General features: G+C 43.6%; 2 protein-coding genes across 2 annotated transcripts; one reads left to right on the top strand and one right to left on the bottom strand.

Moving 5' to 3' along the window:
* Positions 1-503: 503 nt before the first annotated feature.
* On the bottom strand, positions 504-3,905 carry LOC308307974 (DNA-directed RNA polymerase III subunit RPC2-like; the record flags this gene model as incomplete). The annotated part of the gene is made up of 1 exon (XM_080753318.1): positions 504-3,905. The coding sequence occupies one exon, from the start codon at positions 3,903-3,905 to the stop codon at positions 504-506; it is 3,402 nt and encodes a 1,133-aa protein (XP_080609444.1).
* Positions 3,906-13,674: 9,769 nt separating this feature from the next.
* Positions 13,675-83,635, top strand: enox1 (ecto-NOX disulfide-thiol exchanger 1; the record flags this gene model as incomplete). Its single annotated transcript, XM_080752846.1, has 15 exons — positions 13,675-13,687; positions 14,441-14,539; positions 15,757-15,894; positions 41,606-41,773; positions 44,697-44,903; positions 45,458-45,700; positions 51,537-51,749; positions 58,242-58,348; positions 65,632-65,749; positions 68,687-68,871; positions 70,286-70,393; positions 75,275-75,331; positions 76,504-76,606; positions 82,941-83,026; positions 83,504-83,635. 15 exons carry the CDS (start codon positions 13,675-13,677, stop codon positions 83,633-83,635), a joined length of 1,977 nt encoding a protein of 658 aa, XP_080608972.1.
* Between the last annotated feature and the right edge of the window lie 18,865 nt (positions 83,636-102,500).

The following is a 102,500-nucleotide window of genomic DNA, read 5'->3' as shown; positions in this document are numbered from 1 at the left end:
ATGGGCATAAAAGGGATTAGTGATGCCAGATACTCAGAGCAGGGATCTCCATATATGGGCATAAAAGGGATTCTGTTAGGGATCTCCATATATGGGCATAAAAGGGATTGTATCCCAGATGATGCCCTGTTAGGAGACACAAGACAGATGGCCATGACAGATGGAGCGACCTCGCTTTTCGCTCTTAGGCGTCTTACTGGTATTCTCCACAACACTTGTATCCCCCCTATCTTGACGAATGGTTCATTCCCCAGTTCAGAAGGTCAGCACAGGTGCAATTAATTATTGTTAATTAGCAGCAACAACGGCACGTTTTTTTTTCAAGTGTGGCAGTCTTGTTGACTTGTTGTAAAATAATATACTATATCCACTGATAGTAATCATCATCATCATGCCTGTTGCTAAGGTATGGCAACATGACCTGCGCGCACGACGCACGTGCAAGACACCAGTCATGTTGCCATAGCTTAGCTTTTGCTCAACTAACGCCACTGATCTCCATGTCACTCGTTGTTTGGTGCCAGTTTGAGGCGAGGCACGATGTTCATGGACTGCAGCTCCTGGAGGAGCAGCTTGCAGGCGTAGGGCATGCGCACCGAGGACACCTGGCGAGATGATTGACAGTAGTGACACCACCCTGAGTATCCCAGCAGGCCACATTGCCCACACACATCCACCTTAAAAGCATCACTGGCGAGCATCATGCGTTCCACCAGCAGCATGCTAGCTCCGTAGCTTATCAGACAATCTCGCTCCATCTCTCCCAGGCGCAGGCCTCCGTCCTTGGCACGTCCCTCCCTGGGCTGCCGAGTGAGAACAGATCTGGTGCCGGTTGCCCTGGCGTGCATTTTGTCCACAACCATGTGCTTCAGCTTCTGGTAATACACAGGTCCAAAGTAGATGTAGGCCTCCATCGGTTCCCCGGTGATTCCTGAGGTGACGTAGTCCTTGCCCTGGTAGTTGTAGCCGTGGCGGGCCAGATCCTCGCAGACATCGTTCACTTTGCTGCCGCCGAAGGCCGTGCCGTAGTGAAAGCGTCCGTCCAAGACTCCGGCCTTGCCGGCCAGCAGCTCAATCAGCTGACCGACTGTCATTCTGGAGGGGAACCCGTGAGGGTTCATGATGATGTCTGGACAGATGCCTGAGTCACAGAAGGGCATGTCCTCCTGCGGGACAATGAGGCCACACACTCCTTTCTGTCCGTGTCGACTGCTGAACTTGTCTCCCACCTCGGGCCTCCTGGTCTCCCTGAGCAGGATCTTAAAGAGTCTATCGTCTTCCGCGTTGGATGAGATCATCACCTTTTCCACGTAAGGCTCCGTCGACCCTTTGTGACTGACGGGCACTTCTCTGTACTGGGGCTTGCCTGGCTGGGCGCCGCCCTCCGGGGGCATCTGGGTGACCGTTGGCATGAACTTGTTCACCAACACCTGCATGTTTTTCACCCTCTCGCCAGGGGAGCATATCCCCTCTGCATCCAGGATGCTGTGCTTCCAGATGGGCTTGCGTGTGTCAGCGTGCAGCATGGGTCCCCTGACGATGTCAAAGCTCTGGTTGGTGTGGCGCTTCAGGGTGCACTTGGCATTTTTGTACACGTGGCATCGGCCAAATCCCCTGTCCAGAGAGGCCTTGTTGAGGATCAGAGCATCCTCCATGTCGTAGCCACTGTAGCTCATCACCGCCACGGTGGCGTTCTGGCCGGCAGGCAGCTTCTCAAAGTCAATCAGCTCCATGGTCTTAGTCTTCACCAGGGGTTTTTCTGGGTAAGCCAACAGGTACATAAGAGTGTCTATTCGGTTCCGCTGGTTGAAGCCAATAGTACCCATGGCCTGCTTGCCCATGGCACACTGGTATGTGTTCCTAGGGGACTGGTTATGATGGGGGTAGGGAATGAGCCCAGCACAAACTCCCAGGATCGTGAAGGGTTCGATCTCCAAGTGTGTGGTGTTTTTGCAAATCGCGTGTTCATAAAGGGCGATCTGACAGTCATTCTCCTCGTTCACGTCCAGGTATTCCACCAGGCCCTCACGGAGGAAATCTTCAAACGTTCTGCAGCCCTGGGACAGTTCTTCCATGTGTTTGTTTTTCACCATTGGCTGTCCCTTTGTCACGATGATGTATGGCCTGCAGAGGCGTCCCCCGTCAGAGGAGATGTAGATGCAGCGATCCCTCAGGTTGGTGGAGATGGAAACAAACTCATCGATGAAGCCGGCCCGTCGCATCAGCCTGAAGGTGTTGACCAGCTTGGGGTGGTCTCTGATCACTCCTAGGATGTTACCGTTGAGAAAGACAAGGAAGACACTGGGGTAGGCCAGCTCCTCTCCACACAGCAGGTTTACGTCCTCCACCCCCACATTGAAGGCCAGTCTGATGATGGGCCTGTCATCCTCCATGTCTGTGGTGATATGGGTCATCAGAGCCAGGTGCTTATCCAGACCGCAGCCCTGTCCTTCGGGGGTGTCCGAAGGACACAGCATTCCCCACTGGGAGGGCTGTAGAGAACGCGGTCCACTGATGTTTGTGGACTTCTCAAACTGGGAGGAGATCCTGGTCATCATGCCCAAGGCTGAGATGAAGGACAAACGGGAGAGGATCTGGGTCATGCCCTTTCGGTCCATCTTGAATCTCTGCAGCGACCAGTTCCCGGTGGCGATGGCCATGACCATGCCGTTGGTGATCTGATCCTGCCGCATGTGCTTGAACACATCGAACGGAGCATCTCTAGTCTGCTTGGGTATCCTCTGGTCGGCGATCCTCTTCAACTCCCCATTGAACTTCTTAAAGAGATCGTCAAACAGCAACGACAGGAGCTGTCCAGCCAGCTCTAGACGTTTATTTCCGTAGTAGTCCCTGTCGTCCACCTTGTTGTCTCCTTGAGCGAGGATGACCCTTCGCACCATCACAGCCAGGTAGATGCACTTGGCTCGGAAGTTAAACTCTTTAACAGGTACGTGTGTGAGGAGTAAGGCTAAAAACTCCCTGGCCTCTTCCATCTTGGTCTTCTTGGGCCCTCTCCACCTGTGTTGTGTCCGCACTTTGTTCCCAAGGTACTTCAGGGCCTGAGTCTGGGTGAAGATTTGTGCCTTCTGGCATTCTTCCAGGCTAGGGGTGAAGTTGGCCATGATGTCTTCCTCTGTGCCGATCATCTGCACTATCTCTTGGTCACTCTCCACGCCCATGCACTTGAATATAACAGCAATGGGAGCGTCCTCTGCCAGGGTGTTGTGTCTCAGGTAGAAGCGACCCTTCTTCACAACAACATTAGTCCTGCTCTTCCTCTCATGGGTGGAGCTGGTGACGGAGGCTCCCACTGCACCATTCCTGTCCCGCTGCAGGATGATGCGGTTGTTGGACAGCTGTTCCTGGATCAGAATAACCTTCTCCTGTCCCTTGACGACGAAATAGCCCCCCGGATCGAGAGGACATTCGTTGAGTTTAGCGAACTCCATGGGAGTCTTCCCCGTCAGGACACAGTTGGAGCTGCGCAGCATGATCGGAATCCTTCCGATGGGCACAGCTTTGTGGATGATTCTCTGACTGCCTCGAGTGTACTCTATGTCCACTGTGATAGGTGCAGAGTACGTCATATCTCTAAGACGGCACTCGTGAGGCGAGACAGGCCTGGTCACATTGAAGCTGTCTACGGCGTCAGGCGTGCCAACGTAGATGTTAAGGTATTTGAGGTACCACGTTGGATCCGCAAAACATGTGATCTTTTCATTTGCTTTAATGATCTTCTTTATATCCACATTGATGAGATAGTTGAAGGAGTCAATGTGCTGCTTCACCAATCCTTTCACCTTCAGGAAGGCGGGCAACAGTTTCCATTTGTCCGCAACTGTGTTGACCGGAGCTGCCAGTTGCTGGGTGCTCATGTCCCCAAACTCATCACCAAGTACTTCCATGGCTTGCTCTATTGTTCAAGTAAAACACTATATTAAAACTGGCGAATGGGTGGTCTGGTCTGCCAACTAGGGGACCACCACCACATCACTGTGACTCTGACATAACCATATATAGACTTCCCACTGCAGCTCCACCCAAATATGGCATGTGTCATGCTGCCTGTAACAGGATGACATCAGACTCAAACAAACCCTGTCGCCATGACATCAATTAACCCCAAAGAAACCAGAGTGGTTGTCGCGATGTGAGTCACACCTGCAAATGAATTCCGTCCTTGTCCCTTTTATGCCCATATATGGAGATCCCTGATGTCATCAACATTAAGCCCATATCTGGGAATGCCCATATATGGACATATTGTGTCAGTCCCTGTTGTTTCAGCGTTTGTTTCTCACCCTTAGGGCATCGGGCGTCTTACTGGTATTATTTTATCGTTAAAATCATAATGTTTTACCAATTTTTGGGGGGCCACTGATTGAATATATCCTCATGGCCCACCAGTGGGCCCCAGGTTGAGAATCAATGGTCTAGTAGTCCCTCTCGTGCCCAACATCAGTTTAGGCGGGCCTTAAAATATTTAAATACATAATCTTAACATATTAACACTAATATTAACAATCTACAAGCTTGCTCGTGGTGCGAGGCGTTGTGTGCTTGATCGGCTGTTTTCACTAGTTTAAATCATTTTAAAAATGATAAATACAAAACAAACGGTTTTGGACCTACTAGGTTTCCACCCGACAACGATGATATGCATGTTTTATGAACAACCCTGGGTTTTTCAGGACACTCGATGTGAAAAGCCAATCCAACATCATTCTAATCTATTCTCAAAGTCGAGCACATATCCTTCTTTGACACGGACAGCGCCTCGCGAGAATAGTGTGCTATACATATTTATAATGCATTATCCAACGTGTTAGCTACACTGCACAACGTGGCATGCACACAGCACTCATGCAATATTCATACGTTGAAATCGATGGGGGACACGGCATGCATGCGAGCGCAATCAGGCGATCATTTCAGTGTGTGTGTGTGTGTGTGTGTGTGTGTGTGTGCGCGCGTGCGTGTGTGTGTGTATGTTTGTGTTTGTGTTTGCTTTTGCGTGGCTCTGCGTGTCTACTTCATTAGCCTGCTGGCTACATGTTGTGGAAGCGCATGAGCTGAGTGTATATACCAAAACCGCACATGTCCAAAATTCAAAAGCATTAAAAGTAGTAGATATACAAGCTGAAAACGTGGCAAGAAGCATCGTGTTTTGTGCTTATAGATCTGCCACTTTTGATGCTTTTGTGTGACACATGTAGTAAGATCGAGCAGGGTTTTAATTTACAAAAATAATCTAAAAGTAAAAATATGGAAATAAGAGGTTTCTGCCTGTTCTATCTATCTATCTATCTATCTATCTATCTATCTATCTCTCTATATATATATATATCTTGGTCTACCTACGTTATTTTTTTCTAGATTGATATTTCTATGCATTTGATGTATTGATGTTGATGTATTACCTTGCTTATTGTATATCGATGTATTACCTGTGTAACATTTTAATGGCTACAGTACTGCATTGATAAAATCAAATATTCCAGTACTTTTAACTGCAGTACAACTTTGACAGAGCAGCTTTCACTTGTAGTTTAGTCATATTTGACCAGGAGTAGCCTATCTATTCTTTGACTCAAGTCTGGGGTTGAGAACTTTGTCCACCACTGCCAGCCTCTCTCATCAGTTCATCGTCCTCATCACGTTACTATTAGAGTGACTCCACTGTGACGCTATTTTCATACCGTATTTGCTTCCCTGTTGTATCGTTTTTTTGTCCATCCACCATGTAGAGGTCATACGTAACACAACAGTGCTCCTCTAAGCTCGTTTAGCATTCAGTGTCTTGCTCAAAGGCACTTCAACAGAACAGTTAACGTAACAAGTACCGACAAGTATCCTTAACCTTGGTCTGCTGCTTGGACAAGAGTTTTTCTCTCTACTCTCTGCACTACACTGCCAAGAATACAGCTCCTCTAGTAGTGTGTGGTTGGACGTGAACACAGTTCCCCTGTATGTGGTGGTATCCGCTTAAACCCTTAACCCTTGGTGAAATCTCTTCACCAACACAAAATCACTCCCAGTGTGAAGAAATCTATGCTTTTGATGAGTTTATTTCATTGAGCTATCCCTGCAAGCCAAATGACGTCATGATGACGTCTTCCGGTGACACCGGTGACATTCAGAACTAGGCCAGATCATGGACGGATTAACCCCCGCGAGGGCCCCTGGCCAATATTTTTTTAGTATATTTGGTTGAAATCAAGTGATATTCTTGGCCAGATCTGACTAGTCATGGTTTGATCGAGACGTCACTGATTGGTCCAGGTCCTGACCGTGCTTGCTGGGATATGAAGTAGATGAACAATATTGTTCAATCCCTGCTTATTATATGACATTCCCTGAATAGCAATAGCGCAGCAGCCATTTTGGAAAGAAATTGGTCCTATGCCTACTTCCTTCACAGGTCTTACTAATTACACTATTATACTATACTGTAAATCTGAGAGTGTACAAATACACATATTCACACTCTCAGAGTTACACACCCATAAGGAGCCATTTGGAACATCCCTCAAGGAAATCATGAGGGTCCCTGGACCACACTTTGAGACCCACTGGTGTTTCTAGTGAGCCAACAAGCACAATAGAGCATCGCAGTAGGCGTGGTTTACTGGTGCCACTAAAAAATCGCCCGTTAATTTCCTCATTGACTTTCACGAAAATATTCATAACAATTATGTTAAGCATAGAACCAAGCCATCCCGGATGTCACCATGAAATCATTTGTTTCTTTAAAAGAACATTTTGAAAATCACTAAACAAAGGGTATTTAGCCTACTAAATGTAGTATATCAAATAATCAAATATTAAAATATGTTTTTATATAGGATCAAAGGTTGTATGGTCATGATTCACTGAGACCCTGGATGGCTTGGTTCTAGGCTTAACATAATTGTTATAAATATTTTTGTAAAAGTCTATGGGGAAAATGAAAGGGAGATTTTTAGTGGCACCAGTAAACCACTTCCACTGCAATGCTCTATATCAGCACAGCACACTGACTCTGTATGAGCAGAATGGAACAGGGCCTTCATTAGTATCATTGGTAGCACTGACTCTGTTTGAGCAGAATGGAACCGGGCCTTCATTAGTATCATTGGTAACACTGACTCTGTTTGAGCAGAATGGAACAGAGCATTCATTAGTATCATTGGTAAGACCTGCGAGGGAAGTAAGGAAAATGCCCAATTTCCTTCCAATGTGTGCATAGAGCCTATTGGGTTCATGTGTGGTTAAAATAAGTTATGGAGGGAAGTTAAAGACGAGCATTGAGAGTTCCATCTGGTGAGAGCAGCTAGGGGTCGTTCTGAGGGGTTTCCGAGGCTGTGCACATTTAATGGCTGCTGGCCGATTGCCGTGGTCCATCAAACATATTCCCAGAAGATCGTCTTCTTTGATGGCAGGTGGAATCTCTGGAATGCTCCATGACAGCGACAACTTCTCCAAAGTGATTTATAGATCTTTGTTTAAGCGGACATCCTGAGAAGCATGTGGGATTGATGGGGTCAGAACATGTGCAGAGCACATTGACAGACTATAATAGGATCTCCAGCTGATGATATTATTGACCTTGGCCCCTACTGGGCCCAAAACCATAAGTAGCAGAGTTTGCCTTTGGCCCGTATCTATATAAAAGGCATTATGCATAAACTTACATTTTGTACTGTCAATAGGATAAAACAGCTCAAGAGCTTATTTCCATTGTGGGTCCAGTAAATAACTCTTACAGTACTTCCTTGTCAATGATACTAATGAAGGCTCTGTTCCATTCTGCTCAAACAGAGTCAGTGTTAGCAATGATACTAATGAACAGGGACGTGCAGAGAATGTTAGAGAGGCAGGGCCCTTTGGTGAAAATATCGAAAATAGCAGACCTCTGAGCTCACAACGTGTCGTGCTATGACGCGTTGTGAGCTAAGTTGGAGGTCGGCTATTTTCGGTGCTTGATGCCACACTGAACTAAGCATAATACGTCAAAGTCATTACGTATAACGGCATGGATTTCTACACAGAGAGGGCAATTCTTTCAACACGAGATGCTGTATTTAAGTACAGGAGAGCTTGGACAAAGCAATTCTCTTGAATGCTGCCTTCAGGTATGGCATGGAAAGAGGGGGCATTTGCATTTCTTTCACCATAGCACTTTTTACAGGCAGATTAACGGGCAGGGGCTCAAGCCCCATTTGATGTCTATGCGTACACGTGCCTGCTAATGAAGGCTCTGTTCCATTCTGCTCAAACAGAGTCAGCGTTACCAATGATAGTAATGAAGGCTCTGTTCCATTCTGCTCAAACAGAGTCAGGGAGCTGATATTGTTCATGTTGTCTCACTGGAAACTCTCTGCTACACCAGTGGCCCGGCCTTTATGAGTGTGTAACACTGAAAATGTACAAATGGAACTCTGTTTGGGGGTCCCATGAGAGCAGAGTTTCCGTTAGCCGGTATTTGCTCGGCCATTGACCAGTAAAATGTTTAATTGGCCGGTAATTCTAAAGATCACCGGCCAACGTGGCAGGTTGGGAAAATTCTGTTATTAGGCTATTTCATAATTTAATCAGTATCATTAGTAAGAAGTAAGGAAGCTGCTCAATTTCTTCCCATTATGGCTGCTAATAGAGGCTATTGGATAAACTCTTGTGAACGTCCGTTTACTGGTGCTACTTTACTGGTGTTCACTGGTGCTAGACCCTGTGTTGTACAGAGAAAGGTTGATAATAAAGCAGATTTTATCCTGATTTGCCTCTGTGAAAAAAAAGCCATTTTAGTATGACAATCTTGGGAAGATTGTGTTGCTGGTGACGACCGGGTTCAATGTTTAGTTCAGTGACCGCGGGGCTAAAGAATGGTTCAGAAGCTGTGTTCACGTTCACTCTTCCAACCTTCTTACTAGAAATGCGGCCACATACTTCATGCAGATACCAGAAGTAAACAGAGATGGCATGTCTTTCTTTTTGTCTTTTGTCGGGTACAGACAGCTACTGGTTGCTGGTTTTCTGTGTTGGGAGGTCACGTGCCAATGGTCGCCCCCCTGCTGCCATGTATTGTATGCCAAGGGTCTTCAACGGGAGGTCCGGGACCCCTAGGGGGTCCTCAGAGTTACTACAGGGGGGCCACCAAATCCTTGTGTGATAGGATAATTCTTTTACATTTTTAAATTCAATTAAAAACTTGAACCCTCGCATCTCTAATCTGATAACTTTAGCCATGAATAGCTGATCTACAAGAGCTTGTAGATCGGCTATTTTCAGCAGACCAAGTACAGAGTGAAAGGTCAAGTCTACTACTATCGACGATTCAAGTGTCTAAATGTCTGAAACACGAACCCAACATCACGCTGCAAATCTGCATCACCCTGCTTCATCTCTCTCTCAGTTAAGGGGTCCTTGGCCTGAAAACGTTGCATGCCGTATGACGAGTGAGGATTTAAATGCTTTAAGTGCTTTAAATGCATCATGGATACAGTTGAGTTACACTGCCATGGAACCCTTCCAGCGAGTGCATTTGCATATTCGCTCCTCAGACTGTGATTATGGGCGTGTGTGTGTGTGTGTGTGTGTGTGTGTGTGTGTGTGTGTGTGTGTGTGTGTGTGTGTGTGTGTGTGTCTGTGTGTGTGTGTGTGTGTGTGTGTGTGTGTGTGTGTGTGTGTGTGTGTGTGTGTGTGTGTGTGTGTGTGTGTGTGTGAATGATTCAGAGATGTCAAGTGAGCTCATGAATAATCCACATGACACACGTTGTGTGGTGAATATTTCATGACGTGTGAAAGTGAGCAGAACCACAACCCTCTGGTTGGATGGTTGGGTGGATGGATGGGTGGGTGGGTGTTGGATGAGGTGAAAAAGTAAAGAGAGAGAGAGAGAGAGAGAGAGAGAGAGAGAGAGAGAGAGAGAGAGAGAGAACTGATTGACAGAACAAGCTGCACACGTACGCACGCATGCACACAGACAGACAGACAGACAGACAGACCCTGCAGAGAGAAAAAGACAGACAGAAAGAGACGGAGTGATAAAGAGGATGGAGGTAGGTAGAGAGAGGTAGAGAAAGGTAGAGAGATACAGATTGATAGAGAGAGAGAGAGAGAGAGGTATGGAGAGGAGCAGAGCAATACAGAGTGAGCTACAAGCAGACAGAGCTGTTTGATGGGGAGATATAGACACACACACACACACACACACACACACACACACACACACACACACACACACACACACACACACACACACACACAGCTTGGGGTTGTTTGTGTGTCTTGTGTGTATTCCAGGTGTAACTGCCAGGCTCTGGCCCATTAAATGTATGATCATACCCAGATAAGGGATGTCAACAGCAGCCGCTCAAGCTGCGCTCGGCACTGCCGGAGCCGTAATGGCCTCCTCTCGTCCTCGCCGAGAAGAACAGGGACAAGCAGACGACAGAGATACGACTATAGAGCCTAATTTATGCCCTGTCGCGCACCACAACAACGGCCGAGAATAGCGGACGTACAAGCGGACACGACGCACAGTGAGCTTGTAGGTCCACTATTTTCACACACCGAAGTACAACTCAGGCTTATTAGCGGGTACCCGGTCGTTGCATCGCGTCTGCGCGGAATCGATGGCATCTCCAGGCTCTTTGTGCGAGCGAGGAAAGCCTTTTTGGAATGTGCGCCGCAGATGCAATCAACTGAACAAGAGGCTTCTGGTGTAATTTGAAGAGTGACAATTGAATATTGGTTGCGGTGCAGCTAAAAGGCCACGGTTGGAGTCTCTCTCTCTCTCTCTCTAAGGAGTAAAGTTATTTTATGGAACTGGCGGTGGCCATCTTGAACATTTGACATTTTTAGAGGTCAGACTTTGGTAGACCTTTGACATATCATTAAGTACACCTGATGCTACAAGAAACAACTGAGAAACCTTTTGTTGCAATTTGTTTGCGGAAAAAAACATATCTGCAGCCTCCTTCTCTCTCTCTCTCTCTCTCTCTCTCTCTCTCTCTCTCTCTCTCTTTCACTCACTCACTCACCTTTGTCATAAGCCTTTGTTGCAACTATTCTCTAATTGGAAATTAATGGAGTTTACAGTGTGCGTGCAGAGGATGAGGATGACACCCACTCTTCTATACTGTATTTAGTTTCTATGTGTGTTTTTGTACCTTTTTGCAACACTAAAATAACTGTAAATGTAGTCTATAGACGGGTTTCTGGTCCACGTTACACTGATAAGAAGTAGATGCGTGTGCAGGTTCGGTACCAAAATTAGCCAATGAAACCAGCGCTCCCCAAAACAACAGGTTTGGGGATTGGACGGAATTCACCCTTTGTTAGCCTTCTGGTTGGTCCCTGACTGACCAACCAGCAGGCTATATCGGCCTTGTCCCTCCCTGGTTCCGCCTTTTTTATGATGAATTTGCTAAAACATAATTTGTGGAGAAATAAAAACATTTAAAAACATGCTGAGTCACTATACTGCCAATGAGCAGCTCCATTTTACTGAAACCAAGTTTGAAATTAGAATTGAACACTCAGAATAACAATATGAAGCAACTGAATTAAAATGGTAGTGGATGGAGTGTCCCACCGAATGTCCCACCAAGACACATCAACCAATAGGTGTGAAGGGGGGCCGGACAATGGGTGGGACTTGACAAAGGGTGAATTGATTACATGATACAGTCACCTGTGCAATTAGTCTCAATGTTTGTAAACAAGAAACCTGTCTATAACTATAACTATACTAGCCTACTATAATATTGATTTTGGGGGGATTTTAAATTGTGATTAGAATTTTGTTCTTCTTCTTTTGTGTATCATCGTCCTTGATGATTGGTTGGCGACATTTTATTTCACAAGATTACTTGTTACTTAGGGGAGGCCATGAAACTATTGGCAGTCGTCTTCTTCACCTTGCTGACGTTGTTGTTTAACTACAGGTTCTCGCCACCAATCTGACTGATATGACCATATATGGAGATCTCTGTATCTGTCAGTCCTTGTCCCTTTTGTGCCCATAAATGGAGGTCCCTGATGTCATCAGTATATGCCCATATATGGGCATGTTCCCTTTTGTGACCATGTAAGGACGACACATTGAGTAATTTTGGGGGTTGTTGACATGAAAAAGTTTGAGAACCACTGATTTAGAAGAAGGATTTAGAAGACATTTATAGAATCGGGTACAAATATTCAAAGACTTGCACAAATTGTCACACATAAAAAAAAAATATATATAGCCCCCATATATGGAGATATATATTGATTAGCTAGATTTGTCATTAACACATGCCATGATGTTCTCGTCTGAGAATGTCTAAAATTAAATACATTATTTACGCAAGAACAAGCATTTCTCTGAGAAACTTCTGCAATGGCTTGCCATGGTGAAAGCAGATGTAAAACAATATTTACAATAGAAGGGTCAGGGGGAGGGTAAGGCTAGGCTAGGTTTATTTTTACCAGTTACGATTAAAAAAGATATATCCTCAGGACCCACCAGCGGGCCTTGGACCACGTGTTGAGAACCTCTGCTCTGAAGCCAATCCGCTACAAGCTCTATAGGCTTTGATAAATATGTTAATTAATGCCTGCTAGTTGTGTCCACATCGCCCTTCCCCCAGAGAATATCCAGGCAGAAATTATAAATACATTTAAATCAGACCACTTTCTGAAAAATATTGTTTTTGGCACTTGTTTTTGTGTTTTTAAAAAGCTTGATGAAGTGCTTGGGAAGGGCCTTAATGAAAATGTATTGATATCATTGTGTCTCAATTAAGCAGGGACTGGTGTCGCGCGGCTAAGTTGATTTCCTAATGTCACATTTGAATTAATGTTGATTACTGCAGAGCAAAATGGGCTGACGGACAGAGAGAGAGAGGGGGGGGGGAGAGATGGAGAGACAGATGGAGAGAGAAAGAGACAGAGAGAGAGACGTGCATAGCCTGCTTATCACTGACCACTAAGTGATCTCAATGTGCTTTGAAGCCAGGCAAGCTGTTCTGTGCGGTTATGGTAAGCTGAGATTCGTCACGTTCAAACAACACACTGTATGGGCCAATGTTTCTAAAGACCGCCAAACTGTATTTGTATGTATGTATGTACGTACGGTATGTACAGTATGTACGGTATGTATGTATGTATGTATGTATGTATGTATGTATGTATGTATGTACGTACGTACATATCAGGTATTATGATTATACTAGAAGGAAGATTTCTTTTCCAAGCAAGTGTACAGAAAGAGTTAAAATTATGTTTTATGTGGCCACACCCACCAGTTCATTAAGTATGCCAGGTTGTCATGGTGGGTGGGTTGAAGTTAACCACACCCATGTGTGTTGGGTGAATGGTAAAAGGGGAGGGGATGATTATATGATGGCATTTTATCTGTGTTTTTGGATTGGCACATTTGACCCACAAGGTGTCAGCCTCCAGGAAGAAACCCCAAATTCAAAGGGAATACATAATTGCTCATAACAACAACACCAGGGGGTCTAATGAAATACTGTCAACCTCCTAGACACCTGAAAAAGTACAAAACTATGGCACCGCCTCTTTAAGGACTTGAGACACAGCTCTGGAAAGGGCCAGGAATAAGGTGAATAAGATTAATGGAGGAGTTGTCCCCAGCCCTCACGTAGTGTGATTAGAGCGGTTGCATGTGGGAGCGTTTGGAGGCTGGTAATGAGGGTGAGAGGTGAGACTCTGACAATACCCACAAGATGTTTATGGACATGAGTGGCAGGCAGAGTAGCAGCTTCAGCTGGCACCCATCAGGACGATGACGTGTGTGTGTGTGTGTGTGTGTGTGTGTGTGTGTGTGTGTGTTTGTGTGTGTGTGTGTGTGTGTGTGTGTGTGTGTGTGTGTGTGTGTGTGTGTGTGTGTGTGTGTGTGTGTGTGTGTGTGTGTGTGTGCGTGCGTGCGTGCGTGCGTGCGTGCGTGCGTGCGTGCGTGCGTGCGTGCGCGCGTGCGTGTTTTAGGAGTTTGCTTGTAGAGTACTAGCTTGTGTGTGTTTTTTAAGATCAGAGCCTCAGGCTGAGAGCTGAGTGTCAGTTTAGATGAGTCAGACTGTGCGTGCGTGCGTGCGTGCGTGCGTGCGTGCGTGCGTGCGTGCGTGCGTGCGTGCGTGCGTGCGTGCGTGTGTGCGTGCGTGCGTGTGTGCATGCGTGCGTGCGTGTACTGTAATACTGTGTGAACCACTCACACAAAGATTTGGAGGACCCCCTGTAGTAACTCTGAGGACCCCCTAGGGTTAGGGTTAGGGTTAGGGTCCCCAGTTGAAGACCCATGGCCTAAAACTGTGAACTGTAAACTGTATTGTAACATAAGCTGTCCTGTCTCTCTCTCCTCCAGGTGGAGTGGCCAGCTTGCTGTCCTTTACTGGATGACTCCATCCCTCTGTCTGCTCATCCCTCCATCCTTCTGTCTCCTCTTCCCTCCATCCCTTAGCCTCCTCATCCCTACATCCTTCTGTCGTCCAGGAGAAGCAAGGCTCTGATGAGAGGAGAGGAGAGGAGAGGAGAACGCCAGGACCTGTGATGGCCAGCAGTGCGTACAGCACAGTTCATTTAGACCAGTGGTCCTCAACCTTTTCAGGCCGCGACCCCCAAAATAATCACATTTTAACTGGGGACCCCCCACCCTGACGAGCACTAAGAGTTGAGGCATAACATTTTGTATAACACGGTTCTATTGTGAAAATAGCCGATCTACATGCTCACAATGCCCCGCAGCGCGAGCCGTTGAGCTATTTTCACAATTTCAGCCTCTAATATTTGACAATTTGGCCAATGTTTAATTTGTCAGCTTAGAGGTATTAAAACGTCCTTAAATTGTCACTTTAGAAATGTGCAGATACCCTCTTTACACTTATGTTGGTTTGTTTACTGTTGCACATTAAGTTAATCATCTGGGGACCCCCCAAAATAATTTGGGGGTCCCGACCCACAGGTGAACCATTTAGAAGACCTGTGGTGGCCGGCAGTACAGGCCAGGTTGAGGAGGTTCCAAGGGGTGCCCTGCTAAGTTAGTCAATATAGCATCGAAATCTGTTACTATACTTGGCTATTTGAAAATAGACGATGTACAAGCTCACATGTGTTGCGATGCGACGCATTGTGAGCTTGTATAGCTGCTATTTTAAGGAAAATATGCCATAGATTGCTTTTTGTTCATTGAGGATTTGAAGTGAAACCAACATTGAACCCATGTCAAAAACAATTCATGTTAAATGCTTTCTAAAACTCAAACACATTGCATCTTTCTATAAAAAGTATGTAATGAAACTCGTGATATTCAACATAATCTCCATGACTCCACTCTTTTCTCTAAAATTGTTATACAATCCACCAGCATACAGATGTGACATTGGAAAACTTCACACATCCTGTCATTGGCAAGACAGTAGATTTTCAGGGGATTGTCAGAACATTGAGCTCGTAGATCAGCTATTTTTGCTATTTTTATGACCTTCTTTGACTTCAAAGTTTAAATCGGAATGAAGGAGGATTCTTCTTTTCAATAGATATGGAGTGGTTTCTTGCCATTTGCGAGTTTCTGCAAAGATACGCCCCATTCTCAATACAAATTTGAAAGACAAAACAGGGAAAGAAACCTGTGGGGGAAAAAAAAGAATTTCCAGGAAATGTTCAGTAAAAGAGCAGTAAATACCAAAGAGTTGAAATGGCACACCCGTACATGCCTCCAACATAGCTGATTGCTACAGTGTGTGAGTATGTCTTTGCTCTCTGTCCTGTGCTGTGCAGCAGCGGATGGTGTTGGTAGCCTGGGCGCGGAGCAGAGGCACCTCAGTGTTCCCGTCACAGAGCATGGGGCCTGGGCTACTGCCATGAACAACCTGGGCATCCTACCCATGGGCATGAACGGGCAGCCCATGGTCTCAGGTAAGCCTCCGTCGCTCCGTGCTCCTTCTGTCTTTCACAGCTCATTGAAAGCAGTGGTTCTCAAACCTCTACGCGCCAAGGATCCCCCATAAATTGAAAAAGAAACACACAGAAACCCTAAAAAATAAACACACAAATAAAAGAAAGAAGGGAGTCAGTAGCATGGATTGTCTGTATAAACTTCAGAAAGGAGTCAGTATATTCAGAAAGAAACAACAGAAAGAAGGAGGCGGTATAGTGTGTTTACACTGCAGAAAGATATGTTCAGCATAAGATATGTTACAGTATAAGATATATTCAGTATATGTTCAAATATGTTCAGTATAAGATATGTTACAATATAATATATGTTCAGTGTAAGATATGTTACAGTATAAGATATGTTACAGTATAAGATATGTTACAGTATAAGATATGTTCAGTATAATATATGTTACAATATAAGATATGTTCAGTATAAGATATGTTCAGTATAAGATATGTTCAGTATAAGATATGTTCAGTATAGTGTGTTGTATAAAGACATGTTCAGAACAAGAGAGGGAAGAGGCTTGATGTTTTCATGCTGCAGGATGTCCTTACAGGATCTGGGAGTGTGTCGATATTTCGACATAACTTTTGTTTTGACGTTCCATTTGTTCAGCGCGGGTGAATGTTAACCTGGTGACCTGCCGACGCTGGTGAATGAAATACAGAATACATAAAACGCAACATACCTGACAACAACATGAAAACACACATCTCTAAGTTTATGGCTTTAGTGCATCATGGACTCCTTTCTAAACAAAGTTAAACAAGCACTAAGTAATATGCAACTCCAATATTATAACAAAGGCCACCCACCTCGTTCAATACGGAAGTACACAATGAAGAGGTGGAGGTGTGGCAGGGCATTTATACAGGGGCAGTAGGAGGGCACTTAAAGGATCGAGCTGTGGCCACAAATGCACTATAAACTGGACTAGTTCTTCATTATCACTCATAACTGGACTAGTTCCTCGCAGGCAAAGTGATGTCCGTGGCGTATCCATGGATACTGCTGTTTTCCTTCCTGTGATTGGCTGTTATTTGTGGAGTGTGACACCCCTACAGTACGTCCAGTAGAACTATGAACAAAGGACACATTTTTGGAGCACAGGACACGCATGCAGCCATTAGACTACATCTCACTATGTCTGCCATCGTTGTCTCACCCTGCCATTAGACTACATCTCACTATATCTGCCATTGTTGTCTCAGCCTGTCAGATTATATTCAGTTTATATGCTCCCAATGAAACCATCTGAGACACTGTAGCACTGCTGTTCTAGACACTGAGAAATGGGAGGGAGAGAGAAAGAGAGAAACAGAGCGACAGACAGAGCAACTGAGATAGAGTGGGATTCAGACAGAGAGACTGACAGAGCGAGAGAGAGAGAGAGGGAGAGAGAGAGGGGGAGAGAGAGAGAGAGAGAGAGGAGAGAGAGAGAGAGAGAGAGAGAGAGAGAGAGAAAGAGGGGTTGAATGAGGATAAGGACAATACGAGAGGAAGCTTTGGTCTTCTTTTTAATGGCCTGATTTCATATCTGTCCCACTGCTGACGCTAATGGGGTTGTTAACTCTCTGTGTGTGTGTGTGTGTGTGTGTGTGTGTGTGTGTGTGTGTGTGTGTGTGTGTGTGTGTGTGTGTGTTCTGTGCTGTGCTGTGCTGTGCTGTGCTCTGTGTGTGTGCCGTGCATGTGCGCGCGCATGCATGTGTGTGCATGTGATAGAGACTAAAATACAAGGACACAAATGCGTTTCTCTGCATGACTTTTGTGTGGGCACGTGCGCGCCGTGCACATGCCCACGCTATTGAGCTGCAATTACCATTATGACAGCTCAGCCACCGAGGATAGAGAGAAATTAGGGGCATATTAAAATTCATGAGAATATTTTATATCATACATATTTATGGAATTATAACGGATATGGAAAAACCTCCGCCATTTAAATTTTATATGTCAGACTCCTGCCGTTTGGTGTAGCCACTGAAACCACTGAGTTCTGGAAGGCTGGCCACAGAGTCATACACACGCGTACGCATACACAGACACATTGTGAGCTTGTAGATCTGTTATTTTTGGTGCAAAAATAAAATGCCTTTGCAGACAGTCCATTAAAAAAAAGGACCAGAATGTTTAAAGGGACTACACCATGAATTTTCATTTTTCCAATTTGTATGTATTTTTTTTTTGGGTGTCCCACCAGCACGTTCTATCCTCACAAAGTCTTATTTCTGACCATTGTGTCTTTCTCAGTTTATGGGCAGATCTATGTAAGCAGGTCTCAGATTGTTTAGGTCAGATTGTGATATCACAATCGGGACCTACTGCTACTGCTGTGCTGAGTGGGGGTTGGCGAGAGGTGGGCAGGCCTGAGAAGGAGGCAGGAGGAGCTGGGAGAGGGTTGGGGAGGGGTGGGCACACAGATATAAAAAGCTAGATACCTCCTCCGCCGCTGCAGTTCATTGGCGCGACTGGTCAAACACCGCTGGCGGAAGTGCGTAACTGTGGAACTGCGGAAGGCACTCTGCCCCCTCCAATGGGAAAGAGGGAGTCCTGCCAGTCCTGCATCTGATTGGCCTACCGAGCTTCCCATTCTGTGACGCACAAGGAAGCGTCCTTCAGAATTCCCAAGAGCCCCACCTCAGAATTCTGGAGGCTTGCATAGAGTTATTGGGAGGCTTGCCAGCTCTCTTTGACCAACCCCCCCCCCCCCCCCCCCCCCCCCCCCCCACCGGAGGGAGGTATCTAGCTTTTTACATCTGTGGGTGGGCAGGCCTGCTGAGCAGGAGGTGGGGAGGAGTGTGGGGCCAAAATTGTCTCAATAGCGCATTCCTCCCACTCAGGACAAGGCGGTACTGCAGCTGAAAATGCTCTGAAAGCCAGGCAGAAATGACAGGGGCTCTGAGTGGTAATTTAGCCTCAAACCTTTTGAAAAACGTTTTTGGGACACAAACAATGTTATATAAATTATTTTTAAATGCATGGTGTAGAACCTTTAAAAATCACTCCATAAATGTTTCTGATTCCAGCCATATGCACAAGCACAACTCCTTCATTTGGCCAAAGTATGACCCAAATAGCGCGTGTCTCCATGCTGGAGCATGCACTGAAGGGATGGAGTATCTAATTTACTCAGACAGTGATGCGTTAATGCATATTCAAAAACCATTCATCCAATCACCAACATGCGCATGATGGCTGAAATCGTGATGTATTGTTCGCTGTCTGGATTGGTAAAATAGTTTTTTTCATGTAGTATTTCATTCTATCCTGTTTTTCCGAGGCGTCTTGAAAGCACCATCACTATTTCGCGTTTTGTATTGAACGTGGACGGAAGCCCTTATAAAATTGCATCTTCTTATTTTTTTATTTTTTTTAATAGAATCGCATTGGGTAAAACTAAATCATTCGTATCGGGATCAGACGTGAATCGTAATGCATCGTATCGGCAAGATTTCAATGTATCGCAAATATATCGTATCGCTGGCAGTGTATCGAGATGCGTATCGAATTGCCTCAGTGATGGAAGACTGTACTGTACAAGCCGAGCCAGGGAAACCTTGACATTCTGACAAGGTTTTTTTTTTTTTCGGAATACGCACAAATTGCACACCAAATCCCATGCGTTTTAGTCATGCATCAGACGAAGAAACACCGTCTCTATAAAAGGCCTTTAGTGTAAATCAGGCATAACTCTTATCATATCCCTTAAAGCTAACCTCTAAATGTCTCTCCATGTCTACTTCTAAAATTCTACTATATTCACGCACGCACACACACACACACACACACACACACACACACACACACACACACACACACACACACACACACACACACCCACACACACCACGCGCATACACTCGTGCACAAATGTGCGCACACGTGGGCCCAGCAAATACAAAAACTGTTCCATTGATTGCTCTCATCATTCATTGCACAGCCAACCCCGCATAAAATACATAACATAAGATGAATGTAAACTTAAAGGGATATTCCACTTTCAAAAAAAACTTTGGGTCATTTTATCGTCAAATCAGTTTTTTATGAACACCCTGGACAGTTTTCAATTTGCTTCATTCAAAATTTTGATATTTGAGGTAAATGTTATCAGGCCCTCCAGGCCCAGGGCCTCTCCCCATGCACACCAATTGTAACTTCAAACTCCATTTTAATCATGATAGATTCATTAAAAACACCCATTACTTTTTCTGGTGACTCATACTACCCTCCTAATATGTGAGCCGGCCGTGTTTTTTCAATAACTCTTTTAATTATTTGTAATAATTCTTTGGGAAAATGGAAAAATTAAATAGAATAAGGAATTATTAAAAATAATAATCCCCCCTCTCCCAGCAGAAGGAAAAGTCTACATTAGGGGTCTTCAAAGGTTTTCAGGTCAAGGACCCCTTAGTTGAGAAAGAGATGAAGCAGGGACCCCCACAACCTTTTCATAGATTCCATATGCATATAGTTTTCATCGTTTAACAGCACAATCACCAGTGTATTTTGGATTCATGTCAATTTGTGTTTTCAGATATTTAACCACTTGAACCGTCAATACTTCATAAACTTGACCTTTCACTCTGTACTTAGTCTGCTCTTTTTCCCCTCTACAAAAAAACTCTTTACCAAAAATAGACGATCCACAAGCTCACAACGCCTCACGCAAGGCGTTGTGGATCTGCTAGATTTGGCTAAAGTTCTCAGAATATGGACGCTAGGGTTCTAGTGGTTAATATAAAAAACGTTTCTATCACTCAAAGATTTGGAAGACTCTCTGTAGTAACTCTGAGGACCCCCTAGGGGTCCCGGACCCCCTGTTAAAGACCCATGGTCTACATAATGATACATACCATGCACTCACGCACACACACACAGGTGTAGGGTGCCTCAAAGCAGTGTTTTGGTCCGAGACCCGCTTGGAGAGTCACCAAAGATCACAGAGGGCTGTTTGGAACTAGTCCCCAATTTTAACAAAATCTTAACTTTCATTCACATTTTTGTCTGCCTGTACGTTTTAAAAGTGATATCGGTCCTACAAAAGTTTGCAACATTTTAAAGTTTCACCAAGAAAAAAAATTAAAATGGCCAATCTACAAGCTCTCAACGCTTAGCTATGTGATGCGTCATGAGCTTGTAGATCATCTATTATTATCTATTTGTCGTACAAGAAATAGCAGTAAGACTGGGGAGATAAGCGACCGTCAGGTCACATGTACTGCTTTGCGTGATTTTGGGGCAAAACCTGTAGGAGCAGTGTCCAAAAATGTGTTTTGCAAGAATCGGCCTCATGGTGGTGCTAGAAGAGGGCCATGTGAGAAATGAGGGGTGGAGGTTGTGGTTTGGCAGCCAAGGAGTGTGTGTGTGCAAAGTTTGGCATGGATAGGGGCAACGGTGGCGGAGATATGAGTATAGGGGAAAAGTGTGACGTGTAGTGATGTGACGTGACTGACAGGCAGACAGCCGGTGGAGGTTTTGATAGTAACTACGACCTGGCGGTCGCAACTAGGGCTTAAATGGTTAACATGACTCAAAAACATGCACGCATGCACGGGGGTTCTCAGCTTTGGTCACATGTAAAAAGGGGTGGCGGGGTTCCAAAGGGGGGGGGGGGGGGCAGTTTGGGAAGCACCATCTCAAAGTAACGTGGCGGCAGCAGTAAAGTTGACAATGTGTGTGACTGAGAACAGACAGACACACACAGGGGCGTCACACCAAATGCTGGGCCCCGGGTACAAGGATTCACTGCGGGCCCCCCATGAATGTTAACTATTGAAAAATAGCAGATATACAAGCTCACAGCGCGGCACCGAGTGCCGCACTGCGAGCTTGTAGATCTGCTATTTTTGAAAAATCAGGAAAATGTGTGCAAGAAACCTATGTCAAGGACCCCCAAGATCAGGGGTGGGCAATTATATTTTCCATGGGGCCACATGAACAACAGAAAATATTGTGGAGGGCCGGGCCAAAAGGCAGTGCTCCCCGCAAGATGTGCTCCCTGCAAACTAAACACACGTCAGCTTTACCTCCGACTTCAGTAAATAAATACTTTTTGTTGAAAACCCGGCATTCAGCATCGACTTTTCTTTTTTTAGCCATTATTGATGGCTATGGTAAGGCAGGTCGTCTTGACGTGTGACCAGTCTGACCACCTGCTTGTTATTGAGACAACATCCAATGATTAGGCACACGTGCTGATGTACGCATTGCGTCCATATACGTGAATAAAAAACTTCAAAATAAAAGAAATGCAGCTTTAGTGTTTATTTTGTAATTTGCCATTATACCCTACAAGGGCCGTCAGAGTGAACCAAAGGGCCGCATACGGCCCCCGGGCCGCACAATGCCCAGGTCTGCCCAAGATGATATGTATTTGGCCACGGACCCCGATCTCAAAATATTTAGTTCCAGGGACCCCCCCCAGAAGCAAAATTTGAGTTAGAAATGTTCGCTTAAAAAAATACATATATATTCAAAGATTTTCACACATTTTCACAACTTTTCAAAAATAGCAGATCTACAAGCTCGCAGCGCGGCACTCGGTGCCGCGCTGTGAGTTTGTATATCTGCTATTTTTCAATAGATAAAGTTATTAGGGCCCCTCCACCTTGGGCCCCAGTAACTCAGTCCCACTTTCCTATCCCTTGTGACGCCCCTGGACACACATTCTCCCACAACCATGAAAGTGTTTTGTGGAGCTGAAGGAAAAGCACTCATACTCCCAACATTGGCTACACATGCGCATCTGGATGTAATCAATAGCTATAGGCTGGCTTCCCTCTGCTCAAGTATATTTTACTCAAGCACTGTGTCTCGATGTCGAGGTACTTTTATTAGTGGCCAAGGCCACGAAGTGGCAAAAGGCCACTCATTGTTATTGGACTTCATCATTACTATTATTATTATTATTCTTCCGCCACTTTTTCTCTAGCGGCTAGACCGTGCAGTCGCTTTTTACGAAACTCGGCAGTATGGCAGAGGACTATGCCAAACGGCTAAAACGCGAAGCTCACAACAATCGGCCAAAGGGTGGCGCTGTAGGAAGCCTTTGAAAAATGCCAACTTTGAAGAGGTGTAGCTCATGCCCTGTTTCAGGTACAGCAATGAAACCTGTATACACTTATGCGTCTCCTCATGCCGAACAACTTTTACGCTCTGACTTTTGACCTCTGACCTTTACTTCTCCCACAATTTTGAATTATATGAAAAACAGTCAAAATCTATCTCCTCCTGGGATTTTCGCGTAACGTGCGCGAAACTTTTTTTACATGAACTTTGGACCAACGCGGTCATCGCACAGCGGCCGGATTTCTTTTAAAGCGAAACATTATTTTTTAATAATTCACTGTATAATGCAGTTTCAGGCAAATTATTCTTCTGCCTCTAAATCATACATGCAAAGTGACACGTTCATGGCATTTGGCAAATATGTAGAGGGTTAGTCCAAATATCACTGAAAGCAATCTTACTCCAATTGGCCAAAGGGGGGCGCTATACGAAGCGTTTGAAAACTCAAACTTTAAAGGGGCATAAGTCATGCCTCGTTTCGTTTGAAGACATGCAACTTGCTTACACGCGTGCCTTGACTCAAGCGGAAGACATCTGTGTCTTTGTTAAGTAAGCTCCGCCCTTAGATTTTCCGCCATTTTGAGCAGTTTGTAAAACACTTAAACCCGCTTTTATTCCAGAACTTTCGCGTCACGTGCACAGAACTTTTTTTACATGAACTTTGGACCAATATCTAAAGATCTGTCAGATCGGATTTTTTAAAAATTGAAACATGCTTTTTTAATAATTCAATCAACATTGCAAGTTTTATGCAAATTATTCTTCTGCCTCTAAAACATACATGCAAAGTAAAATTTTCATGATGAACTACTGTAGAGGGTAAGTCCAAATATCACTGAAACCAAAAAGAATCATATTTGAACTGGGGACCCCCCACCCTGACGTGAGTAGGGTTTTCCCATGATCTGGGCCTTAGGCTAGAAGCAGAATAGAGCTGGGACGTTCGCGAACGAATCAAATCTTTTGAACGGCTCTTTGAAGTGAACGTTGGGATCCGGTTCGCGCAGTAGAGAGCCGTTCATTTGGGGGGGAGACCCCCTCCCCCCAATTCAACATCTCCTTGCTACTCCACTGAGTACTGACTGAGTACAGTGAGTGAGTGAGAGAGAGAGAACAAGTGGAGGAGCGAGTTCATTGTTGCCTGCTTGTTTTTTTTGGTGTTTTATGAATAACAAAAGTCAAGGTAGCTTAATTTACACACACATTTTATGAAAGGGTAAATACTAAATTGTGATCCCAACTGTCAGCAGAGGAATGTGGTGCCACCTTGTGGATTCATGTTTAAACAAATTCTTCTTAAAAATATATGAATATACAAGGAGCCAAATGAGCCAGTCTTTTGAACGGCTCTTTTTAGTGAGCCAGATCGATGGTACTGTCTCACTTCAAAGAGCCATAAATCCCACCTCTAATGCAGAATGGTTAGGCACAAGCAGGTGTGTGTGTGTGTGTGTGTGTGTGTGTGTGTGTGTGTGTGTGTGTGTGTGTGTGTGTGTGTGTGTGTGTGTGTGTGTGTGTGCGTGCGTGCGTGCGTGCGTGCGTGCGTGCGTGCGTGCGTGCGTGCTCAGTGTGTTTGGAAGCATGGTTGATGCTGCTGGCAAATTATTCTTCTGCCTCTAAAACATACATTCAAAGTCACATTTTAATCACACTTTGCAATAATGTAGGTTAGTACACTGTGCACTTGTAACCCACGGTTCAGCGGGAATTACAGTCATTTTATTTTATTTTTCAAATGGAATATATTCTTATTTTTCACATGCAATGTTTTGACCACGGTCCCTGAGTCACAGCTGCCGAGCATTCGTAATCACCATACCCTGTATAAAGCCAGTCTTTCCTTCAGTTTGTTCAGTAACCTCATTGGAGCTGCTGCAGGTTTGTACACATTTCATTTCAAGACTATTCCAATTTCTAACAGCATTACTCCATTTATATTTAACCCACACTATATTGCTTTTAGATCCACCTGACCAACTCTGATATTGACACTGAGGCTGCGTGACTAAGATAATTGGTAAGTGAACATGTGGCTCGGAAATGTTTTTTTCTTGTTTTGGGATTGGAATGTAAAAAGATTAATTTCGGGAATGTAATTATTGCTTGTAGATAAGCAGATTTGTCGACTTTATTTTGTTTTAAGCTTGTAGATCGGCTGATTAGTTGATTTTTTTTGTTTTAGTTTTTTTGCCTGTGAACTGAATCTAATTGTTTGGTTTTCAGAAAAAACTACATTTCCTAGAATGCAGCAGCTAAGATGGTTGCTTGTTGGGCGTCGGCCGATTGAATCCATCTGAACAGTTTGAGCAAAACACTGCTGAGTTGAGGAGGCTGTGTGTGCTGCTCTGTTAACCGGTAAGACTGTTTGCTTGTATTTTGTATGGTCTCTTTTACCGTTTTACTGTGTTATTTTGGTTCTATGGTTTACAGTGAGAATGTGTTTTATATTGTCAGGAGTGTTTAGTTGTGGATGATTGCCTGTGTCCACTATTGTTTGGGGTGTGGCCTCATCTCTTTCTTTAATGTAAGCATTTAACTAATGAGATGTGAGTATTATTGCGACTGTTAGGTCGCAGTTACTATCGAAACCTCCACCGGCTGTCACTCTGTCCGTGTGACATCATACTTTTGCCCTATTCATATCTCCGCTACCATTGCCACTATCCATGCCAAACTTTGCACACACTCCTTGGCTGCCTGATTTCTCATATGGCCCTCCAGCGCCACCATGAGGCCGATTCTTGCAAAACATTTTTCAACACTGCTCCTACAGATTTTGGCCTAAAATCACGCAAATTGGATGGCAAATCACAACCTCCAAATCAGCAGATCTGTTGACTTTATTTTGTTTTAACCTTGTAGATCGGCTGATTAGTTGATTTTTCTTTTTTTTTATATCCAGGCCCTGTTTTTTGCATGTGAACTGAATCTAACTGATGGCTTTGTTTGTTTTTCAGAAAAACTACATTTCCCAGAATGCAGCAGCTAAGATGGCTGCTTGTTGCAATCAGTTTGATTTGTCAGCACCTGGCCGCAACACAGCTTCTCCGAGTCAGGCAATCCAAATGTTTTTGCTCTTAACCACCGAGCTCTGCTTCACTGTGTAGCTGGCTCTCGAAGGGACTCTTCCATCGAGCAGTAAGCAAAACTCCACTATGTTCTCCTGTCGCACATTTGCTCTGTATTTTGCCACATTGCTAATGGTGGTTCTATCTGTTCCCATTGTAGGCAAATTAGGAGCTGCATCTGAATCTTGGAAGAGAAATGGCATGTGTTAATGGAAGCAACGGCATACTGTGAAACATGTGTTTCGAATGTAACCCCTGTTTGTTAAGTTCTGGAAAGAAGCATATTTTGAGTTAAAAGCCCCGGTTTTGGGAAGAACTTTATTTCATGTTTTAGGGGAACGCCCCATTGAATAAAACAACGCTTATTGCGTTTTCACCTTGAGAACTGTTTCCGTGTGCTGGTTTGGGTTCAGACTTCACAATACTTTATGTTTAAAAACTTTATTTGAAGACATTTACTACTTGAATTATTTGAAAACATTGTGATTTAAAAGACATGCCTGAAAATGGCTAGGTTGTTAACCCTCTGTTTTGAAGGTTTACAACCTGATGACCAACTCTTCAACAAAGACAACTAATGAAAAAGTTGGAAAATAAAGATATTGAGTTAAAACCTTGAGGAGTTCTTTGGAACTATTTTATGTCTGTTGCATATAGTCTTTTGCATACATGTTGTGTAGAGGTCAATTTGTGCTTTTACCAATAACTATGCCGATTAGTGTAAAATCGGCAGAATCTCTGTCATTTTTAGCGCCACCAGAAGGCCGAAAACACATTCTTTGATATTACTCCTTAGATTTTATCCGATAATCACACAAATGTGTACACAGTATCTCTACAGTGATGTAATCATGACGGATTTGTCCGATATCATATTCTATCTAATTGGCTAACATTGAATTCCAAGGTTTGCAGGATTGCTCCTTTTTGAACAAAATGTCAATATATCATTGCCCCCCATCACAAGTGACTCATTGATATAATATATATTTATAGAAAAAGTGATTTTGTGTTTCATGGACCTTTAAGCAGAGTGCATATGTCTATGGGGCACAGGCGGCTAGACCGAGCCTCCAATATGGGGTCACGTGCACAAGAAAATATGATCACTCGAAAATTTCAGAAATACTCAGATTACATTTACTCAGATCGATTTCACCCCAAGCCTCCAAAGTATGAAAAAAAAAATCAATAAAATCAAGGCACTCAGCCTACACAGAACTTTTTTTTTCTTTTTTTTTAACAAACATGGTCAACAGATCCTGTGGCTGTCTAGTGTAGTGGTCAGGGCATGTACCTTTCATGCAGAAGGACGTTGGATCGAATCCCGCTTGGGGTTGATATAAGCCTAAAATCATGACATTTGGTAGACTTTACAGTTTGGATCCTTGAACAATGTCTGATATGGAGCCTTCCCAAAAAATGTCCCCCCTTGATGTGTATTTTAATATCCGCCATTACTAAATAATGTAGTTTGCATCATAACTCCTGAACCAAGCATTATAATACAAACTGTGATGTTTACACCTATGTTGTGATGTCCAAGGATTGCAATGATATCATGTAACAGCTCAGTGGCCTAGTGGTTTGAGTGTCTGCCCTGAGACTGGGAGATCCGGGTTCAAACCCGGGTCTCGTCATACCAAAGACTCTAAAAAATGGGACCCAGTGCCTCCTGCTTGGCACTCAGCACCAAGGGTTGGTTTGGGGGTAAGTCCCTGTGAGATACTAGTGTCATGTCCAGGGGGTGTACTTGTACATCAAGCTGCCTCACGCTACATAAACAGGAGATAGGCTCCTGCCCTATGAGACTCATGGCTCGGCCGAGTCATATGGTCTTCATGGCTCGGCAAGGCTTACTATGTACAGTATCAAACTGTCTGGGTGAATAGTATGACAGTGTTTTATGTCTGTTGCATATAGTATTTTGCATACATGTTGTGTAAAGGTCAATTTGTGCTTTTACCTATAACTCCCCCGATTAGTGTAAAACTTTGTATGCACACTTCCCAGAGGCCAAGGAAAAACCTGTGCCCTGCATTTTTCACATCTGCCATTTATAGCGCCACCAGAAGGCCGAAAACACATTCTTCCATATTACTCCTTCAGATTTTATCAGAGAATCACACAAATCAGTACACAGTATCTCTACAGTGATGTAATCATGACGGATTTGTCCGATATCATATTCTATCTAATTGGCTAACATTGAATTCCAAGGTTTGCAGGATTGCTCCTTTTTGAACAAAATGTCTCAAATCATGAACGTAGCCTGCTATGCGTGTGAGATTTTGCACACACATTCCCACTAGGCCAAGGAACAGATGCCACCCTTCTCACATTGGCCTGTTATAGCGCCACCAGCGGGTCAACTTTAGCAAAACACATTTTTGGAACAAAATGCCTCAAATCCCGCATGCAGTGTACGATTGCCGTGAAAGGCCCAAGAACGCGTGGCACCCTTTTCACTTTGGCCTATTATAGAGTCACCACTAGGCCAAAGAAAAACCTACCTGACCTGCCAGAGTCCTGTTCGGAAGAACACTGCTTCTAGTTTTTCTTTGATGTCTTCTTTGCTTTCCCTTGATGCCTTTTTGCTTTCCTGCTTTTTATGCCTTGGCCACTTTATCGCTGCTTGCAGCTATATTTTTACTTTAACATTCTACTTCACTATTTCACTTCTCAGAAGCAACATTTTCTTTTACTCCACTACAGTTACATTATTTGACAGCTTTAGTTACTACGTTAGATTATTATTACACAAAATACATGCAATTTTATGTTCATAATTACACGGTATACAAGCTCTCGATGCAGCATTGTGATCGGCCATTTAGAAGTTTTACTTTTTTGTTTTGTTTTTGAGATTATTTTTTGGGGCTTTTATGCCTTTATTGATATGATAGGACAGTAGACTGTCAGGAAATGGTGAGAGAGATGGGAGAGCGACACCCAGCAAAGGTCGTCGGGATCGGGACTCGAACCTGCGACACGGTGTCAGGCAACAGAGCCTGTGTGGTATGCACCTAGACCGGTAGGCCAGCAGGAGCCCAAGTTTGACAATATTTTAAATATCTTTGTACTTTTACTTTGGTTCTTAAAGGTGATACACCATGCATTTAAAAAGTATTTATGTCATATTGTTTATGTCCCAAAAACGTTTTTCAAAAGGTTTGAGGCTAAATTACCACTCCTGAATAGAGAGCCTCTCTCATTTTGAATGGCTCTCAGAGCATTTTCAGCTGCAGTACCACCTTTGGCCTGAACTGCGCCACCCCCCCCCCAAAAATCTTTTTGAAAAAAAATAAAAAAAAATAAAAAAAATAAATAATAATTTTTCTTCAAAAACGGCCGTCGATGACGTCAGCGACAGCAGCACATCTAGACAGCCTGTTTTGAGAACCCGTGGGATGCTTTTAACCTCCGCCTTCCCAAAACCAGAGAAAGACACAACGGTCAGAAATGGGACTTTGTGAGGATGGAAGGTGCTAGTGGGACCCCAAAAAAAGGTTTTAAAATAGGAAAAGTGAAATTTCATGGTGTATCACCTTTAAAGTATATTTTGATGCCAATACTTTTGCGCTTTGACTCAAGTAAATGTTTTGAATACAGCCCTAAACAATGGAGTACTTCTTCCGTCCCTGCTCCTCTCCTCCTCCCATCTAATGCTTTTTCAAGCCTGTACTACGTAGTGAAAAGTTCTCCCATGGGCTTGAATGGAGAGAGCTATCAATCCAGTAGTCTCTGTCGGGTGAAAACCTCATGTCCAAAACCTGTTACTTTTCCAGATTCAAGTTCCAAAGTAGCAAAAATAGACTATGTACAGCAGGGGTCTTCAACCTTTTCAGGCCAAGGACCCCTTATCTGAGAGAGAGATGAAGCAGGGACCCCCTCTACATATTGTATAAATGTGTGACTGGAGATTCTCATCGATTTTATAGATAGATTCATAGACTTGTTTGACACTTAACCACTTAAAATCTTAAATCGTCGATACTTAGCAAACTTGACCTTTCACTCTGTACTTGGTCTGCTCTTTTTTACCTATACACCAAACCTACAGTATTTTCTCTCAACGCCTCGCGCTGCGAGGCGTTGAGAGCCTGTAGATCAGCAATTTTTGGCTAAAGTTCTCCTCAGAGTATAGGGATGCGAGGGTTCAAGTTGTTTAAAATAATGATCCTATCACACAAGGATTTGGCGGCCCCCCCTGTAGTAACTCTGAGGATCCCCTATAGGGGTCCCGGAACCCCTGTTGAAGACCCCTGATCTACAGTATAAGCTTGCAGATTGGAGATAAGAGGTTTCTGCCTGACAGCAACGCAATGAAAGTTGAAGAGTGGATAAAAGCCAAGAGGCTCGGCTGGTGCTGCGCCATTCATCTGCAGGCCTGTGTTCCGAGCAAATTGCTCTCACTTGTAATCTTCACTTTTTTTTTTTTACGATGTCAAAAACACCCAAAGCTCCACTTGTAAGGAATGCAATTTCATTTTTTCCTGGCTGTCTTTGTGGGCTTAATTTCAACTTTGGTATTTTTGTGAAATAGTTTTTCCCCAAGAGTTTGAGCAGGGTCATGTCTACCGTGGCCGGGCGCTTGGGGAACACCCTTTCACTGTATACAGTAAGATATTTAAAGGACAACTTTGTTTTTTTACAACAATGGTTCATATTTTAGATAGTCATTAGAGAAAAGAAAAGATGAGTGTTAAAATGTTTTCATTTACTGCTTTCTATCATTTTAGTGAATTTAACCATTTAGATTTGCATGCATTCCCCCATGCAGGGTCTTTTTAGACACAATTAGCTCATTCCCAAGATGCACCACAATCTTTCATGGGCAAATGTGACTTAAGGGGGCTGGTGTAAATAGTAGCAAAGAAATTGACGGCTTGTGTCTAAAAAGGCATATTTAGTCAATTGTACGCATGCCCCCACCCACTGAAATCAAAATACTAAAATCGCTAAAACAATAGAAAGAAGTAATTGAAAACATTTTGACACACATTTTCTTTTCTCTAATTACAAACTAAAATATGAACCCTTGTTGTAAAAAAACAAAGTTGTCCTTTAAAAGTGTTTATATGTCATGCTGAATCTATACAGACGGGGCTATTAACTCTTTCAAAGCCACAGAGGTAGATTGACGAGAATTATTAATTAGGCAACCAACCCACAGACGAAGGTTGACGAGAATAGGCTATTTTTGTTATAAAACAACTCATACGAAACATTGATTGATTGCCTCCAGTGGCAGATCATGTGACTGAACGAAAACGCGGAAGTGCACGGTCCATTCTGTGTTGTGTTGTTGTGATTCTGGTTAGAATGCATTATACATAAAACACACTTTCCTCCTCACCCGTAAGTCGGATTTTCATTCCGATAAAAAAGATCTGAGCAGCTGGTGGCAACCCGGTACCCAGCACATGCACGGAGCGCGTGCGTGGAGCGCCCGACGCAAAAGTAGCTATTTGCTCAATTTGTTAGCATGGTTGTATGAGTGTAACTATGGTGGAATTTAGCGTCACCCAGGGTACTGAAAAGAATGGACAGAACGGATAGATGTGTAAACAGCGTTTTCTTGTGGTCGTAAAAAAACACTGAAATGGGCTGGCAGTAAAACTGTTAATGTTCTATTTCAACATGGACAGCATGAAAAGGCCCTCCAAGCCAGGGTGTTCTTTCTCTAAGCTCTTGAGTTCCTGCATACTGCTCATGGAACATATTGTAGACTTCAGGGATTTGTCTGAGCGCTGCAATTCTCCCCCCTCTCCCCCCCACTCCTCTCTCTCTATAATAGGCCAATGTATAAGTCTTGCAGGTTTCAAGCAGTGTATTAGATTAGCTGTGTGGACTATATATATATCGTTGTTGTCGTGTGAAAACCTAGCTTGTATGTCCAAAACCGTTCGTTTAGCATTTTTCATTTTAAAAATGATTTAAACTAGTGAAAACAGCAGATCTACAAAAGATCTGCTGTTTTCACTACTTTTGTGCGTGCTTGTAGATCTGCTGTTTTCACTACTTTTGTGCGACGGCCTTGTACGATGAAGCAGGGCTTTACTTGTGAAAGAACGTACACATTTGAAACTTGGAGATACAAGGTTTCTGCCCGACAGTGACGATATGTATACAGTACGGTATATACAGTATTGGCCCGTGTACAGTACTCATGGAGTGAGAGCATTGTGGAGTTTATTAAATGAGCGCGCTGGGAGATATTCGCTGAGGATGTGTTTCGCTTTAAAGCTCAGAATAGCTGAATGCGTTGGATTCAGGTCCAGGCCAGGCCCACATGAATAGATATACACCAGCTATTGTGAGCAGGGAACAGTGCGCTGTAGCAGCACCATTACCCAGGGATACAGATAACGCAATACTTGCACATAAGCATAGAGACTTTTTTTTTAAATGATTAATGGAACCTTTTATTTCACAATCAAGATAATCACAATGCATTTATTAACAATGTAGGCTCACACATGCAAGCACTTTTCCTACATTGTCAAATCTTGAGTGTTTGAATTTAACACAGAGAAAGAACAAAATGTTCATTAAGGGTCCACTTGGTTACATTTGTGTGGGACCAGCCAGGGGTCTTTGAGGTGGGTTCCAGGGGGTCCCCTGCAGAGAGGTACCCAACAAAGTTAGTTAAGCATGGAAATCACTTTCCCCACTTTCACCAAATTCAAAAAGAGCAAAAACTGCAGATCTACAAGCTTGTTGATCTGCGGTGTTCAGGGGCGCTGGAAGTGGGGTGCTGAGGGAGCTGCAGCTCCCCTGGTGGTGGGGAGAAAAAAACAAAAAAAAAAAAAACGTTTTTTTTTTTTTTTTTTTTCTTCTTTTTTTTCTTTTTCTTTTTTTTTTTTTAAATAAGCCTATATATACACACACACACAGAGCTATATTAAAACAATAATGTATTTGACTTTGGGGAATAAAATATGTTTAAAAAAGGTATTTGATTATCACATGGTGACCTAATCACATGGTCACCTTGCCACTTCCGGTCAGAAGGGAAGTCAAATTTAAATCCCGCTTTGATGGCACACCAAAGTCTATTTATTTGAGAACTAGAAACTTTCTATAGGCTCATTGTTGCAAACTAACACCGTTGTATATGGGGAATAAAAAACAGTAGAAAACTGTTACAAAAATAATACCCGATTTTGTAGTGTGTGCGTGAGTGACTGTGTGTGTGCATGCGTGCTGTGTGTTGCACTGTGTGCTAAAATAACTAGTAACTATATAGCTCCTTGTTACACCGTTGTGCGGGGAATAAGCACCCGAAACCGTAATAAAAATAACCCAAAACCGGATAAAAAAACGTGAATTTTTCGGCGTGCGGCCTTTGGCCGCACGCATGAACTCCTCCAGGCTCAGCTCCCCTTGGGATTTGGGAGTTCCAGCGCCCCTGGCGGTGTTTGATCATGTACAGCATTAAAACACAAAAAGTCAAACTATGGAGATGACAGGTTTCTGCCCGACAGCAAGGATATATAAGTATATATTATATATATATATATATATATATATATATATATATATATAATATCTAAGGTCGGAGAGGCATATTTTTTACTTCCTCTTGCCTTGACAATCACCTCACCAGAGCTCTCCCATTGAATGCATGTTAGCTCCCCCCACTGAGAGTTCTGTTGTTGACTGATATATAGCATGGTGGTGATATATCCACAACTTTCCAACGTCCCATCGTGTGCGGCAGTTCCGGCACGGCACCACAGCCAAGAGTGATCTACAAGCTCACAACGGTTGCATCTGCGACGCAACGTGAGCTTGTATGTCTGCTGTTCTCCGGAAGTGTCCCACAAATAACGCTAAAGTAAATTCTCACGGAAACAGGTGGATAGAGTTATGTTGTTGACTGATATATAGTATGGTGATATATAGAGTCCCGTTGCGAAGCAGGCCTCTCTGCATGCTGTGTGGTGAGCATGTGTAGCACACGCACACACACGCACACACACACACACACACACACACACACACACACACACACACACACACACACACACACACACACACACACAGATCCTGTCCTTCTCCATCTCCAACAATAGACTGCAGCTCGCCACTCCCTGTGCTGATGCACCACATGTGGTAACGCTTAGGTAATGAGATAATGTGCGTGCGTGCGTGTGTGCTTGTATTACTATGCATACTTGTGAGGGCTACAGTAAATGTCCCCACATGTAGGCCTATAGTAGAATAGTAGAATGTGAAAATGGACAGTGTGAGGACAACTGTATTGGTCCTCACATTCAGAGTAATTACAGACGGTCGTGAGACTGTAACCATCACCTCCTCACAAAAACATCCATACAATGACAAATGAAATTGTAAAACCTATATAAATCAGTGGTTCTCAACCTGTGGGTCGGGTCCCCCAGGGGGGGTCCCCAAATTATTTTGGGCGGTCCCCAGATGATTAACTTGTTTTCTCACTCAACAGTAAACAAAGTTCCAAGCGTATAGAGGGTATCTGCACATTTCTAAAGTGACAATTTAGGGCCTTTTAATACCTCTAAAATTACAACTTAAACATTGGCCAAATGGTTAAATATTAGGGACAGAAATTTTGAAAATAGCCTCGGCTATTTTCACATGACTCAACTCTTAGTGCTTGTCAGGGTGTGTGTGTGTGTGTGTGTGTGTGTGTGTGTGTGTGTGTGTGTTGTGTGTGTGGTGTGTGTGTGTGTGTGTGTGTGTGTGTGTTGTGTGTGTTTGTGTGTGTGTGTGGGGGGGGGGTTAAAATCCCCGATTAAAATGTGATTATTTGGGGGGGTCGCAGCCAGAAAAGGTTCAGACCACTGATATAAATTATATATTTTTTTCTCTTCGTTTTTTTCCTTCTGTCAAGCTCTCTTGGTCTCTCTCTCTCCCTCGCTTTCCTGGCCTCAATTTGTACTCTCCTCTGTCTATTTGTTCCCTGTCTCCCTTTCTATCACTAGATCTTTCTTTCTGCCCCCCCCCCTCCTCTCTCTCTGTCTCTCTCCCCCCCCCCCCCCATCTCTTCACCCCTCCCTCTCTCTCTCCTTCCCACTTGGCAGACTCAGTCTTGCTCCGTGCCAAGGAAGCAAGCATGTCTTGAATCACTCTAGCGTTGTGTGGGGTGGGGTTTGGGGGGCAGAGGGGGTCAGTCAGGACGGGGTGGGTGCCACTGTGATGAATCCGCTTGCAGGCGGGCCGTGTAATTCACCTGTCATAGATATCCCCGACAGCACTTTAATGAGATTCTCCGATTGTGTCCAAACTGCTCAGATTTATGGATCCATGCTTCCCCCCCATTCCCCTGTGCACGCAAGCATGTGCGCGCACTCGCACGCAACGCATGCACGCACACACACACACACCACACACACACACACACACACCACACACACACACACACACACACACACAAACACACACACACACACACACACACACACACACAAAAAGGAGTATGGAGGTTTCTCTTGTTTAGTTTTTTGGTCAGACAAACCCATGTGCAGGAAGTATTTTTAAGGAGCAGGTCACCTCCAAAATGACGTTTTTCCTATTGATTACTCACCCCATGGAGACGTTATGTCTTAGGAATGCAACAAATACAAGAAAATATTATTAAACTCAAGTTTTACTATACCAGTAAGACTCCCTAAATCGGGAGATAAGCGACCGTCAGGTCGCATACACAAACTTTGGAAGGTAGCCAATCAGGAGGGAATATGGGAAATGGGACAGATCCATGTTTATGACATGACTTTAGAGATACTGTGTACCGCTTTGCGTGATTTTAGGGCAAAATCTGTGGGAGCAGTGTCCAAAAATGTGTTTTTAAAACATCGGCCAGATGGTGGCACTAGATGGGACAGATGCATTTTGATGACATGACTGTAGAGATACTGTGTACCTACCGCTTTGCGTGATTTTAGGCCCAAATCTGTAGGAGCAGTGTCCAAAAATGTGTTTTGCGAGAATCGGCCTCATGGTGGCGCTAGAAGAGGGGCATAAGAGAATTGAGGGGTGGAGGTAGTAGTTTGGCAGGCAAGGAGTGTGTGTGCAAAGTTTGGCATGGATCGGGGCAATGGTGGCGGAGATATGAGTAGGGCAAAAGTGTGACGTGTGACAGACAGACAGACTGACAGACAGCCGGTGGAGGTTTTGATAGTAACTGCGACCTGACGGACGCAATAATATATATTGTCGGAGGAATCTATCAAATACAAAAAACTATTATTGAACTCAAGTATCCTTGTGGTTAGTCATCTGTAGGGGAAAAAAAGTAATTTAGGGGGTGAACTACTCCTTTAAGCCCTGTATACTTCATGGTGGGAGGATGGAGTTTAGTTTTTATGACTCCCGAATGATATTAAACTCTTTGGATGATTTTTAAAAGTTGACTTCAGACACTAAAAACAAAGGCCTGCAGCTGTTTTACTTGAGTGTGTTCCAAAGTATTTAATGCATTTTGTGATTTGCTTTGTGTTTTCATTGTCGTGAACTCTGCTTGATTGCTTTCTTGGCGAGGGCTCCCTTGTAAAGGAGATTTCAATTTCAAAAGGACTTCACAGTGTTGAATAGAAACAGCACAATGCGGAACAATAGCAAAATCTAGCTGAAAATGTTTACGTTTGAAATTGTTGAGGTGAAATTCATATCTTCTCATTTTAAATATGGGCAGTGTGGGATGTGGTTGTTGGTCTCCTCCATCTTGGCTAACTATACGAATAGAGGGTATGCGCAATTTGCGCATGACATCATCATCATACTCGGGAACTTATGCGGGAACGCCTACTGAGTGGCAAAAAATGACTTTCTGGCCTTGACAGCCCATACCGGTACAGGAAAGTCCTATCTGATTGCATTAAACAACGTTAAACGACCTTAAAATCACTTTGCCACTCGATTTGCCACTCGATTTGCCATTCACTTCATGTAGGCTCCGGGGTTCTATGTTGGTCACTCGCCAACAAGCTCAGCTCTTTGGCTGACTGGTTAACGTACGCGCACTGTTATGTAGCAGCCCTGGTTCGCCTCCAGGTTGTTGTCACGCTACATTGGTGGCAGTGGTCCCTACGGTCGCCGTGCAGTGTCGTGAAAAGAGTGGTAGGAGGAGGTGTCGAACCTCTATCCCTGGTTGCATTTGAACCCCCCGATTTCAAAGTCGAGCTTAGCTTAACAGATTTATTGATTACCCGTTATCAATAAGCTTTGGGCTTATCAAGCTTGTTATCGAGCATAGCGGCCCATGATGTCATGTTTAAACAATCAAGACAAGAGGCTATCAAGACATTATTACAGTGCTATCCATAATATAAAGCCATTTAACATGTATATTTGCTCACTAATGAATGACTGTTTTAATGAGATTTGTTACTTTTGTCAATTGTCATCTTCATAGATGGTGGTCAGCAATAAACTCACAGTCACAACAACTGGCCAATAAAAAAAGATACCAGTTCTGTTCAGAATTTGTCGTCTCATATATCTTTCCACAAAATATTAGAAAACACTCAATAGTGGGCTCGATAAAAGCCCGGCTCAATAAGCAGGATCGATAAGGTGCTCTTTATCAATACAAATTTACGAGCTCCATCCCCAGTTGAGGCCCAGTCAAAGTTCACCAAAAGTTGAATTCCATGCGAAACAGAAGATGCAAATGTGCCACGGAATGTGAATGTTTTATTTTATTTATACTACTATTTATTCAGTTTGCGTTACAGAATATTGTGCCAACCCAGAACCTTGCTCTAAACATAAAGGACGTTGTGTACAATGGAAGCATGGCTTCTGGGAAAGCACATAAATCACTGTGCGCTGAAGAGTTATGTAAACTTTCTATTCAAAGAAATACAATACAAGAAAGAATATCTCTCTCTAACGCACGCACGCGAACACACACATGCACGCGCATGTGTGTAGGACAAACATATCGCCGGTGTCGGGCAGAAACCTTGTATCTCCAAGTTTCAAATGTTTACGTTTTTTCGCAAAGTAAAGCCCTGCTTCATCATACAAGGCCGTCGCACAAAAGTAGTGAAAACAGCAGATCTACAAGCACACAACGCCTCGCGGTGCGAGGCGTTGTGTGCTTGTAGATCGGCTGTTTTCACTAGTTTGAATCGTTTTTAAAATGATAAATGCAAAACAAACACTTTTGGACATACAAGGTTTTCACCCGACAACGACGATATTTTAGGATAAAAAAAAAATGCTGAAAAATTGCAGATCTACAAACTCACAAGTAATCACACATAACACTAACCTCCAAATACTTACTCCTAACCCTATCCGGGATCGTTTCCTAATTCTAAGCCACTCACAATTTATTTTTATTTTTTTTTTACCATAAAAACAACAATTTCTGTTTATAACAATTTGCTATATTGGGACCTCACAGGTATAATAACCAAACACACACACACGCACACGCACACACAAAACAAACACACCCACACACACACGCACACACACGCGCACACACACACACACACGCACACGCACACGCACACACAAAACACACACACAAAACACACACACACACACACACACACACACACATACACACACACACCCACCCACACACACACACACACACACACACACACACACACACACACACACACACACACACACACACACACATATGCACGCTTCACAAATACACGGAGCACCTCTGAGTCATCTGGACTGAGTGTCTCCATACGTGCAGTGCAGGAAGATTAACGACGTGCGTCTTCCTCCATGTCACAGCGAGGAGCGCCTTTGTCTTTTCGCTGTGTGACGCATCGTCTGTGTCGGGCCCAGCGCTAATGTGAACCTTTTGTCTTATATGTGTGACACATTGTCTGTGTAGGGCAGGGTCCGGGACCCCTAGGGGGTCCTCAGAGTTACTAAAGGGGGTCCTCCAGATTTTTGTTGTGATAGAACCTTTTCTTCTCCTTTTTTATATTAACCACTTGAACCCTACCATCCATATTCGGAGAACTTTGGCCAAATAGGGGCTTTTAAGCCGTGACATCATTTTGTAGTCAGACCTCCAAACAGATTTATTATCAATATCTGTCCCTCGCTATTTCAACAGATCCGAGACAAAAATAATGACTAAAGTATAATTCTACCACTTTCCTTTCAACAACAAAGAGAAGAAAAATTAGTAAATAGTAAAAATAGTATAAAGATTCCCGGAAACTGGGGGCAAAAGTTCTCCTCTGCCTACAAAATGATGTCAGACTTAACAGCCCCTCGCCTCGCAGTGCGAGGCGTTGTGAGCTTGTAGATCGGCTAGTTTCGGCAAAGAGGTTTGGTGTAGAGGGGAGAAAGAGCAGACTAAGTACACAGTATCGACGGTTCAAGCGGTTAAATATCTGAAAACACAAATTGACATGAATCCAAAATACACTGATGGTGCTGTCAAACGATGAAACTACATGGAATCTATTAACAGGTTGTGGGGGTCCCTGCTTCATCTCTCTCTAAACTAAGGGGTCCTTGGCCTGAAAATGTTGAAGACCCATGGTGTAGGGCCCAGCGCTGATATGAACCTTTGGTCTTATATGTGTGAATCCTCGTCTGTGTAGGTCTCTAATATGAACCTTTTGTCTTATATGTGTGACACATCATGTGTGGAGGTCTCAGCTCTAGGCTAGCACAAGTAGCACTCCCTCAGGTCGAGTAGCGACCAGGCCTAGAATTATTTAATGCTTTAACTATTGAAAAGTAGCAGACCTACAAGCTCACAACGCGGCACCGAATGTCACGCTGCGAGCTTGTAGATCTGCAAAATTTTGAAAGATCTTTTTTTTTAATATCTCTTTTTAAAAGTGAACATTTGTAACTCAAATGTTTGCTTCTGGGGGGGTCCCTGGAACAACATATTTTGAGATGGGGGTCTGCGGCCAAATACATGTACTTTTGGGGGTCCTTGACATGAAAAGGTTTGAGAATCACTGATTTTAGAAGAAGGATTTAGAAGACATTCATAGAATCGGGTGAAAACTATTCAAAGACTTGCACAATTGTTCTGCTGTTTTTTAATAGTTAAAGCATAATAATGGTTAAAGTGGTTCACATCTAAGTGACACAGATTTGCGTTCAGGTTCAGGTCTAAATGGGTTAATATGAATTCCCGCTCACGTTGTTGTTGTTGTTGTTGTTGTTGTTGTTGTTGTTGTTGTTGTGAGTGAAATAGCTCCTTTCAGAACCTCTCACTCTGCTATGCAGCTCCGAGATGAGGTTCCTCACTCTCGTCAACCACAATCAGTCCATTGGGTCGAAGCTCCGCCGTTCGCGAACACTTCTTACCTTTTGTGAACATTCTATCCAAAAAGTAAAGGTCCTAATGCCGGTCTCTCAGGTGTTTGCTTCTCAAGCGTGGAAGAAAATTGAAGCAGCGTGTTGAAATAAAGCGTTTATATCGCTTATTTTGTAAGCCGATTCTGTGTTTTCCCCACTTTTATTCGTCGTGTCTATACCACGTGACCAGGGGAGCTAGTAACATTTTCTGTGAGGCCGCAACTTCCAGAATGTCTAAAAAAACGGCTGACAAAACCGGCTGACAAAATGAGCGATATAAACTCTTTATTTCAACACGCTGCTTAGATTTTCTTCCACACTTGAGAGGTAAACAGATGAGAGACCAGCATAGGACCTTTACTTTTTGGATAGAATGTTCACAAAAAGGTAAGAAGTGTTCGCGAACGGCGGAGCTTCCCCGCAACGGACCGATTCTGATTGACACGAGTGAGGAGCCTCATCTCGGAGCTGCATGTGGAGTGAGAGGTCCCTGGCACTATTTTCAGGTGGTTGTTCTCGGGTGAATTCATATTAATTTTGGGGGCCCTGATTATTGTTTAAACAATATATATTTCTTTAAAGGACAACTTTAGTTTTTTACAACAAGGTTTCATATTTTAGATTGTAATTAAAGAATATAAAAGATGAGTGTTAAATTGATTTCATTTACTTCTTTCTATTGTTTTAGAGATTCTTATTTCAGTGGTTGGGGGCATGCGTACAAGTGGCTAAATATGTCATTTTACACAGAATAAGCCCATTCCCAAGATACAACGTAACCTTTTATGGTTGGATGTGACTTATGGGGGCTAGAAGTGTTACACTAAATAGCAATAAAGAAACTGCTGGCTTATTGTGTCTAAAAATACATATTTAGCCACTTGTACGCATGCCCCCATGTGTACGCATGCCCCACATTTTAGCACGGTAAACGTGATAAAACAATAGAACGAAGTAAATTAAAACATTTTAACACTGACTTTTTCTTTTCTCTAATTACAATCTAAAATATGAACCCTTGTAAAAAAACAAAGTTGTCCTTTAAGCAAGCCCATATAAGCAACAAACACACTAAACAAGGCCAGAAAAAAATGCAACCAGCTTATAATAAGCAGACATGGCAACAATCTGTGAGACTGAGCCAACAGCTCCAAATTCCCATTCAGTGCGTTGATATCATTGGAAAGGGTTTCTCCAGGATTTCTCCTTGGTTTGACCTCTCACCTCTCACCTCTCTCTCTCCCTGCAGACGCTCTGTGCCTCCAGGGGTTCGACCCCAACCTGGGCCTGCTGGGGCCCATCAACCCCATGATGGCGGGCATCAGCCTGGTGCCGCCCCCGCCCGTTCCCCCCAGCATGCCCGTGGTCAAGGAGATCATCCACTGCAAGAGCTGCACCCTGTTCCCCCAGAACCCCAGTAAGGCTCTCTGTCCAGCTGTCCTAGAAAACACTGGTTCTCAACCTGTAGGTCGGGACCCTACATGATTTTGCGGGGTCCCCAGATAATTAGCTTAATGTGCAACATTGTTTCCTCACTCGATAGTAAACAAACCTACAGCATGTTTAAGTGTCTAAAGGGTATCTGCACATTTCTAAAGTGACAATTTAAGGACTTTCTAAAAACGACAAATTAAACATTGGTCAAATTGTCAAATATTAGAGGCAGAAATTGTGAAAATAGACGATCTACATGCTTGTGTTGTGAGCATGTAGATCTGCTATTTTCTCAATAGAACCTTGTTATACAAAATGTATTGCCTCAACTCTTAGTGCTCGTCAGGGTGGAGGGGTCCCCAGTTAAAGATGCAGTACCATGATTTTTTCCTCTTCTAAAACATGATTATCAAGTATAATGATTATACTAGAAGATTCTTTTTCCAAAAAAGTGTACAGAAAGAGTTAAAATTAGGTTTTTATGTGGCCACACCCACCAGTTCATTAAGTATGCCTGGTTGTCCTGGTGGGTGGTGACCCAGCTGAAGTTAGCCACACCCACAGTGTTGGGTGAATGGTAAAAGGGGAGGGGATGATTATATGATGTCATTAAATCAGTGTTTTTGGATCGGCACTTTTGACCCACAGGGTGTCAACCTCCAGGAAGAAACCCCAAATACAAAGGGAATACATAATTGCTCATAACAACCACACCAGGGGGTCTAATGAAGTACTGTCAACCTCCTAGACCTAGACACATGAAAAACAGAAAAAGTACAAAACTATGGCACCACCTCTTTAAAATATGATTATTTTGGGGGTCGTGGCCTGAAAAGGTTGAGAACCACTGCTATAAAAGATCAGTCTTGGGCAGCGCTTTACTTTATCTGTCAAGAGTGTAGAGAGAGACATGAGGAAAACCCCAGGACTCTGTGCTTCCGTCCAAGAATACTGAAGTGGATTAACATCTGTCGCTGAATGAAAATGCATCAAATCTCCGCAATATTGCAAAAAACTTTAACGATAAGATTCTTTCGGACGTAGCCATGCCAGAAATCAATATCCATGACCGGAACTGGCAGGAATCGGAAGGCTGAATTATAAGATAGCAGAGACATTTTGCTGCGGTACATCATTGCTTGTTAGCAGTGGCGTCAGTTCAGAAAAAGCTAAGGTATGGCAACATGACTGGTGTCTTGCACACGCGCCTTCGCACGCATGCAAGACACCAGTCATGTTGCCATACCTTAGCAACAAGCATGATACATTTATTTTAAGAAGTACATTCTATGTTTTCCCCCGTTTCTACGGTGTCTTGGGCTGGATATGGCAGCCTGGAACGGTTGTTCAAGTGCAGCTAAACTTGGCATGTTAGTAAACCTGCCACAATTAACAATAATGAATTGCACCTGTGCAGCTGACCTGCGGAACCTGGGAATATACCATTTTGTCAAGAATACAAGTGTGGAGAATATAATTATAATACCTTGTTAAATATAATAACCAGAACAGATAGACAGAAGAGACATTCATGGATTTATATTTAAAAGTAACTTTTATTTCCCCCCCCCTGGAACCAGGGTATGGCAGCTGCATACCCCTGCCATACCCAATTGACGCCCCTGCTTGTTAGACAAAAATGTCCTTGCACTGCTCTTACATCAGCCTTCAGATCAACTTTATTATCCCACACGGGGTCATAGGGAGAGAGAGACACAGTGAGACTACTGTGTATTCTATTGTTTTATGCTGGGTTTATTTATTTTTTATCCGTGGAGCGCTGGACCAAACAAATTTCCCCGTGTGGGATGATAAAGTTGATGTGAGGTAACAGCGATGCAAGGCCATCTGTCTTAGCAAACAATGACGTATACCGTACAAATATTATATTATATTATTATTATTATATTATTGTATTGTCACTGTCGGGCAGAAACCTTGTATCTCCAAGTTTCAAGTTTGTACGTTTTTTCACCAAGTAAAGCCCTGCTTCATCATACAAGGCCGTCGCACAAAGGTAGTGAAAACAGCCAATCTGCAAGCACACGTGCGAGGCGTTGTGTGCTTGTAGATCTGCTATTTATCGTTTTCAAAATGAACTAAACTAGTGAAAATAGCAGACCTACAAGCACACAACGCCTCGCGATAAATATAAAGCGAAAGGTCTTGGACATACAAGGTTTCCACCTGACAAAGACGATATATTATATATATTATACCATTCAAATATTGTCTACGACTCTTTCCAGTTTTTGTCATGGGTGTACATGTGCTTCCTGAGCAGTGGTGTAAAGTAACTAAGTACATTTTTTGAGGTATTTGTAAGCATGGTCAGGACCTGGACCAATCAGTGACGTCTCGATTGGGGCCAGATCAAACCAGTCAAACCCTGACTAGTCAGATCTGGCCTAGAATATCACCTGATTTCAACCAACATAAATCCTGCCCATGAAAACGGACGTCCTGGATTAATCAGAGAGGGTCCGATCGAGGCCAGATAAATATCATAACTAGTCAGATATGTCTCAGAATATAACCTTAAATGCTCATATTTCAACTAACATTACAAACAATAACAATAATCCATATGTCCTTATGACGTCCTGGTAATCAAGATCATCCCCATATGGGCTGTGATCTGGCCTAGTTCTGAACATCACCGGAGTCACCGGAGGACGTTATCATAACGTCATTTGGCTTGCAGCGTTTACTTGAGTGTTTCCTATTTCCAATATTTTTACTTCTACTCCACTACATCTGGGATCCAAATATTGTGCTTTTACTCCACTACAATTATTTGAAAACTTTAGTTACTAGTTACAAGTTCACAACGCGTCAGCGGCGTCACGTTGTGAACTTTGGTACTGACAAAGTAGGAGTACTGACCAAAACGCACCCCTCCCCAGACCTGCCCCCTCCGTCGACGCGGGAGCGGCCGCCGGGCTGCAAGACGGTGTTTGTGGGCGGCCTGCCGGAGAACGCCAGCGAGGAGATCATCAGGGAGGTGTTCGACCAGTGTGGCGAGATCATCGCCATCCGCAAGAGCAAGAAGAACTTCTGTCACATCCGCTACAGCGAGGAGTACATGATCGACAAGGCCCTCTACTTATCAGGTAGACACTCACACACACGTGTCCAGAGATGAATATTTTAAGTGTTAATGGTATGGGGCGGCATTGGCTCAGGGGTAGAAAAGCTGAAATTAGAACACGGTTCCCGAAGGGTTCCCAGTTTTCTTTTCCTGAAAATGTCCTGCAAATGCATTTTTTGCAGCGTATTTTTGCAGAAACCCGCAAATAGCAAAAATAGCTGATCTACAAGCTCCATGTTCTGCAAATCCCCTGAAAATCTACTGTCTTGCCAACATGTGTGAGGTTTTGAAATGTCACATCTATATCGTCGATGTCGGGTGGAAACCTCGTATCTCCAAGTTTCAAATGTGTATGTTCTTTCGCAAAGTAAAGCCCTGCTTCATCATACAAGGCTGTCGCACAAAAGTAGTGAAAACAGCAGATCTACAAGCATACAACACCTCGCACCGTGTGCTTGTAGATCTGCTGTTTTCACTAGTTTGAATCATTTTTAAAATGATAAATGCAAAACGAACGGTTTTGGACATACCGGTACAAGGTTTTCACCCGACAACGACGATATGCTCATACCACAGGCTACCGCATGCGCATCGGCTCCAGCACAGACAAGAAGGACTCGGGGAGGATCCACGTGGACTTCGCCCAGGCCCGGGACGACCTGTACGAGTGGGAGTGTAAGCAGCGGCATTTCGCCCGCGAGGAGAGGCACCGCCGCCAGGTCCACCAGGACTACCAGGACTTCCTCCGACCGCCCTCGCCGGCGCCCATCACGCACTACTCCGAGCACGAGGCCGGGCTGCTGGCCGATAGGCTCAAAGGTCAGGCGGACACTGCATCCGCAGACCGTACAGTCACATGTAATGACATACAGTCACATGTCATAACAAAACATACAGTCGTGTTCCCCCTTCCTCGTCATCAGGTGGGGTTGGCGAAAGGGCCTTTCTGTGTGGAGTTTGCATGTTCTCCCCGTGTCTCCTAGGGTAGGTATACCCTCATAAAAACATGGAGTAATCCTGGTCTCTATAATGCCTCCCCCTGGCCAGCCGGGGCGCCTGATGGAGGGGAAAGGAACCGGTTGGAATAACGTGTTCATTCCACGCGCTACGTCCAAACCGGGGAAATCCCCCCTGTCAGGTGAAAAGAAGCAACTTGGACTCCTCATGCACTGAAGGAATTATGAGGTCAGTCTGTTGCCTTCCCAGGCACGGCAGAGGGAGAGCAGAGACGAGGATTACATAGACAATTGGCACTGGGTGAAAAAATGGGTTACAAAATCGTGGGATAAAGAATAATAATAATAATTTAAAAAAAAAACATACAGTCACATGTCATAACATACAGTCACATGTCATAAACCAGTGTTTCTCAACCTGTGGGTCGGGGGGGTCCCCAGATGATTAACCTAAAGTGAAACATTGTTTTCTCACTCAACAGTAAACAAACCAACATAACGTTTAATTGTATAGAGGGTACTACCTGCACATTTCTAAAGTGACGATTTAAGGACTTTTAAAATGGAAAATATTGGTCAAATTGTCAAATATTAGAGGCAGAAATTGTGAAAATAGCAGATCTACATGCTCACAACGCCTCGCAACCGCGTGTGAGCATGTAGATCTGCTATTTTCACAACAGAACCGTGTTTTACAAAATGTAATGCCTCAACTCTTAGTGCTCGTCAGTGTGGGGGGTCCCCAGTTGAAATATGATTATTTTGGGGGTGGCAGCCTGAAAAGGTTGAGAACCACTGTCATAAACCACTGTCCACATACAGTATACAGTCAGCTGTTATGGAATCCATAGGAGATGCAAGGGGAAGGCGCGCTTGTTTTCGGTGATGACCACGGAGGGTCACCAGCGTCGTCAGGTTAGCTACTCACCAGCGTCAGGGTTACTGAGGTTAGTGTTAGGGTTTGGGTTAGGTTTAGGCATAGAGGTTAACATTCACCAGTGTCGGCAGGTTAGCATTTCACCAGGTTAACATTCACCCGCGTCTCGGCGTGGTCCAAGTGAACACAGCAGAGCTCTCCCGACTTCCCCGGTTCAGCCAATCACAAGCCGCGCCTTCTAATTTATTCACCCCCGTCTCCTACGGATTCCATAATCGCATACGGTCACATGTCATAAACCATGGTTTCCCAAACAATGGGTCGGGAGTCTGGACCCATTTTCAGGGGCAGACCCTGTTTTAAAGATGGGGTGCCATGATTTCCCCTCCCCTAAAACATGATTATCAGGTATTAGAGGAAGATTTTTTTCCAAAAAAAGTGTACAGAAAGAGTTAAAATTAGGTTTGTATGTGGCCACACCCACCAGTTCATTAAGTATGCCTGGTTGTCATGGTGGGTGGTGACCCAGCTGAAGTTAGCCACACCCACAGTGTTGGGTGAATGGTAAAAGGGGAGGGGATGATTATATGATGTCACTCTATCTGTGTTTTTGGATTGGCACTTTTGACCCACGCGGTGTCAGCCTCCAGGAAGAAACCCCAAATACAAAGGGAATACATAATTGCTCATAACAACCACACCAGGGTGTCTAATGAAAGACTGTCAACCTCCTAGGGACACATGAAAACAAGAAAAAGTACAAACCTATGGCACCGCCTCTTTAAGGGTTTCAGAAAGAAAATTGTAGCATCTATTTTCAAACAAAGAGATTTGCTAGAGGGAACAACGGAAGGGAGGGGGGGACGACTCGGGTCAATACGTGGTTAACACAGTGTTTATACAGACTCTGATTGAATAAAGGGAGACATATTTACCTCAGTTGTTGATTGGGATAATAACAGGGCAGACTGTACACAAAGGCACTGCAGTAAATATGGTTTGCGTGTGTGTGTGTGTGTGTGTGTGTGTGTGTGTGTGTGTGTGTGTGTGTGTGTGTGTGTGTGTGTGTGTGTGTGTGTGTGCGTGCGTGCGTGCGTGCGTGCGTGCGTGCGTGCGTGCGTGCGTGCGTGCGTGCGTGCGTACGTACGTACGTGCGCTTGGTACGTGCGCTTGATGTGCACCCTAGCGCGCGACGCCTCCGAGATCCCATGCTGAGAGAACTAATGATATCCATAAAGCGCTCGCGGTCTCAGCAGCAATTATTGATTTCATCTCGTTGCCATTTAAGAAGGACTTGCGTTGGACTAATACGCAATCTCATGTCTGTTATTGTACGGCTGCATGAAGCGATAAAACAAAGCGCAGGCGTGTTCCGTCTGGAATGGATGCTGTACCCTGTCAGACAAGCTTAGTCAGACGTGAGCGGCCCGAACAGGAATGTGATTGGGTTATATACACGTATCTTTGATCATCCCCCGTTAATTGGGTATTGATTCCAGTTGGCTTGGATTAGCGTACACATCAAACAGATGTGTTCGCACGGGCACGCGCACGCACGCACACACGCACACACGCACGCACGCACGCACGCACGCACGCACGCACGCACGCACGCACGCACGCACGCACGCACGCACGCACGCACGCACGCACGATCTGAGATTCTTCTGTCATCAGTTTTAATACTTTACTTCCCTCTCAAAGGAGTGAGAAGTTTTTTTTGCTCACCAGCCGCTGTCGCAGCACCTGTTTACCTGGTAACCATGGTAAACAGGTGCGGTGATATTGTGGTTGTCTGCTGCAAAAATCTCCGCCGTTTTGTCTGTCTCATACATAGAGTTACGGGGTCTCATACTATGACTAGCCCTGCTGCTAGCCGCATCACACACTGACTGACTGTTGTCAGCGCATTCGCTTCCTCACTCTCTATACTACGGAGCGCACCGAGGCTCAAACATCAGCTGCGTTAATCGCACGTTAAAAAAATTATCGGCATTAAAAGGATTGTTTTTTAACTAGTTAATAGCGCGCTAAATTCGACAGGTATAATATATATATATAATAAAACTATGGGGTTTCTTACTAAACCATTTACACACATCATCAAGAAAAGCAGAAAAAAATTCCGGCTTTTCTTCGCCTATCGTTCGCCTGTTTTCAACGCTGTCTTAAAAGATTTGATGTCCTCAAAAGAATAGTGATACAAACGTGTGCGTGCATGTACATTGGTGTGTGCATACATGATGGGACATACAGTACAGCAGAGTGTCTGCAGAATGAGTTGCTAGCTCCCAGGCTGATGGATCAGACAGCTGTGGTCCCAGTCCAGCTGTCTTACATGAAGGCTATGATAATAGGATGTGTCACTTCAGTGTGACAGCCGTACTGGGAGCTCACCAGTTAACAGCCCACTGGTCTCCTTCATCCCAGCAAGAGCGAGCCCCGATTTACGAGCCAAGGTCGCAAATAGTAGCTTGTAGATGGGTTATTTTGGAATGTCTCATGGTAGATATTGTTCAAAGAGGATCAAAATAAATTCATCTTATTGAAGTGATACCGTTATGTCCCATTTCAACATTTTGTTAAAAACAGCCCCTACAAGCTTGTATCACATCACGTTGTGAGCTTGTAGATTAGCTGTTTTTGATGACTAGATGAAGCGGCCCTTAAACCTACGTCGCGCTGCCGATCCGCCACTATATGTGAGTCATAGGGTCAGAGTAGCTGTTGTACCCGTCTGCAGTGGTGTAAAGTAACTAAATACATTTGCTTAAGTACTGTACTTGAGTACAATTTTGAGGTATTTGTACTTTACTTCAATATTTCCAATTTTTCAATACTTTAGCTTTTACTCCACTACATCTTGGATCCAAATATTGTACTTTTACTACACTACAATTATTTGAAAACTTTAGTTATAGTTACTTTGTATGATGATTATTATTACAAAAAATACATTAACCACTTAGCCCTATAATACCTTTCGGCCTTTTGAAAATAGCCGATCTACAAGCTCACAATGTGTCACAATGCGACGCATAGTGAGATTGTAGATCTGCTATATGTGTAACGATATAGTAACTGCGATTTTAATTTGCAATGATCTACTATATCGTTTGCAAAAGCAAAATATTGTACCATTTTGGCTTTTTATCGAATCGTTTTGCAATGCAAATAATCATTTGTATGGAAACTAATTTTAAAAGAGGGGTCTAATTACCTTTCTTCCATATAGCTACTCTGGGTCTATCGATAAATGTGTTCATGTCAAGGTTTGTCCATATGTGTTGAAATATAATGTCCATGTATTTGCTAGAGAATCACAGCGTTTACTTATTTATATCCATAATAATAGATTTTTGACACGTTTCACACATATTTAATTTCCTTGCTAAATAGTTACTATGTCGATTTTAAATCATTGAATCGAATCGTATTGTATCGCCATGAATGAACCAATATCGTCCATCGTATCGTATCGTTAACCATGTATCGTGATGCGTATTGTATCGCTGTTAAAATGTACCGTTACACCCCTAGTACCTACCATACCTCTACTCTCCTCCCCAGTTAATGACACAAACCCTGTTTTGTGAATGTAGTTTGCATAACAAACACACCTCCTGTACCAATTAAATGCAACACTCTGCACCACCGAGAACCATTCAACACGGCCCTATCCATCTTTAATATCTGCCATAAATAAGCAACATTTTTATGAATAGCTTTTTTCTCTTTTGAATCTATTCTGGGCCCTCGAGGCCGGGGGCAGGAGGGAAATAACTTTCCATTATTCCTGGAGTCGTTCCCCGTTCTGTTGTGTGCTCATTGTGGCGTGCCGTAATGTAACGCTAATCTGCTGCCGGCGTCTGAATAGGCCCGGTGTCTGCCGCGGAGAGGCACAGAGTCTTCTAGCGGGTCGCGTTGTGCCTGGGTATTGAGCTCATTAAATGCTTTCTAATTCACTCTGTTACTGCAATAGTGTGCTGCTCTGTGGTGGCAGCGCTCAATTATTATTCAAACGTTAGAGAATACACTTGACACTGGCCTGCTTTTCCTCTTTCTTTATATGAGCGTGTAGAAAGCTGTTCCGTCGCTGTCTGATAGAAACCTTGTATGTCCAAGAGTGCAAAACCTTTCAGGACATTGAAAAGAAGAACCTGTGGGGGGCACGGTGGTGTTGCAGTCGGTATAGCGCTGTCGCCTCACAGTCTCTCTAGCGCCCACAGCGTCCCCCCACAGCGTCCCCCCACAGCGTCCCCCCACAGCGTCCCCCCACAGCGTCCCCCGGCGGAACCACTGTTCTAACATTATATCAAACCCATTCAGGCCTAGAATTATTTAATGCTATTGAAAAATAGCAGATATACAAGCTCACAGCTTGTATATCTGAGCTCGCAACTCAAATATTTGCTTCTGGGGGTGTCCCTGGAACAACATATTTTGATATGGGGATCCGCGGCCAAATTACATGTAATTTTGGAGGTCCTTGACATGAAAAAGTTTGAGAACCACTGTATTTAGAGGAAGGATTTAGAAGACATTTATCGAATGGGTTCGAAAATATTCAAAGACTCGCACAAAATGTTCACGATTTTCCAAAAATAGCAGATCTACAAGCTCGAGGCGCGGCACTCGGTGCCGCGCTGTGAGCTTGTAGATCTGCTATTTTTTTTAGTTAAAGCATAGCATAATGGTTAAAGTGGTTCAAAATCCAAAGTGACAAAGAATTCCGTTCAGGTCTAAAATTACTTAAAATGTGTCCTGACCAACAGATGACCACCAGTTCTTTATGTTAAAATGTCTCCTCCTGACCACACAGATGACCACCAGTTCAGCGAGGCCATTGCCGTCCTCTTCACCTGGGTGGACCGAGGCGAGGTCAACCGCCGCACGGCCAACCACTTCTACTCCATGATCCAGTCGGCCAACAGCCACGTGCGGCGGCTGATGGGCGAGAAGGCCCAGCACGAGGAAGAGATGGAGCTGGCCAAGGAGACGTTTAAGAACGCCCTGATGGCCATCCTGAACCAGTGTAAGAACAACACCAGCAGCACATTGTTACGTTGTTATTTCTTTTTTTATTTAACCTTACAATTTACAATTCAGGCATTTAGCAGACACTCTTGATCCAGAGTGACTTACAATAAGCAAGATAATACATCAATACAATAAGCAAGGTAATACATTGATACATCAACATCAGTACATCAAATGCATAGAACTATCAATCTAGACAAAAATAACGAAGGTAGACCAAGCACCTAGTCAGTAAAAAGTGTTATATAAAAACCTAGGGAAAAGAAATGCTATCTAGCTTTCATGTATGGTCATTGAGGGTAGGCGAGTGCTACGGTAAGTGCTATGGGCCTAGTTGGAGTCTGAAGAGGTGAGTCTTAAGGCCACGGCGGAAGCTAGGGAGTGAGTCTGTTGTTCTATGTGCGACAGGGAGTTTATTCCACAGTTTGGGGGGCCAGGAGGGTGAATTTTCTAGGACGAGTGGATTTTTGTCCTGGGGTTTTTAGCGACGGTTCTGTCAGCATCCCTGTGGTGGCTGATCTGAACCTTTATTGATGCAGGAGAAATAGAACATGTATTATTTTTTTATGAGGGAGGAGAGCCCTGTCCAGGGAAGAAGCATGTACACATCAATTAGATATAAACAATCAATTGCATGAAAACAGAAGAACCAAGAAGTGCAAACAGAGTCATAAAGCGAGTTATGAATTCAGCCTGGTTTGCCAGAGAAAACACTGCCACTGTAATGTTACTGTAAACATAAGGTTTTAATGTTGACGTTTTTCAAACCTTCAAAATGTTGCTTTAAAAGTAGAAGTTCTTTTTACTGTTGAGCACACACCTTGTACAGGGTTCCCACACATTTTTACCAATTAATTTCCAAAACCTTTCCAAAACTTTTCCAGAATATTTAACCCAATTTCCAGGACTATATAACAATAATTCAGCTCAATAACAGGTCGCTTACTCCTATGTGCAATGCCCAAAGACAGGTAGTGTATGCCAGTGGTTCTCAACCTTTTCAGGCTGTGACCCCCAAAATAATCATGTTTTAACTGGGGACTCAACGCGAGGCGTTGTGAGCATGTAGATCGGCTATTTTCACAATTTCTGCCTCTAATATTTGACAATTTGGCCAATGTTGAATTTGTCATTTCAGAGGTATTAACAAAATCAATAACCTAAAACAATGCATAGCTATCTTTTCCAGGACCTTCCAGGACCCTTAATAAATTCCCAAACTTTTCCAGTACTGGAAAAATATTTTTCTAATTTCAAAATATTTCCAGGAATTTCATGACCGTGGGAACCCTGCCTTGTATGTTCAAAGGCGTTACTTTCCAGGAGGTTGATGTTCAAGTCGGAGACAGTCAATGGATCCAATAGTTATTATTTAGTCACAAGTTCTTCGAGTTCCACAGCCAGATTTAAAGTTGTACCATGTAACTTTTTTTATAAAACAAATCTTAAAATTGTCCTAACTGTTAAATCGCTAAAGTTTTAGAACACCCACTCCGTGAATTTCAGCCTGTAAAGCCTTCTCTATATATGTAAACTGCGATCCTTGCCGTGGACCGGATCTCGCGCCAAAATTGCGTCATCACACTACCGGCCAATCACAGCGAGGGTTATACAACTGCCGGCCAATCACAGCGCATCTTGAAGTGGGGTCGCTATGGCAGCCATATTTGTTGTCGCCCGTTTGTACCATCCCTTCTCTAGGTAATTTCGCCTACCAGGCAGGGTGAAGGAGTCCGTATCTCTGGAATTACTGAACGCACAGGAACAAGGGACCCCTCAAAAGATAGATCTCAGCGAGGTGGAGGCAGACGCGGGGGTCTGAAGGTACGAAAAACGGCCGAAAGACGCGGACGCGACCGCGGTTTGCTATAGGGCTAATGACCACTAGTTGGGCATCTTACACAGTATAGCTTTAACCACTTTCATTAAAAAAAAGGTATTCTTCAAAAATAGCTGATGTACAATCTCACAGTGCGATACGATGCATTGTGAGCTCATTTATTGGCTATTTTTGCGAACGAATTTATGAAAATAGAAAACACGCAGACACAAGGTTTCTGCCTGACAGTGACAAGGAGTTAAAGATGTGACGACATTAACATTATGCTACAGTAGGTCACATGGCAGCACGATGCATCACATGATGCAAAATGCATCACTAGTCATGCTGAAATACAAAAATATCTCAAAACAAAGATTGAACACAAAACATAACTCAGGATTGTGTTGATTGTGTCCCAAACAACAATAAAATAAGATGTGGTTGTCCCAGAGGTGAAGTGGTCCTTTAAGTCATTTGACGTTTCTTCCTTCACCATTTTAATGCCCCGGCTCCTTGGAAGTCATTTTCTCTTGCCGGGGTCTTAGCCCAGTCTCCATGACAACCCTGCCTCCATCCATCCGTCCCGCCATCAGCTCCATTATGATTGGGTGATTAGGTCAGCGGTACAGAGGGCTGCGCCATAACCTTCTCACTCACATGTCTGGGAGGACATTAACGCCGGAGGACAGGACAGACGGCAAAATGGGAACAGCAGTTTAATATTTCGTCACTGTCGGGCAGAAACCTTGTATCTCCAAGTTTCAAATTTGTACGATTTTTCGCAAAGTAAAGCCCTGCTTCACCATAAGGCTGTTGCACAAAAGTCGTGAAAACAGCTCTACAAGATCTGCTTATAGATCGGCTGTTTTCACTAGTTTAAATCATTTTTAAAATGATAAACACAAAACAAACGGTTTTGGACATACAAGGTTTCCACCCGACAACGACGATTTGCAGAATGTTGGCACGAGGCGAGGCGAGGCAAGTTTATTTGTAAAGCGTGTTTCATCTGACCACAGGAGTACTCGGGCCTTGTCTTTGTCCATGTGATCAGCCGTTAACTTCTAGTCGAGCCTGAAGGTGCCGCTTCTGGAACAAGGGCTTCCATCTTGCATGGCAGGCAGGGGTGTCGCAACAAATTCGGGGCCCTGGGTACAAGGATTCACTGCATGAATATGACTGGGAACGCATTATTACGCATTATTTTGTGCTTTAACTATTGAAAAAATAGATCTACAAGCTCAAAAGAGCTTGTAGTTCTGTTATTTTTCAATAGCTTAATAATTAAGGCCCTCCACCCTGGGTAACTCAGTCCCACTCCCCCCCCCCCCCCCCCTGTGACACCCCTGATGGCAGGATCTTAGTCCATGTTGATGTAAAACACGTTTGACTGTGGAGTGTGGACACTGTCCAGCAGCTTCTAATTCATTGCAGACCTGCTTTTTGGTGGTTCTAGGTTTACTCTTGATCATCCTGACCAATCTTCTCTCAGCAGTAGGTGATAGCTTCACTTTCTTCCTGATCGTGGCAATGACACCACTGTGCCTTGCATCCATCTTCAACCGCTTATCTGGAGTCGGGTTGCAGGGGCAGCAGCTCCAGCAAAGAGCTCCAAACTTCCCTTTTCTGAGCAACATTAACAACTTGTGAGCTTAGTGAGCTCGTAGATTGGCTATTTCTATTGTTGCCTAAAGTATAATGACATGCCCAGAATAGGGGTGCAAGGTTGAAAGTGGTTAAGTGTGTCTGTGCCTCTGTGGGTTTTCTTTTTTCTTTTATTTATGATTTATCATTTTTCTTTTCTTTTTTTTCTTTTTACAACATAGACAGAACACAGTGGTAGCCAGATCATCATTATGGATCATGTCCCCATTAAAAAAAGACAAAAGACTCAACAAGAACAGGACAAACAACGCGCATACTAACAATTGGACAAGACCAAACCTAAACCTACCAACAAAACAAGAACAAACATAAACAAAACATAACACATACCTTAAACAGTCTGTGGGTTTTATACATATTTAACTCATGAAAAGTGCTGTATTAACTTGTGACTAAATAATAACTAACACGTATCTTTCCCTTTCATGACATACCGGTACAAGGTTTCTGCCGACAGGACAAAAGTGACAATGACGTGTCAACACTTGATGACAGCGGAACATTTGCGGTGCATTAGGACACGCTGCTTCAGTGCGCTCCGCTCCACATTATAACAAAGTTGAGCTGTTTTCCACATATAATGTAAGACGAGATGGGCTCTTTTACCGCAGAGCCCTCATAGTCATAACACATAGTGAACAGTAGTGGAGAGACTGAGAGAGTCTCCTGGTAGTCATATGTGCAAGGGTGCCTGACAGAGTCTTGGAGTCCAGGGACGGAAGGCTCTAGCAGGGGTAAGTACTGAGCACTGGTCCCTTCTAGAGGTACAGTATATCAGAAAGGAACAGGAGGCATTTTAGCTCAGTCGCAGGTAGGCCACACCACATCTCTCTTTTCCTCTCTCCTCCTCTCTATTGAAAAAGTATGCGATAACGTCTCGCTGCGCGGTGATTATGGGTTCATATGGACACGACGTGAAGTGTCCATACTTATTACCCGGCTAATAAATACAATTAATAATTTGACTCAAAACTAAATACAAAACAAAGTGATTAGGCAGCGGTCCACTATAGTGCGGAGCGGTCATTATTCTGCTATAATTCACCGCTGATTTCAGCGCTTGACCAATCAGAATCAAGCATTCAACCGAGCCGGGTAATAAATGTAATGAATTGATATATATTTTAACCACTTGAACCCTAGCATCCCTATTCTGGGGGGGCGAGCATTCGCTGAAAATCGCCGAGTTACTATACAAGGAGAATAGATTTGGTGTAGAACTCCAGTCAATAAAGTATATAGGTTTTAAGTGGTTAAACGTTCACTGAAAGTGCAATTTTGTTTTTCTAAAATGTAATTATAGATCTTCTGGCTTCATTGGGCACCAATCCTGAGTATTCTGTTTAAATATGTGGATTTTGTGTCCCTGTTTATCCAGGCATGGTCAGTAAAAAGAGATCGTTGAACACTTTCAGTTTTATCCACAGTAAAAGCAATGTCTGTATGAAACAGAGAACAGAAATACTATTAAAGGCAACATTTAGGCTACAGAATTCATGGCTAGTAACGACTGAAGTGCTTCTGTTTGTTGTTGTTTTTTGGAGGATATATACAACCATGTCCCTACATTTTGATAATTGGGAAAAGAACAAAATCAACCCAAACAGTTTGTTTGTCTCCAAAACTCTCAGCTCAAGAGCAAAAAGATCAATTTGGTGTCTCCCCGGGAATCAAATATTGGATTATTATACTTTTTTTAAATGTATAAATAAAATAAATACATGTGGGAAAACGTTAATAAAACAGGATATTTAATCCCCTCTCGCCCCCTTTAAAGAGAAAGCGAGGCCAGAGTGCTTCCATCCATACAGGAGATGTACTGTAAATGTAAGCGCCACTCACTGTGGATGAATGTTGCCTTTGTCAGCCCTGAAGGAAGTGAATCTGCAGGTGATGAATGTACAGTAAGTACAGTAGACCACAAGACGGGAGAGAGACTAGCGCACGACCCATCATCCTCTGTCAATCCTTATGAAACATATTTCATGGAAAACGTTTAGCTTTCCCCCCTCGAATTGAAGCTCATTGCATGTATGAGAACAGGCATGTGCACACATAGACATCAAAGGGGGCTCGAGCCCCTGCGTTTTTATCCATCTGTAAAACGTGCTCTCTCCAGACCATGAGTTCAGTTTTTACTATAGTAATAAATGCAAATGCCCTCTTTCCATGCCATATCTGTAGGCAGCATAAAAGAGAATTGCCTTGTCCAAACTCTAATGTTGAAAGAATTGCCCTCTATGTGTAGAAATCCATGCCGTTACGCCACATCTCCAAGTATTGACTTGGTTATGCTTAGTTCAGTGTGATATCACATACCGAAAATAGCCGACCTCCAAGCTCAGAACACGCCGCACTGCGACATGTTGTGAGCTTGGAGGTCACGGTGGCGCAGTCGGGGGCACAGTGGCGTAGTCGGTAGCGATGCCGCCTCACAGCTAGAAGGTCCTGGGTTCGATTCCCGCCGGGGGACAGTGTGGACGCTGGGGCTGTGTTCTCTCCTCCGCATCATCAGTGCCCGCACCCTAGGTGGGGTTGGCGAAAGGGCCTTTCCGTGTGGAGTTTGCATGTTCTCCCCATGTCTCCTAGGGTAGATACCTTCACAAAAACATGCAGTAATCCTGGTCTCTATACTGCCTCTCCCTGGCCAGTAAGGCCAGCCTGATGGAGGGGAAAGGAACTGGTTGGAATAACGTGTTCCTTCCAACCGGGGAAACTCCCCCCTGTCAGGTGAAAAGAAGCAACTTGGACTCCTCATGCATGGAAGGAAGCATGAGGTCAGTCTGTTGCTCTCCCCAGCAGAGGGAGTGTAGCGCCCAGTATTACATTAGATAATTGACACTGTGGGAAAAATTAAAAAGAGTAAAAGGTGTGTCTGGTCTCTCTCCCCCGTCTGGTGAGTGAAAGCTCAGTCGCTGATGGTTCCAAACGCTGCATAAAAGGCTTGTCTTGTCTTGACCCCCACCCTCCTCTTCCTCCTCTTCCTCATTCCCCCCAAAGTCGAGCAGATCACGACCGTTTTCACCGCCGCCACGAGACAAAAGGCCTGGGACCATTTCTCAAAAGCGCAGCGCAAGAACATAGACATTTGGCGCAAGCAGTGCGAGGTTGGTATACCTTTTGTTTGTTTTCCCTCTCCCTCTCCCTCTCCCTCTCCTTAAACCAGTGGTTCTCAACCTGTGGGTCAAATTATTTGGGGGGGTCCCCAGATGATTGGCTCAATGTGCAACTTTGTTTTCTCTCAACAGTAAACAAACTAACATAAAGTTTAAGCGTATAGAGGGTATCTGCACATTTCTAAAGTGACAATTTAAGGACTTTTTAATACCTCTAAGATGACAAATTAAACATTGGCCAAATTGTCAAATATTAGAGGCAGAATTTGGGAAAATATTTTCACAATAGAACCGTGTTATATAAAATGCAATGCCTCAACTCTCAGTGTTCATCAGGGTGGGGGGGGGGGTCCCCCCAGTTAAAATATGATTATTTTGGGGGTCGCAGCCTGAAAAGGTTGAGAAACACTGCCTTAAACCACTTAAAATTGTTGTTTGCTGTAATTTATTTTATTACATTTTTTTATGTGTTTTCCTTTCCCTGCGAGGGGTTGGCCGACACCAGAGCTGTTCTGAGTGCTGTGCCCTCACAGACAGACCCAAGGACAGGAGAGACAAACAGACGTTAAGCTTTGATGTTTTGAGTCATTTGCACTTTCCTCTCTCTCTCGCTCTCTCTCTCTCTCTCTCTCTCTCTCTCTCTCTCTCTCTCTCTCTCTCTCTCTTCTCTCTTTCTCTCTCTCTCTCTCTCCAGTGGCGTCAGTTCAGAAAAAGCTAAGGTATGGCAACATGACTTAGCGTGCGTGCAAGACACCAGTCATGTTGCCATACCTTAGCAACAGGCATGATACATTTATTTTAAGTAAGTACATTTTATTTTTCCCCGTTTCTACGGTTTCTTGGGCTGGATATGGCAGCCTGGAACAGTTGTTCAAGTGCAGCTAAACCTGGCATGTTAGTAAACGTGCCACAATTAACAATAATGCATTGCACCTGTGCAGCTGACCTGTGGAACCTGGGAATATACCATCTTGTCAAGATGGGGAGAATACAAGTGTGGAGAATATAATTGTATAATACCTTGTTAAAGGGACCATTTTGTTAAATTGTGCATTTGTAGTTGTTTTACTGTAATTTAACAACATAATAACCAGCACAGATAGACAAAGAGACATTCATGGATTTATATTTAAAAGTAAATTGTATTTCCCCCACTGGGTATGGGCAGCTGCATACCCCTGCCATACCTAATTGACGCCCCTGCCTCCTTCTCCCTCTCTCCCTCTCTCTCTCTCTCTCTCTCTCTCTCTCTCTCTCTCTCTCTCTCTCTCTCTCTCTCTCTCTCTCTCTCTCTCTCACCCGCCAGCAGAGCGTAGGTTCTAAACACCTCCTGGAAAGCATGGAAGGCGCTACCATGGCAACTGCGGTTTCCAAGGTTAAGGCTCTGATCAATTATTTATCCGGAGTCAAATCTATAAGGAGTCAGAACATCACAACGCTCAGGGAAGAAAATAAACATAAAAGAAGGGAAACATTAGTCTGAGACACTGGGTTCAAACAGTGCTTGGGGGAGAATAATGTGGAGACATAAAAGTGACAGACTTAAAGTCAGACTGTCTGTTTTATTTATTCTTACAGCATTTGTCTGTACGGAGTGAACGCTGAAAAAGCAACAACGCGACGTCAGAAACGTATTTTTTTAAATTGTAAAGTACATAAATAAATACATTTCCGGTCATTAGTATTTTTACAACAAGGGTTCATATTTTAGATTTTAATTAGAGAAAAGAAAAAGTGAGTGTTAAAATGTTTTCCTTTGCTTCGTTCTATTGTTTTATCGCGTTTACCATGCTAGAATGTGGGGCATGCGTATGCATGGGGGCATGCGTACAAAATATGTCTTTTTAGACACAATAAGCCAGCAGTTTCTTTATTGCTATTTACAGTAACACTTCTAGCCCCCATAAGTCACTTCCAACCACGAAAGGTTGCGTTGTATCTTGGGAATGGGCTTATTCTGTGTAAAATTACATATTTAGCCACTTGTACGCATGCCCCCAACCACTGAAATAAGAATCTCTAAAACAATAGAAAGAAGTAAATGAAATCAATTTAACACTCATCTTTTATATTCTTTAATTACAATCTAAAATATGAACCTTTGTTGTAAAAAACTAAAGTTGTCCTTTGAATTATGTTTAACTCTTTTACTGCCATGTATATGATTGTATAAGGATCTAAGGATGTCTTTTAATGCCATAAAAGTAGCTTACCTTTGCGATTTTATAAAAAAAACACCCATCCGTTATTTCCAACCGCATTCTTTTGTAAAAGACCAGCGTATTCCTCACCATGTTGTAAAAAAAAAAAAAAAAAAAGTCGAACGGTGAGCCGTTCCAATGAACAAGGCTTAAGTTTGTCCCTCGGTTGCACCAGTTGAAGACATAGAAATACAGAAACTAGATCCTGCCGCCATTGTTGTTTATGTGCGCTCCAGATTTGAGACTAGCGTTACGGGAGCTGCTACTACTCTACACACCCGCGCCACGCCTCATCTGCTTACAGTGCTCAGACAGGGAAAAGAACGAACGCTCGTCATGGTGCGGAGGATAAAAGAACGAGCGTTCGTTCGGCGGCAAGAGAGTTAATCGTGTGACGAGAAGTTGTCAAAAATAAGTGTACGTGAATATGGAATGGTTATTGTGAAGAAAAAACAAAAACACGTAAAAAAGAAAGAAAGAAAGAAACTAGGCAAAAAAATAGTCCTGTTGCTGTCTGTGGGGGCAAAAATAATGTAAAACATTCATCCTTGCTATTGCCACACCCTCATCCAAATCAGTCAGTACCATCACATTTTAACATTTCCGTACAAACAAAGAGGTAAGAGAGATTAGTAGATTAGTGCTTCTCAAACAGTTTCATGTCAAAGACCCCTAAATTGTATTTGGCCCTGGACCTCCATTTGGAAATATTTTATGCCAGGGGGGGGACCCCCATAAGAAGAATTATGTTTTTATTTTAATAATATTCTATTTAAGAAAAATCAAGATTCACTTTTTCTATTGCTGCTTTATAAGCATTTTTTTCATCTCTAAATTAGACCGTTGGAGCCTTACAGGCCTGTAACTCTGAGACTCCTCTGAGACTACTCTGAGAGAATGGTGGATCCACCATTCGTCCACCCATAATGAACACTGAGGTGTTTTGTGTAGATTTAGATACAAACTTCTATCAATTGGGGGTCCGTGGCCTGATGATTTTTTTTGGGGGGGGGCCCAAATGATTAACTTAATGTCCAACACAGTTTTCTCACTAAACAGTAAACAAACCAACATAAAGTGTAAGTGCATAGCACATTTCTAAAGTGACAATTTAAGGACCTTTTAATACTTATGAAATGACAAAACATTGGCCAAATTGTCAAATATTAGAGCAGAACTTGTGAAAATAGACAAACTACATGCTCGCGAGGCGTTGTGAGCATGTAGATCTGCTATTTTCACCATAGAACCGTGTCATACAAAATGTAATGCCTCAACTCTTAGTGCTCGTCAGGGTGGGGGGTCCCCAGTTAAAATATGATTATTTTGGGGGTCGCGGCCTGAAAAGGTTGAGAACCACTGCACTAAGTAATGCCACGACTTCACAAGTATTATAAATGTGCTTTTTTTTAAAAGCACAGCTGGTAAGTCCAAGTACCAACCATAGCTCACAGAGCTGGGAAACAGTCGTCACGGGTCGACTGTACACGACATCATGCAGAATCTATTCCCCCGCGTCAAAACCATCATTATTCTCTCTGAAATGTGCTGTGAAATCAGAGATGGGGAAATGGAGACGTAATGAGTGCAGCAGCCATACAGTCGGCCGATGGACGTGATTCTCTGGGCTTGTGAGGAATAGATGGGAGATAACGCAGGCAGCCTGTTCCGTTCCGCAGCCGAACAGTGCTGCCTGCCTCGCTGATAACAAACAAAGCTTCCCCTGGCTTATATTCTCCCACAACTGGAGCTTCTCTCTAAGTATTATAACTTTATCTGAGGAGCGCAGGAGATGCTGGAACGAGGGAGATTAAAGTGGATGACGTGTCCTACTTTACTGCATGTCGGTGCCATGGAAACCAGGATGGGATTGACGTCTTCTTGACAAGTCAATGTCGTACAGTTTCTGGGAAAATGACTGTTAAAAAAAAGGAATTGGATTTGTTATGATCAGCGATAGATAAAAAGGAGGGGGGTTGGGGATAGCCATTTAAGCCCTATAGCCTTAAAATATAAGGCTATATAATAATAAGGCAAATAAAAAAGGGCCAAATAGGGACACCTGGGTTAACGTATATGGAGTAAATTGTTGACTTTTGATTATCAAACTTATGAGAGTAAAGTACATTTCTCATAAGGAAATTAATGTTTTATATAATTCAGTCTGACCAGAAGCAGACTGCCCCCCTCCCCCTCCCTGCTGGTGATGACACTTCGCTGGCACTTTGGCTAAGAGTGCAATAGGCAGACGCAGACCCTTTGAAGTGTCACAGAAAAGCCTGCTTGCTTTAAATCGGGTTTAGCAGCTCAGACTCATCAGGCGTATTGATCAGTGGATGCACTGCAGTAGAATCACTCCTACAGCATGATGCAAGGGATGGAAACCAGACACCAGGCACACAGCAATATTATGTTTTAAAGGAGTAGTTCATACAAAGAATTACTTGTTTTTCTATCAACTAGGCTGGATTTAGATTTAAAAGATCTGCAAATCCTAGCCTAAATCTGATTTATTTCTCAAATCCGATCTTTTGGCCAGACTGTTCACACTGCATTTGCCAGTGACCAGATCTGATCTGTGTGTTCAGAGTGATTTGAACAACATCAATATTTGCATATAAATAGCCCCCACAGAGGCTGACATTCTTCAACTTCAAGATCATATACATGTTATGATAGCACATCAGCTCCAGTATGGTGAACACATCCTCCATGATTCCCAGCTGAAAGGAGTCCAAGCTGTCAGTCATGTGACTACTGGCCAATCACAGCGCGTCTTTTCTGGGACTTCATCTTGTAATGTTTCCATCCTGTTCCGATGTTGCGCGGCTCAGCTGTTCTTAGAGGCTGCGTATGAAAAGACCCGCCCCCTCCTGCCTCTGATTGGCCAAGCAAACTTCCGTGGTCGCCGAGTCCGCGAGGCATGCGCCCCAGAGCCGAAGGAGGCGTCTACCTTTCTATGTCTATGGCTGAAAGGTTTATGTATTGTAGCGCCCCTAGTGGCAGAGTGGTGAGTGAATGAAAAGTGTATCAGTAGTTCCTGGAGGGTGGATTGAACTACACAATACTAAAATGATCCATATACTGTATACATGTATACCTGTAGTTTGAACACTACCTGTCCACTAAATTGAATGGTATTGTGTCTGAAGGTAGCAGTTTACCATGAGAAATGTCACAGCTTGTCTGCGTCCGTGTAGACGAGTACACATTTTTACAGTCTATGGGCAAACCCCCCAAAAAAATTTCAGGGGAACCACTCTACCAGAATGGGTTTGCCACTCTGACATCACGCTCTGGCTTCACTGTGATGCCACACTAACAGAATCCCTTTTATGCCCATATATGGAGTTCCCTGATGTCATCAATATTAATGATGACCTTTTAGAGAGATCCCTGTGAGGGGGAACAAATCCCTGTTATGCCCATATATGGAGATATGGCGATCCCTGTGATACCAGGGGAACAAATCCCTTTTATGCCCATATATGGAGATCCCTGATGTCCACATCCCTGATGTCCACATCACTGTGGCGCGACCTCGCCCTATTGTCACCCTGAGGCGTCTTACTAGTAGAGATGTTACCGATCAATCGGCAATGGATCGGATCGGGCCGATCAAAGCGTGATCGGCGATAATCGGTGGTTTAGATCAAAAGGTAAATTCACCGATCCGATCCGATCGGTGCATCCGATCAACCAGCCGTTCAGTATGCCCACTTGAGGCCATTTTGGGGTATTGATTTCCACAGTGCTGAAGGAATAATTAGTTACTGCTATGATAATAAATACATAGTAATGCTGGTAAATAACTATAAGGCAAATATATAAATGAATTCATGAGTGAATGAATGAATTAAAGTTAAAACATTAACATTTAGAAAATATAAATAATAACTTGATCGGATCTGTGATTGATCGGGATCGGGTGATCAAACTTTTGTGATCGGTGCTCGATGATCGGTTCCAAAATACCTGATCGGACCATCCCTACTTACTAGTTGTATTTCATACTATACAATATTTTGAACTTGTGACTTGTCTCCTATTTCTGAAACTGTTCTACACGTTGGCATAACGGCTGACCAACGCTAGCCAGATACGATTGACCCACTAGGGAGAATGTATCCGACTATCCCTGTCTTAAAAAAATATCTTCAATAATAAGCATTCAGTATTCTACACCTCAATAAAATGTGTTTTAGATTAGTTCAGGTTTTGAGGATGTTATCTATGCTTTATGCTTACTGCATGGTGATACATCTAGAAGGGCAAAGGAAAGGTTTTGTATAAAGAAACCTTAAAACCGCTCTCAACCTGGACCCCCTATATTTTGGCCAAGTCGTTGTTGTCAATATTGTCAAAATTTTTCAAAATCAGCTAAAAAGCTTAAGTGGTTCAAATAATATACTTTGTCGTGTCGAAAAGGAGACTTTTTTTAATCCCCCAGAGGGAATTCAGATCAGATGGCCCCAATTCGACATACAACAAATAGCAAAAATAGCTTATCTATAATATCTACATATGAGCTTGTACGTAGATGCTAAAAAGAAGAAAGAAAAACACGTTTGGAATGTATTACAATTCCTGTCAATCTGTGTGCCGTTTCAACTATTTTCCTGAAAATGTCCTGCAAATGCATTTTTTCCACAGGTTTAGTTTTGCTTTTTAATTATTATGGGGAATGGAACGTATGTTTGCAGAAACTTGCAAATGGCAAGAAACCACTCCATTCCCATTGAAAAGCAGAATCCAACTTCGAAGTCAGAGAAAAATTGCAAAAATAGCTGATCTACAAGCTCAGTGTTCTGCAAATCCCCTGAAAATCTACTGTCTTGCCAATAGCAGGACGTGTGAAGTTTTGAAATGATATTGTACATCTGTAAAGCAGCATATGGTGCTGAGGGGCCCGTCCACTCTGTGTGTGTGTGTGTGTGTGTGTGTGTGTGTGTGTGTGTGTGTGTGTGTGTGTGTGTGTGTGTGTGTGTGTGTGTGTGTGTGTGTGTGTGCGTGCGTGCGTGCGTGCGTGCGTGCGTGCGTGCGTGCGTGCGTGCTGTGGTTGTGGTGTCACAGGAGCTGAGGAACGCGCACAGCGAGGACATCATGGGGATCCGTCGCGAGGAAGAGATGGAGATGTCAGACGACGATTATGATGAAAGTCCCTGCAAGAAGATTCGCATGGAGGAGAATGGTACGTTAGAGCAGGGGTTCTTAACCTTTTCAGGCTGCGACCCCCCAAAATAATCGTATTTTAACTGGGGACCCTCCAAAATAATTATATTTTAACTGGGGACCCCCAAAATAATCATATTTTAACTGGGGACCCTCCAAAAGAATCATATTTTAACTGGGGACCCAGGACCCTCCAAAATAATCATTTTAACTGGGGACCCCCAAAATAATCATATTTTAACTGGGGACCCTCCAAAATAATCATATTTTAACTGGGGACCCTCCAAAATAATCATATTTTAACTAAGTGCCCTCAGACCTATACCTGGAGTGGTACCAAAATTGGCACCCTTTTTGGACCCACTGAGCCCACTTTGGCCCTGGTCCTTGTACCGGTATATGGAGACGCCGGCGCTAAGATGTGTTGTGGGGACTTGCCAGCTAGCCAGTGGAAATCCAGATATGCCATAGAGGACTGAAGTCCCAGTCTGACCACATCCCAGCCACGTTACTTCTCATGTGGATCATCAGATCCACATCCTGTCCTAGTTATGCTCATTTTCATTAAAAGCCTTCGGTGAGTCTAGACTAGAGCTTATTTTCGTGATACTGAAGCAATGCAAAGATTCCATTACAAATCTGCGGTGAGAGGAAACCATAACTTCCGAATGGAATGCCATCTCCTGCTGTCTTAACCAAATGTGGTTAACTTTCCTCCAGTACTTTATCCTTTAATATGCATAGTTCCTTCTGACAGTGAAACCAACGATGGAACCTTCTTTTCCAGTGTGGTGGTAGCTGCCCACTAGAAGCACCATGAAACTCAGAATGAAAACAAACATTCGGATCATTCCATAAGACTCACTTGATGATAGCATACAGCAGCCATTCCCAAGCTGTGGGCTGGAGGATATTGCAAGCAAGTGGGGTGGGCCCCCAAATATTTGGCCGAATCAGCTAAGATTGTATTGATAATATAACATTAGTATAAAACCATTATACATGTATGTGTATTTGTTCTTTAAAACCTTGAAAAATTAGTTTTCAATACTGATAAACAGAACTTAAAGTATGCAAGGTTAGTTCTATTGACCCGGCCGGGAACACAATCCGTTGATTGACCATTAAATAATTCTAGGCCTAAATGGAAATGCACACGGCTGACCGTGGCTGCCGTGTTAAGCGGCCAGATGGGCGGTCCAAGTGGGCGCTAAGCCAGAAAAGGTTTGGGGAACCAAAACGCTTTGTTCTTTTACGACTCATCTAATTGGTTCTTCTGACAGTAAAACACAAACAATAGACCCGATCTTTTTTCCAGTGTGGCGGCAGCAGCAGCAGCCCACTTGCCGAGCACACAATTCAAAAGCCCTGAATGAAAACACACATTCAGAGCCATTCAGGAGTGTCTGCCTGGTGAATGACTTGCCATTGCGAGCATAAGGGCTGTTGTTGTGACAGTGTGTTCACTGGCTGCCTTGCAGCCATGCGCCTCTCTCTCTCTCTCTCTCTCTCTCTCTCTCTCTCTCTCTCTCTCTCTCTCGGTCAGGGATGTCGCACCAAATTCTGGGCCCTGGGTACAAGGATTCACTCAAATTTTGTGTTTCAACTATTGAAAAATAGCAGATATACAAGCTCACAGGCACCGAGTGCCGCGCGGCAAGCTTGTAGATCTGCTATTTTTGAAACATCGTGAAAGTCTTTGAATATTTCAATTTTTTTGAAAAAACGATGTTTTTATGTCAGTGGTGCTCAAACCTTTTCATGTGAAGGAGCCCCGAAATGATATGCATTTCGCCACGGACCCCCATCTCAAAACATTTAGTTCCAGGGACCCCCCCAGAAGCAAGATTTGAGTTACAAATGTTCGCTTAAAAAAATACATATTCAAAGATTTCCACACATTTTCACGACTTTTAAAAAATAGCAGGCACCGAGTGCCGTGCTGTGAGCTTGTATATCTGCTATTTTTCAATAGCTAAGGTATAAAAGAATGAAGGCCCCCTCCACCTTGGGCCCTCAGTCCCACTTTCCCCCCGCCCTTGTGACGCCCCTGCTCTCTGTGCACTTACTATGAATGAATGCACGGTGCTGCCGTGCTTACTGACGCACTGTCTCGGCAGAGCAGCCTGTGCAGCGAACGTGGCGGTGGCTGGAGGGCTCTTTTGTCTCAGCCGCCACTTTGAATCATGAAAGCCCCTGTGAGAGGGATGCACTGTTATTTGCGGCGTTCAGCGAGCGATACTTCTGTTTACAAATGCTGTCATTTTGCACAGCCGCGGCTTTATGGGAGGGAGAAGCGCCTTGGCGTCGGAGATTTTTCATAACCTTTCCAGGACTACAAGTGGAATTGCCTTGCATGGGACTTTATTTAAATCTTTTTTGAAAAGCTTGTCAACTGGCGTTATGATCTCGGCTATATATAAAGCTGCCATCTGGAACTCATTTGAATGAATAAAACATTATTTTAATAATAATAATAATGTTACAATGTTACAGTACGATCTATCACACCATTGAGAAATGCAGACCCTGGTGTCGGTTATGACAACTAATGGTTAACAGCCCATAAGCACAATATCTCCCCTGGCCAAGCGTGTCCACGTCAATATGCAGACGACCTAAACCTAACCTTAACCCTAACTCTAACCTCAGTAAAACTAACGCTAGTGAATGCTAACCTGGTGAAATGCTAACCTGCCGATGCTGGTCAATGCTAACCTGGTGAATGTTATCCTGTTATCCTACAAACGGACTCTCGGAACAATGAGCCGACTCCGGCCAAGCTGGGATTCTGTGTCAGCCCGGTTTAGACATTTTAGCAAATCTCAAAGACATTTTAAGTAAAATAATCTCTCCTCTCCTCTCCTCTCCTTCTCCTCTCCTCTCCTCTCCTCTCCTCTCCTCTCCTCTCCTCTCCTCTCCTCTCCTCTCCTCTCCTCTCCTCTTCCCTCTGCAGGCGTCCAGAGCCAGGCGTGCCTCCGGGAGGAGAACGACTCGTTGCGTTGGCAGTTGGATGCGTACAGGAACGAGGTGGAGCTGTTGAGGAAGGAGCAGGGCAGGGCCGCTAGGCCAGAGGAGCAGCTCCTCCCCCCCGACGGACACATCCAGCTGCTGCAGCAGAACATGCACAACATGCAGCAGGTAAGAAGCAGCCTCGCATATGCTTAGCTGTGCATTTTATAATCCTAACATTAAAGGGGTAGTCAGGGGTGGACTGGGCATCTAGTGGGCCTGTGGGCCAGTGGGCCCAAAAAAAAAAAAAAAAAAAAAACGTCCTTCAGTAGCACCGGCCCACAGAGCAGAGAGACATCACATGATTGGCCCACTGGCTTGCCTATCATCTGAATACCAGCCTAGTAGCCCAATCACAGGCTACTGTGGCCCAGGAGTCCCACCCAAACATAATAAGGGCTGATACAAGCCCACAACGCGTCACTGCCTCGACCTGTTGTGGGCGTCGAGGCAGCGACACGTTGTGGGCTTGTAGATCTTCTGTGTTCGGTTCGCAACAGGCACGATACATTTATTTTAAGAAGTACATTTTATTTCCCCCCCGTTTCTACGGTTTCTTGGGCTGGATATGGCAGCCTGGAATGGTTGTTCAAGTGCAGCTAATGTTGGCATGTTAGTAAACGTGCCACAATACCTCGTTAAAGTGACCATTTTGTAAATTGTTGCATTTGTAGTTATTTTACTGTAATTTAACAACATAATAACCAGCACAGATAGACAAAGAGACATTCATGGATTTATATTTAAAAGTAACTTTTATTTTCCCCTGGACCCATGGTATGGCAGCTGCATACCCCTGCCATACCCAATTGACGCCCCTGTTCACGGCGGTTGTGGTGGGCCGGTCTGGGCCAAGATGCCAGGGCCGAATTTCTGTCCCAGTCCGGCCCTGGGCGTAGTTCACCCCCAAAATGACTTGTTTTTCCTATGAATTACTCACTAAATCAGTAGTTCTTACGCTTTTTTGTGTCAAGGACCCCCAGAATGATATGGGACAGGTGGGTTTTTACAGAAGGGTATAAATCAATATAGTGGATCCTCAAGCCTTTTTTGGGGAGATCGTTAATCACAATTATTTTGTGTGACAAACATCAACTTAGATGTTGTAATGGTGCCAGCCCTACCCACAATGCACCAGTGCATTGTTGTACAGGAATCACAGAGCGGCTGCGTCTGATCTGGCTGGATGCCCTGTCTGCTTTCATCCAAGTCAACACACACACACACACACACACACACACACACACACACACACACACACACACACACACACACACATACACACGACTGGGTTTGTGTTGTTTAGGGCTTCTAAAGTGTGAGTGAATGTCACGCAGTTGTCACTTTTCATTTGTCCACCATCGTTGCTCTCTCGTACAGAATATGCGTGCGTGCGTGTTAATGTGTGTGTGTGTGTGTGTGTGTGTGTGTGTGTGTGTGTGTGTGTGTGTGTGTGTGTGTGCGTGCGTGCGTGCGTGCGTGCGTGCGTGCGTGCGTGCGTGCGTGCGTGCGTGCGTGCGTGCGTGCGTGCGTGCGTGTGCAGCAACTCCTCAGCCTTCAGGAGCAGGTGAGGAGGAAGGAGCAGGAGCTGGAGCAGGCCAGAGAGGAGCAGAGCTACCTGGAAGGAGAGGTTCTGGCTCTCAGAGACAAGGTCAGTACGACATGAAAGTCCATGGCAGGGAAGTGCTGGCCATTGGGCCAGCACAATCTACAAAAAAGTTTCAAATTTGTAGATTTTTTCGCAAAGCAAAGCCCTGCTTCATCATACAAGGCCGTCACACAAAAGTAGTGAAAAAAGTAGTGAAAACAGCAGATCGGCTGTTTTCACTAGTTTAAATCATTTTTAAAATGATAAATACAAAACAAACGGTTTTGAACATACAAGGTTTCCACCCGACAACGACGAAATATAACTCATGTAATTGGCCCACTGGCTTGTCACTTGTCAAGATCTGAAATGGCAAATCTTTGAGTAGCAGCAGTGCTATAGAGAGAGATCTCTCTATAGCACTGCTGAATCAGGGGCCCAGCATGTCGCTGGTCCATGGGCCATATGAGATGACGGTATCCGAAAGGTGACAGAGGTTACCATGCATTTTTGAGAAGCTCTATATCTGTAGATTATATTTTGGTATGATAACCCTTTCTGAGACACAGCTAAATTGGTTTTATGAGCCTCTATGTAGAACCTGTAACGATGGCACCTCACTGCACACAGTGGGCGCTGTGCACGGCTTCCCCAGATTAGAAGTAATAAGTTGGGTGCTCAGGTGGGCAAAACATGACAGAAGTGGCACTGCACCGCTGAGTACTGACCCAGATCAAGCATGTCTGGAACCTAATGTTGCTCATTAATAGTATTTCCAGGAGGAAACGTTTCACACCCGACGTCAGTGTGCAGCTCAATGGGCAACCAAGAACTTTGTGTAAAAATATTATCTTCAGACAGAAGATCATCAATTAATAATTCATGTCTAATAATTAGTGGTGTCCAACGATTAAATATTTTAATCGCGATTAATCGCATGATTTATGTAGTTAATCGCGCGATTAATCGCAAATAAGTCATCAGCTTTTATCAGGTCACAATGTAACTTAGAGGGATATCTTTCAAGTCTTTCGTGGCCCTATTAACTTGGGAGTGGAAATATTTGCTGGATTTATGTGAAAGTATGTTAATCTTTTATTCGAAATCAATTAAAAACCTGAATAAATCATAATGGTATTGCATTAAACAGACTGCAGCTGATGGGTATAAGGATCTGCTAAATGATTACTGTTGTGTCCACCTTTATGCTTTAATTATACATTGTATTTTTGTTACATCAACAGGGATGGATCTTGTAGCCAATATAGCCGATATTGTAGCCAATGTTTGTAAATATGCGATTAATTGCGATTAAAATAATTAATCGCGATTAACATAACGGTGAGTTAATTGCGATTAATTTAGTTAACTCGGACAGCACTACTAATAATATGTGTCTGCACCTGACCGGCAAAATAGTGCCACCTACTGCTTATCTCATGCGCCATCATCTCCTAGCCATCGCTTATTATCAGTCGATGGAAACCTGCATGAATTCACATTTTCTCTTGAAAATACGGGTGATATTTGAGTGAAAATGTGAGTGATATTTGCAATACATTTGAATGGAAAGCCAGCGTCTGCTCTCTGCTATTTTGGGACGTGTCACATGACAGGCGGAGACCGTCAAACTGTTGACAGCTGACAGCCGCGTCACGTTTTCACAGCTGGATAGAAGACAGTAGTTTACAGTCTGCAGACGTGTTACTGTATGTGTCTGTATGTACTGTAGTTGTTACTGTATGTGTCTCTTTCTCATTAAACAGAATGGGAAAACATCTGTCTGTCTGTCTGTCTGTCTGTCTGTCTGTCTGTCTGTCTGTCTGTCTGTCTGTCTGTCTGTCTGTCTGTCTGTCTGTCTCTCTGTCTGTCTGTCTGTCTGTCTGTCTGTCTGTCTGTCTCTCTCTCTCTCTCTCTCTCTCTCTCTCTCTCTCTCTCTCTCTCGCTCTCTCGCTCTCTCTCTCTCTCTCTGAGCTGTGTTCCTGTAGCCTATCTCTCTCTAAAGGCACAGATTGTGTTTCTCTTTTGCAGTAGTATTTTCTTCAAGCATATTTGCATGTATAGTGTTCTCACCATCTCTATTGATTCTTTTGTAAAAATAAATAAATAAATAATAATGATAATAATAACATGAAGCTGCATCACTCAGCCTGGCTTCTCCGTACATAGTAGAACACATGTGGCGGTCGGATCTTAATTTGCTGCATGATTGTTATTTTAGCCTGAGGTAATGCAGCCATCAATAAAGACTCACGTTCCTGGGGAGAGGGAGGGGAGAGGAGGGGAAGGAAAGGGAAGGGGAGGGGGAGAGGAAATCCAGAAGAGCCTTCTCTCATGTGAGGGTACAAGGTAGGGATGGGACGATATGAAAATGTCATATCACCATGATTGTGACAAAAGAAATAGCGATTTACGATGTTATCGCGATAATTAAAATCCTTTATCCTGGGGCGGAACATTTGCCAAAAAATAGCCGATCTACAAGCTCACAACTTGTGAGCTTGTAGATCTGCTAATTTTTGGCAAAGACATTTGATACAGAGTGAAAAATCAAGTATCAAGTAGGTATATTATAAGTACCTTTTACCAACTAGAAATACTGTTCCTTCGAAACAGTGTGGGCTCGATTCCAACCCAACAAATAGGATACTTTAAGGTACTGTAAGGTACAGTACCCTACAGTATTGTACTGTACCTTACTATACTGTACTGCACCTTACTGTACTGTACTGTACTGTACTGTACTGTAACTTACTGTACTTTACTGTACTCTACTGTACTTTACCTTACTGTACTTTACTGTACTCTACTGTAACTTACTGTACTTTACTGTACTCTACTGTACCTTACTGTACTGTACTTTACTGTACTCTACTGTACCTTACTGTACTGTACCTTACTGTACTGTACCTTACTGTACTGTACTTAACTGTACTCTACTGTACCTTACTGTACTATACTGTACTGTACTCTACTATGCCGTACTGTAACTTACTGTACTGTACTCTACTGTACCTTACTATACTGTACTTTACTGTACTCTACTGTACCTTACTGTACTCTACTGTACTTTACTGTACTCTACTGTACCTTACTGTACTGTATTGTACTTTACTGTACTGTACTTTACTGTACACTACTGTATCTTGCTGTACCTTACTGTGCTGTACGTTACTGTACTTTACTGTACTTTACTGTACACTACTGTACTGTACTGTACCTTACAGTACTGTACTTTACTGTACTCTGCTGTACCTTACTGTACTTTACTGTACTCTACTGTAACTTACTGTACCTTACTGTACTGTACTTTACTCTACTCTACTGTACTGTACCTTACTGTACTTTACTGTACTCTACTGTACCTTACTGTACTGTACCTTACTGTACTGTACTTTACTGTACTCTACTGTACCTTACTGTACTATACTGTACTCTACTGTGCCGTACTGTACCTTACTGTACTGTACTCTACTGTACCTTACTATACTGTACTTTACTGTACTCTACTGTACCTTACTGTACTCTACTGTATTTTACTGTACTCTACTGTACCTTACTGTACTGTATTGTACTTTACTGTACCTTACTGTACTGTACTCTACTGTACCTTTCTGTACTGTACCTTTCTGTACCTTACTGTACTTTACTGTACTCTACTGAACCTTACTGTACTTTTACTGTACTCTACTGAACCTTACTGTACTGTACATATTCTATGTGTTCTAGATCTACATTTTTGATTCTGTGTTTGGGAACCAGCAACTGTCAAATGGACTCCAACTGTAGTGGAGTATATTGAGTGCATATACTGTAGGCTAACAATCCCAGATCACATCTGTCCTCCACTATGTCTATAACCAAGGCGTTCTTCTATGTGGCCACTCCAGACTGAGGAGTGGAGCATGGCTTTTATTGTGTTTGTGGATCTGACTTGGAAATGCATTGGTTTTGATATCTCCCTGACAACCAACAACAACCACTAATATGGCTGACTGTCCCTGCGGGCTCTAGGATATATGGCTATGGGATTTACATCCCATCGCCCGGACTTGATTCTTGATCACAGCTGTGTAATCAGTAGAGTGGAGAGGGACATTTATTTATAGTTTTAACTATAACTATAGTTTTATACATCACACAGCTTAGATATTTGGATCAAATCAGAGAGCAGACCTGTGTGAACGCATTGATATAAATAGCATATCTGAAGTGTGAATATTGCAGCCACAGCGCCTTAATATAAACATGGGTCCCTTTCCTCACTAAACCCATTGGAAATGCATTGGGTGCTTAAAGTTAAACATTTTTATTTTTTTATAATTATACTACAAAACATTTCAAAAAGAAAAATACACGCACACTTGTCCTCAGTAAGCTGAACACATAAAAATTTGAATGGTGTTGAAAGGTGTAAGCGTTTAAGAGATGAAGCGCGCCAAAGTTTTGAGGATACTGACTAGTATAGAAATAAATAATGAAGATAACATACGTGTGCTCGCCTTTAGGCGAGCCCACAATTATAGAGGGTTTAAGTCATACCGGATATGCAATTCGGCAAATAAAAGGTGAATTGATCCCAGTGCATGATGGAGGACGATATCATGATAAATTAAATCTCCACCATACGATTAACAATACGAGTGTTTTTTTATCGTGATAAACGATAATATCGGTAATCGTCCCATCCCTATTACAAGGAGTGTGGACAGGGAGGGGGCCCGCGGGCGCTGGCGGATGGATGGATAGATAGATGTAAATAATGGAGGGAACAGATGGACGCATGCAGGGCCTGCATTACCGACACATCCCTCTAGGGGGGGTTTCATCCACTCTGCCGAGTCCTGCATTAAATAAGAGAGAGCCGTACGTTGTGTTGTGCTTGAACCCCTGGGGGAAAAAGCAACCGTTGAACCAATGCTTCCACTCTCTGTCTTTCCTCAGCTGCTTGGCAACAACCTGGAGCCGCCGGACATCACCAACGGAGAGCTGGCGGAGAAGGTGAGGCCATGCTCCCCGTGCGCGCCGTGCCATGCTGCACGTACACAGACATACAGTCAGACAGTTTGTATTGCAATTCTTGTGAGTAAAATAGCCGATCTACACTGATATGATGCACAGGGACGTGCAGAGAATGTTAGAGAGGCAGTGGCTGAAATGTCTAAAAGGGGCCTTTTGGTGGAAATATCGAAAATAGCAGACCTCCAAGCTCACAACGCGTCACAGCTGCGACGCGTCGCGTCACAGCGTGGCGCGTTGTGAGCTTGGAGGTCTTGATATGTATTAAAAAAAATTACAAAGCAATTGTGTTGCTATATACTGCACATATTAACAACAACACAAACATGTGTGTGTGTGTTGGGGTGTGTGTCTCCACTGGCATGTTAGAGTGGTGTTACGCCCCAAAGGGCATCTCTCCTGTCTAACTGTGGTATAGCACTGATGCATGACACGCACACGCACACACACACACACACACACACACACACACACACACACACACACACACACACACACACACACACACACACATACATACAGAGAGAGAGAGTGGGAACTGAACTCTTAGCCTCACACCCATTGAGCTGGAAGGTGATTCTAATGTAAGAGACTTGAAGCCCAGCATCCATATTCACTGGGGAACGATCTGCCAAAAATAGCAGATCTACAAGCTCGTAAAAAAAAGTGTACCAAGTACAGTTGTGACTCAAGTCACCAAAGTGGGTGGAGGTGTGGGAAATTGGGTGGAGGTGGGTGAAAGTGGGTGAAAGTTAAAATAATTTCAATTTCGGAATGGTGGAACTCTGCCATTCCGAAACCCCACCATTCCGAAAAATACATTTCGGAATAGCAGGGTTTCGGAATGGTGTGGTTTCGGAATGGAGGCCCGTCCCCAACCCCTTTAACCCCCTATGGTTGAGTCCCTCAGGGCTCTATGCTAGTCCTCATGGCTCTATACTAGTTTATTCTCTGTTTCTGTTTTTGTGGGGAAAGCTTTTGCTGAAAATAGCAGATCAACAAGCTCACAAGGCGTGGTTAAGTGGTTAAGATCCTTGTATGGTTCATCACACGACCTTGTCTTTAACCCTCGCACTGTACACAAACATTGTACCTGTTATTTATTCATGACTGTGTGTGTGCGTACATGTGTGCGTGTGTGTGTGTGTTTCCAGGGGCTGAACGGCAGTGTGCCAGCCGTGCTCCACGCCAGAGAGAGGAGGAGAGAATCAGCGCTGCGAGGACCAGTGACCTCAGAGAAAGAAGCCCTGCTATTGGGTAAACATGATATACTATTATTATTCTAATCTTAGGGTTTTGATCATTATTCTGGAGCCCATAGGTTGGGAACCTCAGCAGTTGAGCATTTTGTAATTCTCTCCATATGAACTCCATATGAAATGGTGGTTTTGTAGCAAACCCAATGCATATTGTAAAACATTATGAATGTGGTTTATACAGTGCAGTAGCCATTCATTAGTCATGCTAGGTTCCTGTAATTAGTTTTGGAACTCTTGGATACAATATATACAACTGGTAAAATGTAACATTCGAGTCAGCTTATGGATGTGAGCCAGGAAAATCTCTCTCGCACGCACGCACGCACGCACGCACGCACGCACGCACGCACGCACACACACACACACACACACACACACACAGGGAGACAGAGGGACATTTACATTCACATGGGCCTACACATTATTGCACATGCACACATTGACACTCCAGTCACGCTGCTACCATGGGCTTTTACCCACAATCCTTCAGTGGGCGTCAGGGGGGCAAGAAGGGCTGTCAGCCACAACCCACACAGAGCTAGTGTACCATGGAGCACACTGTAAAACATATGATACCAATGTTACTAATGTAGCACACTGTAAAACATATGATACCAATGTTACCAATGTAGCACACTGTAAAACATATGATACCAATGTTACCAATGTAGCACACTGTAAAACATATGATACCAATGTTACTAATGTAGCACACTGTAAAACATATGATACCAATGTAGCACACTGTAAAACACATGATACCAATGTTACCAATGTAGCACACTGTAAAACATGTGATACCAATGTTACCAATGTAGCTCACTGTAAAACATATGATACCAATGTTACCAATGTAGCACACTGTAAAACATATGATACCAATGTTACTAATGTAGCACACTGTAAAACATATGATACCAATGTAGCACACTGTAAAACACATGATACCAATGTTACCAATGTAGCACACTGTAAAACATGTGATACCAATGTTACCAATGTAGCTCACTGTAAAACATATGATACCAATGTTACCAATGTAGCACACTGTAAAACATATGATACCAATGTTACCAATGTAACACACTGTAAAACATATGATACCAATGTTACCAATGTAACACACTGTAAAACATATGATACCAATGTAGCACACTGTAAAACATTATAATACCATGGTACTATACATGGTCTATTTGAAAATAGCAGATCTACAAGCTCACAACGTGTTGCACTGCGACGTGTGGTGAGCTTGTAGATCTGCTATTTTCAAAATAACTCTTGAACAAATGTAAAACACTTGACATGACAATGTTTGATAATCACTGGTTTAAGCAGCATTAGGAAGTCCAAATAAGGCCAAATACACAACTACACTACACCAACAATTTTTGAAGAAAACAAATCTTGTATGGATGTCCTTTCCCTCTCTCTCTCTCTCTCTCTCTCTCTCTCTCTCTCGATCCATTTCTCTTCTGAGCTCAGAGCCTTGTGTTTTCCTGTCCAGAGAGGGGGGGTCCGTCGTGAATCAAGCAGAGAAGGGGTTTCATTTTGAGCTGCTTTTGTTTCTTTTCTATAAATCTTCATAATTTGGGAGCCTGTGCGTGCAGGGGCCTGTCACCCCGCCCCTCTCCCCTGCCTCACAGCATCCTCACTCAGAAGAATAATGGCTGACAAAAATAGCACCTGTACAAGCACACAGCACGTCACGTTTTGCGCTTACAGGTCTGCTATTTTTGGTCAACTAAAACGGCGACAAAAATAATTATCGTCAACTACCTTTTTTCACAGATAAAATACGATAGGCCTATAAATAAAAATGAATCAATGATGACTAAATATATTGACAATTTTGACAACAAATAAAAACTAGATGCAAATGTTAGGGAGGGACTCGTGGAGAATAGACCCACTAGGCTCTGTATATAACAGACTTGGTAACACAGGCTGCTGCCCACGATAACTGTAATTAGGAAAGCTAAGAAAATAATTTGCCGACCCCTCCCATGTCCTGTATTCAGAATACGAACTGCTACCCTCTGGTAGATGTTACAGAGTCCCAGTGAAAAACAAAGTCCCAAGTGAATAGACACAAATACTAATTTATTCCCATATCCGTTACTCTGTTAAACTCTGGCCATTAGTAGGGTGTGTTGGCTCTATAATGTAGTGTAATGTAATGTAATGTATGCACTTGAACTGTATGTCAGCACTGTGTGGTTTGCACTCTTCTTTTTCATATTCTGTCTTTCTGTTTGTCTTCTTGTATGTTATGTAGCAGCCTGCATGTCCAAGACAAATTTCCCTCAGGACCCAATAAAATAATCTTGAATCTGGAACAGCTCTTCAATGATCGAACCCTTCACGATTGGGAGCGTTTTTGTACCGCTATATCAGGATTCCTAACAGTGTTGTTTTTGACAGCAAATTTTGATTTAGTTTTAGTCATAGTCTTTTGAATAAAATGTTATTTAGTTTTAGCCATAATTTAGTCACCTGAAAAGTATTAGTTTTAGTCTAATTTTAGTCAACTAAATCTACAGTTGATTTAGTCTACTGAAATGTATTTTGGCAGGCCTTGATGGCATCGTAATGACTGAATGATTTTACACTTGGTTGTATGCTGAAAATAGCAGATCTACAAGCTCACAGCGCGTATTTTCAGCACGCAACACCTGAGAGCAACCGAACATAAAATGACTCTCTTCTCCACTAGTCCCTCCTTTTAGTGTAGTTTTTTTTATTTTTTTGACGAAATTGTCAACATATTTAGTCTTAGTTTTAGTCATCACAGCTTAATTTTTATTTAGTTTTTATTTAGTTTTTGTCAGTGAAAAAAACGCAGTCGACAAACATTTATCGTCATAGTTTTAGTCAACGAAAACAACACTGATTCCTAAAGGTTATTTTAATTTCCGTGTGGATTAAGGTTCTTTCCGTAGGCTTGCTACATTTTCAACATGCTTTCGCCGTGCAGTCTGTGTACAAGGTTGCGTAAAAAAAACCTGAACACGATGAACAAGTAAACGACTTCCGTTCACATCATTTCAGGAGGTGTAGTTACAGACTCTATGCAGCTGGAACAGGCTAGGTTCTGTTTTTTTAATGTCTACTCTCATTTAATAACATAGACCGTAAAAAATATGGATGGTGGGAACCGTCACGTGACCCATTGGTTTCTATATCAGAGCGGAAATTAAGCTTTTTTTGCCCTCATATGGGTGTCATCATTGTATTAATGGAACCCAAGGAATGCTATTGGCTGCCAGCGGTCACGTGCAACCGCAGGGATACTTGGGACATTGTCTTGAGTTTGCCGAAAATAAAGCACACAAAGAAGATTCATGACAAGCCTATGATCACAAGCCCCTCCTACAGCATACCCTGCTTTAACATCAATTATAACATAAATGGGACCATATTTTCACTAAACTCATATCATGGTGATTGAAACGAGGCTTTAAACTAGCGACAGGAACCATAAAATATTTATGACAATGTTTATTAAGGTAAGAAAATCAAATGTTAAGTTTTGGGGGAAATGAATGGAATCCTATGGAGAACATGTTGCACAACGCAACTAGCGGCCAATCATAGGAACTTTTTGTTCCGTGTTTGCTTCATGTTAAATCTGGACAACTGGCCCCCTGTGTAATAACTGTGTGTGTCTTTTAGGCTCTGCTTCAGGGTGTGTGTGTGATCTCAAGTGTGTGTTCACGCTCGCGTATAGATTATTGCGTATGTAGTACCACCGGAGCAGAGAATCACAGCGACAAACACAATGCAATCTCATCGCAGCGAATGGTTTTCATCTTGACGAGAGTGTCGGCCTGAACTAGAAGTATGAATCACCCTTTAAGAGAAAGAACTGAATCCTATTTTGTCGCACAGAGTTTTTTTGGCTACACAGACAGGCACGCAGGGTAGGCTGAGCGGAATGGAGAAACAAGGAACTGGGAGAGCAGAGCAGGGGAGGCAACAGCACATTTATCTCTCTTAGTGGAACTCGCAGGAACCAAATATGAAGGAGAGAGGAGCTGGAGCTCTCTATCTCTGAGCCTGCCAGGCAGCCTGCTGGCGGGATGCCCCAGCCAATGCCCCCCCTCCCGCACTCATTTCATTTAAGGAAGAAACCCAAAAAACAAAACGCCTTTACATCAGTGACTCCAAAGCTTTTCTGAATCTGAGCCCACTTGAACTATATCCTTTATGCTGTGCTTAACAATAAAAACATTTGAAATGTAAATGTTATTTAGACAGTTGAACTATATCCTCTCTAAATGTGATTGAACTTTATCCTACCTAAATGTTATTGAACTATATCCTCTCTAAATGTTATTGAACTAATATCCTATATCTAAATGTTATTGAACTATATCCTACCTAAATGTTATTGAACTATATCCTATCTATGTTATTTAGACAGATGCTATTGGTTCATTCATTGACCTGGCATCCTATAGCTTTAATGTACATGACTGAAACTATAGATTATTATTATTGTTTGATATTATACTGTTTAGACTAATGCTATAGGTTACCTAGGATCCTAGGTTATTGAGTCACTATGCATTTGATGTATGTCTTTACCTTGTAAGTCGGTCTGGAGGATAAAGAGCGTCTAAAGCGCCCTACAGACGGGCGCGGTTGCCACATTGTTCATTTTCAATGAGAGGTGGGCGGTTATTTTGGCCGTGCGGAGATGTTTAGAGGCGGCGAGGCGAGCGGGCGCGGTCCCGTGAAATTCCCGTGCGCGTGCTCGTTCGTGCATGCGCTCGCGGGCGGCAAGAGCTGGATTGTGGTTGTTTTTGCCGGTTGCGCACAGGAGGACAACAACAGCGGCTGCTAGGCGTAATATCGCCCGGCGTTTACTCGCGGAGGGATTGTGTCTGTGTCTCCACATGAGAGACCGTGGCGCGATCCCCGCTGATTCAAGCGGGAGTCCCCGCGGCACCCGTGCTCCGTCTGAAAGCCGCTTAACAAATGCCTACATTTTAATTTGTAAAATCTTGCATCTAAACATTATTTGGGGACCAACTTGCAATTATCCTCACTGCCCACTAGTGGGCCTCTGCCCACATGTTGGTAATCACTCTGTCTGTCTGTCTGTCTGTCTGTCTGTCTGTCTGTCTGTCTGTCTGCCAGCCTGTCAGCCTGTCAGCCTGTCAGCCTGTCTGTCTGTCTGCCTGTCAGCTTGCCTGCCAGCCTGTCTGTCTGTCTGTCTGTCTGTCTGCCTGCGTCACTGCCCCTCCTGTTGACATTTCATTAAAAAAAGGAAACAATCAGTCCACCGTCCGCATGAGCACGCACAGCCTCACGTGGTTACACACACGGACACACACACACACACACACACACACACACACACACACACACACACACACACGCGCGCGCGCGCGCACCAAGTCACTTTACTGATTACGTGCGTGCACATTGACGCGCGCACAGACGTACACAGATAAAACGTATAGCCCAGTTGGTTCTCATCTGGTGGCTGTGTTCCATGTGAGCAGGCCCCAGGAAGGGAATTGAATTAGGCCCGGTGTGTAATTGCCAGCGTTCCGCCGTATAAATCAAGGAAATAAATATTGGCTGTGTGGGGTCCTCCTGGGGGGGGGGGGGGGGGCAGACGGCAGACGACTATATGCTCTCTCTCTCTCTCTCTCTCTCTCTCTCTCTCTCTCTCTCTCTCTCTCTCTCTCTCTCTCTCTCTCTCTCTCTCTCTCTGCGGCAGCGTTGCAGGTCCTCTCAGCTGTATTCAGCTCTAGAGTGGTGTTGTGTGGTCAGTCGGTGCTGTCATTTATTTACTGTGCAGTGAGCTGCCAGGACACAATGTCTCACCTCTCTCTCTCTCTCTCCTCTTTTCTCCTTCCCCCCTCGGCCCCTCCCCCCCGGTCTGACGATTGTAGAAAACAATACGACCTTATTCGGAGATGCTGCGTGACAACACAATATACAGAAATACACAAATACAATGCGGTTGACATCACGATAATGGACTCTAAGAAGGGAAGAATGGACCTATACTCTCAGATTAGATTAGAGATTATCGTCGGCCCCCAGTCTTATGTACTGTATGTTGTTGTTGAACGCGATTGATCTGTATGGCTTATCTTTAATAATTAATAATCAACCTTGGCGGGTGTAGCAGCACACCCATACTGAATCTTATTCAATATGAATCCTATATTGAATTCTGCACTACAATGGTGTTACAGTGTGCTTACAATGCTTATTATGCTGCTTATTTTACGCTACAATGCTTATTATTATGCTGCTTATTCTACGCTACAATGGTGTTATTCTCTTTCTCTCTTCTCTTCTCTCTCCAGGTATCATCTCCACATTCCTTCACGTCCATCCATTTGGGGCCAACATAGAGTATCTGTGGTCTTACATCCAAAGACTGGACAGCAAGGTGAACCTGTCTGTCTGTCTGTCTGTCTGTCTGTCTGTCTGTCTGTCTGTCTGTATGTCTGTCTGTCTGTCTGTCTGTCTGTCTAGATATGTCTATGTCTGTATGTCTACACCAGGCACATGCACACATAGACATCAAAGGGGGCTTGAGCCCCTGCCCTTTTACCTGTCTGTAAAAAGTACCCTCTCCAGACCATATAACTGCAGTTTTTACTATGGTGAAAGAAATGCAAATGCCCCTCTTTCCATGCCATACCTGAAGGCAGCATTCAAGAGAAATTGCCTTATATCCAATTGCCCTCTCTGTGTGGAAATCTATGCTGTTACACCGAAAATATTTTCACCAAAGGCCCCTTTAGAAATTTCAGCCCTTGCCTCTCTAACACTCTCTGCACATCCCTGGTCTCTCTACATAAAAGTAGAACCTTGTATGTCCAAAACGGTTCCTTTATTATTATAATTCTGTGTATGTGTGCAGGTGTCGGTGGGGGAGTTGGAGCGTCTCATGGTCCGTGTGCCCACCATGTTCAGACAGGAGCTGAGCGGAGTCGGAGCAACGCTGGAGAAACGATGGAAGTTCTGCGGCTTCGACAACCTGGGCTCTGTGTGACACACGCACACATGCACACGCACACACAGACGCACGACACACACACACACACACACACACGCACGCACGCACGCACGCACGCACGCACACACACACACACACACACACACACACACACACACACACACACACACACACACACACACACACGACAGCCTATACTGTAACGGACAGGGCAGGAATTTCATGAAGGCCATGGCCGTCGTTGCCCCTCAGTTTGGCCTTGTGCCCCTCAAACCAATGGCATGACCTGAGGCCACAGTGGCCTTAATGCCCCAGCTGACTGTACCACTTTCTCCTCTGTCTCTGTCAATATGTAGACAGTAGACACCGGTGTCTCTTTATTGTCATGTAGACACTAGTGTCTTTTATTAAGTCTCTTTTAAACCAATCTAGTATCTTTGATTGGCGCAGGGCTGAGCATGGATCATATTGTAAATATAATGATTTCTTTCTTTCACTGCAGATAGTCTACATATAAAATGTAAAATCATCCTTACCCCTTAAATTCAACAAATTCTTACAATGGACTAGAATCTTGTTTTATTTGATGGCCTTCCTGCCCTGGCATTTGGCCTTTGTGCCCTCAACAAATGGACAACACCAAAGGCCAAGTGGCCTTGCCCCTAAAACGATGAAATTCCAGGCCTGGTAACGGAGATAACAAAGACACGCTAATGTGAAGGAAAAGCCAACGGCTCACCCTCTGTGTGTGTGTGCGTGCGTGCGTGCGTGCGTCACTATATCTATGTGACGCTATATCTATGTGATCACAGACAGTTCCTTGTGTGTTGTGAACAATGGTAGGGTTCTCTCATGGAGACACAAATGGACAGATGGACATACAGTACAAATACAGATGTTTTTATGGACTGTAAAACCAGAGTACTTCCATTTTTTTTTTTCATTTGGATTTCCGGGATGTGGATGTGGATCAATCCGGTGGCTTGCCCCCACCCCCCCACGTAAACATTCACCATGGTAACGAGACCGGCCCCTCTCTCCCCCATTCTCTCTCTCTCTCTCTCTCTCTCTCTCTCTCTCTCTCCCTCTTTCTATCCTGCCATCTATTCCCTCCATTCCCTCTCTCCATAGCACTTTTCCAAGTGCTCAAAGCGCTTTACAATGGTCTTTTCATTCATTCATTCATTCATACATTGGGAAGTGAATCGTTGAACAGTCGACACCAGCGTCCTCACTAACTTCCCACATTCACACACCGACGGTGGCAAGCTGACACCAACCGACCCATTGGAGGCAAAGTGTGGTTCAGTGTCTTGCCCAAGGACACTTCGTCATGTGGACAGGAGGAGGAGTCGGGATTCGAACCGTCGACCCACGGATAATTGGACGAGCTGCTCTGCCTCCTGAGCCACAGACACCCACATGCCTTCTCCCTATTCCCTGCTCAACCAACCTACCGTGGTGAGCTTGTTCAACGGCTATTTTGCTTTTCTTTAAATATAAATCTTTAAATTGTGATATTATTGACCATAAACATATCAGACAGTCAACATTTCCCAAAAGGAGATGCATGTATTTAATTCAGTCTGATCAGAACTTCAGAAGCAGGTATAAAACATATCACAAACATTATGAGAGGCATGGATCCCCCCCACCCTTACCCCCTTCCCTCCCCCCCGGATGTGTTGAGAAGATTGGGGGAAAAGCACAGAGGCCTTTACAATCATTCCCTGACAGATCCCGGTACAGTCTAGACCCTGGCGTCTTCCGCACGCCTACCATCAAATGAAACAAGTTCAAGTTGAATGACTTAAAAGTTGTCAGATGGTGATCCGCCCTTTTACTGAAGACAGGTTTGGAGTCGTAGTTGTTGTTTTGTTTTGTTTTGTTTTTCTTCAGCAGCCTGGCAATAAGGAACCTTTGCTGAAGCAGGATATTTTTCCCCAGATTGACAAGTAGAGGAGCAGGAGTGGAGAAATAATTAAAAATGTGATTATGAAGGTGGAACATTACAGCGCCTGAGGGAGGGATGTAAAATTGCATTTAAGTTCATAAATGTATAAAACTCCTGCATCAGGTTGAACAATCTCTCTCTCTCTCTCTCTCTCTCTCTCTCTCTCTCTCTCTCTCTCTCTCTCTCTCTCTCTCTCTCTCTCTCTCTCTCTCTGTGGATTGGGACTGTCGTTGTATTCCATTCAGTGTTGTTGATGTCTTGACATACTCGGGTACCATTCACATTACTTGTACAATAACAGAAAGGCCAGCACTGACTGACATTGTGTTTAACAAGAAAAATGAAAAAGTGTTCACTTTAACCACTATTAACCGATAGAATTTGTCCAAAATGTTTCTTTTGGTTGGTCGTGGAATAGGGCTTAAAGGGGAAGACCACCCATTTTCAATATTGAACTATGTCGTTAATATACCTTAGAGGAGTTGTGTGGAAATAGAAAAAAAGTTCCCCCTCTTCTGTGTTGCCTAGAACTGGAGGATTGATTTTGGGGTTTGTATTGTAAAGTACAATGTGTGATGTCATCAAGTTGTAATTTGCAATACAAACTTCAAAATCAATCCTCCAGTTCTAGGCAACACAGAAGAGGGGGGACTTTTTTTTCTATTTCCACACAACTCCTCTAAGGTATATTAATGACACAGTTCAATATTGAAAATGGGTGGTCTTCCCCTTTAAGTGGTTAACTGCCTGTAGGAGCCATATTCAATGGTCATTTTAATGATGCAGTTCATTAACTGACCAGCAGGAGGGCTCTTCTGTAGCCCAGCATAGAGGAAAAGTGGATTCTACATATGGATAAGCCTGGGATTGCTTCAAATTTCAGGCTTCTGATCCGGTCGGGAGCGGACTTTGGCCAGATGTTAGGCCAGATGACACACCAAACCGCATGGCACGCTTCTGTAGTCTCGTGTGGCCAGACTGTTGACTGTGGAACAGTTGTCTGGCTACGCAAGACTACTTCTTCTATCATCTGGTCTGGGATGCCATCCGGTCTAAACTGGATCAGGCGGCCTGTTGTAAACGAATACCAGGCTTTCCTCCGAGAAAGCCTGGTGACGCGAGGTTATATATGGATACGTTCCCTGAGCTGTACAACACAATATATTCCACAATTGTGGAACATAGAGAACCAAAGTTTGATATCACTGCCGGTAGAGGCCACTATCTCTTGATAAACTGTCCATAACTTGAACATTTGCCCCAGACAGGGATGCTATACCGTTAACCACTTAAACCTTCAAAATCTTTCCCCACACTAAGAATAGTGTGGGGAAAGATTTTGAAGGAAAATGGCAGATCGACAAGCTTATCAATTTGCTATTTTCAGCAAGAGCTTTTCCATCAATAACAGAAACCAGAAAATACCCTAGTATAGAGCCCTGAGGGACTCGGGTCAAGCCTGTAGGCAAGGTTTAAGTGGTTAATGTGGCAAACTTGTAATCTTGTTGTTCACACTGTGAACAGTGTAATGTGAACAGTACTTTAGTTACAGCAAAACCTGCAACATACTCCAACCAATGTCCAACCTTAAGGCAATAAGACACTAAGGCTACCATGTACCGTAGAAAGCTTGGTTTGCGGATAATCCCTCTCTCTCTGTGCGATAACTCTTATTTATTTATTCTACATGGAGTCCTCCCCAACCATAGAGAAAACAAAATCACATCCCGCCCCTCATCTTTCCTTGTACCTGACAACACGTTTACCATAGCACTCGTTTCGTCTGTGACATTACACATATAAATATACCAGTAAGACGCCTAAGGGCGAAACGCGAGGGTGAGGTTGCACCATGTCTTGGCCATCTGGCCAGTGATGTAAAGTATATCGGACCCATATATGGAGACCCCTGATACCCATATATGGAGATCCATGTATATGCTGTGAGACCCCAAACATACTTAGTTATTCGTTATGTGAAAGTCCTATGACGTCTATGACATCTGACATCATACATACCGGTACAATCCCTTTTATGCCCATATATGGAGATCTCTGTTGAAACAGCCACACAGATATGGGTTGTCTTGGCCATATGGATTCTGTTAGTGTGGTATGTGGCCGATGTGGCCTCCATATATGGGCATTCCCATATGAAGTCCTGTTAGATATGGGCTTAATATTGATGACATCATGGATCTCCATATAAGGGCATGAAATGCAGAAACGTTACGCGGAGACGAGATTTTCATACTACGGTTGCAATCACAACAAACACAACTGAGATGGCAATTAATGAATGGAGAGCCTTTCCGTTCTTGTTGGTTTGGAGTATGATGCAGCGCAGTCTTTCTCTTTCTGTGTTCCCCTCTCGTGTGACAGTGCTAGCATAATGCTCACTCAGCTAGCATAATTAATTCCATGGTAAGTGACCTTAGTGCTTACTTGCCCCTGTTCATTGTCTTAGCAAAGTGGTTCTCAAACGTTTTTCTTTTTTTTAATGTCAATGTTAACTGGACCTGTGAGGGTCCATTTGGTTTCATTTGTACATTCTCAGAGTTACAGACCTGTAAGGGACCATTTGATACTTCATCAAGGAACCCTAAGGGTCCACGGATGGCACTTTGAGAACCACTAGCATCTGTGTTATGATGACGGTGACAATAACAATGGTGACATTTATGACAACGGCGACGACTGACGATGGTATGCATTCGTCTCGTACCTACTCGTTTAAATTATGTCATGTTTTTTCTAATGTAATAAAAGATGTTTTTATGCAGAGCTTGGCTGTGGGGTTTCTTGCAGGGTGTGACGCTACTGGATGTGTGCTGACCAACCGACTGCATGCAGGCGGATGTAAAAGACCTCCTCATATGATGTAACACAGCTGTAACACCACCAGCATACATGTTAACGATGTGCCAAAACTGGGTTTGTGTGTGTGTGTGTGTGTGTGTGTGTGTGTGTGTGTGTGTGTGTGTGTGTGTGTGTGTGTGTGTGTGTGTGTGTGTGTGTGTGTGTGTGTGCGTGCGTGCGTGCATGCGTGCGTGCGTTCGTGTTCATTTCTCCTTAAAACCAGCGCTGCGGGCTCAGTAAAGTGCATGTATACAGTACCTCTAACCTCTAAAGTCTAAATGACGCAATTGTCAACATGTGATGTTTCTACAACGATCCAGCACAACATCACCTAGCCTATTCTAATATTAAACACCATTCATGCAATAATCACGAACAAGAGTTTAATCATTAAATGAAGCATGTTTTTGGCGTATGGCCCTGATGAAAGCCATGTGCCGAATGCTTTGCTTTTAGTGGTTGGAAAGCAATCACTTTTGCGTTTCTATGAAATAGCAAAGAACGTATGCTTTCTGTTCCTTCATGGGTAGTTTGCTGCAAAGCTATCAATGACAAACATTAGCTGGGTTAATGCTTTTCTTTGAAAAAAGATAAGACGTGTATATCGCTACACTCACAAAAATAAAGGTGACACTGACAAATGGAGCCCAAACTGGTTCTGCAGAGCAGTGGTTCTCAACCTTTTCAGGCCGTGACCCCCAAAATAATCATATTTTAACTGGGGACCCCCCCACCCTGAACAAGCACTAAGAGTTGAGGCATTACATTTTGTATAACACGGTTCTATTGTGAAAATAGCAGATCTACATGCTCACAAGGCCTCGGTAGATCTGCTATTTACACAATTTCTGCCTTGACAATTTGGACAATGTTTAATTTGTCATTTTAGAGGTATAATTAAAAAGTCCTTAAATTGTCACTTTAGAAATGTGCAGATACCCTCTATACACTTAAACTTTATGTTGGTTTATTTACCATTGAGTGAGAAAACAATGTTGCACCTAATCATCTGGAACGCCCCCAAAATAATTTGGGGACCCCCTGGGGGTCCCGACTCACAGGTCGGGACAGTCTCACAGGTCACTGCCACAGAAGAAGTATTTTTGGTTCCAGATGCCGCTTAGAAGCCTTCAGACAGACCACGGTTCTTCACCCAGTGGTGTGTTATACTGATACACTACTGTACATAGTATGTCCCAGTGGTGTGTTATACTGATACACTACTGTACATAGTATGTCCCAGTGGTGTGTTATACTGATACACTACTGTACATAGTATGTCCCAGTGGTGTGTTATACTGATACACTACTGTACATAGTATGTCCCAGTGGTGTGTTATACTGATACACTACTGTACATAGTATGTCCCAGTGGTGTGTTATACTGATACACTACTGTACATAGTATGTCCCAGTGGTGTGTTATACTGATACACTACTGTACATAGTATGTCCCAGTGGTGTGTTATACTGATACACTACTGTACATAGTATGTCCCAGTGGTGTGTTATACTGATACACTACTGTACATAGTATGTCCCAGTGGTGTGTTATACTGATACACTACTGTACATAGTATGTCCCAGTGGTGTGTTATACTGATACACTACTGTACATAGTATGTCCCAGTGGTGTGTTATACTGATATGCTACTGCATTATCGTATACTGTATACCCTCTGAAAAAACCTAGAACACCATTGATAAAGAACCACTACAATTTCTACTTTTACTTAAAGGTATGAAAAAATACTTCTCCCATAGCATGGAGATTCTTTATTTCAATTGAGGCATGAGCCATTTAGAATGAATACCAGAAGAGTCGCCGGAAAGAAACTCGCCTGGGCTGATGGTTTATGACTTTTGATTGATTGATTGATTGAAGTATTTATTAGAAGTTTTGGATAGGAAAAGGTACAGTTTCATGACAGTATAGTTCACTGATACAATGTCAACTAAAAGGAAACTCGGGTAAGACTTATTTGTTATTTTCCATTGAGATCCTTAATATCCTTATACCTCTGTAAACTATGCCTAAACGGTTAAACCTAACCTTATTCCTAACCTTAACCTCAGTAAAACGGTGCCAAAACCTAACCCTATTCCTAATCTTAACCTCAGAAAGATATGCGTAACCCTAAAGTTATTTCTAACCTTATTCTCAATAAAACAAATACAAGAATAAAAATCTCAGTGAGTTTCTTTTCGGCGACTCTACCGGTTACCTTTAGAATGACTTCTTCACTTTGTTACGGTGAGTATATTGATGATCCTTTTGTACATTTATTTTAGTTTCCTTTTTGTCAAACAGGCCTTTTACTATTACACAGAATATCTCTAATGTACATTGTGGTAGGGCATTCACCAAATATTCGAATAATCGAATATCAAAGTTACTATTCGACGTTGTTCACCGAAGTCGAATATTCGCTTATTTTATTTTTTATTGTTTTCTCTTTAAAACATATATAGTTTATAAAGCTTGGCTAGATAGGAAGTCATAAGAATGAGTTGTCAATGTCCCTGGTGGATGAATTTGTTAATACCAGGGATTCTCAAACCTTTTTAGGCCGTGACCCCCAAAATAAACATAATTTGAACTGGGGACACCCACCCTGACAAGCACTTGGAATTTTAGGTATTACATTTAATGTGACTCGGTTGCGAGGCATTGTGAGCATGTAGATCGGCTATTTTCACAATGTTCGCCTCTTGCTTACTTAATATTTGACAGTTTGGCCAGTCCTGTCGAATATTCGACTATTCGAATACTTTGAGGTCGAATAATTCGAATACTAAAAATCACTATTTCTACTTTTACTCAACAGACTTCCAGAGATTCTCTATTCCACGTGCTTTCACTTTCCCTCCGGCAGGAGAACAGAGCAGAAACAGGCCTCATCTGCTCCACATTACCGCACACACAATGGCCAGCAGGCTGCACGGCCAGCCGTTCTGCACACATAAATTAAGGTGTCATTTTTTCCTCCTTCTCTCCCTTTATTTACCGATTTATCTTCGAGCCGCGGTGAATATTTTCCCCCTCTGGCTGCGAGGAGGCATTCCGTGCGCTGTGGAGGCAGCGTTTTTGCTGCATTCTGTTTGTATAGCTTGGACGGACGATGCCATGATGACACGGCATGAAATCGCTCAAGCTCCATTTGAATTGGCGTTCATTTCTCTCTCTCCGGCGAGGGCTGGGTCAGCAGGGCTGTGGGGTAGGCGGTTCAGACAAGGTGAGCTAGAGTTTTTGAGAGTCCTCCCGACCCCCTGCAAGCAACAAAGACAATGGGTTGTCTGTTAACAGCCAATGTTTGCCGCCAATGCATTCTTGACAATGAAAGTCCTCTTCTCTCATTGTGCTGTTAAGTCTCTCTGTCAGATACATGTCTGAATCCCAGGCAGCCTGATTATTATGAAGCTCTTGCTCTGGATAACAGCACCAGACATTTACTGTTTACCCCTTATTCTCCCCAACTTATTTGCTTGCCAATTATTTCCTCTCCACACACTTGTGTTGTCACTGCTGTTATATCCTACTCACCTGCCAGTGAGGAGCCCCCTCACTCCTCCCGCCCAACACTCCCCATTGACAGTGAGGGGGGCGTGTCAATATTTCAACATAACATTTGTTGGAGCATGTCGCTATTTCTACAAGTCATCTTTTCGACAACCAAACCTAACCCTAACCCTAACCCTAACCTCCGTGGGGTGAGTAGCGATACCGACGCTCCGTTGTCGAAATGATGTGCGTTCAAAAAAGCGAGATTTCCCCAACATTTGTTCTACGTCTGCTAACCTGCTGACACTGGTGAATGTTAACCTCTATGCCTAAACCTAACCCAAACCCTGACCCTAACCTCAGTAACCCTGAAGCTGGTGAGTAGCTAACCTGACAACTCAGTGCTCACGTAGTCGAAATAATGACACGTAGAAATAGCGAGATTTCACCCAATGAGGATCCCCCACCGGGAGGACTCAGAGCCTTCATTTCACTCCTCTCGCCCAACACTCCCCACTGACGTACTGTACGTGCCCCGCTCAGCCTGTCATGGCCAGACTAATATCACTGTGTAGATAGTAGTCTGGAATCTCAACATGCATTTCCAAGGAGCAGAAAGTGATAACCCGGCCCCATATTTGGATACTGGGCCCTGATTGGGGCCTCACAACTTTGGGGGCAGCGAAATCCAATCATAACTGAGCGGGGCCAGACTTATCTGCCACTGAGGGCTTTGGAAGATTTGACAGGTTTCCAAGCTATGGCTTGTACAATAGGGGTACAAGGCTAAATACAAATTGGCACCAATAGTGCCCCCCGTGGCCCACTTGGGTGCCACAACCGCTGGAAGAAGCTACCATATATGGACGCTGCAGTTGTATTTGCTGGCAGCTCTGGAGGAGCTACTGTAGATGAAACATATTCTATTCATCACTATTCAACGCTTCACTCTGATAATGTTTTCCATTCCAGAATAACGATTTAATGAATTACTCAGTTATCTAATTTCAGACAATTTCACCAATATTACTCCCTCTCATTATGCAGACATGGCCTCAATTAGACCCCCCCCCCGACCCCCCCCCCCCCATATTAATTTCTAAACATTAACATAAGATCTTTCCTTTCCCCAAATTACCCTTGTGGCATTGATTAAAATCACACTAATTTAATATAAAAAGCATATTTTTTTCCCCCACCATATTGATGTGCTCATTTATTTGCGTTCAGAGTGGAAGCTATGTGTTTGCCACGATTGAAATGTATCACGTCAGTTTTGCATTTATACAGTAAATTGCTGACAGAGAGGAAACACACACACACACACACACACACACACACACACACACACACACACACACACACACACACACACACACACACACACACACACACACACACACTGCATTTAGCCTGGGCAGAGTGCTAAACACAACATCCCCAGGCAGGCACGTGCATCAAAGGGGGCTTGAGCCCCTGCCCTTTTACTCGTCTGTACACTCTTCAGAACCATGAATGCAGTTTTTACTATGGTGAAAGAAACACAAATGCCCTCTCTTTCCATGCCATACCTGAAGGCAGCGTTCAAGAGAATTGCCTTGACTCTCCCTCTCTGACCTCTTTGTGTAGAAATCCATGACTTGTTTAGTCCAGAGTGGTATCAAGCACCGAACATAGCCGATCTCCAAGCTGGAGGTCTGCTATTCTCGATATTTTCACCAAAAGGCCCTTTTACAAATGTCAGCCTCTGCCTTTCTATAACATTCTCTGCACGTCCCTGTCCCCAGGCTCTGCATTTGTCTATGATTTCCCCCCTCCATACACCCCCCCCCCCCTCTCCACTCTCTCTTTCTCTTTCTCCTCGTGGCCTTGCAGAAAGCAGAGGAAATCCAATTTCAACCATTTGGGGCAGAGCTTCATCTATTTATACCTCTCCTACTGAATAGGGAACACACATAATCACAGCAGCACAGAAACCGATGGGACGCACAAGTGGCCGAGGCGTGTACAGGGGCGTCACAAGGGGGGAAAAGTGGGACTGAGTTACTAGGGCCCAAGGTGGAGGGGCCTTAATTATTTTATACTTTAACTATTGAAAAATAGCACTCTGTGCTGCGCTGTGAGCTTGTAGATGTCATGTAAGTCATGTGTGCAAATCTTTGAAGATATGTATTTTTTAAGCAAACATTTGTAACTCAAATTTTGCTTCTGGGGGGTCCCTGGAACTAATTATTTTGAGATGGGGGTCCGTGGCCAAATACATATAATTTTGGGGGTCCTTCACATGAAAAAGTTTGAGCACCACTGCTATAGAAACATAGCTTTTTAAAAAAAAACTTAGAAGGATTTGAAATATTCAGACGCCGCACACATTTTCAAGATCTTTCAAAAAAAAATAGCAGATCTACAAGCTCACAGCGTGGCACCAAGTGCCGCGCTGTGAGCTTGTAGATCTGCTATTTTTCAATAGTTAAAGCACAAAATGTGAGTTGTACCCAGGGCCCAGAATTTGGTGTGACACCACTGGGCGTGTATGCAGTATTTATGTGTGTGTGTACTGTGTCAACACTCTCTCTCTCTCTCTCTCTTGCTGGGTCCCTCTGTGTACATGTCGCTGTTTGTACATAACATCTGGCAGCAGCGTCTTTCTCTCTGTCTTTGTGTGTCAGCCATGCAGTGTACAGTATACTGTACATGGCTGCCCTTTGTGTCGTCTGTTTGTTTACACACTAGCATGGCTGCGCTGTTACATGACATGTGGTGGCTAGGGATGGAGCTCGTTACTTTTCATTGATAACGAGCACCTTATCGATCCTGCTTATTGAGCCGGGCCACTATTGAGTGTTTTCTAATATTTTGTGGAAAGATGTGAGACGATTCTGAACTGAACTGGTATCTGTTTTTATTGGCCAGTTGTTGTGACATGTGAGTTTGTGGCTGACCACCATGAAGCTGACTATCTAACATATAATATAGGTTCTGGCCCTGTTACAGATGTTGTCCAAAATCATGCAGACACTGCACATCATTTCGGAGCTCATATCTTTGAACGGGTAAGGGCTAGTGAAGATGAACTGACAAAAGTGACAAATATTATCATTAAATATCATTAAAACAATCATGCATTTAGTGTGCAAATAAGTGTTAAATGGCTTTATATTATGAATAGTACTGTAATAATGTCTTGATTGTTTAAACATGACATCATGGGCCGCTAATCTCGATACCAAGTTTGATAAGCCCAAAGCTTATTGATACCAGCTACTCAATACGTGTTATGGAGTTTGTAGCGGGCCCTTGTTTCCAGATCCATCCCTAGTGGTGGCTCTGGACGACAAAGTGACCTTGAGTGTTAGTGTATGTGTAAGTGTGTACTGTAGGTTGATAATACTTCTACTCCTGTAGTTGGTCTAAACCTACACGTTGCTTTTCCTCTCACATACAGTGTATCCCTCTATGTGCCTTCATTCTGTCCTTCTCTCCTGCCGTTGCTTTTAAACAACAATTCTCGCGCTGCTCTGTTGTGATTGTTGTTCATGTGGGTCATTGAATAACTTAGTAACTTAGTACTTAAATGTGCTGCTTTGTAAAGTTAATGTAGACAACCACATTTTGTATCGCCTATTTAGGGCCCATTGGTCTTACATTGAGGTTTGGTTGATTGTGTACTTTATTAGTCAAAAATGTCCCTGGGACTTGTTTCCAATGGGGTCCTCACCCTATACCCTATGTATTCAATTCATCAACATAGCATAGCTATTAACACATTAATACATGTCATCAACAAATGAAAAATAAAATAAATAAATAAATAAATCTAGGAGAAAGGGGAAAAAGGATGTCAGTGTAGAAACTCTCATTTCAAGTGTATTTAAAGACCATATACCCGAATATTGATTCCGGATGGGGACCCAAATACAATGGGAGTACATTTATTGTAATCAAATTGTTGTGTTAAAAAAATATATATATATATATATATACATATATATATATATATATATATATATATATATATATATATATATATATATGCCTATATATATATATATGCCTATATATATATATATATATATATATATATATATATATATATATATATATATATATATATATATATATATATATAAATATATATATATATATATATATATATATATATATTGAACTCAAGTCTCCATGACATAAGTAATCAATAGGAAAAAAGTCATTTTGGGGGTGAACTACTCCTTTAATATCTATCTCCACTTGTGCCTGTATTCTGTAGTCCAGTTTTGAAAGAAGCCAGTGATTCACATCCTTTAATGGAGTCAGGACATCCCACATTGTGGTGGCAGCTGGTGTAACAGTTGGCCGGATGGTCAAGGCTCCAACAATTGACTAAGTCCAAGAATGCAGATTGTGCATCATGTTGTATTTACCTCCAAACACCGGCGGTAAAACCGTGCAGGATTTATACAGAACAGTACAGGCCTGAGGCGGAAGACGAAAGTAATACTTCACATATAAATAAGACTGGCCAAAATAAAAATAAAGTTCAAAGAACGGTAAATAAGAAATAAACACTACAATATAATACACTTGAAGCTAAATGAAAAAAATAAACAAACCAAGGACTCATGAAGTGGAACAGCCAATGTCCTGGCGGCTCTCCCCTGGTGTTATCAACTTGTTACCAAGCCAAACGGAGCATTCTCTCATATACCCACTGAGACCCACGCACAATGATTCATACTGTAATTGGCAAACAAGGCTAACCACACATGAGTTAGACTATACACAATTGCATGTTCCTGAACAAACTGGAAATGCATTTCCAGGCATCAAATAATTCACAAAACCATTAATGTTAGTGCAAGTCTTTGAATATTTTTGACCAGATTCTATAAATGTCTTATAAAAAAGAGCATATGTGATGTGTTTTTGTAACACAGGAGTCTCAAACAAGGTTGTTTTAATTTTAAGCTTCTGGTACGATAATTCAACATTTCCACACGGGTCTGTAGGTGCAAAAGGACTTCGGCCATTCCGACCTAACTCTTCCTCCTCTGTTTCTCTCTCTCTCTCTCTCTCTCTCTCTCTCTCTCTCTCTGTGTGCCTGAAATGTGTGTTTAATGAGCATACTTGTGTACTTGTAAGTGCCTGCCTGTGCATATGTTATATCCACAGCGTGCGCGCGCGCGCGCGCGTGTGTGTGTGTGTGTGTGTGTGTGTGTGTGTGTGTGTGTGTGTGCGCGTGCTTGCGTGTGTGTGCATGAGCCCACTGTGTACTGTATGTCTTTGCGTATACTGTATGTCTCTATGTTTTCAAAGGGCTTTCCCACATTTTCATTATGAAGACAAAGGTTAATTAAATCTCTGTGTGCGTGTGCGTCCGTGTGTGTACCTTACGAAGACAAGTGCGGCCAGCGTGGACTATAAATAAAGCTAGCAGGGTGGCAGTGTGGGGAGTGGTGGCAGGCTTCCATTAGCTGTCTGATGACAGCTGTAATTAGCCAGGGCTGCGTTGTTGTTCATTGTTGATGCGGGTGCACAGACACACTGCTCCACACTGCACCTGCTCTCCGCCAGCAGTGTGCTCGTAGCTCTTGGCTGACAGTCCATTGTGCACACAGCTGATTGGCTGACAGTCCATTGTGCACGTTGTGCAGCTGATTACGTCTGGCAGCCAGCCGCCGCACTGAGGAATCCCTTGTGTGAAGTTGCACGATGAGGCCCATTGTTGGCGCCACACTTGCGACGGTGCTTGCACGCTAAAGTCCTCCGTGTTCCTTTGACTCGGGTTAGCAAGCTGTACTAATGGAACCACAGTTTGGTTCATTGTATGACCAGCGCAGGAGCGTAAATCCCTATACCCTCCTTTAAAACTCTGAAAAGTCACTTACAGGCTGCTGCTACTCGAAACTGGTAAAAATACATAGCCTATCCCCTTAGCTCCCCTTGACCTTTCTTCCCTACATTTTTATCCCATGATTTTGTAACCCATTTTTCACCCAGTGCCAATTTCCTAAGCTGTAATCCTGGGCTCTGCTCTCCCTATGCCAACCTGGTGAGAGCTCCGAATCGAGCTCATGCTTCCTTCAGTACATGAGGAGTGGGCAGGCAGCTTCTTATCACCTGACAGGGCTGAGTTAGACGTAGAGCGTGGAAGGAACACGTTATTCCAACCAGTTCCTTCCCCCTCCATCAGGTGCCCCGGCTCTCTCGGTCGTCCTCAGACGAGCTTCCATCGGAGTCTCCAATCTTTCCGGTTCTCCATACACCCGGCCAGCTCCGAAGAGCTTTCAGCTCCCGCATCCTTCTTCAGGACGTCCACATACGTTAACGCGGAACGTCCTCACGATCGATGCCCCGCGCGTTGGTTCCCACAGGATCAGCCTGCTGGCCGGGAGCTCCCGATGTCTGTGGCAGTGGCCGGCCAGCTTCATCCTCCTAGCTGCTACCTTCTTGCTGAGCCTCGGCAGTTGCCTGTACAGGTCCTTGTTGGTAATGTGGATTTTCTGGTCCACATTCAGAACAGTTCGTGGCATTCTGGCTGGCCAGGGGGAGGCAGTATAGAGACCAGGATTACTGCATGTTTTTGTGAGGGTACTTACCTACCCTAGGAGACACGGGGAGAACTCCACACAGAAAGTCCCTTTCGCCAACCCCACCTAGGGTGTGGGCGCTGGAATATTTTTTAGTTTTTTTTTGTTTTTACATGTTTTGAAATAATCTTACAATAAATGTGAGAAGTCACTGTGAGTGTGTCTGCGTGTGTGCGTGTTTGTAATCCGTGTATCTCGAGAACCGTTCGTCCCACCAGCTTCAGATTCGGCATGCGTGTTCCCCGCCGCAGACGGTAGTGCAGTGCCCAGCATCGACCCGACCCGATACGCGATCTTCCGGAACCGGACCGAAAGGTTCGGATTCTCCGTATGTGGAGCTGGTGTCTGCAGAGATCTCCATATATGGGCATAAAATGGACGCAGACAGACAGATACAGATATCTCTATATATGGGCATAAATGGACACAGGCAAACAGATGGTCAAAACGGGTCCTATGACAACAGGTATAATGGGGTTTGTATTAAAGGGTGGGGCATTCATTCCCTATTTACATTGTTCCTGAGTAGGCCGGTCCCGGACTAGACGCTCGGCTGCCCGACAGACAGATACAGAGATCTCCATATATGGGCATAAAATGGACGCAGACTGACAGATACAGATATCTCCATATATGGGCATAAATGGACACAGGCAAACAGATGGTCAAAACAGGTCTATGACAACAGGTATAATGGGGTTTGCATTAAAGGGCGGAGCATTCATTCCCTATTTACATCGTTCCCGAGTTGGTCGGCCACTGACTAGTAATAATAATTACAAACAAAATGTAGGAAACAAAAGATGGGGGACCCACAATGAGTCAGCGACCCCACAAAGGCGTCCCGCCCCCAGTGATGTACAGTATGAGTGTGCCGGACAGCCCCTGTCATCTCCATAAGCTCAGGGCCTGTTTCCCTGCTCTCTACAGCCTGTATCCCTGCTCTCTACAGCCTGTATCCCTGCTCTCCACAGCCTGTATCCCTGCTCTCTACAGCCTGTATCCCTGCTCTCCAGGGCCTGTTTCCCTGCTTCGAGCAGCCTGTTTCCCTGCTCTCTACAGCCTGTATCCCTGCTCTCTACAGCCTGTATCCCTGCTCTCCACAGCCTGTATCCCTGCTCTCCAGGGCCTGTATCCCTCTGCCTCTCCAGGCTTTTTGGCTCGGCCTGGATGTGAACAGAGCGCCCGGCACTCCGTTCCTGACAGCCGTGCCGTGGGGAGACGCCTGTGATGTAAGACATGAGAGGGGGTCTCTGACAGTGCTGAGGAGAAACACACACACTCGCACACACGCACGCATACGCACACACACGCGCGCGCACACACACACACACACACACACACACACACACACACACACACACACACACACACACACACACACACACACTGCACGCAGACAGCACTCAGAGAGGTTGTGCCCGCCGAGGGAGGGGTCAGCAGGCCTGTCACTCACCGTCCACATGCAGCAGCTACCACTTATATAGGCAGGGACAGACGGACAGTTTATTTGTAGAGCACATTTCAGGGCCATTCAGTGTGCTTTTCATCATAGGACATTAAGCAAAGAAACACATTATTCCGTACATTTGAATTTAGTAAAAGTTCAAAGTTTAAACACCTCCTTGATAGAAGAAACAATAAAACACCTGACACAAAGCAAGGGCATTTTAAAACAATTAAAAGGGGTAAAATCACAGAGCAGAAGCTGTGATTGATTTTCTGGGAGTTTGTTCCAGAGGTCAAACACTGAATGCTGGTTAGTTGTTATTCGGGGAACAGAAAGCAGACCTTATTTCCAGAGCTCTGTTAGATAGTTTATACTATCACACTACTAGATCATAGATGTAGTTTAGCCCTAAACATCCTGTATTTAACATTTGTTTTGCACAAAAAACATTCCTTGGGCTAAAAGTGTCAATGGGAGTCCAACTTGATTTGGCCGCTGTGGCAACCGTGAAGGTCGCCGACTCGGACGCCCTAGCTAAATCATTAGAGAATTACTGTTTATCCCCCTATAAGGCCTCAGTCTAACCGAACGTTTGCCTAGTGTTAGGCCTTGCCCAGAAAACGGATGCTAAGGTTCCTGTGAAGTCTGCATAGCATAGTCAGTATTCCCTCCACACTTCTCATTTAGACAGCAAACGGAGACGGACACGGCCCACACTGACAGAGTGGAAGCCTTTAGGAGTACATGTGGGCCGGAAGCACTCAGATGCTGTAGGGGTTGAGCGTGAGCGGAGATGACAGAATTAGCAAAAGGACATGAACCATGAGTCCATTTGGCTCCATTTCCTTTTACAACTATCAGAATTCGATTGAATTCGATTGAATATTGTTTCTAAGATATTCCAGAAAATAAATAATGGAGGTGGGAACTTTTGGTCCACCCATTCCTGGGACATGTGAGAATGGTCCAGTGAAGGCACCGTCTAATTGCATCAACTGCCCATTGTGGTGAGTAAGGGATTTGTTTATACACTCTATCACTAACGATGGGTGAAAATCACCCGAAGACCTGCCTGTAGAAAAATAAAAAAACAGGGATGGGGTAGGTGTGCACACCTACCATCCACTATGTCAGTGAGCATCAGGCACGTGCACACATAGACATCAAAGGGGGCTTGAACCCCTGCCCTTTTAACCGTCTGTAAAAAGGGCCCTCTCCAGACCATGAATGCAGTTTTCACTGTGGTGAAAGAAATGCAAGCACCTCCTTTCCATGCCATACCTGAAGGCAGCATTCAAGAGAATTGCCTTGTCCAAACTCTCCTGAACTTGAATGCAGCATCTTATGTTGAAAGAATTGACCTCTGTGTGTAGAAATCCATGCCGTTACACCACATCTCCACTTGATTATGCTTAGTTCAGTGTGGTATCAAGCACCGAAAATAGCCGACCTCCAAGCTCACAGCGCATTGCAGTGCGACACGTTGTGAGCTCAGAGGTCTGCTATTTTCAATATTTTCACCAAAAGGCCCTTCTAGAAATGTCAGACCCTACCTCTCTAACATTCCCTGCACGTCCCTGTGAGCATCCTAAAGGTACCTGAAGATCCACCCATCTTAGACATTATGAAAATCACATCATTACAGTAAGAGAAGAACAGAATTCTGAATAATCGTTGCCTAGCAACCTGGTCAACCTGCTTAAGGAGAGAGTACAGTAGTGTGACTCAGTGGTGTGAAGTAACTAAGTAGATTTACTCAAGTACTGTACTTAAGTGCAATTTTGAGGTAGGCCTATTTGCGGGCCCCCCATGAATGTTCTTCATGGGGGAGGGGGTTTAACCCATTTAGACTGGGAACGCATTATTACGCATTATTTTGTGCTTTAACTATTGAAAAATAGCAGATATACAAGCTCCCAGTGCGGCACAGAGTGCAGTGCTACGAGCTGGTAGTTCTGCTATTTTCGAAAATCATGACATTTTTGGCAAATCTTTGAACATTTCAAATTCTTCTAAGGTTTAAAAAAAAAATATATATATTATAAAATAAAATAATTAAGGCCCCTCCACTTTGGGCCCTAGTAACTCATTCCCACTTTTCCCCCCCTTGTGACGCCCCAGGCTGCAGGGATAGACAGGCAGATGCCAGTGATACATCCAGAACATCCTGCCTTTAATCAAAACCTTCTAAGAGTCTCGGTGGAGGTGTTTGTGGGCCTCTGAGCTCTAACAAAACGTCTGTGCTGTTGAAATGCCCGCTTACAATACCCACTGGTACTCTCACTCTCGCCACATCTAAACCGTTTATACTAATTCACATTGTCAGAGGAATGCTCAGCTGTAAGAAAGAGAGTAGTGTTTAAACTTACTGAAAAACACTGGTGGCAAATGTAGCAAGTACATTTACTCAAGTGCTGTACAATTTTGAGGGACTGTTGTAAATTGTAAGACTACTGTAGTAGTATGTGAGTACTTTTTACTCCACTGCAATTATTTGAAAACGTACATTAAAAAAAGCATTGAAAATTAGCCGGTCCTGTGCCCATGGG

Source organism: Nannobrachium achirus (genome assembly GCF_963921795.1).
Source record: "Nannobrachium achirus genome assembly, chromosome: 22".
Taxonomy (NCBI): domain Eukaryota; kingdom Metazoa; phylum Chordata; class Actinopteri; order Myctophiformes; family Myctophidae; genus Nannobrachium; species Nannobrachium achirus.
The sequence above is the reverse complement of the archived record's forward strand: the minus strand, read 5'-3'. Positions and strand labels throughout refer to the sequence as shown.